Source organism: Miniopterus natalensis, chromosome 18 (assembly GCF_054644295.1).
Source record: "Miniopterus natalensis isolate mMinNat1 chromosome 18, mMinNat1.hap1, whole genome shotgun sequence".
Taxonomy (NCBI): domain Eukaryota; kingdom Metazoa; phylum Chordata; class Mammalia; order Chiroptera; family Miniopteridae; genus Miniopterus; species Miniopterus natalensis.
In genome coordinates this window covers 37,665,800-37,807,285 of record NC_142098.1, presented here as the reverse complement: position 1 = coordinate 37,807,285, position 141,486 = coordinate 37,665,800, and the positions used below count along the sequence as shown (strand labels likewise).

General features: G+C 49.7%; 7 protein-coding genes across 7 annotated transcripts in view; 1 reads left to right on the top strand and 6 right to left on the bottom strand.

Annotated features, from left to right (window-relative positions):
- DHX34 (DExH-box helicase 34) overlaps positions 1-17,174 on the bottom strand; it is a 21,349-nt gene extending 4,175 nt beyond the window's left edge. The window contains exons 1-13 of the mRNA XM_087826796.1: positions 17,117-17,174; positions 13,686-14,674; positions 12,824-13,135; positions 11,318-11,572; positions 10,477-10,579; positions 8,850-9,067; positions 7,154-7,328; positions 5,142-5,335; positions 4,406-4,507; positions 2,602-2,841; positions 2,213-2,386; positions 1,647-1,764; positions 429-535 (exon numbers count right to left, since the gene is read on the bottom strand). Coding sequence (XP_087682922.1) covers positions 429-535; positions 1,647-1,764; positions 2,213-2,386; positions 2,602-2,841; positions 4,406-4,507; positions 5,142-5,335; positions 7,154-7,328; positions 8,850-9,067; positions 10,477-10,579; positions 11,318-11,572; positions 12,824-13,135; positions 13,686-14,387 — 2,700 coding nt within the window. The 5' untranslated portion in view covers positions 14,388-14,674; positions 17,117-17,174. The remainder of the gene's footprint in view (positions 1-428; positions 536-1,646; positions 1,765-2,212; positions 2,387-2,601; positions 2,842-4,405; positions 4,508-5,141; positions 5,336-7,153; positions 7,329-8,849; positions 9,068-10,476; positions 10,580-11,317; positions 11,573-12,823; positions 13,136-13,685; positions 14,675-17,116) is intronic.
- Positions 17,175-21,168: 3,994 nt separating this feature from the next.
- C5AR2 (complement C5a receptor 2) lies at positions 21,169-22,197 on the bottom strand. The gene has a single exon (XM_016216729.2). The coding sequence runs from the start codon at positions 22,180-22,182 to the stop codon at positions 21,169-21,171; it is 1,014 nt and encodes a 337-aa protein (XP_016072215.2). The 5' UTR covers positions 22,183-22,197.
- A 13,440-nt stretch (positions 22,198-35,637) lies between these two features.
- Positions 35,638-36,753, bottom strand: C5AR1 (complement C5a receptor 1). Its single transcript, XM_016216727.2, has one exon. The coding sequence runs from the start codon at positions 36,751-36,753 to the stop codon at positions 35,638-35,640; it is 1,116 nt and encodes a 371-aa protein (XP_016072213.2).
- A 12,454-nt stretch (positions 36,754-49,207) lies between these two features.
- Positions 49,208-50,369, bottom strand: INAFM1 (InaF motif containing 1). Its single transcript, XM_087827274.1, has one exon. The coding sequence runs from the start codon at positions 50,367-50,369 to the stop codon at positions 49,941-49,943; it is 429 nt and encodes a 142-aa protein (XP_087683400.1). The 3' UTR covers positions 49,208-49,940.
- Positions 50,370-51,751: 1,382 nt separating this feature from the next.
- CCDC9 (coiled-coil domain containing 9) lies at positions 51,752-62,268 on the bottom strand. The gene is made up of 13 exons (XM_016216742.2): positions 62,120-62,268; positions 61,870-61,974; positions 60,179-60,280; positions 59,755-60,027; positions 58,256-58,339; positions 58,001-58,174; positions 57,255-57,436; positions 54,704-54,750; positions 54,467-54,599; positions 53,951-54,041; positions 53,440-53,863; positions 52,968-53,060; positions 51,752-52,198 (listed from the first exon to the last, which is right to left on the bottom strand). Exons 1-13 carry the CDS (start codon positions 62,120-62,122, stop codon positions 52,095-52,097), a joined length of 1,815 nt encoding a protein of 604 aa, XP_016072228.2. The 5' UTR covers positions 62,123-62,268; the 3' UTR covers positions 51,752-52,094.
- A 15,764-nt stretch (positions 62,269-78,032) lies between these two features.
- Positions 78,033-84,815, top strand: BBC3 (BCL2 binding component 3). Its single transcript, XM_016216719.2, has 4 exons — positions 78,033-78,049; positions 80,718-81,006; positions 82,380-82,570; positions 84,611-84,815. The coding sequence occupies exons 2-4, from the start codon at positions 80,733-80,735 to the stop codon at positions 84,725-84,727; spliced, it is 582 nt and encodes a 193-aa protein (XP_016072205.1). The 5' UTR covers positions 78,033-78,049; positions 80,718-80,732; the 3' UTR covers positions 84,728-84,815.
- A 7,274-nt stretch (positions 84,816-92,089) lies between these two features.
- On the bottom strand, positions 92,090-137,603 carry SAE1 (SUMO1 activating enzyme subunit 1). Its single transcript, XM_016216730.2, has 9 exons — positions 137,491-137,603; positions 130,885-130,996; positions 127,618-127,791; positions 125,372-125,514; positions 124,103-124,202; positions 116,602-116,707; positions 102,332-102,476; positions 96,327-96,396; positions 92,090-93,139 (listed from the first exon to the last, which is right to left on the bottom strand). The coding sequence occupies exons 1-9, from the start codon at positions 137,586-137,588 to the stop codon at positions 93,047-93,049; spliced, it is 1,041 nt and encodes a 346-aa protein (XP_016072216.1). The 5' UTR covers positions 137,589-137,603; the 3' UTR covers positions 92,090-93,046.
- Between the last annotated feature and the right edge of the window lie 3,883 nt (positions 137,604-141,486).

Genomic DNA, 141,486 nt, shown 5'->3' with positions numbered 1-141,486 from the left:
GTTTCCTATGTGAGCCAGGCTTGCATGTGCCTCAGAGCCTTTGCACTTGCTGCTCGACACTCTTCTCCCAGAGATTCCTGTGGCTCCTCCCTCCCTTCAGGTCTTTGCTCAACTGTACCTTCTCAACAAGGCCCACCCAGATCGCCTTGTTTCATGCTACAACCTGTCCCCTACCCTCACCCTCACCGCACCCCTCCTAACCTTCTCACTCTATTCTAATTTCCTGGGACACTTGTCACCCTCTAACATCTCATTTAGTGCTGTCCTATGTTTACTGCTGTTTTCCGTCCTCCCGGCTACATGCCAGCTCCAGGAAAGCAGGGCCTGGGGCTGGTTTAACAGTCTGCGGCTAATGCCTGCAGCCAGCCGGGGAAGGTGCCTCCTGCCCTGGGGACAGTCACCACACCTGGGAGTTGTCAGGGACCCACCTGGAGGGCAGGGATGCGGACACAGCTCACCAGGTATGGTTTGCTGGTCTCCAGCAGGGAGACAAAGGTGAGGAGCTGGTGCTTGCTGCTCATCTTGTCCTTGTCATCTGAAAGGATCAACAGGACAGCTTGGGCCCACCCTGCCCACCGATCTCCCACTTGTACCCCTACAACCATCCGTCCCCCGGTGTCTGCCTGTTCCCCCAGGCCGTTTGCCCATCCATACAGAGAACATGCTCACATGCAGGCAACGATAAAACATCTGAGACTTAGTTTTAAATACTTTGTCATAATGACTATGACTCTGGCTATTCGGTAATATTGAGAAATATTGTTAATTTTGTTAGGAATGAGAACAGCATTGTGGTGATGCTAAAAAACAGTAATTATTATTATTATTACTAGTGATCTGAAGCCTGAAATACGATTTTAAAAGTTCCGGCAAAAAGGAAGAAAAAGTATAGGGTCAGAAAAAACAAGGACAGCAATTGCAATAGCTGGTGAAGGCTTGTCCACTTGGAGGATATGTAGAAATTTTCAAAATTAAAAAATAAAAGGGGAAAACAGTGTAACGGGAAGATGGTAAACTGACTAGCAATTCACAGCAGTTAAAAAAAAAAGTTTCCAAATCTATCCTTGATGTTTAAAATTACAAACCTTATCTTTCTGAGTTAATATTTACTACTTGAGTATAATGTGTTCCTTTTTACAAACAAGGAGAAAAGTGAGCGGTGTCCTCAAGCTCAGAGCACACAACTAGCAGTCAGGCTGCAGGCGGGCGGCCCCCTGGGAGCACAGAGGCAGGAACCTCCCGAGGGGTCGCTGGGGCTGGGACCCGCCTGGCCTGCATGCAGTGGCTCAGGGAGGCAGCTTTTGTGGCCTGGATTCAACAAGCAGGTAGGCTGGATCCACTGCCTGAACTCTGCCTTCCAGGTCCGCAAGGGCTGGGAGAGGCCCAGGGCAGGAGTTCACAGCTCACAGGAGGGACAGGCTAAGAACTCAGTCCTTGGGAACGGCCACTGTGCTGAGAGGTCCACCCACGCCAACCAAGGAGGGTGAAGCTCAGCGCGGAGGTGAACTGCCAAGGACACCCAGCCAGGTGTGGCTCCTGGGACCTCCCAGGCTGCAGGTCCCACCCCAGCAAAGGCCGAGTGTGTGCAGGGATGGAGGGGCAACCTCAGCGGGTGAGGGCTTCTCTCCCCACTTGGCTCTCCGTACCTCGGCTCCCTTCACCGCCCCTGGCCTCCTGCTCCTGCGGGTGCAGCACTTCGGGGCTGCTGGCGAAGACACAGGTGGGATGCAGCACCGTGCCCTGCTTGGCCTGGGTGTGGAAAATCTGGAGAGGACAAGGCATCGCCAAGTGACAAAGGCCCCTGGACATGCTCTTCCCATTGCCCACAATGCTTTTCCTCCACCCTTTGGGCCAAGTTCCCCCCTCCTGTCTCAGCTCAGAAGTCCCCTCCTTCAGGAAGCCCTGCCTGACCCTCCCAGGCTGGTCAGAGCCCCTCTGTGTTCCAACGCGCGCACACACACACACACACACACACACACACACACACACACACCCCACTCTCCATCCCAACCCCAACCACTCTGGGTCATCTCCCCGGGAATAGGTTTGCCCCTCCCCCCCAACCCCCCCCTCCCCCCCGCGGGACTGTGAGCCCCATGAAGGCAGGGCCAGGGCTGTTTCAGTCAAGGCCATGTCCCCAGCACAGAGCAGGCACTGGGACGGTGTGCTGATGACAAAATACACGGGGACTGGGAGCGGGAAGGAGGCCCACCTGGTCCGAGTCCTTGCGGCCGCTGTTGAACTGGTCTGGGATGGCGAACTGAGGATAGAGGCCCCGGCCCAGCACCAGCCTGAGCAGGGCCATCTGGTCCCGGGACAGGGCCTGGGCCGAGCTGGCAGCCGCCTGCAGCTGCTCCAGGTTGTGCCGCAGCTTAAATTTCACATCCTGGTGGGAACATGGGGAGAGAGGGGGTCCCAAGGAGCTTACACTAGAATGTCAGGGCCCAAGGGGCTCTGCAGACAGCTGGGGCCACGTCCTGTCCACAGAAACCTGTCTCCCGAAGTGAGGGTGGGGCCGTGTCCCCTCAAAGCCCATGACAGGGTCTTGTCTTCACTCTGGGAAACTCCACCCCAGACCCCAGACAGCCACATGGTGCCCACCTGGATGTCCACACTGTCGCTGGCCCCCCGGGAGGCTGTGGCCTGGTCCTCGTCGCTGGAGCGACCGCCCTCCTCCTCCTGCAGCCGCAGCACCTTGCGCCTGCGCCCGCCACCCTCTTCATGCTGCCGCTTCAGCTGGTACAGCTCCCGGCGCTCGCGGCGCTGCTGCAGCCGACTGTAGCTGTCCCCCAGCTTCGGGGCCTGGGCCCCTGCCAGCAGCCCGTGGTCCTCCAACAGCTCCTGGGGACAGATGGGGCCCAAGTGAGGGACACAGGGCAGGCTGAGCGGGCAGGCTCTGGACCCAGACACCGTTCACTTGCTGGCAAGCGGTATCACCCTTCTGAGTCACAATTTTCCTCACGCGGAAAAGGGGACATTCCCAGTACCTCCCCGCTAGGGCTGCTGGGGGCCAAAATGCTCATAAGGACAACCTTTGTGAGGTGTGGGCATAGATGACCATGACCTCTCCATGAAAAAGCACTGTCACTGCTGTTGGCCAATGAAGCCGGGGCTGGGGAAAGGAGGGAGACTGAGGAAGGAGAAGGGCCAGCAATTATCACCCAGGGTCTTCCCGGGGCTCCTGTCACGGCTCCAGTTATGCTCCAACCTGTCCCAACCCCTGTGGTTTCCTCAGAGTGTGGTCCTCCCACCAGCAGCAGCGTCTGGGACGTGGGAACTTGTCAAAATGCCAAGTCCTAGGCCCCATCCCAGAAAACTGACTCAGAATCTTGGGGTGGGGTGACTGGGAACCTAGATTTAACAGACCCTCCAGGATTCTGATGCACATTGGAGACGCCCTGCCCTTCACCCACCTGCACCTTTGTAAACAGTTCCAGTGACCCCACTGGATTGGACCCTGTTTCTCACTGAGCTCCAACCAATAAAGGATGTAGGATAGTGGGGGGGGGGAGAGAGAGAAGAACCCCCACCTTTTGTTAGTTCCTCAGTGTCTGGAACCCACCAAAGGTTGAACCAAGGTTCTAGAAAGTCAGGACATCATGAGTCCCCAACACGAGGACCCCTAAAATTGCCTGGATGGCCTTGGTCAGGTGACTGCCCACTCTGAGCCTCAATCTTTCCATCTGCTACCAAAGGGAATGCAAGTCTCCCAGGGACACTTGCATTTTATTTTCATTCTGTGGCACACACACCTCCACTGAGAAGTATGTAGCAGATCTTCTTGTTCTCAAATGGAAAGATGGCCACAGGATATTAATGCCACAAGCAAGGTGCAGAACCACATAATAACAATACCAATAAAACTGCAAACACTGGTGTGAGACCACCTGCGGGCTCTCCTGTACTAACTCGCTTGGTCCTCACAGGTCTCCAAGGCAGGTGCTATTATTACTTCCCCAGCCTCAGAGGCCAAGCTGAGGCCCAGAGAGACACAGCAACTCACCCAGGGTAGCACTGCTAACAAATGGCAGAGCTGGGATTTGCTGTTGGGACATCTGGCTCCAGATTTGGTGCCTCCAACCATTGCCCTACGCTGCTTCCCAGCACTCAGCCCGAGCGAGTGCGAGGCCAGCTTAGCACCCCTGCTCCAGAGGGGAAGGTTCTTTGTGAGGACGGGGCACATGACCACTAGCCCTGTACTCCACCCCTAGTAGCCCTCCTGGATTTCCACCCCCATACCTGGTCCTCAGATGGTAGGGGAAGTGGGTGTAACACGGGACCCTGCTCACTCTGGCAGAGAAGGGAAGAGCTGTGCTCAGGGGTACACTCACTCTGCCTCCCCTCCATGCTGGACTCCCTGTCTGCCTGGGTGGGGCTGGCCCCCACCCCCGGTCCCGAGCCTCACCTTAAACTGTCGCCGCAGATTGGCCATCTCATACAGCCGGTGCTCCTCTATGCCCCGGCGGCGGCACCACTTACGTGAGTTTCTGCTCCGTTCAGATTTCACCTGGGTAGAGGCAGACAGGTGTCAGGGCCTGGCCAGCTGGAGGATGGGCAGGGAGCTGACCTCCCAGCCAGATCACCCAAGCATGGGCCTAAACACCAGTCACCGGGAGAAAGCAAGGCAGGTGGGAGACCTGTCAGCTTCCCCATGACACCTGCTTTCTTCCTTCTTCCAGGTCTCAGCCACACTGCCCCCTTCCTACAGGAAGCCCTCCCAGACCGCAATGGGTCAGACACCCATCCAGGCTCTCTCAGCCCCATGCACTTCCCATTGCAGCCCATTCTGGGTGGGCACTGCCTAGGGATGGGTCTCACTTCCTGCACTGGAAGGCAGGGCCAGGTGGTTTTGCTTATCACACGGTCCCCAGCACTGCCAGCACAGGGCAAGGCCCAGTGGGGGCTCAGAGAATGTGTTTTGGGGTAAAAAGGTGCTACCCTAGGAGTCTGGACTTTCTCCTGATGGCACTGGTTTAATCAGCACTTTAGAACCCAGGTTCCCCTCAAGCCTGAGCTCTGCTGTGCTGGTCCCAAGAATGGGAGAGTCCATGGGCTGGGGCTGGGGATGAGCCACAGCCTCAGGGAGGCCCTGACCCTGTGCAGAAAGACAGTGAGGGTGGCCCTGCTGCTGCCGGCCTCACCTGCACCCAGGTGTTGAAGACATTGAAGAGCGTGAAGGGATCGCCCAGGTCACTCTCCAGGGGCCGCCGCGCTGTCGCACATTCTGGGTTGCTCTGGGCACTGCGGGTGAAGGGTGACTGGACGCTGAGGGCGGCCGCGATGGTGAGCATGGGCTCCGCCAGGTGGAACACTGAGCCCAGGATCAGCATCTTCCCTGGGGGCGGACATGGAGCTGAGCCTCTCCCATCCCCCTCCCTCCCTCCCTCCCTCCGGCTCACAAAGGGCCTCCAGAGCCAGATGGACACACTGTGCTTTCCAGTCATGTGACCTTGGGCAAGCCTGTTTCCCCATCTGCAGGCATGTGGTGGGCACTGTGTAAGCACTGACTGTTTTTCCCTTTCCGGTCAGCACCCCGTCATGGGCCCAGCTTTCCGTTTCTTCCTGGCACTCATTTTGACCTGCCATGGTATTGTCTCCGCCCTCCCTCCAGGATGTGACCGCCTAGGCCAGCTGTGAGCTGGTGGGCTAGGCACAGCAGGTGCTGACTTCTGCACCTATGTCAGTAGGAACTTTTCCCTGCCATCTTTATTTCATTCAAGGCCGAGGCGGGGGGGGGGGGGGGGGGGGCAGGGGAGGGCAGGAGAGGGCAGGGGGGCCAGGGGGAGGAAGGAGCAGGGCAGGAAGAAGGGGACCAGGGAAGGACAGAGAAGGAAGGAGAGCACTAGGAACAGGGTCCCAACATGGTGAGACACCATTTCCCAGCTCAGGCTGTTCCTGCCTGCCCTGTGGTCAGTGCCTGTATGTCATGTGTCTGACTCAGCTCCGCGGGTCCCCTTGGCTGCCTTTCCAGAAAGTTCCTGTTACATATCTAGCGTCATAACATAAAGGCGGGCTATAAAACAAGTCTGTCCTGGTGACAGAGCTCAGGGGCCAGTCCCTCCATCCCTCTTGCCGGTTTCCCCATCTGTGAAAGGGGGTGACAGTGGCGTCCACCTGCTGTTTCATCTGTGATGTGCTCACAGTGCCCAACCACTGACTGAGCCATTGGGGCCCAGAACCGCCCAGCACTATGTCATCTGTGTCTCCTGTCGGGCAGAGCATGGGAACCCACAGTGTCATCCTGGCTGGGGAGTGCCTCCCAGCTTGGCCTGCTGCAGGCCTCTGGGCGAGAGAATGATAGTCTTTCTCTGAGCCTCATTTCCTTATGGAAAGTGAGTGCCACACTCCTGTCCCATGGGAGATGACATGCCTGGTCAAATCCAGACTCTCTCACAGATCTATGCCCCACCCCCTGCCAAACCTCAGTTTCCTAATCTGCACAACAGGGGTGCCCAGAGATGCTACCCGCACTATGTGAGAATGAAATGATATAAGTAAGATCCATAAAGCCTGTCACTGGCACACAGGAAATGCTCACGGGAACGTTTTCTTCCCAGACCTGATTTTCCTGGCTCTAGCCCTGTTTCCGTCTAAAACAAACAAAAATAACCATGTCACAGCCCTCAGAGATGGTGGTCTCCAACTCCTGCCAGCGCTGAAGCCCGAGAGTATTGCAGGGATGGTGGCTTTAACGGTATTAACACAGGCAGAAGGTTCTGTTGAGTGTAGTACTTGAGAGATGGTGCCCCGGGTGCCTGTGCTCTACTGTGAATAATCTGTGGGCCGTGAATTGTCGGGAGAGATAGAATGTCTCAAGTCAGGCGAATCAGGCAAAATGAACAGCGTGAGTCAGTGAGCTGCTCAGGAGGGGCAGGAATGACGAAAGAATGAGTAAGAGAAAAAGGTTTTGAAACCCTTACGACCAACCACAAAGGGCAGCACCAGGTCAGAGCTGGGGACAGGCTGTGCAGAGGCCCCTGTTTGTTTTCTGCTGTATCCCTGGTGCCTAGGACAGTGCCGGGCACAGAGGATGTGTGAATGACCAAACAGGGTGTGGAGAAGAAAGAGGCCTGCCCACAAGTCACTAGAGGTCAAGCAATGGCCCATACCCACCCAGTGCCCTGTGCGGTCACCCCAAGGAGGGGATCCTCACCAATCACGACGTCTACAGGCAGCTGGGCCAGCAGGGACCCGATGGGGGTGAGGGCCTCTGAGCTGTCCAGGGCCCCCTGGTCCCGGAGGTAGAGGATGGCCGTTTCCAGGCTGGCTAGTGGTGGGGGCTCGATGAAGGGAAAAGTTCGGGGGTCTCCCACGCTCATGCTCTTCATCTGGAATAAGAACCGAAGCCCCGGGAAATGGGGGATACATGGGCCACTCGTGATACTTTAAAAGCCCCAATGTTAACGCCCACTGTACAGAGGCAGCGGAGGAGGGCCATTGTCTGTCTGGCTAGCATCTCGTCTCCCAGACCCTGGCCATGGAGGAAGCACATGATCTAAGCTGGATGAGCCGAGGTTTCTCAGCCCCTGGTCATAGTAATTGACTAAGGAATGAGCACATGAACTGAGCTGGAGCAATCAGAATCCTTCCCTAGGACTTTGTAAACGGGAGCTGGGAAAGAGAAATCTCAGAATCCTCTTTTGTGCTAAAGGGCCAGGACAGATGCTCAGAAATGCTGTGGTTACTCTTCCATTGCCTGGGAATTAGCCCATCCACAGCAGATGGAGAAATCCTTAACTGTTCCTAAGCTAGGACCACCCCGCCATAATGGATATGCAAATCCATAAAATCCTCTTTCCTGCTTACAAGAGTTTGAGCTGCATATCTCTCACTTTTGAACAAAGAATCCCCATTAATTCAGAGGCCAGAGGGGCAGCGGGTGGTGGGGAGAATGAAGTGAAACACAGGGCCATCACCAGGCCTGGCATGGCAACTCGTGTCACTATGAGAGAGCCAAAAGAAAGCTCAGAGAGCCTAGGGGCTCAGCCCCAGGAATCAGCCATTCCACCTTCCTCCCTGTTCACCAACCCCTGATGTTGACTGGGGGATTGCACAGTACCCATTAAAAGACCTTTAAATTAAAAGTTCTGGCCTAGCCAGGTGTGGCTCAGCGGTTGAGCATCGACCTAGGATCCAGGAGATCCCGGTTCGATTCCCAGTCAGGGCACATGCCTGGGTTGCAGGCTCAATCCCCAGCAGGGAGCCTGCAGGAGGCACCCAATCAATGACTCTCTCATCATTGATGTTTCTATCTCTCTCTCTCCCTCTCCCTTCCTCTCTCTGAAATCAATAAAGATATATTAAAAAAAAAAAATTAAAAGCTCGGGGTGAGGGATTGGGTATGGGTTTTTTTAAGCTCGCCAGGTGATCCCAGTGTGTAGCTGGGGCTGAGAATCAGGGCTGTGATTGCATCTGGCAATGCCACGCCCTAGACAATTATAGGTCATAGACTGGACACACATGACCCAGTTCTGCTGACAACACAGGCTGGGAAATTGGCCAGAGGGCTTCCGGGAAAGGTTTCCATGGCCTTAAAAATGAGACCCACAAAGGGAGGCAGTTGGTAAAGGAGAAGAAGGTGATGCCCACAACTGCCAGAGCCAGATGGCATTCAAGAGGCAGGCCTAGAGCCTGACAGCCTCAGCTGGAACCCTGTGATCCTGTGGCTTTGGGGAACAATTCCCCCTCAACATGGGATCTGACATTTGGGAGGGAGGAGTGCCGCTCAGTGGCCTGGCCAGCTAGATCTCCCTGGCCCTGAACCCTGGGGTTTACCCTGTCTAAATGCCTCCCAGTTCCTCCATGGCACCAGCACTCAGGATCCAGTCCCCTCCCTACGCCTGCCTTACCTGTAGTACCAGCGCATCCAGGGCTACCCTCCGAATCTCCGGGACAGCGTAGGGGGCGAAGGCATCATAGTCTGATTCAGCATAGAGGCGGAAGCAGACACCGGGCCCCGTGCGGCCCGCCCGGCCCTTCCGCTGCTCGGCACTGGCCTGACTGATCCAGAACTCCTGCAGCCGCTGCAGTTTGGCCTGAGGATCATAGCTCATCTCCTTCACCTTCCCTGGGTGAGGAGGGCACAGGGAGGGACTAGCATCTGTGTGCAGCAGCTGCGCGGGCCCTGCACACGCCTGGCCCTCTCCCCAGCCCTCCATCCACAGACACCCTCTCTTTCTCCTCTATTCTATGAACACTGACCCACAGCTCATTTCAGGCCCTACCCTGACTTTTTTTTAAAATATGTCTTTATTGATTTCAGAGAGAGGAAGGGAGAGGGCGAGAGAGAGATAAAAACATCAATGATGAGAGAGTCATACATCAGCTGCTTCCTGCACACCCCATACTGGGGATTGAGCCCACAGCCCAAGCATGTGCCTTGACCAGGAATCGAACTATGATCTCCTGGATCCTAGGTTGATGCTCAACCACTGAGCCACAACAGCAGGCATCACATTTTGTTAATGCAATCTTTCATATCCTCATTCACACATCTTTTCATTTGTTTTCTCAAGCCTTTGTTTATTCAGAGATTCAGACATCTAACAAATATTATGAAGAACCTACTATGTGTTGGGCACTGTACTCAGCACTAGGGATACAGCTATGAACAAAATGAAATCCCTAGTCTCGTTGGGCTGAATAGATACCATATTTCATCAATTCTAAGACCAACCTTTTTTCATATTGTATTGTCTCTGATGTATTTTAAAACCAACAGCATGTCCATGTTTAATGAACAGCATTTTAAAATCTTAATGGTACATAAACTTATGGAGTGTTTTATCGCTGGCATCCCAAATTCAATACACGGTAACTGCTAACATTTATGAGCATTCACTCTGTACCAGGTACCATCCTAAGTACCTAAGTGTAATCACTCACTTAATCCTTACAGCCTGAGGAAGGCACTGTCATTAATGCCATTTTACAAATGAACAAACCAACACACAGAGTGTCAGTGACACGACCCTGGTCACACAGCCAGCAGTGAACCTGGCCAGGCTGCCTCCAGTGTCCCCTGACCATTATGCTCTGCTGACTTTCCAGAGAACAGTCTAATTGGGAAGACAGGCAATCAATAAATAGATATAAGACATGATGCCCATACTAGGAAGAAAAATAAAGCCCCACAAGGAAAGCAAGAGCGAAGGAGTACAGGGAGGTCACTCAGATCAAGTGGATAAGGTGGGCCTCTAAAGGGGAGACATTCACACAGGCCCTGGAATGGGATGAAGGAGTGAGCCCTGTGGACATCTGGAGAAAGACAGCTCTCAGCAGAGCCAAAAGTAAGTGCAAAGGCCCTGAGGCAGAGCAAGCTTAGAATGTCTGAGATTAAGATGGTGCCACTGCTCCACAGCCCTAAATGCCACCTACTCCCAGGCTTTGGTCTGGCATTTCTTTCGCTACATCTGCACATCTCCAAATCCGACATTCCCCTCTAGGTGCCTGGGGTAGCAGGGGGGCAGCTCTTACCAGAATCTACTACAAAGCGGATCCCATCAATAGTGACGGAGGTCTCAGCGATGTTGGTAGAGAGGATGCATTTCCGGACTCCAGGGGGGGCCACATCAAATACCTGGGGGAAAGTAAGCAGGTGACATCAGAGGCTAACTCAGCCCTTACTGATCCGTGTGTCCAGGGGCCTCCTGGAAACCCCCTGGATGGCTCACACCCATATATCTACACTAGCCTCGGTGCCTTCCATCAAACCCTTTCCTCAAGTCTCCACCTCAGAGATGGCTCCTCATTCTGGACCAGGAATCTAGGCTGGCCTGGGTCCTCCCCTCCCCGTGTTAGACACACCTGAACATTTGAACACCTTGGAAGTTTCCTGGTTTCACACTCTCCTTCCCAAACCCACTTCCCCTACCCTGGTCCAGGCCACTCCTTTCCCACCCAGATGCTGCTCCAGCTTCCTCCTTGGTCTCTGGCATCTAGACCTACTTCTTCCAATCTCTCCTTCACATGCAGCAGAGGGATCTGCTGAAGCACAAATTGGCACTGGCCCCACCTTGTTCAGAACCCTCCCATGGCTCCCCAGTGCGCTTGGGACAAAGCCCAGGCACTATACTGGGTCCTTACAGATTCCTGGCTCTATGCCTTTGCTCAGCTGGTCCCCTGCCTGGCTGCCTTCCTCCTCCTGCTCCAAATCCTCCTTGTCCTTCACAGATAAGCTCCATCGCCTTCTACCTCATCAGGAAGCTCCCCCACCCACAAGATGGGAGCAGCCCCCCTGCAGCCCACAGCCCTCCAACCCCTCCTCCTCCCCTGGCATACACAGCTAGACCCCACCCCGCTTGGCTGCACATGGTACCTTGTCCTGGTCAGCCACAGAGAGGGCACTGTGCAGCGGCAGCACCACCCAGCGCTGCGTGTGGCTGGCATAGGTCTGGGCGGCCTCGAGCACGGCGCTGATCTCCGCCATGCCACTGAGGAAGACGAGGAGGTCGCCCCGCTCCTCAGGAGGGTACTTATTGTCAATGGCCTCCAGCACCCTCAGGAAGGGCCGCGGGTCCAGCTTCTCCGACTTGGACCCTGTGGGCTCCGCCTCAATCGGCTGGTACACGACCTGTGAGGAGATAGCCCCGGGCATGAGCGCACCCTGTCACTCCAGCTCCAAGCAACAGGGCGGGGACACCACATGCTGACCGAGAAGAAGGAATCATTCAGACAGCAGACAGCGCACTCCAGCAGGACAATCTGAGGAAGATGCAATAAAATCGCAAAGTATCAAGGTAGCTGGAAGGCTTCTGGGGTGCCAGCAAGGTCTGATGTGTCTTCATCTAGGTGCTGGCTCCATACAGGCATTTAGTTGGTGAAAATTAACTGAGCTATACACATATGTACATTCTTTTGCATTTGGAGTATAACTTCAACAACAAAATTTTAAGGGGTGCAGTCAGGATGAAAACCCGAGAAATCTCTTCTCAGAAAATGCTATCACTCTTTTTTTATGGCTGCCTAGACGACAGAATGATGGGCATTTAGAACCAGAAACCACAAGGGACAGTGCAGTTTCCTGGCGCCAGGAACTTCAGAGCTGTTACCAATTCTTGGCCCAAAGACACAGAGAAAGTCTGCTCATCTTCCCTGGGACACTGTCGCCTAGAGAGAGACAGATGACATTTTCCAGCCTACCTTGTAGCTAGGTGGCACTGAGAGAAAATGGAAGTAACTGTAAGGTCACGTCCAACTTCAAAACAAACCAGACTTTCCCTGGAATTTAGCTCTTTCCCTTTTCCCATAAACTCTTACTATCCAGACCAGGACAACTCCCTAGGACTCTTACCAGCTGTGGTGTTGACCCCCAGGGGACATTTGGCAACATCTGGAAACACATTTGGTTATCACAACTGGGGGAGGAAGATGCTATTGGCATCTAGTGGGTAGAAGCAAGGAATACTGCTAATGATGCCACAACACACAGAGCAGCCCCACAACTAATAATTATCCAGCACAAAATGTCAACAATGCTGAGTCTAAGGAAACCCTGCCCTATGAGACGGCACAGCAATGAGAAAGAGCGAGCCTGGGTCCCTGAATAACCACATAGAACTGAGTGCCCATCAGCCTGGACCAGCCAGACTGCTGTATAAGAAAAATAAACTTCAGTGTTATTTGAGCCTTTACATTTTTGGGTCTCCTCTAATAAGCACTTAGCACTCTGCCTGGCATGTGTAAATGCTCAGAAATAGCAGCTTTAAAAAAGACAGAGAGAGAATATCCTTAATTGAAGGGATGGGAAGCAGAGCAGCAGACAGAGAAGGGACGGAGACCAGGTGGGAGGACTGGGGATGGGGAGGAGGGGGAAAGCACTGACCGTGATAGGGAAGAGCCTCCCGGGCACCTGCACCACAGGGGCATTGCCGAAGTAGCTGGAGAAGAGTGAGATGTTGATGGTGGCCGACATGAGGATGACCTTGAGGTCAGGCCGCTTGGGCAGCAGGCACCGGAGGACGCCCAGGAGGAAGTCATTGTGGAGGTGTCGCTCATGGACTTCATCCACGATCAGGACCTGGTACTGGGGCAGGCTGGGCTCCCGCTGGATTTGCCTCAGGAGCAGCCCCACTGTCAGGAACACAATCTTGGTGGCCGCTGAACGTGTGCTCTCAAAGCGGATCTGGTAGCCAACCTGGGGTGAGTGGAGGGTGGTGGTCAGGAGACGACCCTGAGCCTGGCACTAGCTGATGTTCTAACCACTGAGCCAAACCAGCCAGGGCCTCATTTTTTTATTTTTTTTTTTATGGCTGTCTAGAAAAAAGGCTGATGAATCTTTAGGACACTTCCAAATGTTTTTCACTGTTACAGTGCTATAGAGGCATACCTCAGAAATACTGCCGGTTCAGTTCCAGTCCACCACAATAAAGTAAGTATTGCAATAAAGCAAATTTTAAGTTTTTTGCTGGTGGTGGGACTTGCTTTCAATTTGAAAAAACAACAACAACATCTGTGACGCACTACAAGGCGAACTGCAATAAAGTGGGGTCTGCCTGGTCTAGGTACTGTTAGTGTCTTCATCATCTGCACCATATCCGGGCCAATCTGTATATAAATGTCTAGAAAAATCACTGCTGGATCAAAGGGTAAGTACTTCTGTAACCTTTAGCAACACTGCCAAGGGCAAGCAATTTATTCCCCACGGTCACAAGGGAGAAAGTGGAATCCTATCAGCTCCAACTCACCTGTGAGCCAAACTGACTGAGGCTCTCAAAGCCAACGCGCTTGGCCAGGGAGATGCAGGCGATTCGCCGGGGCTGCGTGCATGCCACGTGACTGAAGCCAGCGGCCAGCAGGTACTGGGGCACCTGAGTGGACTTGCCACAGCCCGTGTCACCTGCCACCACCACCACCTGATGCTCCTTCAGTGTCTTCAGGATGCGGTGCCCGTACTGGGCGATGGGAAGCGCCGCCCGCTCACGCTGCAATTTGGCCAGCCGCCCAAACGCCTGCTTTTGGCCAAAGTCCAGGTAGTGCAACAGGGCTCGGCGGAACTCGGCCACTCTCTCTGGGGGCAGGCGCCTGCCCAGCCCCCGAGAGCCCCGAGTGTCTGGGCCAAGGACGGACAGGTTGATGCGGTAACGGGGGTCGTAAGCTCCAGGTAGGTCGGCCAGTGCTGGGATGCTGTGCTTGGGGTGCCCAGGGTCTCTCTCCTCCTTCCTGGAGGTCTGGAGATGCTGGAACCTCTGTAAGCGTTCGAAGAAGGCCCAGAACTTCTGGCACTCCTCAGAACCCTGGCGGATGTAATCCTCGTCCTGGAAGAAGGCATCCTCGAACAGACGCCGGGTGTCTGCACAATTCCAGTCCCATTTCTCTGGGGTCTCCTCCCTGGGAGGCCGGTGTCGGTCCTGGTGATCCCTGCCCTCCCTTGTTCTGGGAGGAGGCATGTTGGGCCTACTCGCAACACTGTCACAAAATTGGCCTCAGTTCTCACGACCCGGACCAAACATTCTCATCCATTCCCCACCTCCTGCAGTGAGGTTGGCGCCTACAAAAAGGAGCCACTTTTTCTTCAAAGAGCTAATTTTCCTCCTCACACGTGGGACAGGCCCACTGCAGGCAATGGCAGAATAAGTGACCAGGGACCTGGGTCAAGCTGGTGACACACAGGGCACCTCATGGCTCCTGCTGCAATCTCTGGGATAGACACAAGTTCATCCTGAGTTTCCAGGCCCTGAATGTTTGGGGGAAGAGATCAGAAGACATTCATTTTAGAAACATTTACTGAAAGCCTGCGGGGTGTAAGCACTGGGCTAGGAGAAGGGATAGTAAGAAGCAGGACCACCCTGAGCCCCACGGGTGGTCATGGTCACATGAAAGAGACAGATACGCTCCAAACTCTGTCCACCCAGCGGTTGGGGCTGTGGGGCCCTTCCCTGACCAAAACCACGTGAGAGGTGTGGTAGAGCGAAGAATAAGGCAGCGGGTCTAACCTGGGGCCTACTGAGCTGCAGGACACCCGGGAGCCCTTTGAAATTAAGTGCACAATTTCACCACTGTTATGTATTGTTTGTGCCTGCCTGGCACAGCCCTTCCTTCTTTTTCTGAATAGCAGTACATACCTTCCTTTGGAGAGCTGCCCTTCCTGCATTCTACCTGGTTCTGATGGCCTTTAAGTTAGAGAACTCGTATTGGTTGGGCAAGTCACAAAGACCTGGCAATCAGATCTTTAACCAGTGACTGGTTTGAGAAGTGGACACATGACCCAAGAAGGGCCAATCAGGGCCTTTTTCTGGAATTTATACTGGGTTACTAGGAAAGAAAAGCTCTCATTTTATCTACCGTGTGTAAGCAAGGGTGATATAAACCGGGAGCTGTTTGTAATAGCTCTTGAACATGAGCCTTTCCTAGATATTTATCCTAGAAAAGCCTGCTTGTGGGCAGAATGAGGCACCCACTGAGCTACTACGAGAAAAGTGAAAGGAGCTGGGGAGAAGCCTGGCAACATCATTTAGTGCTTGAGGCTTAGTTTCCTCCAACCCTCACTTCCCTGCTACACACAAAAAATGTCTTTTTGCTAACAGTCAGGTTTCTGACTCTCAGTGCGTAAGTCCTAACTAATAAAGAGCACACCCTAGTATGTGCAATTTACTGGAGGGAAATCTATCTCTTGGACTCCTAAAGGGGTTTATGACCTTAAAAAGTGTTCAGAGCCTTTGATGGTAAAGGCTTTGGAGTCGGTCAGATCCAGGTTTGAATCTCAGCTTCATCATTTACAAAGATGTGTGACTATCAACAAATTAACTCCTCTGAGGATGTTTTCATCTATAAAAATGGGGACCATACCCATCTCAAAACATGGCAATGTTTATCACCTAGCCTGGTACAGAGAAGCTAAATAGTAACTAGTATTCAAGTCCAATGCTTTCTCCCAATAATGACTAACACAGAGAAAACAGCAAGAAGAACCAGGGGCATATAACCTGGAGAAAATTACACTCAAAAGGGGATAATTCGCCTTCATAATGGTATTAGCGATGCTTTCACCTTCTCTGCCTCAGTCTCTCAAGGGTCCTCATGGAACAGAGCGCAGAGATTCGATCTCTGTGGTCTCAGGCAGAACTCAGGCCAACCCCGGGAGTTGTTAGAGCCAGATACGGGTTTCTGCTGAGGAACTTGTGAATGGCTGAGTTGTTTCCCAGAGAAGCAGTAGCCCGTGGGGAGTGCACATCACTTCTTCTTAAACACCTGGACTAGGTAGTGCAAGAACAGTTTCGAAGCAATTCCTATTCTAGGAAGGAAGGGGGAGGAAATGGCCTTGAAGGGCTACTGTGATCCTTTAACCAGTGGTTCTCAGAATGAAATGGAGAACATTCCTCTCCGACTTTAAACCGCCTATGTGTGCATGTGGGCGCAACAGAGCATCCCCATGGCTCTCAAGGAGTCTACACCTTTAAGCTATGTTTTAGATTTTCCGGGTCTACTAGATTCTCTTTCACTGTGTCTCTGACCATCTCTTGGTTTCTTTCCTAGGTCCGTGGCTTTTAGAGGTTTTCTTTGCTTCCCTATTTTTCTCCTCTCTGATGCCCTATCTTCGGGTCTCAGTCTTGTCTCTCAGTCCATCTGACTCACCACCCGAATCTCTCTTCCTTTTCTTAGTCTCTGGTCCTATATCTCGCTTCATTTATCTAATTCGCTCCCACTGTTTCCATTTTTGAGTCTGATTTTTTTTCTGTAAGTCCAACTGTCTTTCTCCATTTTACAACCTCTATTTCTCTACCGTTTGCTAGTTCCCTCTATGATCTTCCATCTCCCAAGTTCCGGTGCGATCGCATTTCTCTCGGAGTCTCTGCGGGCCTATCGGTGGAACCCATCAGCTTCTCGCCCTCGATCTCTCTAGTTCTCAGCTTCCCTCCTCTCTCCACCTCCCCGTTTCTCGGTCGCTCAGTTTCTCGCGGCTTCTCGTGCCTCCATGCCTTTCCGTCTAGGGTCTCCCCGTGCCCCAGGTTCTCTCAGGGACGCTCAGGCTCCATCTCCATCCTCTTGCCCCGGACCCTCGGCCTCCTCCAATACGTTTCCTCGTCTCGGAATCGCCCCCGACCCCTCAGCTCGCTCCCAAACTACCGGCGACCGGCGCCGCCACCGCCGCCCCGCGCAGCCGCCCCGCCCCCCTCACCTCAATAACCGCCGCGAAAACTTGAACTTCCGGTATCAGCGTTCCTCACGCGCCCGATACCGGTCCTGCGCCTGCGCAAGCCGTCCCACTCTGCGCCTGCGCCTGCGCCTGCGCCTGCGCCTGCGCCTGCGCACGCTCCTGCCGCGCTTCGCTTCGGGCGGAGCCTCGGGCGGCGCGGCGCCCTCTAGGGACCAGTAGAAGCGCTGCAGTGGAGACTCGCTCTGAGACCCGCCCGCTGGGATCACCCGGACGCTGGGGTTTCAACCCAATGAGGGAGGTGGCCGGAGCCCAGACACTAGTAAAACACCCCGAGGTTTACTTATTATAATCAATAATTATTAATGCATAATCCTATTATGTATAATCCACCCTATCAGTTCACTAAGAACCCAGCTCAACTCCCCAGCTCCCTGAAGGCAGGGGCCCTGTCTGCCTTGGCGCTCCAATGTTCTCCGGCGTCCTCCACGGGGGGTCGACAGTTGGTGTTTGTTGAATGAATAACTAAATGAATGAGAAAAGCGAGTCCCCTTTCATCCTACACGTGCCAGACTGAGCCTCCGTTTCCCTACGTATAACACGAGCATAATAGATTGTTGAGGAAAATAGATGGAAAAGTAACCACGAGGTACAGGAGCTGCTTTTTCCCTACCGCACATACAGGCGCTCGATAGAGGTTAGATTTTATTTTATTTTTTAAATATATCTTTATTGATCTCGGACAGAGGAAAGGAGAGGGAGAGAGAGAAACATCAATGATGAGAGAGCCATTGACCGAGCCCACAACCCGGGCATGTGCCCTGACCGGGAATCGAACCCCGATCGCCTGGATCCTGGGTCGATGCTCAACCCCTGAGCCACGCCCGGGGCGGGGTTCGATTTTTGCTGCAGGTTAATGTCGCCGCTGGGAAGGTACCGCCTTGGGTTCTGGAGTCAGGTCTGCGCTGCGGCTGCCCCAGTGAAGGGGACAGAAGCCCGGGCTCCCTGGAGCCCGCTTGCTCCCTGCAGCGGGGGAGACAGACGCGGGGATCAAAGAAAATAGACTGTCGCTCAGCTCGAACCGCTCTACGGAGCAAAGCAAAGCAGCCAGGGGAGGCGCCGGGCTGCCGCCAGGTCGTGGCCGGGGAGAGCTGGACAGCAGCCTCGGGGCAGAGCTGGGAGGCTGTGGCGGGGCCCGGGCCCCGCGGGAGCGCATTCTGGGTGAGGGAATGACAGTCGGCAGCGGCAGCAGGCCCCGGGTCCGAGGGCCAGCGAGCAGGCTTGTGCGGCCGGGGGGGGGGGGGGGGGGGGGGCCGCGGGGGGGGGGGGTTGACCATACCCATGGCCAGGTGAAAGCTCCGGGAGGAATTCGAGCAGAGGAGCAACATGAGACGCGATCTGACTGAGGTTTTATCAGAATCCTCTGGGTCCTGGGAGCAGACTATAGGGAATCGAGGTGCAGAAAGGGGCCCAGGGAGGCGGCTCTGGACTAGGTGAGGGATTGCGGCGGCTGGACAAGGCCGATGGCAGAGGAGATGGTGAGACGCGGGCGGATTCTGGAGGCATTTTAAGGTAGAGGCCGGAGGGATTGGCTGACAGGTTGGCCATGCAACGGGAAAGAAAAGAGAGGCATCGAGGACGACCCCAAAGGTCTTGGCCTGAGCACCTGGAAATGTGGAGTTTTCAGGAAAGAGATTGGGAAGGTGCGGACGGGGGTCTGAGAAAGAAAAATATAGAACTCCATTTTTATCATATTAAGTTCAAGTTCTATATTGGACATCGATTTGAGATTTTAAGTGAGAGGCTGGATATGTTCAAATAAAACACAAACAGCCATGGGTGGGTGGTTTAGTTGGTTGGAGCGTCGTTCTGGACACCAAAAGGTCTCAGGTTCGATTCCCAGTCCAGGCACATACCTAGGTTGTGGGTTCGATCCTGGATTGGTCAGGGCTCATGCAGGAGGCAACTGGTGGATGTTTCCCTCTCACATCGATGTCTCTCTCTCTCTCTCCCTTCCTCTCTCTAAAAATCAATTTAAAAACACACACATATCCTCTGGTGACTATCAAAACAAACAGAGACCAAGCTTGAAAATTCCCTGAACAGAAATAGTTTAGTCAAGCAAACAAAGCTGAATTGAGCTTCTTTTGCAAGACTAGCCTGACCTGAATCATTTCTTGTTATGCATCCGGAAATCGTACGCAAAATTTGAACTATTTCCCAAAATTTGAACTGTGAGGTAACCACTGACCAATTCCCTATTATTTAAGAAAATTTTAATACTATAACCAATCACTGTGAAAAGTAAAGTCACTGTTTTCACTGTGTAGGCTGCTTTATAACAATATTCACCTGAGCCTCATTCCATGTGTTGGTGTGTGTGCTCCCTTGCACGCTGTCTTTTGATGTGTGTACAATAAGCTTTTATTAATTACTATTTCAGTGGTTCATTGGTTTCACTTCTGTTTTTTTCTGAACTCTGGACAGATGTAATTATCAAACTATCAAAGACTGAATTGTCTAAACTTTTGGGAAATAATTTGAATACAGATAGGTCAATTCACACATTATTATCCAAAGAAGGAAAAGAAATTCCTTTACCTCCATATCTTGTTTCCTAAGCCCTATTCTTCTAGGAACTACTTTTTCTACCTCTGGGCTTTACCAAATCAAATAGATGTTCTCTTACACACACAAAAAAGGAAGGAAGGAAGGAAGAAAGGAAGGAAGGAATTGACTAATTGACTAAACACTCTAAAATCTGCAAAAGAGAACTACAAATGTTTTTGGAGGAAGTAAAGAACAAACATGAAATCAAGAAGAAAGTCACAAATGACCAAGAATATAATTGAGTAGCAAACTTGAAACTAATTCTTGGAAAAACCTTCAAGACCTAGTTCTTCGGAAACTTAAGGAAGTCATATATTCATGGTAAACAAAAACATAAACAGAACAAGCAAACTTAAGAACAAAAAAGGGGAAGTTACAAAAAAAGAAAAAGATTTTTTTGGCTCTCTCCCTCTCGGAGCATGGGAGCATGTCCGTGCTTTTTCCTCCCCTCAGCTGCGTTACATTTCTCTTTCCCTCTCCTGAGCTCCAAGGGCCCTTCTTTTGCTTCTGTAACTTGTTTCCTGAGCCTACACAGCCTCCTTCTACCTCCTCTGTAACTTTCTAAATTACAGCTAAGCTACGGAACAATCATCATTCAGAATCACCTGAAATCTAGCTGAATGGAAGTCCTACAACTAAGGATACAGAGGAGAAGCCACGTCAAGACTGGTAGGAGGGACAGGGTTGCAGAAGGGGCTGGTCCCACACCCACGTGTGTCGGATAAAAGCAGGAGGTATATCTGGCTGTGAGGTGCCCCCTGAGGAGCGAGGGATCCTGGCCCCACAGCAGGCCCCCCAGGCCAGGGTTCCAGTGCCAGGAAGAGAAGTCCCATAATTTCTGGTTGTAAAAACCTGAATGAGACAGGGCTGCCAGAGTCCTGGGCAGTTCCTCTTAAAATGCCCACATTTGGACTTACTTGGACTCACTCCCTCTGAGTGCCAACACTGGGGCAGCAGCTCAAAGGACACCAGGGACACATGGGGAGGCATCAGGGCAAGGGTTGGAGGAGTAGCTTTCTCCAGACAGAAGTGCTGGCAGAGGCTACTGTTCCTTTGCTGAGCCCTTTCTCCGCAGAGCTGGCAGGCAGGCACCATATCTGAGTCTCCACCAACCTGGCTAATGCTGTTTGCCCTGCCCTAGTGATTTCCTGAGACCCCGCCCCACCCAACCCATGGGCCCTGCCAAGCTGTTTCCAGTGGCTTTTCCGTAGGAATGGCCTGTCTTGTCTCATGCTTCAGACTTTCCTAAAATCTCTCAAACAAGCAGCATCTGATCTCAGCATGTTTTGGTCACTACTACATCCCAGTGCCTACAATAGGGCCTTGCAACCTAGCAGGTGCATGATACATGTTTGTTGAGTGAATAAAGGAATAAGTGGCAATAGCATTGAGCCCCTGGATCTACCTATGCCTGAAGCCAGCTTTGTGAAATGGGATAGGAAAATATAAACCGGTTTCCATCTAGCCTACACCTCCATCTCCGAGACCAGGTCGTGGCTGGTGGATTTCTTGCTGACCATGCTTACATCCTTGCTCTGTGACTCCTGCAGGGCCCAGCGACATGTGGCTGGCAGTGACTGGCAAAGCTGAGCCCGTCCGAAATACAGAAAGAGCACGGGATTGAGGCAGCTGTGAGCAAGGGCAAGGCCCACAATCAGGGGCTCAGCCTTCAGGGCCCGGGCCAGGAGCTTGGAGTGTGGGGCAGCCACGGTGAGCACCAGCCCCAGGATGTGGTAGGGGGCCCAGCAGACAAAAAAGCCCACCACAACCGCTGTGCCCAGTGGCCAGCGGCGTCGGGTCGCAAGGCACAGGAGGGCACTGTGGCAGGTGGCCACGACCGCCAGCGGCCCCAGGAAGCCAAACATAAACCGAGTGGCGGTCACTGTGTTCTCAGCCACGGCCGAGCCGCCGTAGTCCACCACGCACTCCAGCCGATGGGGGTAGTGCTCCTGGTGCAGGCGGCGGTAGAAGGCCGAGGGCACAGTCAGCAGCAAGGCCAAGGCCCAGGCCGCCCCGCAGGCCACCCGCACCCGGCAGGCCCTCCGGTCCACAGCCCAGCAGGCGGGCCTGAGGGCCAGCAGGCAGAGGTCCGCGCTGAGAGCAGCCAGGAGCAGGACGCCCGCGTACATGGACAGCAGGATGACCGACGGCAGGGCCCGGCAGCCCACCGCCCCGTATGGCCATTCGCCCCCGCGGGCCAGGGGCACCGACAGGACCGGGAGGGACACGCAGCAGAGCAGGTCAGCCACGGCCAGGTGGAGGAACCAGGCGGCTCCCGCCCTGCGGCGGGCCTCTCTCCTGCTCACCCAGGCCACCATGGCGTTGCCCGGCACGCCGACCAGGAAGACCGCAGCGTACAGCAGGAGGGGCGCCACACGGACGGGCCCGGGGGCGGCACAGGTGCCGTCGGCGCAGTCCACGGGGAAGTCCGGAATCTCCTCATAGTGCCCGTAGTCGTGGGCGGCAGAGGTGTTCTCCATCCAGGCCCCAGGCACCTGGGCAGGAGACAAAAGTCACGAGACCTCGGTAACAAAAACTCTCAGGCCCTTGGGATCCTCGGGTGGGGAACCCCAGCCCGTCAGGGTCTTAGGAGCTAAGACATGACATTAGAACCACGGCGAGTCCGAATGCTGGGATTCTAGCAATACCGTTGGAACTAGCTTGTTGACATCTTGGAATTCTAGAGTGTTCCAGCCTAGAACCCCAGCCTATTCGAATATTGGAATTCTGGAATGCGAGTGTCGGAGCACTGGCTGGTGGGCATTCTGGAATTCTAAAACATGACAGTATTAGAACCCAGCTTATGAGCATCTTGAAATTCCATAGTAGTATAACATTAGAACAGAATCGTGGTCAAAACTCTTGGGATTTTGAAATATTAAACTATTAGAACCCAAGCCAATTGTTACTTGGAATTCTGGAGCAGCGCTGCCCTATGCAATTCTCGACGATGATGGGCTGCCCACTGTGGTAGCTGCCAGCCACAGGTGGCTACTGAGTATTTGAAATGGGACCTTAGGGCCCTGGCCGGTGTGGCTCAGTTGGTTGGAGCATCGATCCATGCACCAAAAGGTTGCCAGTTCGATTCCTGGTCAGGGCACATGCCTGGGTTTGGGGCTCGATCCCCAGTAGGGAGTGTGCAGGAGGCAGCTGATCAATGTTTCTCTCTCTCTCCCTCTTCCTTCCTCTCGCTCTAAAATCAATAAGAACTTTTTTTTTTTTTTAAAGAAATGGGGCCATGGCGACTGAGAAACTAAATTTTCAATTTTACTTAATTTTCATTCATTTAAATAGCCACATGTGGCTAGTGGTTACCTTATTGGACAATGCCGTTCTAGAGCACTGATATGTTGGAACACTCGCCTCTTAGCAGCATGGAATTCTAGAACTGAAAATACTGGAATCCGAATATCCAGCAGAGGGAAGGGTTAATAACTAGTCACAGCAAAAGTCTTTGACCTAGTTCCCCTTATCTATATTTTCTAATCTTGGTGCAATGGAAATGTACCTGTGGGGCAATTTTCTCATCTTTTTTTTAAATCCTCGCCCAAGGATATTTCCATTGAGTTTAGGGGGGAAGGGGGAGAGAGGGAGAAACATCGATCGGTTGCCTGCTGCAAGTGCCCCAACTGGGATGGAGCCCACAACCTGTCGGCGTACAGGACGGCACTCCAACCCACTGAGCACCCCAGCCAGGACTCATCCCTTTCTTATGTAAATGGGATCATAGTAAAACATGCAGACTGCAAAGCGCACTCTCTGGGTTTCACAAGCTGAACACAACAACTGGGTAACTGGCAACCAGGTCGAGAAATGGAATTTTTAAAAGTAATAATAGTATTAGGTAGACAGGAAAAATAAAATGTTGAATTCTCTTCATTCACTCATTCAACACAACTCCTGTGTCCCTTCTCCAGTGCAGTCCCTGGATGCACAGCAGTCAACAAGGTGACAGAAACCCCTTTGCCCTTGGAGCTGCCACTCTAGTGGAAGCAGTCAGACAGTGAAAGAATAAATAAGCAAAATACCCAGTATTTCCGAAGGTGATAAAGGCTATGGCAAAAGAAAAAAAAAATCACAATTGGAATTTTTAATTCCCCGTGTTGGAATTTTAAATGAGTGGCCAGGGAGGGCTTCTCTGAGAAGGTGATGTTTGAGCAAAGCCATAAAGGAGGTGAGGGAGGGAGCTGTATGGGGGTTTCGGGGAAAGGTTCCAGGCAGAGGGAACAGCCAGTGCAAAGGCCCTAAGGTAGAAATGTGATGGCGACATTCAAGGAACATCGAGAACAGCAGTTTGGCCAAAGTGGAGTAAATGAGGGGGTTGGGGGAGGTAAGAACAGAGAGCTATCAGGGGCCACAGGGGGCATTTAGGACTTTGCGAGATGGGAGGTAGGGGAGGGTACTGAGCAGTGAAGTGACATGATCTTTCGTAGCAATAATAACTATCTTTGTCGGTATAATTATTATTATTATTAGAAGTCATCGTCTACTGAACACCTTGTGTTATGTGCTGGGTATTGTTCCGAGCACCGTTAAATATCATACTGTTTAATCCTTAGAACAACCCTCCGACTTTAATACCATTGTTATACCCACTCTGAAGATGAGGAAACTGAGGCATAGAGAAGTTAAGTAACTTACCTAAGATCGCTCAGCTAATCAAATAACAGAACTGAGTTTCGAACTGTGTTAGCCCCACTCCGGTACTCCGGGCCCTAGAATATTATCATCCAAAAATATTATCATCCAAAAATTCGGGAGAGCGAGAAGGCCGTACAGCCCGCGGCGCCAAGCAGACCCAGGCTCTGGGACTCGGTTTCAGTTTGCCTGAGAAGTGGGAGTCACCCCAGGGAACCTACCTCACCGGTTTGGGGAGGCCTTGAGGAGTTAATGTGTGTAAAGCATGTGAAACAGAGTGGGGGCTGGTAGACCTGTCAGAGCGCCTGTCCCCAGGCTCTGGGCCGCCTCCAGGCCTGGCCAGCACTGCCCTGCAGGCTCCAGCTGGGCTGACACAACAGGAAGGGCAGAGGGGAAGTTGGGGCGCTCCCCTCTGGCGCTCCACCCGGCCTACAGTCAAGTGGAAGCAAAGTAGCTGCAGAGAGGCCAAGCCACCCCGTGTGCGTGTGTGCGTGTGTGCGTGTGAAACTTGGCCCTCTGTTTTCATATTATTTTCATCACTAGAGCAAACATGGGCGGGCTTTAAAAACTCAAACCCTTGGAGCGCCGGCTGGGTGGCTCGGTTGGAGTGTTGTCCTGTGCACCAAAAGGTCACAGGTTTGATTCCTGTGTCAGGGCACATACCTAGGTTTTGGGTTCAATCCCCCACCAGAGTGCATACAGGAGGTAACCGATCAATGTTTCTCTCTCACATTGATGTTTCTCTCTCTCTCTCTCTCCCTCCCCTTCTCTCTCTCTAAAAATCACTAAAAACATATCCTTAGGTGAATATCTAAAAAAATAAAATAAAAACTCAAACTCTCACCAGCTGCGTAGCCTTGAGCAACTTAACCTGTCTGTGCCTCACTTGCCTCGTCTATAAAATGGGAATAATAATATACCTACATTAGAGGGTGTTGTGAGAATTCACCAAGTTAATAGGAGTGAAGAACTGAGTGCACCACCTGGTCCACAGTGAGCCTTAGACACATGTCAGTGGCTGTCACCGCTTTCTGCTATCTAGGTGCACCCTCTCTCCCCACCCTAAGGCGCCTCCACCCTTCCCAGCTCTTACTGATTAAAACCCAGGAAATCCTCTGAGTGTAAGCAATTCAGTCAGTCTGTGTATGTTATTCCCCTTTTAATAAATTAAACAGAAATGGGAACATTCGACACCCACTGTGTTCTCACTTAATCTTGTCCACTTCACCCATTTTTGGCCAGTTTCCCTATCTGCGCACACATCGCCTCCTATCTTCACAGCAGCTTCTAAATCAGTCCGCTGTCTGCGCATCTCATGCCTGTTAACCAGCCTCGGACTAAAGGGTATTTAATGATAATTCATGAATAGCATTATTATTTTATACAACAAATTCTATTTGCATGTTTATATCTACATATAAAACATAATTACCGCCCTGGCCAGTGTGGCTCAGTGGTTGAGTGTCACCCCATGCACTGGTTCCGTTCCCGGTCAGGGCACAGGCCCAGGTTTCGGGCTCGACCCTCAGCAGGGGGCGTGCAGGAGGCAGCCCATCGAGGTTTCTCTCTCACACTGATGTTCCTCTCTCCCTCTCCTTTCCTCTCTCTCTAAAATCAATAAAAATGTTTTTAAAAACACTCTTTCTTTAAAAAACAAACAAAACCCCATCATTACCACGATTATTATTTTATAATAATTCAAATAATAGATGACATTTACCAGCCACCTATTACGTTCCAGGAGTAACCCCATGAACTAAGTTGTTATTACGATGCCCATTTTCTGGAGTGTCAGCTCTTCCCTGCTGCGTCCGGCATCTAGAATGGCATCGGGCACACAGCGGGTGCTTAGTTAATATTTGGCTAATAAAAAAAATAAAGAGGGAAACTGAGGCACGGAGAAGCTAAGGGACCGCGCTTGTGTTGTCTATCAGCCAGTCTGGCTGGAACTGCTGCTCTGGGAAACCGTGGGGCCCAACCTACCAAAGCTGAACGTACGAGGCCAAGAGACACTGGGATGCCCACAGCAGCCCGGGACGGGACAGCAGCCAAACAGCCACCCACAGGAGAGTGCACATCCCACGGGCGGCCCGCGCAGTGGAATATCCTAGGACCTCGAGGATGAACGTGGATGGGTTTCGCGTGGAGAAGAGAGAGCCGGACACAGGAGAATTTACTGCCCGGCCCGGGGCGCGCCTGTCGGTGTCAATGTCACGCAGGAAAGGAAATCGAAGGACCTTCCCTAAGAAGTGGACTCGCTGAGCCCAAGCGCTTGTTCCTGGGCCGTGTGACCAGCTGGTGGGTTGCCCAGAAGGTGCCCAGAGGGTTTCCTGGACACCTGAGGGGGGTGATATATTCGGATTCTTTGGAGTCTGGGTTCTAATCTGGTTTCCACATGACAGTGATTAGGATTCCACTCCTCAAACTCGAGTCCTGATGCCCAGACTCTGAAAAAAATGAGTCTCAAGGGCCAAGATTGTGAAACTCGCCCCCTTCCTCCCTCCCTCCTTCCCTCTCTCCCTTCCTCCCTCCCTCCCTCCCTCCATCCTTACCGTCTCCTGCAAGAGGGCCCCCGATTTAGCCAAATGCCTCCTCGGAGCACGACCTGGGCCCACAGCCGGGACCCCGGAGGTCTGGGGTCTCTCGGGAACGTCTGGCACCTGGTGGATTCCTGGAGGTTCGTCAGTTTGCCAGGACTCCTAGGGGACACCGCTGGGCACTGCCACCTCACGGGCCCCAGCAAATCTTCACAACCGGGAAAAGCAGGAGTGGCCTTTTCCTACTCCCGAGGTGTGTTTGTCCTGTATTTGTCCCATGACTCACACATCCCAAAATTACTGGGCAACAGATGAGGTAAGAGAGGGCTCCGTGGTCCCCAAGCCCAGTCTCAGTGTCACCAGCTTCCTGGAAGCCAGACTTGCATGTGGTTTGACCTATGAGGCCTGGGGGTCTTGGCTGTCCGCACAGGGCCCTCTGAGGTCTTCGTCTCCAAGCACCCACTGCCTGCCACCCCCTCCCAGCCTCCAAGCCTGTGCCTCGCCCTTCCAGTCTGCCGTCTGCAGAGCCCTGAGGACAGATAAATATTTCTCCTGCCTCTCATGTTCTGAGGGAGACAGCTCAGGGTCACGTCGTCCACAAAAAGACCAAGGCCAGTGACCACAGAGCCTGAGGCCTCAGAGGCAGACAGAACACAAACAAGTCCTATCGAAGCAGGATAGTAAGAAGCTAGGAAAATTCCTGGCGAGTGGAACGGGGAAACTGAGACAAGATCATTAAACAAGGCCAAGCAATTTGAACAACTTAGAGCCAGCTAGTGAATTGCAAGACCTTATCTTCCCGAGCCAAGGACACTGGAGAGCAAACTGTTTATCTCTCTCCCCGCCAACCAGAGAATATATAGCGTAAATCGACTCGGTGGGGAAGAACACAGACCCAATTAATGCCATTTGTGCCGGCCAAACCCAAGGACAGATGAAGTCAGGGAAACAAATAACAAAAACCCCATCAGAGCCAGACAGACCCAAGATAAAACGAAAACAGTAAAGCGGACCAGAGAATAATCCCAGACTCCACTATAGCCTCATTTTGACGCATCAGCATATTAAAAACACATGCGGAAAGCTGATGACTATTCTGCCAAAACCCAGCCCCTAAGATTCCGGCCTGCGGAAGGGAGATAAAACCCTGGGGACAAAAGGTACGGCGCTGGCTGGCTCTAGAGCACACCCCTGTCCCCTCTCGGGCATGAACTTTTACTTCCTCCTGAACCCTAAGGGACACCACTAGACTTGCAGCCAAGGGAGCAGTGGGCCGCTGCGGCTCGCCCGGGCTTACGCCCCCCATCCTGTCTCCAAGGCCCCCTTTTTCTCTGAGCTCCCAGGGAGCTGACAGCAGCCCGGCCTTGGCTCATTTCTGTCACTGTGACTTTTACTTCCCAGTGAGCCAGGGCGGCGCTGCCTTGGGGCCCTTCTTTCCTATGCTTCTAGGGAGCCCAAGCACCCCGCCTGGGCTCTTTCCTGTTGCTGCTTCTGTCCTAAGCCCTTGCTTGTTTCAGTGTCCCCAGCTTTAATAAACGTGCTCTCAAAATCACCTGGACGCATGCTGTGAAATCTTTCCTGCGTGAAGGCGAGAACCCACACACTACAGGCCGGCCTGAGGCAGACTCGCTCCAGGCCAGTTCCTGCCGGGTGACGCTATCTCCTCTGTGGGCCTCAGTTTTCCAACTTCAGAATGGGAAGATGTTGACCGTAGTGGTTCTCAGGCTGAGAACATGGGCTCGAGAGCCAGAACGACAAGATTCTCATTCCAGGTCCACCAGGGATGACTTTGGGGGTTTCAGCCCCCTGAGTCTCAACTTCCTCACCTGTGAACTGGATGTTTTGCTCCGAGCATGAAATGGGTAAAGAGATTTAAACACACAATGGTGCCTGGTTCACAGAATATACCACGTACATATTTGTTAAATTAACAACAACAAAAAGAACATAATATAAATTCTTAAAATTTTAAGAATTAGGCTTAGCAAGAAGAGGCTCTCCCTCCAACTTTGGAACTGTTTGTTCAGCAATTTTTTTTAAATTTTAGAGAGAGAGGAAGGGGGAGAGAGAGAAAAACATTGACTGGTTGCCTCCCATATGGGCCTGGACAGGGGATTGAACCGGCAACCTAGGCATGTGCCCTGACCAGGAATCAAACCTGCAGCCTTTTGGTGCAAGGATGATTCTCCAACCAACTGAGCCACCAGGCCAGGGCTGTTCAGCAATTTTTTGGTATTTGCGTGTCTCTCCCTGTGTGGTGTGTCGATGTAAGAAGCATCCAAACCTGTAGGGAATTTGTATGAGTTTATTTGAACCAAACTGATGACAGTGGCCTGGAAGCAAAATCTCAAAGGACTGAGAAAATGCTCTGGAGAGTGGCAGCTTTGCAGCTTCTTTTATACATTATAGTCAAAGAAGGAGACATAAGAAGGGTTTCATGAAATCCATGGGGGGTAGATTAAGTAGGCGGGAGAAAGCCAAGGAGAAATCTCTGGGATTGGACAGAAAGTAAACCAGAGAGACACACACTTCTTTCACATCGGTGGGTCCAAGGTGGCTCATAATCAACAGCTGCAGCGCAGGGAGATGTTTTCAGAAAACAAGTTAATGAGGGCTCTGTGGTCTCGGCCACAGTGGGTGGGAGCGCCCTGAGAGGCCTGGAAAAGGAGATCACTCTGATATATCAAAGGTATCTTATCTTAGATGCAAAAAGACAATAGACAGGCTCACTTAAGGTAAAGACCTGATCTTTATCAAGAACTCTATGGGCCCAGGATGTGACTACCCGCCGTGACGCACATTTGGTTGGGAATGTTTATGTTCAGACCACCTGTGTGATTTCCTTAGGTCTCTGAGTTTGTAAGACCTCCTCGCGGGCCTCCCCTGAGCTTGTCAGGTTGAGTATGTGGCCCCTTTTCCACCCACAGCTGTTGATGGTATCTGTTTATACATTTCCTTTGTGGTTGTTTAGAGAACAAGATCCTGTTGTTAGAGGAAGTTGTTTCTGATACAAGAGTCTGGAAGTTGGCATGTGAGCTGGGGCGTCTCCAGGCCTCTCTCAGGGGACCCTGTCTTGGCTGAACCTGGCCCCAGACCCCCCCCCCCCCCCCCCCCCCCGTGAAGACAAACATTCCCTCTGCCCCCTCCCACCACAGTCGGGAAGGCCACCTCCGTGGGAACCCCCTCTGGTCAGACTAGATTAGGATGAAAGAAACTGAGGGTGAGGATTGTGGGGACTTCATCAGCTCAGATTTTGTTTGATCTGGTAAGTTTCTCGGATCACTTGATCTTAATAAACCCCTCGCCATTAAGTCTCAGGGCATCAGTTTTTCAGATCCTGGGATCCCTGAAGCTGGGCCTTACCTAGGGCCTGGGGGATGCTGTGGGCCGAGGGCAGGGTCTCTACACATCAAGACAGGGAGACACTTAAAATGAGAACAGCCCAGGAAGACATTAAATTGGCCCATATGAAATCAATATGTCTGTCAGTCAAACAGGTTGAATTCCAACAGCAAATTAGCAACAGAAAACAGATTGATAGTTGCCAGGGAGTGACTGCTTGATAGGTATGGGGGGGGATGGCTTTGGGGGTGACGAATATGTTCCGGAACTAGATCTCGGTGACAGTTGCACAACATTGTGAATGTACTCAATGCCACTAATGGTGAGTTTTATGTTATGCACATTTTAGTTTTTTATTTTTACTTTTTAAATTCTCTCCCAAGGATATGTTTTTATTGCTTTAGAGAGAGAGGAAGGGGAGCAGAGAGAGAAACATTGATGTGAGAGAGAAATATTGACCGTTGCTCCCCATAAACACCCCAACCTGGGATTGAACTGGAAACCTAGGCATGTGACCTGACCGGGAATCGAACCTGCACACTTTTGGTGTAAAGGACGATTCTTCAACCAACTAAGCCACCCAGCCAGGGCTATTTTACAATTTTTAAAGTAATAAATAAATGAAGCTTTATACCCCCTCACCAAAATAGGATGAAGTTAGGCAATTTAGTGGAATTCTAGAAGCCTGAAAGGATGAGTAGCTAAGATGGGGAAATCAGTCTCTTGTGGACAATATATAGTATTATGCAATGTTTGATGCATGGAAAGGAATGTATGGAATGTATGTGTAAGTTATAAAGTACAACAATTAAGTAAACATCTGTAAAACCACTACCCATTTTAGAATCTTTTACTATCCACATCCGGGGTCAGTAAACTTTTTCCGTAAAGGAACAGAGTAAATATTTTAGTTTTTTGCTGGTCAGGAGGCCACTCATGGCTGGATCACAACTATTCAATCTTCCTGGTAGAATAAAGCAGCCATAGACTGAATGGGCAGTCTATTTATTTTGTAAAGAAAACTTTATTTACAAAAAGAAGCAGTGGGCCGGAGTTGGCTCACAGGCTGGATTTGCTGACCCCTGATCTAGGTCAAAGACTCTGTCCCTGAAGGCTAGAGTGTCGGAATCACAGACTCTCAGAACGTCGGAATTATAGATTATTTGACCCAAGGGATCCTACAATGTTAGTCATAGGCTATTCGAATCACAGGATTCTAGAATGTCCCCCCAGAACCTCAGGGTGTGAGATGTGTAGGGCTCCAGTGGTTCGATGTCAGAATTTTGTAGATGCCCTAAACATTAGTTTAGGAATTCTAGCTCTGAGTTGTCCGGTATGGTGGCCACGGGCCACATGAGGCTACTGAGCATTCGCAATGTGGCAGATCTCAGCGAGGGCTGCTGTGAATTAAAGTACACAGCAGATTTCCAAGACTTGGTACAAAAAACAAACAAAAGAATGTGACATCTCTCATGAAGTTATTTTAGATTGATCCCATATTAAAATGATAATATTTTATATATATATTAATCCTCACACGAGGATATTTTTCCATTGCTTTTCAGAGAGAGTGAAAGGGAGAGAGAGGGAGAGAGAAACATGGATGTGAGAGAGACACATCGACTGGTTGCCTTCCTCACGCACCCCGACCGGGGCCAGGGATTTAGCCTGCAGCCGAGGCACATGCCCGTGGCCGGAATCGAACCCGGGACCCATCAGTCGAGGGCCAATGCTCTAACCACTGAGCCAAACTGGCTAGGGCTTGACATATGAGTCAACAAAATATATCACCCAAATTAATTTTACTTCGTTTTTTCTGTTTCTCTTCGCTTGTCTCTTGCCTGGCAGCTGGAAAATGTGAACTTGTGTGTGTGGCCCTCATTACATTCCTATCAGATGGCGCTAATCTGGAGTGACACCCTCCTGGTGGCTCTAGGTGTGGTCCCTAAAAAGGTCAGAAGGTCGCGTGGCACAGATGCAGGAGAGAAGGCCCTTCCCAGGCCTTGGGACAGGTGGGCGGGTGGCAGGGGACTTGGCGAGTGAGAGGATACAGCTGATTCAGTCAAACACGTCATCCGCTTCCCTTCCCCACCACTTCCTCTTCCGATTGCTGAACCAGCAGATTCCTAACCCCAAATTTGGTAATTTTCTGGCCCTTCAGTCCACTTCCCTCCTGGGTAGGGCTGGTTAGCACCAGGCAGGGACCGAAGAGAAGCCACCCAAGTCCCAGTCACTGGCCTCCAAGTGTTTCTAGAAGGCTGTTGTAGGGCCCAGCTCTTGGGATAGCATCTCGTTCCCGAAAGATTTCATTGCCCAAACCAGGAAACGTAGAGGATGGCCAGGAACAGAGATGAGCATGAGGGTGGGGAGGCAGAGGAAGAAGTCAGGGAGGACTTCCTGGAGGAGGCTGTCCCCTGAAGGAAGGTAGAATAGAGACAGGGCTGGCCTTTTATACACAGTCCCGGCAGCTGGAAGACCAGGCAGGAGGAGAGTCAGGGGCTCAAGTGGGAGAAGATGGAGACCCTGGACCAGACAGGGCGTGGGGTGGGAAGAGGGTGGCGTCTAGGCGGGAATGCAAGGGGAGGGGAGGCTTTGGGGAGGACGCCAGGTCGGTTTGGGCGAGGCGAATGGGTGGGGAGGCCTCGCCCTGAAGAGAGCTGTGGCGGTCTCAGTGAAATGGCACATGGGCTGCATGTCGAGGGCCAGCTCCAGAAGCTGGAGGGAGACGCTGCAGAGGAAGCAGGGAGGGGCCGCGCAGAGAGCCAGCCAGACAGACAGACAGAGAACTAGCCAGGCCTGGGGCCAGCCTGGGCGGAGGGCAGGCCGGCCAGGCAGAAGGGACACCCAGGATCTTCCTGGGGTGCCCAGGGGGCCCGCCCGGGGAGCTGGGCTCAGGTCTTCCCTCGGCAACCAGCACTTACTGTCAGAAACCACGCCGGCCTCCGGGAGCCCAGCGGAGCCCTGGTCTCGGTGCCCCGACAGCACCTTCACATAAAGGTCGCACCTGAGGCGGACACGGCTAAGGGATCGGCAAGGTCCCCAGCCGGTGCCTCGGGGCGAAGGCTTCCCCTGATTCCGCGCTCCTGCCAAGAGGGGGGCGTGTCACCCCGGCCAACCAGTGGCCACCGGCCCTGAGGGTCCTGAGCGTGTGAGACAGGCCAGTAAGAACTGAGATCTGCTGTGTGTAGCATGCACACGCACAGGATTTTGAAGACTTGATACAAAAAGAAAGTAAAAGATCTCGTTAGTAACTTTTCACACTCATCACATGTTGAAATAAAAATATTTTGGATATATTGAGTTAAGCAAAATATATTATCGACTATATTATTATTGCTTTATGTATTAAATATTATTATATATAGCAATATAATATAAATATATCATATTAATAGCATTAATATTACTCTACTATATTAATACACATACATTATATATAGGGTGTCCCCCCAAAATGTATACACACTTTGAATAATTATAAAGGCAGTGTTCATTAAAATACATTTCATTTTGAAAACTGAGCTATCAGCTGTTAAAGGGTGTATACATTTTTGGGGACACCCTGTCTATGAATATAGTATTAATGTTATATGTTTTCTATATCATATATATTTTACATTATATAATTATAAATATATTTAATTAAATTAATAATTTAATTGATATATTCAATGTTTAATAAGTATAATTATGTGATATATTTCTGTTCACTTAATATTAATCATATACTATATAATAGTCATATAATACAATTAATATAACATTTGTCATTGTTACTATAACATATAATTATATTACAGTGTTAAGTATATTACTATTATTTCATCTGTATCTTTTTAATTTTTTAATGTGGCTACTAGAAAATTTAAAACCACCTACGTGGCTCACATCGTACGTATTTCTGTTAACCAGTGCTGGCCTGTACAACATTTCCAGCCAACACACACGCACACACACCACTGAGCAGGAATAGTTTAAAGTCAATTATACGTAACAGCAAGTCAATATTTATTTTATTCTCATCACTCAGGTGATGCATCCCAGCTTTTACGGTCCAAAGGTTACATACTGTATGACCCATTGACATAACACACTCTTTTTTTTTTTTTTAAATATATCTTTATTGATTTCAGAGAGAGGAAAGGAGAGGGAGAGAGAGAGAGAGAGAAACATCAATGATGAGAGTCATGGATCGAGCCCACAACCCGGGCCTGTGCCCCGACCGGGAATCGAACCCGGATCTCCTGGATCCCAGGTCGCCGCTCAGCCGCTGCGCCCCGCCCGGCCCTGAAAGGGCAGAACTGTGGAGCTGGAGGCGGAGGCGGAGGCGGATTGGTGGTTGCCAGGGGTTTGGGACCAGGCTGAGGAGGGTGGAAGGAAGTGGGAGTGTCCAGAAAAGGGGCCTCGAAGGGTCCTGGTGACGAAAGTGCCCTCTACCTGGACCGTATCAGTGTCAACATCTTGGCTGTGATTTCGCAAGGTCATTTTGCAAAGCGTTTCTACCCAGCGAAGTAGGTCAAGGGACACAAGACCCTTCTGCCTTACTACGTACAACTGCTCGGGAGTCTACAATGACGGCAACAGTCACTTACAAAACAAGAGGACAAGTTCCGCTGTGACCCCCCTCGCCTGCAGGCCCCCTGAGCCTTCCACTCGCCTTCCTCGGGCTTTCTCTGCATAACCACATGCCATCTTTTTACTTAGAACTTTTTTAAAAACCCATTTAAGCAACATTTTAACTTCTTGTTTTTCTTGAAACCAATTCACTTACAGAAACTTAGTAGGTCCATGTACGTGTGTTTTTTTTGTCCTAAACAAGAATAACTTTACAGATTCCAGTTACATTTTTTTCCCACTCCTCATAAAATAAATAACCATTTTGAAGGGTTAGAATATTTCCATGCCTCTGTATTCTATGTCTTTACTGTATTTTCTTTCCTTTCTTTTTTAAAATAAATATAGTTTTTTAATTGATTCCGTAGAGAGGAAGGAAGAGAGAGAAACATCGATGTGAGCAAGAAACACCAGCCTAGACCTGGGATCGAACCCATAACCTGGGCATGTGCCTGACCAGGAATTGAACCCGCCACCTCTTGGTGCAGGGGACAAACGCTCCAACCAGCTGAGCCACCGGCCAGGGCTTTACTGTACCTTCCTTGCGCTGGGCCTGCCGGTGCCAACCCGTTGCTGTCGGGGGGTGGGGGGGGTTGGGGGGGGTATTCTCCTGCTATATTGGCGCCTGCTTGTTTTCAAAGTCCTTGGATGGCAGAAAGGTTGTGCGGCCCCAGAAGGAGGTGTTTGTTGGCCTTGGAAGGGGGGGAGGATGGGGGGGGTTGACGAAAGGAGCATCGGCTCCCCCGGGCTGAGTTCAGACGAGAAGGGAAAGGCCGGAGGGGGCAGAGCGGCGGGCAGGCGCCCCTACACCGCCTGGCTCTTCTGGGCCGGGGTGTCGACCGTGGAGAGCGTGATGGACTTGGAGTCCCTGCCCGTGGACTCCTCGGCGAGCACGTTCCGCAGCCGGGCGGGCAGGGCCCGGAGGAAGCGCGAGTGGAAGCCCTGCGCGGCCGCCACGTAGATGATGGGGTTGATGCAGCTGTTGATGTAGGCGATGGCCACGCACAGCGCGTCGAAGCGGGACGCGGTTTTGAAGATGCTCTGGTCCTTGTGGAAAAAGGCCAGCAGCATCCCCGACACCTGGTAGGGCAGCCAGAAGATGAAGAAGCTGGTCACCACCGCCACCACCACCTTGAGGGTCTTGAGGGAGCGCGTGGCACTGCGGCTCCAGGCCCGGATCAGCAGGAAGCTGTAGCAGATGGCCAGCGTCACCAGCGGGCACAGGAAGCCCAGGAACAGCCGCAGGGTGGCCACCACCTTCTCCTTCTTTAAACTGTTGCTACCGTAGTTGACGCCGCACTCGGTCTTGGTGGGAAAGTACTGCGTGCTCACCTTCCGGAACAGGAACGAGGGGATGGTCAGCAGCAGGGCCAAGGTCCAGGCCACCGCGCAGGCCACCCAGGCCAGGGGGGCGTCCCTGTAGTTCTGGCACCAGACGGGGTGAAACACCAGCAGGAAGCGGTCGGCGCTGATGAAGGCCAGCAGCAAGATGCTGGCGTACATGTTGAGCAGGATGAGGGAGGGGAAGACGCGGCAGGCCGCGTCCCCAAAATACCAGTGGTTGTGCTGGAGAATGGTCACAAACAAGATGGGCAGGCCCAGGCAGGAGAGGAGGTCCGCCACGGCCAGGTTGAGAAACCAGATGGCATTGATGGTTCGTCTGACCTCGGACCCGGTCACCCAGACCACCAGGATGTTGCCGGGCACTCCCACCAGGAAGACAAGCCCGCAGATCAGCAGGGTGAGCACGTGCAGACCGTCCAGCTTGGAGGTGTAGGAAGAGTTATCCACGGACCTACTGGGGTCCCAGGTGTAGGAGGAGTAATAATCGTAGTCAAAAGTGCTGTTCTCCACGGAGTCCTGGGTGGAATCAGAGAGGCAGAGAGAAGTTGAGTCTGCAGGCAGGTACCGGGGGGCCATCAGAGCCACGTGGCTTTGAGCCCGTCACCCCGCTTCTCTGAACCTCACGCTTCTCCCAGGAAATGGGGGGACTGCTGGAGGCTGAGAGTTAGCAGGGGTGCCATACCACTTTTTAGTGACTTTTCTTTTGAGAGAGAGAGAGAGAGAAAGATAGAAACATAGATGAGAAACATCGATCGGCTGCCTCCTGCACGCCCCCTACTGGGGACCGAGCCAGAAACACGGGCGTGTGCCCTGACTGGGAATCGAACTAGTGACCTCCTGGCTCATGGGTCCACGCTCAACCACTGAGCACCGCCGACCAGCCTGTCGTACCACTAATTAAAATATGGAAAATTCTTCCGTGCCGATGGGACAGAATTCAGCAACCAGATGATTAAAGCCTAGGCTTGCTGTGACCTGTGGTCACCGTCCATTCTGATGGCTTAGCACCCATGATGCGCTGCTTGTTAGATGTATTTAATTTAATATCACCAACAAACTGAGGTGATACGGCTAGGGTTACCCCTCATCACCGCCATCACCCCCTTCTGCTGTATTTCACCCACTGGGGCAGCTCTGTGTTCTGTCTGGAAGTGGCTCCCTAGAGAAGGCAGTGGCTTGTCAAGGCCCCATGAACTCAGGCACAACGTTTAAGGGAGGGGGAGAGACAGGGCATGGAAAAATCGAGTCATCGAGACAAATAATACGGGAATGCAATATTTTAAAGAATCAAAAACCCTTATTCACAAAGATGTATGTACCCCTGTGTTCATTTACAATAGCCCAAGTGTCTTTCAAAGGACGACTGGAGAAAGAAGATGTGGTACTTATACGATGGAATACTACTCAGCCATCAAAAAGGCAAATATATTGCCATTTGCTGTGACATGCTTAGATCTTGAGAGTATCATGCTGAGTGAAATAAGTCAGACGGAAAAGGGACAAGAACTGTATGATTTCACTCCTGTGTGGGACATAAAACAAAGCAACAGCACAGCACAGGGGACAGTCCAAAATACTGTGATAACCGTGCACGGTGCCAGGTGGGGACTAGACTTAACAGGGGCGTCACTTCGTAAATTATATAAATGTCTGATCACTATGCTGCACACCTGAAACTAATATAAAATAATATTGAATGTCAGCTGGAATTGAGAAAGATATAAAAACGAGACTGTAAAAGAAAACTAACCAAAACCAAACCCATAGCTGTAGGCAACGGAATGGTGGTTACCAGAGGGGAAGGAGGGCGGTGGTGGGGAACAAAGAGGGTGAAGGGGGTCAAGTGCAAGGTGGCGGGGAGACAAAACCTTGGTGGGGAGCACACAATGGAGTATGCAGCTGTGACGTTATAAAGTCGTGTACCTGAACTTCACATGAGGTTATTAACCAATGTGACCCCAATAAATTTATTTTTTTTTTTAAAAAAATTCGTGATGAAAAAGTTTTAAATAAAGACAGGATGTGCCCTGGCCAGGTAGCTCAGTTGATGAGAGCATCGTCCTGAGACACCAAGGTTGTGGGTTCAATTCCCAGTCAGGGCACATACAAGAAGCAAGCAATGATGCATTGCTTCTCGTGGGGAGCAACAAACTGATGTATGTCTGTCTGTCTCTCTCCCTCCCTCCCTTCCCCTCTCTCTCTAAAAATCAATTTAAATTTTTTTAAAAGGAGGGAGAAAGTCATTTCAGATAGAGATACATAGCAGGTGAAATAGAATGTCTTGGGTTTGCTTTAAAACCCTCCAGCCAAAGAAAAAGCTAGAGGGAGGGAGGGAGAGAGAAAGGAGGGAGGCACAGCAGGAGGCCCCAGGCCCTGCTTGGGTGGGGGGAGGGGGGGCTCTGCAGGTTGTTAAATATTCTGCATTCCCCCCTAAGGCTAACGTTTCTGCTGCTGGAATGTTCTTGGCTTCAGAATGAGTCAGACCCCGAAAAGGGAGCCTCGCCACATGCCCACGCACCTCATCCTTCCTCCCATCAGCTGACAAAGCTCCCTGGGCTCTTTCCTCCCCCAATGCCGAGGAAAGACGCCCATTCAAACGCTCTGCGGTCTCCTTCCACCTGGGACCTTGCAAACGGCTCTCAAAGTTTGGCCTTTGCAGCAGCGCTGGAGATCGGCCACAACCGAAGCGTCCAGCAGCAGGGGACCGGCCGGGTCAGCGACGGGCCACCCGGGCAGCGCAGCGGGATGCTGTGCGGCTCCCAGCAGGCGTGGGGAAGTGAGGCCTGGTGGGGAAAGAGCTCCGAGGTCACCATGGGCGAGCGAAGGCCAAGAGCAGCGGCCAGCCTGCAAGCCGCCAAGGAAAGGCGGGGCCACCGGCCCCCTGTCCCCACGGGGCTCGGCTCTGGCCCGTGGCCCGCACGGCGCGCCGCCCGCTGCAGAGCGTGGGCCCCACGCAGGAGCCACAAAGGGAATCTATGCAAGGCCAGCACTGCAGTGTTTCGAAAGATTCTAGGGCTATTTCTTCATCGCACAAATATTAACCGGCTGGGGGACCGCTTCCTGACATACCTGGCAAGAGGTTACGGTCTGCAAGGAGGGAGAAAGAAATGCGGCCCCGGGGGTGGGAACCTGGAGTGTTCCACAGACACGCGGGCCCTGGAGAGAGAAAACGGCCGCACCGTCCATAGAGCTTAATGCGCAGGTAGAAATGCTCTGGACGGGCGCTGGCCAAGATGGTATGTCCCTGTGGAGCGTGTGAAATGCGGGCTGAGGTATCTGAAGCACCGAACTTGTAATGTTGTCATTTTAATTAAATTTCAGAAGCCCACGTGCTTGTGGCTGCTGCATGGATCAGGTCGGGTCTGGGGCTACTAGGGCATCCTAAGTGCCGAGCACCTTCCGGGGCTAGTTCTTTCGTTAGCTAATTACAGTATTTAGGTCGCAGCGACCAGAAGGGCAAGGTACTATTATTGGTCCTTGTTAAGAGCCCTTGTTAAGTGTTAAGAGCCCTTGTTAAGAGCCCTTGTCTATTGTGTGGAGAAAGGGCCCCAAAACAGAAGCTGGGGGCAAGAGGAGATTGGAACTGTCCAGCGAGGTGAGGGACGCGGTGGCCTGCACCAGGGTGGCGGCAGTGAGGGACACGAATGGATTGGAGGCCTGGGTGAAGGCGGAGACTCGGGACTACCTACGAGAATAGGCTTCGTAATCACCAGGCTCTGCTCTGAGCCCTTGTCATGTATTATCTCATCTAATCCACAGAACTACCCCCTTCAATTCAACAACAGGGCCATCTCGGCTCCTGCCTCAGTTTCCCTGTCTCTACAATTCAGAACACCTGAATGTCCACATCAGTCACTTAACCAAATTCTTCCAAACTGGCTCTTCCCAGCCTCCCTACCTTCACCCCTGCCATTCCCGCTGCCCAGGGGCCTTTCCTGGATCTTCCACTTGAGGAAGAAAGTCATTTCCCACCCTGGGGAACGTTTGGGTCCCAGCCCTGTGGCCTCGAGGTGGCTCTCTGAAAAGCCCTTGACAATCTTACTCCTTAATCTCATCCCAGCCCAGGAGTGGGAGAGTCAGAACTGAGGTCAAAGGGGGAAGATAGAAGACAGGAGAGAGCTGGGGGGGGGGGGGCGCCAGAAGGGAGAGAGCAGAGGCTCCGGTCCCCACCCCCCTCCTAAACTCACCATCTTTGGTCCCCCGGAGTTCTCCGCTGATCAGAGGTCCTCCTGCCTGAGGGCTGTGGTTTTTAAAGCCCGCAAAGGGAGGGTGCAGATAGCCAGGGAGGAAATGACCAGTCTTGGTGCCCCAAGGTCCTCATTGGTCTACACACTGGGCACTCTGGCTGGGGCGCCTTCTGTGGGGCCACGAGGGGCCTCAGAGGAGGGAGGTCAGGGCTCTGAATGCTGAGGAAGTTCCCTCCCATCCCAGGAGGGAGGGAGCCAGGTGAAAGAGATGCCTGCCCCAATCTACGTTTGGCCCCTCTCTGGGCCTTGGTTTCCCCATTTGAGACCATCTCTCTCTCTCCTTCTAAGGCCCCTGAACAGAAAAACTCAGGGGTCCAACTGGCTTCAACTCCCCTGGGGTCCTGGGAAGTGGGAATGGTGAGACCCAGCCTTCCAACCAGGTTGCTTGGAGGCCCAAAGAGGCAAAGCAGGTGTGTGGAGGTGGCCCAGTGCTTGGGGACCGTTGGATCTTCCTCCCTGGGGCTTTGAAGTTGGCACTGCTCTCCCCAAACCATAACCATGCTTTCCAGCCTCATTCTGGGTTCGCATGGAAACGTGCGGGAGCCTGGGTTGAAGAAGGAACCTAAAATAGTGTCCTGTTGCTGTTGGCACAAACTGCCACGAACAGAGTGGCTTAAAATAACAGAAACGTATCCACTCACAGTCTGGAGACAGCAGCCCCAAATCAAGCGGTTAGCAGGACCACACTCCCTCTGCAGGCTCCAGAGTCTGTTCCTGCCTCTTCCAGCTTCTGGGGACTGTCAGCTCCATGGCTGGTGGCTGTCCCTCCAATCTCTGCCTCTGTGTGTCTCAAATCTCCCTCTGCCCCCCCCCCCATATAAGAAAGTTTGTAATTACATTTACGGTCCCCCTGGATAATCCAGGGTCATCTCCCATCTCAAGATCCTTAACTTATCTGCAAAGTCCCTTTGTTCGCACCACAGGCTCCAGAAAGCAGGATGTGGACACCAGCGAGAAAGTCTCTTCAGCCCACCACGTGAGCACGGTCACGATGAGGACAGGCGCCCGCTCATCTTTCCCACATCCTTCTGCAACTCAAACCGGTCACCCCCATCTTTCCTCCACAAATAGTATTTTTCTGCCGCAGCCTCCAGCTTGCAAAGATACAGCTTTCTTCCCATTGCACGCTTAACCCATGCACCTTGCAAACATTTCAACAATCCAGAAATGCAATCTCCTCACCAAAACAAAAACAAAAACAAAACCTCCTGAAACTCTTCCTATTAGCAGTTTGGAGTGTATCCACCCAGACTTTTTCAAACTCAGTGTTTGTGTTTGGAAAGGGACATGCGGGCGCGGGACGTCCAGCAAGGTTCAGTTCCCCTAAAGGAAGCCGCGTGTGTGGCCTGCAGGGCTCGGCGAGGATTTTGCAAGCGGCTTTGCAGGGATTTGGTGCGGGGGACGCAGTGTTGCTACACCGACCCTGCCCTCCAGGGGGCGCTTGAGTAGAAGGAGGCTCAGGAGGCCAGGCCCCTGGATATTTTCGGGTTTGGGATCAAAGTGGCCTATTGCCTTAAGTCACGGTTTCTTAACATTTTCTCTGCCCTGGACCCTCGGTGAAGTTAAGAACCCTTCACAGAATAATTGTTTGGCAAATTTTTTGTTTTGATGTAATTTCAGACTTAAAGGGAAGTGGAAGTGGAGTCAAAGCGACTCCCGCACACCTTTCACCTAGAGCCCCTCCTGTTGCCTGTGGCCCTGGGCTTTAGGGTGTCCCCACGGCATACTTGTGGGGAGGGGACGAAGGGGGTGTCCGTCGGGGTTCGCCAGAGGAGCGTCACTAATGGGGGTCGGGAGGAGAAGGGGAGAGAGAGAGAGATTTGAGTTGTTGTAAGGAATTCGCTCACGAAATTGTGGGGGCTGGTAGCCCCTAGGAAACGAAGCCAGGGGCTCTATACCTACAGGTCTGTTGGCGTTTTCCTCTGAATCACTTGAGGGGGCACAGCAAACATCCCTCTTCGCCCTAAATTCTTCAGTGTGTCTTAAGGACAGGCCAGCCTCTGTCATCACCGCGCGGCGATTTTGAAATCAGGAAACTGACGCCAAGGCGGCTGCCTGGGATCGGCCATCGGCTCAGGCTTCACCCGTTGTCCCAGTGGTGTGATCCCAGCACTTTTTTTTTCTTCAGAGTAACGTTTTTGCAAACACCTTTAGAAACACGCTTTCCGTGCTACAGCATGCTCAGGCCAACATTCACGGGAAGCCTATTTACTTACTCTCCGCCTGCGGGTGGAATTGAGGTGGTTTCCCGTATTTCTGTTCGCACATTTGGCCCAGTCCCCGTGTTCAAGTGCTTGTGGCAGGTAAGGCTCTCGAAACGGAACTGTAATCTTTATGCTGTTGTTCTTCAGGCTCTTCCTCAAGACCCAGGCCCTCGCTGCCCAATGTGGCAGCCACCAGCCACCAGCCACCAGCCACCAGCCACACGTGGCTCTGAGGAGATGAAACGTGGCGAGTCCAAGCTGCAATCTGCAATGAGTAGAACACACACATCGACTTCAAAGACTTACAGCAAAAAATAAAAAGGGTTGTAAAATATATCAGTAATTTTGATATTGTATTTCATGTTAAAATAATATTTTGGATAAACTGGGTTAAGCAAACCATATTATTAATTATATTATTATTGGTACCTATTAAAGATCATTGTATGTAACAATATAATATAAATATATAAGATTAAAATCTTTACTGTCACTATAATATATTAACATATCATCAATATTGTTTGTATTAATCTAATATATAACAATATTATTAAATATGTTACTGTTATTGTTTCATCTGTTTCTTTTTACCTTTTTAAGGTAAAAACAGGTTGTTTTATTCTCACCAGAGGGGAGGTGTACTGGTTTGAGAGGGAGAGGAGGGACAGAGAAGCAAAATGAGGGTGGAATGGGCGCAGCCTGGATCAGGCTGCCTGGGTTTCATCTTCCCAGCCTCCTGCCCACCCCGACACACACCTATTGCTCTGCAAATTGCTCCTTACCCCCCTGAGGCCCAGTGTTACTATTAATGCCCCCATATCACCCCTTCTCCAGTGCTCATGGTTGAGTCTCAGTTTCAGCTTTGAACACAACACCCAGGTTCGCACATCTTCTCGCCCACCTGTGGCAGGTTAGGTTACTCTTCAAAAGTAGATTGAAAATATTTCTAAAGTCTTCCCTCCAGCCCTGGCTGGCGTGGCTCGGTGGCTGGAGCGTCCGCCCATGCACCGGGAGGCCGAGGGTTCAATTCCCGGGCCAGGGCATGTACCTGGGTTGCAGGTCCGATCCCCAGCTCCAGTCGGGGTGCATGTGGAAGGCAACCGATCAATGCGTCTCTCTCACATCGATGTTTCTCTCTCTCTCCTTCCCTCTCTCTTTCGCCCCCCCTCCTCCCTTCCTCCCGTCCACTCTCTCTAAAAATCAATGGAAAAAATATCCTCAGGCGAGGATGAACGACAACAGAAAGCCTTCGCTCCATGCCCCGTCCACCCCACCTCCTCGGAAGGCGTGTACTTCTGACCCTTTCTCCTGGGCTGAGCCATGTGACTTGATTGGTCCAGAGGCTCACGGCACCTAGAACACAGACAGCGACGGGACACATACCTGTTCCTTTGGGCTCACAGCCCTGCCATCACCATGAGGAGAATATTCCTGGGGTAGCCCACTGGCGCCCGGGTGTTCGATGCACCTGTCAAGTCCACCCACCAACACTGGAGGGAGCCCAGTCAAGATCAGTGGGCCCCCCACTCATGGCCAGCCCCAGTCGGGCCTCTGATGACCTCAGACCCATGGGGAGCCCAGCCGAGATCAGCAGAGCCACCCAGCCACAATCAGCCGACCCTCCAACAAACCCCAGGTGCATGTGCTAAATACGCCTCCATAGGCACACACCAAACAGGTTTTGGTTGGTTGTCACCCAAGGATGGTTAACTGATCCATTACTAGTGGTATAGCCTCAGACCATCATCATCGCACAGTTCCAATGCGAGTGTACGACCGCCAGATTGTTTTCATTTTATTTATGATCCAGGGATCACACAGCAAGGTGGTGCTGGCAGATAGTAAGAAACTGTACACACAAGCAGGTGTTCAATGCAGATAACCTGGAATGCGAAAGACAGTTTTGCAACTATACAAGTTTCAGGGTGACGTGGTTGGGGGATTAACGGGCTTGGAAAGTCCATGGCCAGGACTTCCCACGGCTTGGCTGGACTTCCCCAGGTTTTTTCGGAGGCCAAATAGTTTGTGCTATTGCAGCAGAGCAAACACAGAGCAGCTCTGAGAAGCCAGTTGTCTTCTATTGAGTAGATGTTAAGTATTCTCAAAAATGTAAAATAATACCACTTTTTACAGGAAATTTTATTGATTTGAGAGAGAGAGAAACATTGATGTGCTGTTCCACTTATTCACACATTCATTGGTTGATTCTTGTATGTGCCCTGACTGGGGATCAAACCCACAGCTTTGGTGCATTGGGACATCGCTCTAACCAACCAGCTACCCAGCCAGGGCCAGGATGCCACTTTCCTCATGATTTTTTCATTTTGGAAAATATAACATTTCTAAATGTTATTTATGTTCAAATGCAATGAGTTTCCAAATGTCCATCAACAGATGAGTGGATAAACAAAATGTAGCAGCTGCACAATGGAATATTACTCAGTCTTGAAAAGGAAGGCAATTCCGACACATGCTGTTAGGCAGGATAGATAGATACTAAGGCCGGAGAGGGGGCTTGTTGTAACACCCAAGCAAGCCTGAGACCTGCTAAAACGTTAAATTGCAGTGACAGGGAGGGGGGAGCTTGAAGCCCCGTATGCTAACCCCATACCAAGGGAGGGAAACCTTAAAGTTTGCAACAGTAAGATTTAGAACCCCAATAGGCAGGGCGCTCAGACTAGCCGAGGTGCCCGTTTCTGCTTTATGCCAAGTGTATTCTTTTTTTTTTCTTTTTTTAAAATACATCTTTATTGATTTCAGAGGGAGTAAGGGAGAGGGAGAGAGATAGAAACATCAATGCTGAGAGTCATTGATCGGCTGCCTCCCGCAAACCCCCCACTGGGGATCGAGCCCGCAACCCGGGCCTGTGCCCTGACCGGGAATCGAACCGCGTTCTCCTGGGTCCCGGGTCATTGCTCAACCGCTGAGCCACCCCTGCAGGCCCAAGCGTGTCTTAATAAATTCGCTTGCTTTGCTTTGACACCACTGTCTGTCACTCATCTGAAATCTTTCTTACAAGTGCAACAAGAGCCTCGGAGCGGGGAGCCTGCAACAGTGGGGCTCCCTGTAGCAGAGTTACAACGTGGGTGAACTTTGAAAACTTTAAACTAAGGAAAGTGAAGCAGATGCAAATATGGATGATTTCATTAGCATGAAGTAAACAGAAGAGGCAAATTCATAGTGACAGGAAGCAGAACAGAGGCCACCAAGGACTGGGAGCCGGGAAATGGGGAATTATTGTGTAGTAGGCACAGAGTTTCAATTTGGGGAGATGAAAAAGTTCTTGAGTCAAATGGTAGTGATGTTTGTATAGCAATGTGAATTTAATGCCACTGAACTGGACACTTAAAAATGGTTAAAATGGTAAATGTTATGTTATGTATATTTTGCCACAATAAAATAATTGCCCAAAATGCAATAGATTTTTATGGTTATTTTTAAATAAAATAATATATAAATTTTAACTTCTCAATTTTAATTTAACACTTAAGTATTGATAGATATAACTCACCAACAGAAAAACTCTTTGAGGGTCTTCAATAATTTTTAAGGGTGTAAAAGGATCCTGAGACCAACAAGTTTGTTAACCACTGCTCCACGTACAGCTGAGGTGAGCCTGAGCTAGCTGCCTCGCGTATTTGTCTGCAAGGATCTGCAAACTCCCAGGAATTAAATGGCCAAAAAATGTAGCTTACATTCCTTCTAGATGAAGTAGACAGGCGACCTCTAGTGGAAAAACAAGGTATTGTTTGACAGTGAAAATTTTCTCGACTGAGTAAAATGGAGCCAGAGATAATTGTACAAAATGAGAACTTTATTTAAGCATATTAACTTTTTTTTTTTTAAGGAGGCCTTCCTTTTTAAAATATATCCTTATGGGTTTCAGAGAGAGGAAGGGAGAAGGAGAGAGAGAGACAAAAAGAGAGAGAGAGAGAAACATCAATGATAAGAGAGAGTCATTGATCATCTGCTTCCTGCTCGCCCCCCACTGGGGGTCAAGCCCACAACCCAGGCCTGTGCCCTGACCGGGAATGGAACCGCAATGGCCTGGCTCCTAGGTTGATGCTCAACCGCTGAGCCACACCCTGCCGAGCTCAGCATATTAAATTTAAACCCTTAGCCATGCCTCCTCTCATGCACATTCACACACAAACACAAGCACACAGCCCCACCATCACATACACACAATTATATGCTCAGAAACATACAGTCACACAGGCACGACCAAACACACACACACCCAATAGGTCACACAGATCTGCATATACACAAACACAGAAATATTGTCACACTCACAAAGAGACACAGACTCACACATGGACACACACTCATACAGTCCCATATACACAGACACACTTTCAATTACACAGACACACAGCACTAAAAATAGTATCGCATTAACAAAGGGGACTTTGTAAATGAACGCCATTTTCTATTTTTAAAATATTGTAACGGAAAATGAGTTTCTGCCCAAAGCCATTAAATAAATGTTGAACAAATAATTAAGATGAATTTAGGTTTGGCAGCATGCCCAGCTGGAGGTCCATAATCCCTTAGCTGAAGTCCTTGGAGACGGAGGCATCTCAGAACTCAGAATTGTTCCAGTTTTAGAAAGGTAATTCTGAGTGAATGCCATAGATTATGTAACACCCCTAAGGCCTAAAGCAGCCCCCTTCCCATCAGACATGTTCATATAATGTGTGAAAATTCACACCAAAGAAGATAAATAAAGAGTGTAAATAACTCGTGTTAGTTGATTTTACCACCATATGAGACTGGGCCAAAATTATTCCCCCAAAAAATATTTTTTGGTTTCCAGAGCTTTTGGAATTTGGAATTGCGGATAAAGGATGCAGGATTCTATTAGCAGGGCCCTCACAAGTGCATCTACATATATTTCTGCTCTAATTGTAAATCATCTATTCCAGGGGTGGGCCTGGGAGAGAAACTGCAGGATCCGGGAGAACTCTTCATCGCCCCCTCCTGGCACTCCCAGCCCTTGCAGTTCAGCTGGATCTGTGGGCACCTGGTGAAGCTGCTTGGGGATGAGGTTGGTCCTGTGCACAGAAAAAACTAGAAATAGTTTAGGTCCCTGTTGTGGCCATGGAAAGGCGCTGCTCAGATCCCTCTTTAAGAGATCCTGCTGCTGCAAACAGCTGTCTGACAGCCCCATGGCATTGGTGCATCGGGGTTCGATTCCCAGCCAGCGCACATGCCCAGGTTGCGGGCTCAATCCCCAATTGGGGGTATGCAGGAGGCAGCCAGTCAATGACTCTCATCATTGACATTTCTATCTCTCTCTCTTCCTCTCCTTTCCTCTCTCTGAAATCAATAAAGATATATTTTAAAATAAAAATTAAAAAATAACTAAATTGGCTCACATTCCCCCTCAGCTCAGAAGCCTCCCATGGCTCCACCTCACTCAGAGTAAAAGCCAAAGTCCTCACCATGGCCCATAAGGCTCTGCACAATCCCCCCCATTCTCTCCCACCACACCTCCTCCTGCTCTCCCCCCACTCACTCAGCTCCAGCCACACTGGCCTCTTTGCTGTTCTTCAAACAAGCCAAGCACCTCCAGCCTCAGGGCCTTTGCATTTGCTGTTCCCACTTCCTGGAGCACTCTTCCCCATGTCTGGCCTTCACTTCTCTCTCTCTCTTTTAATATATCTTTATTGATTTCAGAGGGAGAGAGAGATAGAAACATCAATGATGAGAGAGTCATTGATCGGCTACCTCCTACATGCCCCCACTGGGGATCGAGCCTGCAACCCGGGCATGTGCGCTGACCAGAAATCAAACTCCAATCGCCTGGATCCTAGGTCGACGCTCAACCGCTGAGCCACGCCGGCTGGGCCAGGCTTTGGTTTTTAAAGCCCCAAGGGAAAGAGGTGAGCACAGAGAATGAATGTGAAGCTGCTTTAAGACCACTAGCTTATTTAATCCTCAGAGAGGCTCTATGAGATAAATACTATTATCATCTTCACTTTACAAGACCAAAGAGGTCGAGAGGCCTGCCCGAAGTCACACAGCTAGTGAGAGGAAAAGCTGGGATTTGAATCTGGACTTCTTGGCCCCAAAGTCAACGCCCTTAACCACCACCTATGCTAACACTAAGGGGTGCTGGCTTCCTGAGCTCCCCTGCCTTCTGGAGACACCCTCTGGGAAATGGTACTAGAGTAGAGGGAAGGGGGAGGAAAAGAGAATGACTACATTCCTAGCACAGTTGGTATCCACAGATGTCCCAGTCTGAGGGAGGAGGCTCAGCCTCACTCCCCCGCGCAAGTCCCCAGTTCAGAGGAGGAGGCTGGACAGGGAAACCACTTCCTGCGTGCAGGGTCCAGTGCCGTGCCCAGGACCCTAGGTGGGAAAATGGGTTCAAGTACATCTGACTCTTTCAGCAAGACATGAGTTTCTCTGCCTTGGTTTACAGCAGCATTGCAGCCCGGGAGGTGGTACTAATCTTTGAAGGCAGCTAGTGATGTGAGAACTTCCTCTGAGATTTCCAGGGAGGCAGAGGAGCGCCACCACCATCACTGTCCACCCTCATCTCTCAACCCCCAGCAGCCTCCTCACATCCCAGAGTGACTTAGCCTCTGTCCCTGACATTGTAATTATACTAAGCACAAGTCCTGGAACCCCAGTCCTTGCTTGAAATCATCCCACCTCTCCGCTTGTCTCCTGTGCTGTGACAGGAGGCCGGACCCTCTGCTTCCCACCAAAGGCACTTGTCCTCTGTCCCAAGCATACAAAAAATTGCAAAGTCCTTCACACTGTCTGACCTTCAACTGCCCTGTTGCAGATAAGCCTCTTTCCCCCCTCCCAACCCCAAAACTACATGATGAGGGTGGAAGGAAAGGAACCTCCTAGGGAAGGGAAGAACACACCCAGCCCACCCCAGGGCAAGAGGGACAAAGACCAGATGCCAGGAAAGACTTCCCTCACACTTGAGAGGGGAGGTAGCTCTGCAGACAAGACAAACAGCAGCAGACGGTTGGGTCTGGAGTTTATTGCAGGTGGACCGAAGGACACCGAGATTCAGAGAGGAGGGGGGCTGTGGGTGTGCTCAGAATCCTATGGAGGGAGTCAGGAGACAGAGGTCAGGGAGTGGAGGACCCGGCCTGACAGGGGAGGAGCTGCGAAGGGCGAGGCCCGGAGCCAGCTCCCCTTCACCCTCATTCTTCAGGATGACAGCTCCAGAGACGCTAGGCGATGTCCATGAAGACAGAGTCCTGGCCCAGCCGGGAACGGGCATCCACGGTGGGCGCGGGCTCTCGAGGGCCGGCGGCCCGGCTCGGGGTGGAAGGGATGGTTATCCCGGTCCTCCGCCCCCCGCGGCCTCCCGCGTCTCTCCGGGCATCTGGTGGCTCAGGCGGCGGCTGGGGTCGCTGTGGCGGCGGCGGCGGCTGCGCGGCAGCTCGAGCTGGGGTCGCGGCCCGCCGGGGGCTCCCAGGAGGCAAGAGACCGAGGCAGCGGCGGGCGCCGGGGCAGGCGGCGCGCCCGGGCGGGCAGCGCAGGGAGGGGACGGCGCGCTCGGCGGCGGGCGGGCGGGGGCCGCGGGGGGCCGCGTGGGAACCCAGATGAGACCGTAGTAGACGGCGAGCAGCACCGCGGCCAACGAGACGCAGAGGAAGTAGGCGCAGACGGGAGCCAGGCGCAGCCACCGACTCCGCGGGCCTTCGCTCAGCCCCGCGCCACCCGGGCTCTCGCCGCCGCCACCCACGCAGCTCGTGCCCCGCATCTCCGCAACCCACTCGGCCCCGCGCAGCTGCCCGCACAGGCCCCACCCCCGGACCTAGGCCCCGCCCCTTCGAAGGACCGCCTCCGAGCTCCAAACCTCCCTGGTCCAACCGGGCCCCCGCCAACGTGGTCACGCCCCCCGCGGACTGGCCTCCTCCGCCCTCCAGACCCGCCCCTCCTCAGCCCCCACCAACCAGTACCAAGCTAAGGCTTAACCACGCCCACTGCGTCCTGGCCCCGCCCCAGGATTGCAATACCTGGTTTTTTCTCAAAAGCAGGTCTCGGCCCAGCTGAGATTCGGGGTTATACCCACGCCTCTTTTTGCGTTTTTAGAAAAACTCCCCTACTTTATAATATTTTTAATTGACTTTTAGAGAGGGAAACATCATGTGAGCACAAAATATGATTGGCTGCCTCCTGCACGCCCCCTACTGGGGGATATAGAGCTGGCAACCCCGGCATCCGCCCTAACCAGGAATGGAACCAGCAACCTTACAGTGCACCCCACGAGGCCCAGCCAACTGAGCCACACCGGCCAGGGCTACCCACGCCTCTTAAATGAGCGCCCGCCCCAGCGCTTAGCTCCTCCATCCTCTCATACGAAGCCTCCTCCAGGCGCCCTAACCCCATCGCCTTTTTGGGTCAGACTTCTTCCCGGCATCTAGCCCCGCCCCCTTACCAGGCAAAGGCCTCGCAAGCCCCGCCCCAGTTCCAGCTTAATTTCCTCTGAATCGGACTAGACTCCAGCATTGGATTCCGTCTTCTGCCCCTGGCTTCACCTCTCTAGACCGGGCTCCATCCCTTTTCTCCTCCACACTCCACCCGTTCCAGTGCCGAATTCCAACCACTACCTCGGCGGGTGGCTGCGCCCCACACCAGCGTTAGGAACTCCAGTCTAAACGGGCTCTACAGGCCCCACCTCACATCCTCATATGGTCCCCTTCTAACTCCGCCCACCAGAATTCTGGCCCTCCCCAAAGCCCTAATCACGCCCTCAAGGACCAGCCTCCTCCTCCAGAGGTGGCCCGAAGTTGCAGCTCCACCCCACACCCCAACCATGCCCCTTCCTTAGCTCCTCCCCCACCACCTTCAATTTCTCCCTCTCCCTAAGCCGTGGGGTCCAGAGTGGGCTTCAGGGATGAGACCACAGCCTGGAGGGCCACACTAACCCCCTCCTGCCGCCCCCTCCCCATTAAGGCGGGGAAGCTTCAGTGCCCTCCCAGCTGCGTCTTCAGGAATTCGGGGAGGCCTGTGGGAGGGGGGAGGGAAGACGTATCAGGGGAGTGGAGGAAGGAAGACCCTTTCCTCCCACCTCTTCCGCCACGGAAAAGCCTGCCAAGCACAGCGACCCAGGCGGCCCCCGCCAGAAATACAGTTCAAAGGTTAGCGAAAGCGCTGCGTTTAATACACAACTGGTGGCCAAGTAATTCAAGTCCTTCGAAGAGTCACCTGCTAGTTGCCATGCCTTAGATGTAATCTCCTGGAGGCGGGAAACTCATCCCGAAGACTAGCACCTACCCGCCATGACCTCTATTAGGTGGTAACTCGGCGGCGTCTCCGCCATTGAGGTGCCAAGGCGCCCCCCATTTGTTGCCCTGGCCCTACCCCGTTCGCTGTTCCTGGCTCCTCCCCCCTTACATTTAACCCTCTCCTGGCTGGAGTGTGGCAGAAGCAAAGGACAGAGGAGCGAGGCTGCGGGAAGTTAGTGCAGAGTCGGCAGGAGCGGTCAGCGGGCGGCCCCGGGGGGTGGGGCGGCCGCCACCACCTTGCAGAAACGCACCCTCTGGAAGTCGGTGATCTCCGCAGTCTCCTGGCCCTCGGGGCCCGTCTCTGGGGAGAAAAGGAGGGGTCAACGGAGGGGAACTGTCCCAGGAAAACCCGTCTAGCCCCGCCCCTCATCTCGTTTGAGTTTGACTAGTCATCTCCGCACTAAATAGTTCAGGGGCCGCAGCCTCCAATCCTCGCAGTGAACCCACAAAGCAGCAGAACCCTGTTTACAATCGAGAAAATAAACTGGTATAGCGAGATCACGGTCACTTGGCCAAAACATAAAGCGCTAGGGCAGCCTGGCCTCACCCACCACCCTAAACTGTCCTTTCACACCCCAGCCCATCCCCACCTCATGTGTTTAAATCTACTTCCCTGTGACCGCCCTACTGTACCTGCCCTCCTGTGCCCTTGTGGGCCTCCTGAGGTCGACCCAGACCTTCCCTGGCTGGGCTCCCAAATCCTAATCCCTCTCCTGCTTCACAATCTGGCTTCCACGGCGTGGGGGTAGAGAGGCGGGGTTCAGCCTCACTACTACTCCGTTGGACCCAATGTTCCAATCGGGCCCGCATTTCTATTCTAATTTACCCCTCTTGGTTACACCTCAAAAATCTAATCCGGCTCACAGCTAAATCCATTAAACTTCCCCTCCCCATCTTTTTAAAAAAGTCTATTTAAATTTCTAATCCTTCCCTTAGCTCCATCCCCTGACCTTGGCTCCATTTCCAGAGCCACCCCAGCATCCTAACCTCAACCCCCCACCAAGCCCTCCTCCCCTCGCCCCAGAGGACACGGAAGGAAGCAGCCACCTCCAGGGCCCATCAGCCCCCACCTGGAGCTGCCTCGGACCCCTCCTCTTCAGTTTTCTGGGTTCCTGGGAGGCTGGGCTCACTCTCCAGGGAGGCAGGGGCTGGCTGGTCACCTCCTGGGGAAGGAGGAGGCTCAGTCAAGCCCCTCCCCCTCCAAGTAGCCGCCACCCCAAGACAGAAGGACCCAAGGGAGTGAGAGGCAGTTCAAGGACACACCTGGGGAATGTCATTTGAATGTGACTGTCATTGAATGTGAACTCTTTATTGGGGAGGGAGCTCTGGGATGGTCCAGAGCAGGGGCAGTATCTGGGGCTGGGCATTCCAGAGATGGGTATGGACAGTGCACACAGGGGCATGGGCTGTCCTCCCTTGCCGCCAGGGCAGTGGGGCACACGGGATCCCAGGGCCCAGCCCGAGGATCCCCCCCACCCATGCACCCTTTGAACGCACACACAAGCAGCCAGCTTCATGCATTTTCAAAAGGCCAGGCCTCACCCGGAGAGAGGGCGGTCCGGGGAGAATTCAGCTCCATCTCTTCACCCCAGTCAGACACAGGCTGGTGGCCCCCAGGGGGTGAGAAGGGGCTGGACGGTGTGGCAGGGGACTGGGGAAGTGGCAGGGGCTCCTCAGGGCCCGAGGGCTCTTTGTTGGCCTGCTCACTGCTGGGGCTCCCAGTGGGCTCAGATCCTTGGGGATGGTGGTCTTGGGCTGGCGTCTCCGACTCCGCCTCCGCCTCCGCCTCCGCCACCGCAGCCTCCTCCTCCTCTTCCTCCTCCTCCTCCTCCTCCTCGGCCTCCTCCTCGGCCTCTGCCTCAGTCTCCTCTTCCTCACTCACATCTTCCCATTCCTCGTCCTCCCCCATGTCCTCCTCCCCCTGATCCTCAGGAGGCCGTGGGACAGGGGCTGGGGTCTCAGGCAGCTGTGGGCAACACAAGGCAGGCTGAAGAGAAGGTGGGGGCTCTGAGCACCCCCACACCTCCTGCCCAGGGATGACAGTCCTCCTGACCTGTGTGGGCGTCTCCTCGGGGGCAGTGGGCTGTGGGGCCTCGGGGGCTGGGGACTCTGCCTCCTTCATCTCCCAGCGGTCATCATGGTCACTGGAGAGGTCAGAGGAAAGGGTCATGACACCTGCGGGGGACAGGAGGAAGGGGCTTCCACCTCCCACTCCTCCCCAGAGAAGAGATACAAAGTTCAACATTGGGGGGGGAGTTGCAGGGTTTCCAGATGAGACTCGGCATGCTGGAGCACTCAGGAAGAAATGGCAGGTGCATGTCTTCAGGTGTCGGGACAGAAGGAAGGGACCAGGTGGCAGAAGAGGAAATGGGTGGGAAAAGAGAAGGGGGCAGATGATCGTAAAGGAGAGAGACAGGCCCCAACCCCTGAAACCAAGCACCTGACCCCGCAGAAAGACAAGTGCCCAAAAGAACACAGACCCACAAATACACAAGTCAGAGAACGACCCAGTATAGGGCCACACAACCTCCTGGGAGTGCACACATGCCCAGGGAAGGGGTCTCCCCACCTGTAGGCACGGGGGACTGCCTTAGCCTGGGCTCGGCTGCCCTTCCTCTTCCTGCGGCTGACCTCAGCTTTGTGCTGGGACAGGAACTCCCTGAAAGTGGGGGGCTTGGGGGGCCGGGCCCAGGCCTGGTCATCTGCAACAGAACCCAGGGGGAGTTGGGGGTGGGGGACATGGCACAAACCACCCCCACACTTGGCCCAGCCAGCTGCCTCACCCCACCCAGGGACACCCACTCACCATAGCGGTGAGATGGTTCAAGGGCAGTGGCTGGGCCATCCTTGAACCTGGGGAAAGAGAAAAGAAGTGAGTAGGCTGCTGGGGGAACAATGGAAGCAAGAGGGTTGGGGAGAGATTAAGAGGGAGAGTTGGGTGCCAGGGTCAGAAATCAAGATCATAGGAGAAGACATGGTCAATGAGAGGGGGGGTTACTGATTAGAAGGGGGATAGACAAGAGGCAATTTTGACATCCTAACAAATACAGAAAGAAAAAATTCAGTATTTGACCCCCCACAACAAAAATTTGGAAGGTATATGATCCCTAACTTCCTGTCTGGCCCCATTGCCTATTACTACCTCTCACCTTCCCTGCTAAACAGGTTCTCCTACAACGTGGAGCTCCTGCCTCAGGGCCTTTGCACCTGCTGCTCCTGGGACACTTCTCCAGATCTTTTTCTTTTTAATATATTTTTACTGATTTCAGAGAGAAGGGAGAAGGAGAGAGGGGCAGGAACAACAATGATAGAGTCATTGATTGGCTGCCTCCTGCACGCTCCCTGCTGGGGATAGAGCCCCCAGCAACCTGGGTATGTGCCCTGACAGAGAATCAAACCACGATCTTCTGGATCATAGGTCAATGCTCAACTACTGAGCCACGCTGGCTGGGCTCTCTAGATATTTTTTAAAAAATTGATTTGAGAGAGAGAAAGAGAGAGAGAGAAACATCAATCTGCTGTTCCACCCATTCACTGGTTGATTACTGTATGTGTGCCCTAACTGGGGATTGAACCTGAAACCTTGGTGTATTGGGAAGACACTCTAACCAACTGAGCTACCCATCCAGGGTTTCTCCAGATCTTTTAGTGGCCTGTTCCCTCACCTCCTTCAGATCTCAGCTCAGGGGCCTTCCTAAATCTCCATCTAAAATAATCATATCTTATTACATATATTATCTAAGTCTGAAGCTACAGCTTCCATCCCTCTGCGTACTCTGCTTATTACTCTTCACGACCTGACATTAGATCTAGCCATGACCCATCTTTCCCACTAGATTCTAAGTTCCACGAAGCCAGAAGAGTTTTATTCACTGCTGTATCCCCACCACCTAGAACCTTCCATGACACATATGAGGGACTCAAAAACACCTGCTAATGAAGTCAATACACACGTGTTAATACATGAGATTGGTTGCAGGCTGCTCTAGGGACACGAGAGAAAAATAATTACTTTCTCATTCTTAACCCCTGAGAACATCTCCCCAAAAGCCCAGCTGCCTACGCTTTAGAATGATCAGCGACAATATCTGTGCAAAATAGAGGGTGAGGCAAAAGTAGGTTTACAGTTGTTTGTATAGAAAATACAGTAATTAATAAATAATACAAGAATTCTGCTTCTCATACTCACAACTGTGACCTACTTTTGCCTCACCCTGTATTTCTCACACTTGCACAAGCTTAGCTCACAATCCAAAAATAAATGCTCTGACCACCAGGTACACAGACAAGAGCCCCTTTTTTCTCAAGCCAGCATCAAAAATAAAACTTCTAGATGTGGCCCTGGCTGGGTGGCTTGGTTGATTAGAGCATTGTACCATACACCAAAAGACTGCGGGTTCAATTACTGGTCAGAGCACATAGGTTTTGGGTTCAATCCCTGCTTGAGGTGAGTACAGGAGGCAACCAATCAATGTTTCTCTCACATCAATGTTTCTCTCTCTCCCCTCCCTCTCCCTCCCTCCCTTCCTCTCTAAGCATATCCTTGAGTAAGAATTTAAAAAATAGACTTCTAGGTGTGAAATCTTCCAATGTAGCAAAGGACAGACAATGGCATAAAAACTACAGATGCTGATCTTAAGACTGTCGTTTGTCAGCTCCTTCAGAAACTCTGCCATCTTTGATACGGAAGCTGGTCCTCCTGTCAATGATGCAAAGATGTCTTAGCTTTAAGTGTGACTAACTGGGTTTTTCCTGGACCCGAAAAGGGACAAAGTGAGACCTGAGGGTAACAATGGCACTGGGATAAGGAGTTTGGGTTGACGGATGCAAATTAGAGGAATGAAGGGAGGGTGCAAAGGTCTAATCACTGTTAGCAATGCTTCCTGCCCTCCCCGCGTGAGAGTTTACATCCACGCCTTCAGCCATAGAGTCGCAGCAGTACCACCTGCTATAGTGGTCAGTTTAAGTTCCCGCCCCAAGATGCTGGGTCTGTTGGCTAACAGAATGGGAAAGTGCCCACTCTCCCTCTGGCGCATCTGCCTAAGTCATGACCTGCTCCCCTCAGCCTGAACCTCAGAAAGAACACGTGTGGAGTGGAACTGAGTTCAGCCTGCTTCGAGAAGCCAAGCCCCACCAGACCCACAGCTGAACATCCAGCCTGGTTCAGCTGAGCCCAGCTGACCTGTGAACACGTGAGAAAGAAATGCTTTTATACGTGACTGAGATCTGGTGGTTACACAGCACTGCCATAGCGATTGCTAACTGATACACAGGATGAGAAACCAGAGCCAGTCAAAGGAGCTGGAAGTCAGGGCCCAGGTCAAGGAGCCAAACGGGCGAGCAGGAATGACACTCACATCCCATCGGTCTTCTCAGCATCCCACTCCCGCCGCCACTGGCCGGTGGGCTTGCGGTGTCTCTGCAGCCGCTCCTGGTCGATCTTCTCCCTCTCCTGCTTCCAGCGCAGGTACTCTGACCGCTCCCGGCCCGTCATGGAGAGCGTCATGTCACTGGCACCACCCAGGCCGGCCCGGCGGCCCTGGTCCACAACACAGGCAGTCAGGACACTACTCCACCACCCACCCCACTCTACCTCTACCCCATGTTCTCCAAACTCAGAGGTACAGCCACCTGCTCAAGGTCACACAGGAGGCGACAGAGATCAGAACCAGGTCTGCTCATGTGCCACCTCCTCAGAGGCCAAATCTCTCTATCCCCTCATCCTGCTGGATTTTCTTCACAACACTTGGAATTATCTGACGTCTCATTATATATCCATCCATTTAGCTCCCACGAGAATAAACTTCATTAGGGCAGGGGCTTTGCCTTGTTTAAAACCCTTAGGACAGTGCCCATACCCAGTTGGGCAGTAAACATTAGTAATATTAGGAATGAGAGGACATTGCCAAAAGAAAGCAGTGTGGTCCTGGCACCAGAACCAAGTGCCTTGGGGTGAAACCTGGGAGATGTTGCCTCTCCCTGCTCTGTGTCGCTGGCTGCTGAGTAGCGCTCAGCACGGGTGTGCCAGCAACGTTTGCCGCTGAAGTGAGATTCCGGCTGCAGAATGGCCCGTGGCCCAGCGTGCCCAGCTGTTGGCACCCACCTGCCGCTCCTGCTCAAGGCCACAGCGCACCCGCTCAAAGTCGGGACCCCCCCAGTTGCGCCCGTGCCGGCGGCTGCCTTCCCGGCGGTCCCGCTCAGGCTCCTCCAGGGGCCCGCTGCGCCGCCGGGGGTCGTCCAGGAAGTTCCGCACAGGGTTGGGCTCCAGGACGCCTTCCTGCGGGCACAGGGATCGGGGTTGGCAGCTCGCCCAGCCCAGGTGGCCGTGCCCCACCAGCACTGACCCCCTGGCACTGACCCGCTGATTGCGCTCATACTCCGCAATCTTCTCCATCTCTTCGTTCATCTTCTCGATGTTCTGCCTGCGCCGCTCCTCCCACTCCTGCGGGGACAGACGCCAGGTGTCAGGAAGAACCACACGACCCTTCTGTGCTAAGGAGTTAACATGACAGGCCTGAGTGGCTCCTCAGACAGGCCTGCTTTAAAGGCAAGCCCCGGGCTGGTGTCTCGGAATTTGGCTCCAGCATTAAACGGTTAATTGATAAGGGGGGCTCGCTGTGCCTGGATTTGTGCTATGAGTTTGGTGTACGCTGAATGCTATACTGGAGTCAGGAATTTGGATATATACCAAGCGGAGAAGACCTACATGGCCAGCCCCCAATAAAAACCCTGGGCTGTAGGTCTCTAATGAGTCCCTGGTAGACAACCCTTCCTGTACGTTGTCACAACTCAATGCCCGAGGAACTACGTGCAGCCTGTGTGGCCCCACTGGGCGAGCTGCTCTCCTCCAGACTTCAACCCAGGTACCCTTTCCTCTTGGCTGATTTTGCTTTGAATCCTTCCATTGTCATGTATTTCAGCCGGGAATTCTAGCAAAACACTGAACCTGGGAGAGGGGTTGGAGACCCGGACACACGACGGTCACACAGTAATACTGACAGTAATAACAGTAATAACTTGGCACCTGGCTTGGTGAACCTCCACAATCGGTTCTCTCCTTCCTCCATAACAACAGAATTTCATGCAAGCACGAGGCCAAACTGCTAGAGATGATGTTTTCATTCCCAGGGCTCAACATACAAGAGAGAAATAAACTTCTACTTGATTTAACTGGGGTCTTTTTATTATAGCAGCTTAGCATGTACAGATAATAAACATCCATAAGTCTCGCTCATTGAGCACTTCCTCAGAGGGTATCAGTGTCACAGGATGTTTATGATAACCTTTAAAACAGGTATTTCTCCTGCTTAAGAGTGAGAACCCAGAAGCTTCCAGAGGGAAGTGAGCTGCCCCAGGACAGGGAACAGGTAGAGCCATGGTGCCCCCAAGTCCATGGCAGGCTCTGAGCCAGTATGGTGGACAGCCTCCCACCCGCTAACCTGCGTGTCAGGGCACTGACAGTAGTCACAGCACTGCTCTCCACAAACAAAGCCAGGGAATGAGAAAGACAGGGAGAGAGAGAAAGCACATGCACTGGACAGAGCTCGCCAGACACAGAGTCCATCAGAGCCAGCCAGCCAGTGCCAGTAAGAGAAGAAAGAAATGGGAGAGGGAAGGCAGGTGGGCAAGCAAACACCAGAAGGCAAAAGAAGGGAAAACAGAAAGGGACAGGGCGAGTACACACAGCCTCTGGTCAGGAAGAGGAGAGACGGAGCCGGAAAGAGCCGGATGGAGACGCTGAAAGCCAGACACAGAAAGATGGACAAACCGGCAAATAGTCTATTTGACGGTAGGAAGAGAGAGAAACGATAACAGAGCGCCTCAGCTAGAGGCACCGAGCTCCTTCCTGGCTCCTACCTTGGATTTGCGGTCGGCAGCTGAGGCATCTCCAGCTCCTGAGAGATGAGGGGACCCTCTGCCCCGGCCCCTGCGGCCGCGGCCCCCAGCTCCTCCACGAGGCTGCTCCCCAGGACTGTCCTCCCAGTTGCGGGATGCCCGGCCCGTGCTTGCCCTGCCTCCCTGCTGGGGGGGAGTCCGGCCTCCCTGCTGGGGGGGAGTCCGGCCTCCCCTGCTGGTCCCTGGGGGCCGAGGGGTCCCAGGAGACCTCCGGGAAGGACCCTGGTTCTTCTCCTAGAAGTGGGGAGAGAGGAAGAGTCCAGTCACTGTAGCAGGGAGACTGGGATGGCCCAGGGGAGCTGCCAGGATGGAGGCTATCCACAGGTCTGGGGCAGCTAGAAGGGCTCCCTGTCCTCTGGTTTCCCCATCCTGGTGTGGGGCTCACCACGTCAACTGCCACATTCTCCTTCTCCAGCGAGCGGCCCTTCCGGGGAGCTGTCACGGCTACGCCCTCGAGTTCAGCTTTTTTACGATCCTCCTCAATCTCCTAGAAGCAAACATCAGAGGTAGGTGAGTGTCAGGGGTCCTGCGCACGGCTGGAATCCCACAGCCCCCTGAATTTCTCCCAAGTCTGGCCCCAGCCCAGGCCTCTCTCCTGGGCGCTAGGCAAGAAAGCTGGTGACCTCAGAACCTTCAGCATCTTCCCCCAAACTGCAGCACACTGCTCCCCTGCTCAGACACTCCTGTGGTGCCATCTCTGTGTAAGAGCCACAGGTCTATGATCTGACCTGCTTTCCACCCTGACCTCATCTCCCACCCTCTTTCCCTCTCACTCTAGCCTCCTCACTGCTCCTAGAACATACAAGGCTCAGAACTGCCTCAGGGCCTTTGCACTTGCTGTTTTCTCTGCTGGAAACACTCTTCCCCCAGAGATCCTTCAGTCTCTCACCTCCTTCAGGTCTTCACTCAAATGTTTCCCTTCTTAAGGAGGCCTTCCCTGACCTGCTTATAGAAACCAGCTCCCCACCATCTCCCACCCCTTCCCCTGTTCATACCTGGCTTATGTATATTTTGCCTATTGTCTGCCTCCCCCTGCAACAGAATCTGACTGGGGACTGGGACATCTGTCTGTTTTGTTCACTGATGTATATCCCGAGCCTAGAACACTGCCTGGCACACAACAGAAACTCAATATGCTTTTTTTTCTTAATGAAGGAGTGAATGAAGAATGAGTCAGTGAAACTGCATCCTCCTCCCAGGCCCCATCTCTGGGACAGCTCCACCACCTACTCTGTCACCTTTGGCAGGGACCTGGGCCTTGACCTGGACTCTCCCCACTCCTCCCTAACTCCCACCATTGCCCATCAGTCTCTGAGTGCCTCCTAAGAGCCCTGTCCCAAGCCAAGCACCTTCCTCCTTGGCCTCTGGTCTCCACTATCGCTTCCTCTCATCCACCACCACACAGCAGCCAGAGGGGTCTTCCTAAAAAGGTATTCTGACCTGGCTCCACTCCTCTCAAAGCCCTCCATAGCTCCTCAGTGCCCTCAAGAAAAAGTCCAAACTCTTAGCCTGGCCTCTGCTGACCTCTACAGGTTAATATTCCCCAACTGACCCTCTAACTTTAAGCTTCAAGTTTTTACACAAACTGTTTCCTCTGCTTGAAACATGCTCTGCTCTACTTTTCAACTGGCTAATGTCTACTCACCCTTCGGGTCTCAAAATCCCCTTCTCCAGGAAGCCATCCCTAATATCTTCCAGGCTGGGAAAGAGCCCTCTCTGGGCTCTCAAAGACCCCTAAAGATCCCAGCCTTGCCCACCTGGGTCATCACTGATTGAACACAGCTCTGTGCCCCCATTGGACTGTTAACCCTGGAAGGGTAGGTCCCTGGCTGTCTCAGTCACAGCTGTTTCCACAAAACCACTCAGCACAGGGCCTGGTACAGTGAAGATCTTGGTGAATATTTGTGAATGGATGATGGAATAATGGCATGAAGGAAGGATTGCCAGGCTAAGGCCTTTGGCTTTTATCCTGAGAGTGAAGGGGAACCATGAAAAGGTTTTAAGGAAGGGAGAGGTGAGGGAAACTCACTGCGGGGAGGAGAGGGGGTGGGGTCTCCCAGGGCAGGGCTAGGGCACCTGGTAGCGCCGGATGAGGGCCTCATTCTTCCGCCTCAGAGCCTCGATCCTCTTGTCCAGTTCAGCATCCTTCTCCTCCTTCGATTTCAGATCCAGCGCGGCTGACTGAGATAGAGAGACAGCTGAGAGGCAGTAAGAAAAACCTATACCTACCCCAGTGCCATTCAATCCAGGGTCTTAGTCTGGCACCTGGGGCCCCTCCTCCCAAGTCCCCTGCTCTAAAGCTCAGGTTCCAAATTTGCCATCTCACCATTCCACTGGCTGGGTGGGGCCAGCGTGCCAGCAAACCTTCCCCACAGAATCTGGACACAGCACTGGGGGTTCCTGAGGGCAGAAGGAGCAGAACTAAGGCCAATGCTCCCCCAATCTGCTTCCTCTCCTCCCATCCTGGGTCCTACACACACACACACACACACACACACACACACACCCCTGCACCCCAAGAGAATTCTAGCCCTCACTCTCAAGTGCTCTTCTTGAAATACCAGCCCGCCCCTTACCTGAAAAATTTTAGGCTCTGTCCCGGGTGAACATTTGGACCCACCCATTTCCTTGTAAACACCAGAGTCACACCCACCTTGGGAAAGTTCTGGCCCCATTCCACCGCTTAAGAAACCACCTAACACTGCTTCCTTCCAAACGAAGTTCCCTAGTCCAGCTTCCACACCCCTTTGCTGAGAGTTTTAACCCGGGCCTCCATCTCAAGAGAGCTCTAGCTACATCTTCTCCCCTCAACCTGTGCAAGGAAGTTCCAGGTCCACTTCCCTGTGCCCACTGTGGTGCCGCTCACATCCCTGTGAACATTCTAGATATCCGCTCCACTCTAAAAAAGCTCAAACCCCACTCCTAGAGGCTGCCCCAACTCTCAGAGAACATTCTAAACCCACGCCTGCCTCGGGGTTGTCCCAGCCAAGTCCCCACCATCCCGAGAAAAATGCAGCTTCCTCCCTGCAAAGATTCTGAGAACAGGCCCGGTACCCACCGGAGAGGCTTCCTGAGCCTGGGCCGACCTCCCCAGTGAATAGTCTCCCTGCCCCGACGCGCACAAAATTCCCGACCCGCCCGTGACTAAACAGGGAAAAGCTCCAGCATCCACCGGGTCTGGAAGGCCACGGCCCGCCCCGCCGCCCGGACAAACTTTCTGGCCCCGCCCACACTCTCTCGTCATTGACAGTGATCTGGCTCCGCTTCCGACTTCCCAAGCGAACCTCTGGCCCCGCCCCCGGGTCCCCGGGCAACAGCTGGAACCCGCCCCTCCTTCTCGCGTTATTACGCCGGCCCCGCCCCCGGCTCGCCACCTATCACTGGCCACGCCTCCGATTTGCCCAACCGACCTTCTAGCCACGCCCCCTGGCTCCCGCCCTCTCCTGGTCGAGTCAAGATCTGGCCCCGCCCCCGGCACCCCCAGCTAAGGGGCAGCCCGCTTCCGGGCTAATGCTCTGACCTTGCCCCGGGCTTCAGCAAAACTTTCTGGCTCCACCCCAGTATTCCCCTGCCCTGGCCCCTCCCCTTAACACACCCCCGCAACTTTTTGACCCCGCCCCTCCTTTACGTCAGCTTCTGGACCCGCCCCTGACTTACCCCCCAACGTTCAGGACCCACTTCCAGATCAGGCAAAACTTTCTGGCCCCGCCCCCAGCGTTTTCAGACAACGTCCCGGCCCCGCCCCCTAACTCTCGGAGCAACATTTTGGCCCCGCCCCCTAGCGCGGGCACAACTTTTCGGCCTCAACCCCAGGTGCCCGTCTATGCTCCGGGCCCGCTGGGGCCCTGCCCACTCGCTAACGTCCCGCCCCGCCAGCGCCCCTCTCAGCTGCCCATGTGGGCGTCCTGTCCCCGCCCCCCGCAGAGTACTCTGACCCCGCCTCCGCGGGCTGCTCGCTCCCCTGCCCGCGCTCGCTCTACCCACGTGGGGCGCCAGGCTCCGCCCTCTCCGGGCGCGCTCCTGGCCCCCTCTCCCGGTCACCTGTCCCGGAGACCCCGCGGCGTCCACGACTCCCGCTCCGTCGGCCTCCGCGTCCGCAGCTCCCGGGCCGCGCGCGTCACTTCCCGCCAGCACCACGTGAAAAGGGGAAATAAAGAGGGTCACTTCCGGTCCTGCGGCCCATTTCCGGGATCCTTAAAGGCGCCGCGCCCCCACGGATGGACGCGAGTGGGTCGAGCTGGTCCGCAAGGGTGTTCTGCAAGTTTCTTCAACTTCCTTCTGCCTGGATTACCTTCTTCTAAGGAAAGGAGACACCATCCCCTGTCTCTGGCCTCTGCATGCTCCTTTTATTTCCTGGTTCCAAGAAATAGGTGCTTGCCAGGCACTGGTCAGTGACTCCTGGAAGCCTGACCTGCCAAGCTTGTGCTTCAGGGAATGAGGAGGCGTCAGAGTGATGAACGAGGTACATCCCGACCCTCAAGAGCGAAGGCACAAGTAAATGTGAAATAACCGAAAACAGAAACAGAAATGTGACAGAGGTCTTGTAAGAGGGGCAGGAGGAGAGGCCTGAGGGTGAGAGGGGGAAGCTGTCCAGGCAGAGCACACACAGTCTGCGCAAAGGCCCTGTGGTGAGTGAGCCTGGTGTATTCCAGAAACTGGAAGAGGCTCAGAAAAGGATCAGCTGGATTTGGCTGAGTCCAGGGCATTATGCATTAACCAAAACTTAGACATAATAAACCAATTATTTTAAGCGATGATAAATGCTATGTAATACCCTTACTGGAGGTGATGACAGTTATAAGTGCACAGACCAGATTCCCTGAAGTTGCCAGTAATTTTATTTTGTGATTTAAAACATGGAAAGTGGAAGTACCTGGTAGTCCCTTGCCCTTTATACAGCTACTGTTTCAGCTCTTTATCCAAATATCACCTCCTCAGAGGGGTGTTCGCTGAAACCGCACATTTAAAAATTGCAAAACCCCCCATCCCTTTTCCTTTTCCAACTTTATTTCTCTATTTATTGTTCACCTTCTAAACCACCATATCTCTTACTTATCTTGTCAACAGTCTGTCTTCCGTACTACATCATCTGTTTTATACCATGCTGCGTCCTCAGTGCCTCCAACAAAAAATATTTGTTGAATGAGTAAATCTTTAGTACTAGCATTTTCTTGCCTTTTTAATAAAACAAAAAGTAGATATACTGCACTAAAATTCTATACCTTTAACTTAACAAGGGATGGTTCACAACCTTTTAAACTGCTGGGTAATATTCCATCCTGTAGATGGTCCATATTTGCCCCACTTGGTCTCGTGGACGTCTGAGTAGTTTCCAATTTGGGGAGATTGCCCCCAATGCTGCATTGAACTTCTAGAAGCACATGTCTTATGGGCACATGATCTATAACTTTGCTCAAAAAGAATTCATACTATTATGATTAAGACTCAACTCTGAAGCCAGAGGCATGGGTTTGAACCCTGGCTCTGTCATTTACTGACTGTGTCACCTTGGGAAATATAGGAAACTTCTCTGGATTTAAGCTTTTTCATCTGTAAAATAGAGATTGTGACACTTCCCTCTTAGGTTTGTTGTACCGAATTCAATGGATCAATGAATTAATACATATAAAGTGCTTGGCACAAGGCCTGAAATGGTGTAAGTTCTCAATAAATGGAGACTATTTATGACTTCTAAAAAGACAAATTGCTGGATCAAAGTTAATTTACTATAAAGTAAAAATGAACAGAGGTGGACCCAGGTTATGTAGGACATGAAGTTTACACAAGTTGGAAGCCCTCTTGAAAACAAACAAAAAAGTGCAAGACTTCAAGGGCACCTCCCAGGCTGTGGAACATGGAAGTGAGGGGCCAGGAGCTTATCCTTCACTGTAAAGTCATCACTGCAGATAGAAAGAGGCTGCCCAGGCACAATGGAGCTGAGGTGAGAAACTCTTCTCTAGCTACACTGAACAAATATTTGGTTCCTTTAACACAGCACATTTCCCCTCTTGTCTGGGCCTTGATATAGACCGTTCCTCCTGCTCGGAACACCCTTCCCAGCCTTTTCCTCTAGTTAAGTCCCACCATCCTCCAGGCTCAGCTCAGATATCACCTCTTCCAGGAAGCCCTCCCTGACCCAGGCTCGGGCAGGTCGCCCTCTGGGCTGTCCTACTCCCCCTAGATCCTTTCAGCCCAGCCCAGCCCAGCCCACTAAGGGTCCTCACTGTCCAGGAACAGGTCTGTATCTCCCCAGACTCTGAGCCCTGTAGGGGAAGGGCTGGGGTTGTCTCTGTCACCACTGTGTCCCTAGCACTGTCCAGCACAGGGCCTTGCACACAGTAGCTCTCAATACATATTGAACAACTAAAGTAGCCCAGTTCTCGTGGAGCCTTCACAGTCTCCCTAACCCATTAGACCAGCAGGCCCCAACCCCACAGTTTCCCAAAAGCCCTTTATGACAGAAACTATTTTCATAACACCACTTTTACTATCTTGAAATGAGATGCATAGATAGTACATCCTGCCTGCATACATTTAAAAAAATCAATATAATAAACTAACATAAAGAAGAAATGAAAGTAATTTGTAATAAAGCAAAACATGTAAAAATGCATTCATGCAGCTACACTGGAAAACAAAGAAATGGTCAAACGCTTTCACCTACTTACAATGAATATGTTTGCGTATAAAACAATTTGAAAAGTCACCAATGGAATATTGTCAATGCCTTCTGTTATCTTTGAGATTTTGAGAAAGGGGTGTGTGTGTGCGTGCGTGCGTGCGTGCGTGTGTGCACGCACATGCTCGCCAACGCAGCAGCTGGGACAGCAGATCAACACAAGGTGCTCTAGTGAAACTCTCTGATGTGACTTTGATACCAGAAGTGGGGTTGCAGTGGGGCACGATTATCACAAACGGTTGATTTCTGGATAAAACATAGTGCAATTTTTCCTAGAAAGAAGTAGTTGCAGCCCTGGCTGGGTAGCTTAGTTGGTTAGAGCATCGTCCCAATACACCAAGGTTGTGGGTTATGCCCAACAGAAACACACGCACGTGTTCACCGCAAGCCATGTCATGTGCCAGAATGTCCATAGCATCTTGAACACAGTAGCCCCTCTTATGAGCTGATTGGTGTCCCCCCACCAATTTATATGTTGAAGTCCTAAGCCCCATACCTCCGAATGCGGCCTTATTTGGACACAACCTTTTTACAGAAGAAATTAAGTGAAAATGAGGTTATTAGGGTGGGCACTAATCCACCATGACTGATGTCCTTCTGAGAGGAGATCTGAACACAGACCCACACAGAGGGGGGACCCTGTAAGGACACAGGAAGAAAAAGGCAGCCATCTACAAGCCCAGGAGAGAAGCCTCAGGAGAAAGCCTTGCTGCCAACACCTTGATTTCAGACATCTTAGCCTCCGGAATTAGGAGAAAGGGAATTTCTGTCGTTGAACCCCCCAGTCTGGGCTGCTTTGTGATGGCAGCCCAGCCAAACCAACACAGCCCCAGGTTGGAAGCAACTGGAATGCCACCGACAGCGGACTAGAGAGTCCCACCCCGAGCGGCGCCCTGGCCACGGAGCACTATACAGCCAAGAAACAGCCACCCTGCCTGCGCGGCGGGGACAAACCGCGCAGCCGGCCGAGTGGCAGAGCCGCTGACGGAGGGGCGCGCCGCGTGGCTGCGGGTAGCAGGAGTTCCACGGCGGGCAGGGCCGCGTCCAGGGGCGGCGCCCAAGGGGCCCGAGGGGAGGTCCTGGCGCTTGTAAGCTTCCGTTTCCTCCCCGGAGTGCTGAGTACATGGAGTTTTTCCCTTGGGATTTACGAGTTTTACAAACAACGTTTTCAAGAATTTTGAAAATTTGAACTTTTTATTTTTATTTTTTTAATATATCTTTATTGATTTCAGGGAAAGGAAGGGAGAGGGAGAGAGAGAGAGAAACATCAATGAGAGTCATTGATCAGCTGCCTCGTGCACGCCCCCTGCTGGGGATTGAGCCCGAGACCCGGGCATGTGCCCTGATGGGGAATCGAACCTCAACCTCCTGGATCCTAGGTGGATGCTCAACAGCTGAGCCACGCCCGGCTGGGCAATTTTAACTTTTTTTAATTGATTTTAGAGAGAGACATTGATTTGTTGTTCCACTTATTCATGCATTCATTGGTTGCTTCTTGTATGTGCCCTCACAGGAGATCAAACCCGCAGCCTTGGCCTATTGGGACAAAGTTCTAACCAACTGAGCTACCCAGCCAGGGACAAAAATGAAATTTGAAAGCTCAGAAAATAAATCTAAAAATACTTTTGTGTGTATATGTGAAACGGAGTTAAAATCTAGCATTATTCCAGAATTACCAGGCTACATAAAGATCTGGTAGAAATTTGATAGCCAAGCAGGCCGTCGTCCACGGTGCAAGTTTTCTATTCACCACCAGAGGGCGGCATGGCGCACCTCCTGCCGCTTTAGCCGCGGGACATTTATTTAATAAACACAGGGTGTCCCAAAAATATATATACACACTTTAACAGCTGATAGCTCAATTTTGAAAATAAAATGTATTTTAATAAACACTGCCTTTATAATTATTCAAAGTGTTTATACATTTTTTGGGACACCCTATGGTTCTTGAAACATAAAACCTACTTAGGCCTGGCCGTGTTCTAGTTTTTAGATCTGTAAAATGGGGATTCGAGTATACAGCTGTGCTGGAGGCATGTCCCTGCCGCCATGGAACTCACTGTCTCCAAGAGGAGGCAAACAATGAATAGCTAAACAAGTTAATGTGTAATAAGAGTGCTGTGGAGCAAAATAAGGCAGGGTGAGAGGACAGAGATGGTCCATGAAGGCTTCTCCGAGGAGGTGCATTTGAGCAGAGACCAGAGTGAAATGCGGGGGCAAGCTAGGTGATTATAGGGGTGTTCTGGGGGGGGGAATATGGTGGCTCCATTCACCAGCTGTAAGATGGAAAGGGAGACTGAGGCAGGCCTAGCCAGGCCTGATAGGAGGCAAAGAGCAGCACATTCTCTGACACAATCTGCAAAGTCCGAGGTACAAACAAGATAACCTCCTGTGAGCCCAGGGGGAGACAGGGAGGCAATCAGGGGGTCTTGCCTGGAGGAGGCAGCACAAGCATCAAGTAAAGTGCTGAGTGATAAGTAGGTAAGATGCTGAGGACGGTGCCAGACACACACACCCCGATGGATGGTTTGCTATTATCCATCAACTCCACAAATAGCTACTGATTAAATCATGTCGATTTTCCTTTCAAAATACATAAACCTAAATAAATCCAGAACCATACCACATCTCCCACCTCCACCTCCTGCTTCTCAGGATAGTCAAGAGGATTTAACGAAGTCAGGCACACAGCAGGTGCGCAGAATGTGAGAGCTGCAGTTATTATTATTACTTCGGCCCCGTCATCCTTCCAGCTGCTCCGGCTAAACTCTGGAGCTCCTCACAATCTCCTTTCCCCCCACATCCACACCCAGTGCCTCAGTTAATCCCATGGACTCCACCTTCAGTCTGACCCCACAGCTTTCACTTTGGAGCAGTGGCCACCACCCCAGTCTGAGCTCTTCTCCCTAATTGGGCTCCCTGCTCTCTGCTCTCAGCCTGTTTCCCACTTGGCCGCCAGAGGGCGCCTGTAAGAACTAAATTAGATCCCCTCCCTTCTCTGCTCAGAACCTTCCTGCGGCTCCCATCTCGCTCAGAGCAAAAGTTAAAGTCCTCGCCATGATCTACCCCCCGCCCCCCCCCCCCCCCAGGACCTCCTCTCCCGCGCTTCCTCCCTTTCCTCACTCACTCCCAGCTCTTCTGGGTGCCCAATAGCTCCGCACCTTCCTGGACACGCCCGCTCTGGCCTCACGACCTTTGCACCCGCCCTTCCCTTGGGGCACTGTCTGCTCCCTCACCTCCTCTGGACCCTTACTCAACTATCACTTTCTCAGGAAGACCTTCCCTGGACATCCTAGTGAAGAAGACCCCCGTCAACACTCTCCAGCCCCCTCTCTGCTCCCCGTTTCTACTTCAAGACTCACTTTGTATTGTTGCTTGTGTTTTTCATTGTCTGTCTCCCCCAGTCCAGAGTATCTGCCCCATGAGGGCAGGGATTTTGTCTGTTTTGTTCACTGCTGTATCCCCAGTGCCCACAACAGTGCCTGGCACAGAGGATGCCCTGGTAAGTCTTTGCTGAATGAATGACCACTGGCATCTGTCTTGTTGGTTTCAAGCATCCCCTTCTCTCCCTACGGAAGCCCAGAGGCTCCATTCCCCTGCTGTGTGACCTTAGGAGGCCGACCTCAATTCTCTGACCTCAGTTGCCCCATTGTAAACAGGATTTAAAATAGTCTCTATCTCATGGGATTGCTGTGAGGATTACGTGGGTTCAGATTTGCAGCATTCCTGAGCCTGTGACACCCTAGCAAAAGTGGGCTTTTTCCGTGGCGCCTGCGCTCTCGCCTTCCGCCACTAGAGGGAAGCAGGCGCCCGGTGGATGCGCCCAGCAGCCGCGCGGGCTGAGGAGCGGGGGTAACTCCAGCAGAGGAAGCTGATGAAATCCTAGCCAACTCGCAGTGAGCTCATCCCGCCCGGGCGCCTCCGGAAGCCACGGGGCCGCCCGGCCTCCGCCTGGCCCGAGTGATAAAGCCCGGGTGCTGAACCAAGGCGGGAAGTCCTTCCTGAAGTCTGCCCTGCGTGTGGCCTGCTGCCAGAAGCCGGGGCCTGCGGGAAGGGGCGAGGATGAAGCAGAGAGGGGTCTCCTGGCCGCCTCCGCAGAATGAAAAGTGAATTCTAAGCATGGCTGTGGGAGTGAAGCCGAGAGGGGATGGGGGAAGGGAGGGGGGTAAAGACAGAGACAAGAAGTGGGAGAGACAAAGGAAAGGAGAGATAAAGATGGGGAGACTGAGGCAGAGGAGGGAGTGACAGACACAGAGAAGAGACAGCCCAGGAAAGAAAGTAGATGGAGGGACAGAAATGGAGAGAGGGAGACAGGAAGAGTTGGGGGAGACAAGGAGAAACAGAGATGGTGGAGACAGAGACCGAGGAGAGACAAGGATGAGCGGTGGATGACAGAAACAAAGCTAGAGGTACAGGGACACAGAGATAGGGAGAGACATACATGGAGAGACAGAGAGACCTAGCCGAGTGGCAGAGATGGAGTCAAGGGGACAGATCGGTAGGTTGGGGAGCCAGTGGGAAGAGGGGGAGCCAGGGAGGGGCGCCCGGGCTGGGGTCGCCTGCAGGGGTGCGCCCTGCGGGAGATGGGGCGGGGCGCGCCCACGCCCTCGCGGCCCCGGCCCAGCCCAGCCCCAGCCCCGCGGCGGCCGAGTCCGGAGTTACCAAGTTACCGCAGGATTCGCTCGCTTCTCACTGGCGAGGCCGCAGCCAATCAGAGCGCAGCGCCGCTGTTCTCGGGCAGGAGGCCTGGAGACGCGCGCACCTTCCCCCGACACCGGCTCAGCACGCCGACACACAATCGCAGTGCGCGCACACACACGCACACGCACACACACACACGCTGTCCCAGACACGCAGCAGAGCCTCCCCACGCAATCACAGTGACACACAGTGACAAATACACGGTCCCAGAAACGCAGAAACACACAGCATCACACTGACAACCAAAATCTCTGGGACACAAATACAGTCCCAGGACACACAGCATTGCCCAGACCCACAACCACACTGACATCCAGCATCACCCAGACACATGCAGTCTTGATGACTTTAGTCCCTAGAACATAATATCAGTGACAAACGTGATCACAGTGACACCCTCACAGTCCACAGCCAATTGGCCCCGACACACACACTACCATAGTGACACACACAATCACGGTGACTCACAACATTGCACAGACACACAACCTCATTAATATAGCTGTGTATACAGTCCCATGGACACACAACATCACCCTGACAAACAGAAACACAGTGATACACTTACAATGACACACATAATCACAATGACACACAACATTGCAAGGTGCATATACTGTCTATAACACATAGTCACATGGACACACAATATTTCAGCTACAATGACAGTTACACACACAATCCCACTATACGGAGTATTGTACACACACACACAACAGCAGTGGCACACATGCGTGACTTCCCCATACATGGCAAAGCACATTAGCATACACTATCATAGTGACACACAACATACTCACCACACACAACATAACACAATTCCACTGACACAGTGGACATACAATCCCATGGACATGCAGCATTGTACACACACACGCACATCCACCATGGCATACACACCCAGTCCCACTGACACACAGCATTGCACAGACACAATCATAGTGACACAACCACATCAATGTAGCATTACAGTGATACAACCACACTAACACAATACAGTGATACGCCATGTTCACAGACCTTCTTGCTAACACATCATTCCCACACTTACACAATCCCAATGTCACACAAACACAATCACATGGACACACTGTCTCACCCATGCACACCAGCACATTGCACAAAACAGCATACTGACACAAACAACACATCGATACACCATCACACTCACACATAAGACACTAGAACATCATTCAATAGCACACTGACACACAATCACATAGTCACAGCTGCCCCATGACACACAATACCATCCCACTGGCACACACAACCGATACACAATAGCACAGTGACACAGTCACACACACAGAACCCTGACACAACCACCACCCTCATATGCCAACACCCTAACACACAGCACACTGACTCCACAAACTTACAGAGGACTCTCCAGCACACAAACAGTCACACAAACACCCCCCATCCCTGCCCTTGTCCCAGTAAGATGTGTTTGATGTGGGATACTGGGGGAGGGGATGCTGAGTGGACTTTGTGTGTGTGTGTGTGTGTGTGTGTGTGTGTGTGTGTGTGTGTGTGTGTGTGCGGGCGCGCGCGCGCGTGTGTGTGCTTATGCCTCCCCCTCTCGGCCCTTCCCCAGGGGCGGGGCCTAACGGCAGCCGCTGTTACCGGGTAAACTTCCCCGCCCCCGCCCCCCCAGCGAGGCCATTAGTCAACCCCCCCCAGGATGATGTCATCGCCTCATTCTGGAGGCTGAGTAATCCTCGACTCCGCCCCCCCCAGGTACCAGGGAAGGGGCGGGCTGCACCTGGGCTCGCTGGGGTCTGGAGCTGGGGGAACTTGGCTGCCTTGGGTCTCCCTGGGACGGAGACTGAGGAATCTGAGCCTCTCTGGAGTGGCTGGGGGCTCACGTCAGGGTCCTCTGAAGCTGGGATCCCTGTTGGCCAAGTAAAGGTTCTGGGGGAGTGGATCTTCCAGACCTAGGGTCCTGGGAACCCCCGGACACCCTCTGGACCACTGTGAGAGGCTGGGTCACCCGGCCAGGTGCCTGGGGGGTGGGGAGGGTCTGAGAGACTCAGGGCTTCCATTCCAGGGTCCTTGGCACTATGAGGCCTGGGACCCTGGTGTGGGGTGAGGGTATGGAGTGCCAGGGAGTAAAGGGGGTGGTTGTGGGTCAGATGCCTGGGAGATCAACAAGCTGGACCCTGGAGAAAAGGACTCTGGGGAGGGGAGCTGGCAGGTTTGCACCCTGGGCTGGGCAGATGATCATCTGGATGAAATGGACACCTGAGGGTCTGGCGACTGCTGGGAAGGGAGATTGGAGGGAGCAAGGGTCTTCCAATATAAACACAGCCAGGGCTGGGATGCCCAGGGGGCAGAGCCTGGGGACCCAAAGCCCGAGTCCTGTTTCCGGTGGAGGCGGGGTGTTAGTTCTAACTTTCATAGTATCAGACAGGCCTGCGTCCCCTTCTGGGGGCACCCTCAGCCCTTGTTTCCTGGGGGTGGGAAACTAGCATCTCCTGGGGGGGGGGACGCATATCGTCTTTGTCACAGGGCAGGGAATGCCCGAGTCCTTTGGGGGGTCGGGGGCACCCCTACTTTTCTGGGGTCAGGACGCCTGAGTCCTTTTATGGGTGATCCTTAGTTCCTGTTTTCAAGAGTCACGATGCCTGAATCCTGTTCGGGGGTCCAACCAGCTCCTGTCTTCATGGGGTCAGAATGCCCAGGTCTCAGGGGAGGGGAACGCTGGGTCCCCGTTTTCCCAAGGCCAACTCCAGCCTACCTTCCTTGGGGGAGGGACGGGATCCGCAGCCCCAGTTTCCCACCCATCCCAAGCGCCCATCCCCGTCCGGGAGTGCGGGGCCGGGCGGAGGCGGGGCACGGTGGCCACTCCGGACCTCACTCCGGCCGACCGCAGGCTTGCAGGCCGTGCGCTCGGCAGCTCCCGGGGGCCCGGCTCCCCGCCCCCCGCGCCGAGGGCTCCCCCAGATCCGGGCGTGCGGGCGGGCGCGGTAGCGACCAATGAGCGCTCTCGCCGTCTCCGGGAGCCGGGCCGGCTCTGCCCGCCTGGCATTGGGCACGCGGTGGGCAGCGGCGGGCGGGGCCTGGGGGGTCCTCGCGCCTGGTTGGGCCAGGCTTGTTGCTGGGTAACGGGGCGGCGAGTTTCCCCTGGCAACGGCGGCGGGTACCGCTCACTGGCTGGCCGGGAAGGAGGGGGGGCGCTGGCGCAGGCAGGCCCCGCAGACCCCAGCAACAGCGCGGCCCCCGCCCCGCCGGGGAGCGGTAACCTTCACACGCGCCGGCCTCTCGGACCCTGCGGACGCCGGCGCCCCCGCCCAGCCCCCACCGGCTCCGGTCCAGCCTCCGGGTCTGGGAGGCCGGCTACACATTGGGGACCCGGGAGGCCCCCTCCCCACCGCGGAAAGCCAGGACTCAGGCCCTGCAGTGAAAAGTTAAGTCCTTCCCAACTCCTTGCCGTGCTGAGAAATCTACTTTTCCAGAATGGCACACGAGAGGTTGGGGAAGGGCGTGGGTCTGCAGTAAACTAGCTGGGACATTCATTTCTTTAACCAGCACTTCACTCGGAGGCTACTCCTACTCACGGTTCTGAGTGCCTTACAGATATGCGCTCATTTAATCTTCACATTTAATTTTTGGTCCTATGGGGATCTCCTTTGTGCAGATGAAGAAACTGAGGCACAGAGGGGGGAAGCTACTTGATCAAGACCATCATTTGAACCCAGGTAGCCTGGCTCCAGAGTCTGGGTGTTTTGTCGCTTCACAGTGCTGAATGTCTCTTTGAGAGGCATTACTATTCCAAATGAGAAACTGTGCACTTCAAGCCAAACACACTAGTGGCTGGCCCTCAGGCCACTGGTTTGAAACCCCTGCCCCAACCTAAGGGTCATAGCTTAAAGTCCTTGTTTGGATTCTCAGAGAGTCAGTAGACCCCCGCACTGGTAGTAGTAAAGCTGGGTGACATGTATTAAGCACCCGCTAGGCCCTAATGCTTTACTTTTATTGACCTTGTCACTCTGCAAAATGCTGTGAGATAGGGCCCTTTATTGTCCCAACTCACAGATGAAGAAACTGAGGCACAGACATGACCACGTGCCCAAGGTCACACAGCCAGTAGGTGGCAGAGCTGGGAATTCTAACTCATGCCACAGAGACACCGAATTCTCCTAGGCGAGCTCTGCCTGTAGGCTTTGGGGGGATGAGCCACAGCTGTGGGTCTGGTCTTGGAAGATAGGATATCATAATTTGGAACAGGATCTGGACTAAATAGTGGGAAGGATCTTAACTGGTGACACTGCTTATGGCCTGGTGACTCTTGGCCCTCTCCTGCTCTCTCCCACCCCTACCCACCAAGTCAAATTCCTCCAGTCCTTCACACTCATTTTCTTCTCAGAAAGTTATTCCAGCACATCTGGCCTCCTGGTGTTTAGTTAGATTGGGCAGCTTGAGGGCACTGACCAGTGAGTGAGGGGTACAGACTGGACCGTGGGCTAGCCCAGGGCTGGGGCCTGCCTCTCTCTTAACTTCATCACTGCCAGACACAGAGCAAACACTCACAATAACCAGTTGCACAAGTGATAAATGCTAACATTTATTAGGCGCCTACTGCACTCAATGACTTCCATGCATGATCTCATTTAATGTCTAAAGTGCCATTTCTTAAAAGTCTTTAAACATAGTCTTTAAAGTAAAAAAACACACTTTCTTTGTGACCTGTTTCACAAAATAATATTTTCCTTTGATTTCATGATTTTAAAAAAATAGACCTTTATTGATTTCAGAGAGAGGAAGGGAGAGGGAGAGGGCAACATCAATGATGAGAGTCATTGATCGGCTGCCTCCCGCATGCCCCCCACTGGGGATTAAGCCTGCAACCCAGGCATGTGCCCTGACCGGGAATCGAACCTCTATTCCTGGATCCTAGGTCAATGCTCAACTGCTGAGCGACGCCCAGCTGGGCTCATGATTTTTTTTTTTTTTAATGATACTCTATTCTATATTGTTTTCAAAGTCTGATCAAGAGCCACTCGAGTTGCAGGTAGAAGGAACTGACTATAAAGGAACACAGGGAGGTATTTGGGGTGTTAGAAATGTTCTGAATCTTGATTGATATGGTGTACAACAGTGCACATTTGTCGCACCTCACCAATTATACCCTGAAAAAGAGTGAATTTTATTGTGTGTAAATATATCTCAATAAACTTGAATAAAAGCAATAAGATCCACAAAAGTGATTTCACAATCCATGGTTTGCTCATGACCCACAGTTTGAAAAACACTGAAAGGAAGAAATGAAGGAAGGGGGACTGAATGAATGGGGGAAGGGAAGGAAGGTGGGAGGTTGAATCAGTCCCCAATATTTAAAGTAGGGAGATTTCAAGTGAGGTCTGCACTTTCTGCTTCTCTTGGGAAACTGAAGGACCTGGCCCTGGAGGAAACCGAGTTTGAGCACCTGGACAAGCCCGCCATTACTCAGGACTGGCATCCCTTCTTGGACAGCTCAGTGCTGGGCACTCAAAGGCAACTCACCCTGTGGTGACATGGTTTGGTTAGAGGTGTGGCACAGAGGGAATGGAAAATGCAGGGGAGACAGAGTCCCAGGGCCCTGGGGGAAGAAAGGACAGAGGTCAGCCAGTCAGAGTTGCGGTAGGAGTGACAATGGGAAACTGAGAAGGGAAAGGGAACTGAAACCCACGAAGACAGGGTGAGAGTCAGCGCAGGGGCTGCCTGGGCATGTTCGTGCCAGGTGCCTGGGGTTCCTTCTGGCCCTGGGTTCCCCGCCAGATTTACGGCAAGTGTGGCCAGGTGCACCTGCTCCGGAGTGTGTCCCATCAGTGAGCCAGCTAGCAGGAACCTGTCACAGGTGTGACTGTGACTGTGTTGGGGGCCAGTGTCTTTTATGTCTAACTTGATCTATGTCTCTGAGGGTCAACTTTTGACAGTTTTACTGTGTCAGCTGTGAGCTGGTGTGACTGTGTTTGTGTGTGTCCCTGTGAGAGTGTCATCTAGATCAAGCTGTATGTCCAGGTATCCCTGACAGGTGTGTGTGAGCGCACACACTCGCAAGCCTGCTCAGTGGGAATGTCACCAATGTGAACTCGGTCAGTTTGTGGGTCTGGATGCGCTCATCAGTGTGGGTGTCTGTGCACCTGCGTGTGTCGTTCTCACTGCGTCAGTCAGCGTGTCCCAGCATCTGTGTCGGAGTCAGTGTATGTACTGTATTTGTGTCTAGGGGGGTGTGAGTATGTGCCTCAGGTCGGTTTGTGGTTGTGTCTCCTCGCGCCTGTCCGAGGTGTGCATCTGTGAGACTGGCCGTGTGTCTGAGTCGGCGTGTTCCCGCGGCCCTGTCAGCACGTGACTTTGTGTACCCTGGAGTGCGGTTCCGGGTGTGTGTGTCTGTGGGTCCCAGTCAGTGTGTCAGTGTGCCAGTGTCTGTGTCCGGCTGTCCCGCGTCGCCCAGCCAGGCCCCGCCCCGGCCCCGCTGCAGGGAAACCCCCGGCGCTGAGGTAGGGGGCGCGGCGCGCGCCAGCAAGTCCTGACTTGTCCGCGGGCGGGCGGGGCCGTGGCGTCACGCGGGGGCGGGGCGTGGGACCCGTCGGGCGGGGGCGGGGCGGGGCGGCAGCCGAGCGGGCCCAGGATCCGCCGGGCAGCCTGAGACGCGGCGCGAGCCACATGCGAGCGGGCGCCTAGTGGCAGCAGCAACAAAATCGGCAGCGGCGGCCGCGACGTGGACGCGCCTGCGGCCCGACCAGCAGCAGCAGCCACAGCGACAGCAGCAGCCACTGCAGTTAGAGCAGCAGCAGCAGTCGCCGCAGGGAGCGGCGCTCCGCGGGCGCGCCCTCCTGAAGGAAGCCGCCCGCCCCCCACCACCGCCCCCTCCGGCGTGTTCATGCCCCCGGGGTGAGTGTGTGCACCCCGTCTCCCCAGCCGCGGCTGGCCAGGCCGGGTGGGCTCCCTGGAGGAGGTGTCGGAATTGCACGCGGAGAGCACGGGGTGCGAACTGCAACCCCACCGCATGCCTCTCTCTCTCCGCCCCCCACCCCCACTAGGGACTCTGGGCTGGCCTGGGGTCGCTGGGCTGGAGGAACCAAGGCCCCGGGAGCGCAGGTGCCTCAGCGGTCTGGCGGGTTTGTTTACAAACAATGGGGTGCGGGCTCGGCAGCGCCCCCTGGCGGCCAGTGAGGCCCCGGGGAAGTGAGGCGACCCCGACTGCCCCGGTCCCTGCAGTCCGGGAGGGGCGGGGGGGGTACGGAATTGAGGGGCGGCCACACCCCGGGCGCGCGCCCGCTGGGGGCGGCGACAGGGGGCGGCTTGCGGGCCGCGGAGTCTGCGGCTCCTGCGGGCGGGGGCTGCGCCCCAGCAACAGCCAGTTATTGGCCCCGCGCTCGCCTGGCGGGCGGGGCGGGCGCACGTGGCGGCGGCGGGGTTTGGGGGCTGTGACAGCGCAGGGGGGCGTCTGGCCCCGCCGTGGGAGCGCGCGTGTGCGGGGTTGTGGATCTGCAGGTGTCTCGCCTGGGTGTGTGCGTGTGTCTGGCTCCGAGTTTGTGCTGGGGTCCGCAGGGAGTGGTGGTGTCCATCCAGGGGAATGTTTGGGCTGTGGCCCTTCGGGATGTGTGCGTGAGTCCCCGTGCATGTTTGTGTGGAGTGCTGTGTCTGCCCTGCCTAAGGGGTGGGGGCTCTGTTTATGTGTGGGGTACCTGTGTGTGTTCTCTGTGAGAGTTGTCTGTGTGCTGTTTGGGGGTGATTCTATGGGTCTGTGTTGCTTGGGTGTGCTAATGTGTGGTTGTTGTGTGTTGCTTGAGTGAGCTGTGTGTGTTTATATGTGTATCCTGCCTGATGTGTTGTTTGTGTGTGCTCGTGTGTCTTGCCCGTGTGGACTGCCTGTGACTGTGTATATCTCCAGGGCAAGTGTCTCAGCTAAGCATTTGTGATGTGTGCCTGCTGAATGCCGATGCCTGTTTTCTGACCAGGTGTCTGTGAGTTCTGCATGGGTGTGTGTGTGTGTGTGTGTGTGTGTGTGGTGGGGGATTGTCTCAGTTCGGTCTCTGTTTGGCTTGTGTGTCTGGCGTCGGTGTCTGGGAATCGAGGACCGTGTCTCTGTGGGGTCTGTGCAGTACAGTCAGTGGGTGTTGCTGGCAGCCTCTTGCATGGGGCTGTGTCTGAGCCTGTGTGTGTGTGTGTGTTGGGTCTGAGGGGTTTGTCTCTGCGATCGGCTGGCTCATGTGTGTCATGTGGGCTGCGTGTGTGTAGTGTTTATGTCAGTCACGTGAGACCAGTGTTTTGTGTGGGCGCTTTAGGTGTGCGTGCTACCAGGGCTGTGTGGGATTAGAGTTAGCTGCTGTGTGTCGGGGGGCTAACAGTTGGTGATGGTGTTTTGAGGTTGGGGAAGGAGGTTGGGTTGATGCCTGCTGTTCTGCTGTTGTGTCTCTGTGTTGTTGCCGGCATGTGTGGTGATGCGTCTGGGTCTGATGATATGTGTCTGTGTGTGCCTGATTTACATGTGTCCTGGGGTCTAAGAGTTGGTGACAAGTGGATATGTTGGTCAGTGTCCGTGGATGTCTGTTTTGTGTTGATATATGTGTGAGTCCTGAGGTGTGTATGCCTTATCTCTTGGGTGTGTATGTGTGTTTGAGAAGTGCGTGTTCCTGTCTGTGCTTGTGTTGGCTGCATTGTGTGTGTGTGTGTGTGTGTCCATGGGCATATCAACAGTGGGTCAGTGTGTGAGATTCTGACAGTTTGTATATGGTGGGGGGGCGGCGGGTGGAGGGGATGGGTTGTGCCAGACAGCATGCATTGTTTGTATAACTCTTCTGATGGTCTGTGTGTATGTGTGTGTTCACATTTTGGTCAGTGTTTGTGTGTGTGTGTGTGTGTGTGTCCTGTAGACTGAGTGGCAGTGTCCGACACAGGGACCACCTCAATGTTTCTGTGTAAATGGGAGATGAAGTGGGAGGTCAGGCCACACAGTCCTGCCTGAGTCCTTATATGTGTGTGTTGTGTACCCTGCACACACACCCACAAGTTTCTCCATTTGGGTCCTGTGTGAGTCCTTGTGTATGTGCTGGGGGAGCTATCACAGTTCCTGGCTGCCCTCTGTGTGTGCCCATCACTGTGTCCCAGAAGTTAATCCCACCAGCCCATGTCCTGTGTGAACCCCTGTCAGGCTGGGTGAGTTTGTGTTTGGGGCTGTCAATCCTCATGCGCACACACACGCCTGACAGACCCCTGTATCTGAGTCCTGTGTGAGCTCCTGTACTTGCTGTGAGAGCCATCCTGTGCCTCCCTGTCCCTTATGTGTGCCCATCACCAGGTGCTCTGGAGGCTGCACCCTGCTGAGCCCTGGGTCAGCCCCTAGGTGGGTGTGTCTTGTGTGATCATCACACATACACAGTCCCCTCCATCTGGCCCCAGTGTGTGTGGTGGGCGCCATCCCTGCCCTCCATGTGTGCTCATTGCTGTGTGCAGGAGTGGAGGTGCCCTGGGGACCCTGTAGGGGATGTGTATTGTGGGGCCCTGGTGACCTCTGCACTTGCATGCTGACGGAACCCCTCTCTCCCTGTCCTTGAAGACCCCAGGAAGCACCATGGCTCGAGCACTCCAGGAGGGCAGCTCCCCGGAGCCCGTAGAGGGCCTGGCCCGAGATGGCCCTCGCCCCTTCCCGCTCAGCCGCCTGGTGCCCTCTGCTGTGTCCTGTGGCCTCTGCGAGCCCGGCCTGCCCGCCGCCCCCGCTGCCCCTGCCCTGCTGCCAGCTGCCTACCTCTGCGCCCCCACAGCCCTGCCCGCTGTCACTGCTGCCCTAGGGGGCCCCCGCTGGCCTGGGGGTCCCCGCAGCCGCCCCCGAGGCCTGCGCCCAGACGGTGAGTGCCCGCCCCACACGGCGGATGATGGGAGCCGGGAGAGAGACACTGAGGAACTGGCCAAGTGGGAGCGGGTGGAGGGAGGTGGCGAGCTGGCGGGCCACAGGGAGGGTGTGGCCAGTGTGGTCTTTGTGTTGCAAGAAGCAGGAAGACGCTGTAGGAGGCTGGGGGCGGGGGAGGCCGAGTGGGAAGTCCCTCCTGGAATCTGACTGCAGTCCCGGAGTTGCAGCCAGTGGCCTTTTCCCGGCCTGGGGCAACAGCTGTTTCCCAGCCCCTCTCCCCTAGTCTGGGTCCCCTTAGCCCCCTGAGGGTTGTAGTGGGAGAGAGTGTGGGCAGAGGGGGAGGACGGTCACTTCAGGAGGGGTCGAGGGTGGCCTGTTGCCATTATCAGCGTCTTTTTGGCCAGGGCCCGCCCTCTGCACTGTCCCTGAGGAGGAAGGAGGGGGGAGGGGCCATTGTGTTGGGAAAGTGGGGGGGGGCTGGGGGGGTGAGTCTTGGGAAGGGAAGGGTTAAAGGTCCCCTGCCTGATGGGCCGTTAACCCTGTGGTGCCCGGTAGCCCCATCCCAGCCAGCACTCAGTGGCCGGGGAAATACTGTCCTGGTTTCCCTCCAGCCCCACCCGGTCTCTCGAGTCCAGGGAGGCTCGGAGAGAGAAACTTCTGTGACTCAGTTCCCTGGCAGTGGGGCAAGAGGGGACCTCGATTTCAAGGCCAGAGTCCCAGGTGTGGAGACCGCGGCCCTGATTTTTTGGCCTTAGGGACCCCTCAGGCCAGGACCTGGGGTAACTGGAGGAAGAGACGTCAGAGGAGCTGAGAAGGGGGTGGGGCAGGAAGGCATCTCCCGCATCCCAGCCCCCAAGCCCGGGCGCCGAGGCAGCCAGTCTGGCCTCTGGTCTCCAGGCCCCTGCCACATCCGGGGGTGTGGCTTCACTGTGGTTGGACACGAGAGGGCAGGAGACCTGAGGCTTGTGACTGGGTGTAATCAGTGGCTGTATCCCTGTGTGACCTTAGGCCACTTCTTAGGGTAGGCCTCAGTTCCTCCATCTGTTAAATGGAGCAGGCAAAAATTGGCCCCGTTTTGGAATAGAGGTACTTAGGTCGGATGAAAGGAAGGCCCTCCAGACTAACACGGGCGAGACAGGTGATTCCAGAGGCCAGCCAGGACCTCGTCTTGCTTTCTGGTGCCTGGGGAGTAGGAGCTGCCAAATCTGCCTCTAAAGGGGAAAACGGAATCGTTAGAAATGAGGCGGGGAGCAGAAGAGAAATCAGGCGCCTGGAAAAGGGAGAAGCAGGCCCTGGCTAACTAGTCCCTCGGGAACGCCTCAGGGCCCGGAGCGGTCATGGGTGCTGACCACACCCCTCGGCTTTTCCCAGGTCCTCAGCCCTCGCTCTCGCCCGCGGAGCAGCACCTGGAATCGCCGGTGCCCAGCGCTCCGGGGGCCCTGGCGGGCGGCCCCACCCAAGCAGCCCCGGGAGTCCGGGGGGAGGAGGAGCAGTGGGCCCGAGAGATCGGGGCCCAGCTGCGGCGAATGGCGGACGACCTCGACGCACTGTATGCGCGGCGGGTAAGTGCTGGGGGAGGGGTAGACGGCAGGTGGGACTTCCCGCCGGGGAGGGGGCGGCGGGCGGCCCCGCCAGATGTGCGGCAGCTGCTGCCCTGCGCGGCGGGGTCGCGCCGGGGACAGGCTAGTGGGAGGGGCGGCGTGGCCGCGGAGCCGCCGAAGGCCCCGCGCGGCGGCTGGCACGGCCCGGGCTGGGGCAGCGTGGAGCGCCGCGTTGCGCCGGGGCCCGCGGCCGCGGGGACTGAGGGCGGCGCTCGCAGGAGCAGCTCATATATCCCGGGCTATTTATAGCCGGTGAGTCAGCAGCGCCAGCGCCGCCGCGCCCGCCCCTCCCTCCCCCGCTGGCGCGGCGGGCGCGCGCCACCCAGCTTCCCGGGCCGGGGGCGGGGCCTCGGGCTCCGCCCCGCGGGACGGCCCGCCCCCGGAGCCCTCAGCTTCGCCTCCGATTACAACAAAATATTTGAAGCCTACAGCGGAGAATAGAGAATAACAAACATCAGGGTGCCCACCGGGCTCTTCCAGCCTGAACCCGACACCCGCACTGCCCGCTTATTTAAAGAAAAACAAAAACCGGATGTCGCGAAGCCCCTTGTTCCCCTCCGTGACCCGTCCCGTCCCGTCCCCGCTTCTCAAGGAAGCCTCTCGAGTTGGCTTGTCGCATTCCTCTGCAGGTGCTGATTCTTTTACTCCATATTTACCAGGCCACAAACAATGCTTAGGACGGCGGGGTGTTTTTGGCGTAATATACAGGGTGTCCCCAAAAGTGAATACACACTTGAACAGCTGGTTCTATTACATTTTGAAAATGAAAAGTGTTTTAATAAACACTGCCTTTATAATTACTCAAAGTGTGTATACATTTCGGGGGGCACCCTGTATATGATATAGTGTGTATTTCTCTCCAAACTTTTTCCCTCTCAGTTTGTACTTGAGCTTCATCCACGTGGGCAGAGGAGCTTTGATTCACTCGTTTCCACTGGTTCAACATACAGTGTCCATGTTCATGTACCCATTGTTGGGTCGTTAGGATTTTTTTAAATGTTTCAAATTTCACTTACTGACTTTTTTTTTTTGGCTCCTCCAAATGATGCACATTTTCAGGTGCACTCCTGTGTCTGCACAGGTGACACCTGGGTGGTCTGCCCAGCCTCAGCCTTATTAAATGATTGCCAGCTTGCTCACCAAGGGGGCTGTGCCATGTAGCCCCTGGAAGCCATGTAATGGTGGCAGGCTTTTTAACTTGTGCCAATCTGATGTGCCCCCTTTACTACCTCCTGGCTACAAGAATTGGTGGGGAGCGATGAGGAGGCAGGGTCTGGTACCAGGCATCCCACCCTAGGCACCCGTTAGGATCATTAGGATGGTGATGTGACCTTGCTGTCATCTCTAAGATGGGTGTCTCCTTCCCAGGACGGGGGTGGGAGAGTGCTGTCACTCACCTTTCATTTTTGCTGGTGGGAGTCTCGTATCTAGCTTCCTTCTTGCCCACTTTCCTAACACTCTTGGAGCTGAGAGGGTCCTAGAGGCCACCCCGAGTCTTCATCCTGCCCCTGGAAAGAGAGCAGGGGTCAGCTTTACCTGGACATACTTCTGTGTAGCCTCAGCACAGGTGGTGAACTGTTCCCAGTTCCCCTCCTTCCACAGACTGTTCTAGAATTGCTGAGACTATGGGCTCCCTGCTCCCTTCTCTCCATCTCCCCAGCCTTTTAGGGGAGGGCAGTATGGGCTGCAATCCAGCCCCACCCCTCAGCCCCATGTGACTTTGGTTGGGTGACTGTCTCATCTGGAAATCGGTGACAAGATCATAGTTAACATGCACTGAGCACTTGCTGTCCTCCCTCGAGGTGACGACACTGGCCCAGATGGGCAGAGGAACTGGGATTTGAGCCCGCCTGACAATAATAGCGCCTACTTCAGAGTTGTTTGGGGGTGTGGCTCACTCTTAGAACCATGCCTTGCTCCTCCCTGCCCCTGGACCTGACCACCCACTGTGCCCCCGTCACGAGCCCGCTCTCTAACTTCCTCTTCTCTCTCTTTCGCTAGAGACAAGAGGAGCAGCAGCAACACCGCCCCTCGCCCTGGAGGGTCCTGTACAATCTCATCATGGGACTGCTGCCCTTACCCAGGGGCCGCGGAGCCCCGGAGATGGAGCCCAATTAGGTGCCTGCACCTGCCCTGTGGACGTCGGGGACTTGGGGGGCAGGACCCTCCCACATCCTGACGCCCTGGCCAGAGCAGGGGACATTTTCTGCACCATGTAGCATACTGGACTACCAGCCCTGCCTGTCCCAGGGGCGGGCCAGGGCAGCCACTTCAGTCCCAGCCCCGGCCTAGCCTGGGGTGCACTGACGGAGACGTGGACTCCTGGGTCCCTGGCTGAGAAGCCAGGGGAGAGAGGGCTGATGGACTCAGCGTCTGAAGGCGGCGGTGACCGAGAGGGTCGGGACTGAGCCGCCCGCCTCTGCCGCCCACCACCATCTCAGGAAAGGCTGCTGGTGCTGGCTGCCCGTTCCAGCTGCAGGGGTGACACTGGGGGGGTCTCCCGCCCAGTGCTCCTTCACTTTGGGTCTGGCCTCAGGCCCCTGGTGCTTCCCCCCCTCCTCCTGGGGAGGGGGCCTGTGAAGAACAAATGAGCCAAACGTGACCACTAGCCTCCTGGAGCCAGAGAATGGGGTGCGTCTGATGGCTGCCCCAGCCCAGCACCCAGCCATCTTCCCTGAGCCGGCGGGTGGTGGGCATGCCTGCCTCACCTTCATCTGGGGGTGGCCAGGAGGGGCCCAGACTGTGAATCCTGTGCTCTGCCCGCGACCACCCCTCGCCCCATCAATCCCATTGCATAGGTTTAGAGAGAGCACGTGTGACCACTGGCATTCATTTGGGGGGTGGGATATTTTGGCGGAAACCGCCCCAGCCTTAGTCCCCAGGGCGAAGCGCTGGGGGGAAGATGGGGAGTCAGGGAGGGGGGAATCTCAGAAGAGGGAGGAGTCTGGGAGCGGGGAGGGATGGCCCAGCCTGTAAATTCCTGTATATGCGCTGCTGTAGATACCGGAATGAATTTTCTGTACATGTTTGGTTAATTTTTTTTGTACATGATTTTTGTATGTTTCCTTTTCAATAAAATCAGATTGGAACAGTGGATACTCTTTCTGCTCTCCTTCCTCGATCTGTGACCTGGGCAGAGCCTCTGTGACCTGCCTGGGTTCACGGGACACACCCAGTGGTCTGCAGCTGTCCTATGGAGGCTGAGGAGCATGCGCGCCCCTGTATGAGCCCAGCCTGCCCGAGTGCCTGTTCCGCTCCCACTCAAAGTAAAGCCCCGTGAGAGTGGGGGTTTGGGTGATTTCTCGTATAACCCCCCACCCCCCCCCCGCCCTGGATCAAGTATATCATGGGGGCTCCGTATTTACTGAACGAATGAGTGAACTGTAACGTGCTCAGAAGCACCACGATGAGGAGTCCTGGGGAACATGTCCATAATGAGACTGGCCAGTCCCCGCTCTCACGCAGGCACTAGGTGACACCTGGGAGAGCACCTGGAGCTAAGCTCAGAGCAAGGCCTCACTGATGTAACTGCCCCAAGGCCTAGCAGAGTGCTGACACCAAGAGCTGGTGAGGAACTGATGTGAGAAGGTGCTCCTGTGGTTGTCTTCCCGAAAACGGCAACGGGCCAAGCGCTCCTCTGTGCCTGCTCCCCTATAGGACTGGCAGACACAGGTTCGGATCCCAGCTCTGCCCCTTCCCGCTGTCCTCGCAGGAAAGAGGGAGGTTCCGGGGAAATGGCCCTTCTCCTAAAAGGCCAGGGCCAGATAAAGGGAGCCATCGCTTCGGAGAGGCATTGGTCAAAACCCTGTCCAGCATTTGCCCTCCTGGGCGTCTCCCCCAGGAGCGGACGTGCACCTGTCCAGGTGACAGCAATGCGCAAACCAGTTGTCCACGTACCCAACAGCAGTGGAAAGGGAAAGTCATACAACGGCATAGCCAGCCGTTAACTTGAACTAGGGCCTGTCAGTGTGAGTAAGCAATGAGGCAAAACAGGAGTGAACAAGCGATGGGGGCCCTGGGCGCTGGTTTCACCAGCCTAGTCTTCTTCATCTTAAACGCTTGTGCACATGCCCAAGGCCCATGGGGGGGACACACCCAGCTGCCTGACAGTAAAGCTCTGGTTGGTCCTCGCTGCAGCCCCCAACCTCCTTTTAACAGTAACAGTTCACAGAGTTATCCACGTGACCAGATTAGGTCGATAAATTTATTATTTGTTTTCCAACTGTCCCTTCTTCTTTTTAATCCTCACCTGAGGATATTTTTTCCATTGCTTTTCAGAGAGTGAAAAGGAGAGAGAAACATCGATGTGAGAGTGAAACTTCGATTGGCTTCTTCCTGCAGGCCCCCTACTGGGGATTGAGCCCAAAACCCAGCATGTGCTGTTGACCAGGAATCAAACCTGCGGCCTCTCAGTGCGTGGGACGGTGCTCAACCAGCTGAGGCACACGGGCCAGGGCAATTGTCCCATTTTTGTTCCTGCTTCCTCTCCTGTCCTCTCTTGGGTTATTTGAATAGTTTTTAGAATTATTTTCAATTTATCCTCTGGGGTTTCGGCCTTTATCCAGTGCTGCTCTAGGGATGACACCCACATCCTGTTCGCTCAGGGCTGTTGGACCACTTCACGGACGGTGTAGAAATGGTGCCACTGCTCAGGTCCCCAAGCCTCTCTGCTCCATCAGTCTATGCTATAGCTGCCATATGGATTAGGTTTACATCCATGACAAAGTCCACAAGACCATGTCACAACGTTTGCTTTAGTCATACATACTTCAAATAAATTAAGAGGGAAAAAGTCTTTTTAAAAAATTTCCCCATTTATCTACCATTTCCAGTTCCAAGTTTCTCCTGGGACAATTTCCCATAAGCCTGAAGACCTTACATTAGCATTTCTTACAGTGTATTTCTGCTGGCCACAATGTCTCTTAGTTTTATCTGAAAATACCTATTTTCACTGTTTTGACTCACTGTTTCCTTTTAGCATTTTAAAGTTGTTTCAGGCCCTGGCTGGGCAGCTCAGTTGGATACAGTGTCGTCTTGCTACACCAAGATTTTGGGTTTGATCCCTGGTCAGGGCACATGCAAAAATCAACCAATGAATGTATAATTAAGCGGAACAACAAATCGATGTTTCTTTCTCTCTCCCCCCGCCTTCCTCTCTCTCTAAAAGTCAATAAAGAGCACTGGCCAGTGTGGCTCGGTTGGAGGTTGTCCGGTACACCAAAATGTGGCAGATTCCATTCCTGGTCAGGGCATGTACCCGGGTTTCGAGTTGATCCCCTGTTGGGGGTAACTGATTAGTGTTTCTCTCTCACATCAATGTCCCTCTCTCTTCCTCTCTCTAAAGTCAATGAAAAACATATCCTTGGGTGAGGATTAAAAATAAATATATTTTTTAAAAAGATGTTGTTTCACTGTCTCCCAGCCTCCATCGTTTCTGATGAGATACCCAGGACCGTTTGAGTCATAGTTCCTCTGTAATGTGTTGTTTTTGTCCGGCTACTTTCAAGATTTTTTCTTCATTTTTGATTTTCATATTGACTACAATATGCCCAGGCACAGTTTGTGTGTTTTTAAATAACATTCATCCTGTTTCGGATTCACTGAGCTTTTCAAATCTGTAAATATTTGTCTTTCACCAAATTCCAGAAGTTTGGGCCATTACTTACTCAAATATTTTTTCTTCCCCACTTTCTCTCCTCTTTCTGGGACTCCAGTTACATGTGTATCAGACCTCTTCAGAGTGTCTCGCAAGTCCTGGAAGCTCTTGTTATTTAAAAAAATTTTCCTTTTTAGCCTGGGTAATGCCCATGAATCTATTTCCAGTTCACGTAACCCTTTCTCTCTCTTCATGCTGCTGTTATATTAGGTCTACCAGTGAGTTTTTAAAATTGCAGGTATAGTCTTTCTCAGTCCTTGAACATCCATTATTTCTCTGCTGAGATTTCCTATTTTTCATCATTGCTTTTTTTTTTAAACTTCGATGAGCATAGTTGTACTAGCCGCTTTCCAGTCCTTGATTAGCCCTAGCCAGTTTTGCTCAGTGCTTAGAGCGTCTGCCCATGGATTGAAGGGCCCCGGGTTGATTCCTGCCAAGGGCACATCTGATACATCGATGTTTCTCTCTCCCTTCCACTCTCTCTGAAAAGCAAGGGGAAAAATATCCTTGGGTGAGGGTAAATAAACAAAGCCCTTGTCTAATTCCAACCCTTGGGTTGTGTCATCTTGATTTTTCCCTTGAGAATGGGTCACATTTTCCTGACCCTATGATGATTAGGTAATTTTGGACCGTATTCTGGATATTATGAAGGTAATGTTGTGGACATTCTGGATTTTGTTATATCCTCCAAAGGATGTGACTGTTTTTGTTTTAAGGGACATTTAAGTTTGTTAGACTATTGCGGAGGGGACAGCTCGGACCCAGTTCAATTCAACCCTGCTGTGTCTGCCCCACACTTCACAGTCCAGAGGTCAGCAGGAGCAGGGCTGAATTTACACATATATGTTTTTCCTTCCTTGGCACTTTCCTTTCCAGCAGCTCTGGTTATTCCGACTCTCCCTGCTGCTTCAGGCCAGTCAGACAGCTGGTTTCCTACCCGAGTCCTAGCTGCCTGGCGCAGCGCCTCCGGGAAACACACGCGCACCGCGAAAACCCCGTGGTGGACTCCTTGCAACTTTCAGCTCCCCTCCCAAATCTTCCTGCCTTTGTTCACTCTCCAGTCATCCGATAGTCGTTTTTTGGCTAGGGTTTTTGTGTGTTTTGTTTTGTGTCGTCTAGAATTTAGTTATTTGCAGGGGGGTTTGTGTGTGAGAAACTTACCCCATCACACAAGAAACAGAACTTTGGTATCTTCTTTTTAATAGAACCAAATGTATCATATTTAGGATTGAAAGTGGGGGATCCCTCCCAGTAGTGGCTTCTAGAGAGGTTTGCTCTTCATTGCCCAGTTTTTTCCTTTCTTAGAAAATACGGCTGTCTTTGTACAACTCAATTCTGTACTACACACATGTACTATGTATCTAAACAACAAATGAGACATACAAAGCCACCACCCTCCAGCCTTTTGGAAAGAGTCACCATCTCAAATGCACTTATATACCCTGTAACCTGAGCATTTGGCTTTGGGAAGTCTTTCCCAAGTGTGTACAAAGAAAACAGGCTCAGTGTCACTCAACAGCAGTCTGATTAAATAGCTTATGGCTCATCTGTGGTTTCGGAATTTGATGCCTGATGCGCCGACAGGGATCTCCAAGGCAATGAGAACAAGCAAGTTGCAGGAAAAGTTATTTATAAATATGCATAATAGCAGCTAACATTGAGCAATTTCCACTCAAAGAACATATTAATTCATTTAATTTTCACACATCAGAGGAATGGTCCTATTACCCCATTTACAGATGGGGCAGCTGAGGTACTAAAAGGTCACTTGCCCAAGATCACAGAGCTAAGTGGTAGAGACTGGGTTTGAGCCTGACCGCCTCGAAGGATTCACTCTCAGTGGCATTGAGGGGTAACCTCTGGGGGCTAGGTACGCAAGCTCACACCTGACCTACACAAAAAGCAGCTCAGGTTTCTCTCCGAGATGTTGAGTTTAGCTGTGAAGTCAGCTGCTCCTGCTACGTGGCCAACACTGAGCTGACAGGCCGTGACGCAGTGGGGAGGAATCTTTTTACTCTTATGCTGGTATATTACTTGATAGTTTTAGTACAAGCTTAAAAACAAAATCCACCTGCCCTCTGGACCCAGCTGAAGAGAATCCCTTAGCACCTGGGCCGCCTCGTGGTTCTCAGTGGTGACTGCTAGGTCTAAGGACCTCGTGAAAGCAAAGTCCGAGTCTCCTTGTCTTCACCAAGATCGGAACGCTGACACTACATGAATGTTTCCTAAATGTCCCATCGGAAAGTCTTCCCCATCAGCCCACATTCCATCCCTTACCTCCTGGATGAAGCCATTTCCTCATCTGCAATATGGTCACAACACTATCTACCCTCATAGGGTTGCCGTGAGGGTTCAAACAATTTAGCTAAAGCACAAGCATTTTGGAAAGTCCCAGGCAGGTGGTGTGAATGTACTAGTATTATTCAACTCTTGACCTGAAAACTACCACCCAAGCTTCCATTCCGCCTGTAAAAGGGCAAGTAGGACATACCTCAATAGATAAACATATTTACAATAGAAACTGACAAAATGGATCTGCACTGCAAGAATGTGGGGCTGTAATGGAACCCAGAGCTTTTATTGTAATTTTTTACCTGTTCCACTGGAATGTTCTGCCTGAGCCTTTAGCATGTTAAGCACTGACTGGAGTTTGGCTCCTGCACAAACCAGACAAACAGAGCGGGGTATGCAGGGAAGAAACCCACCCACCTTGACACCAGCCCATTTCCCTTCATTCGGTAGCTCCAGCACCCCAAAATATGTCATTTTCAAGAGCAGATCCTCCTTCCCACGTGGGCTGCGTATCTCCTGGAGGTACTAGAAACCACGGGATAATCACTGTGCATTTCCTGTAGACTTAGGGAAACCCTTTATGGTAATACTGATGTGTAATACGGGAGGATGTGAAATTTGAAGACACGAGGATAGACACTTCTTGCCTGGGGCTGGTGGCTTCCAGCACCACCTCTCTGGTTCCCAAGGGCTCCTCTCTGGATGACTCAATCTCTGCCCTGAGAGGTACAGGGTGGGAAAGTTTGAAGAGCCTTAGAGATTCTACGATGACAATTTTTTTATCCATCCACACCCGCATGCTCCCCCTTGTGACCAAGGCTCCACATTGCAAAGTAAAGGATGTCATTAGCTGAACAGTTCTAAGAGGGCAGGAGATTCCCGCAACAATAAAACCCGACCTCAGTGTCACAAGGTCCCTCTAGAAACGCAGCCCTTGCCTCACCAAGGTGGGAGCAGAGGTGACCTGGAGGGACAGCTGGGAACTGAGTTCTACCTCCCAGAGAGTTCTTTTTAGAGTGCAACACGATTAAAACAGGAAGAGAGCGAATTTATTCGTTCAAACTGGCCAGGCCCAAACCTCACACAATTTTACATCAAGGAGGAACCTGCTCAGAGTTGGTGTTCCCGTGACAGCTTTGACTTGGACCAGCAGTGGGACTGGGCATGTTACTTAAGCGTCACTTACCTTCACTGCCCACTTTTACTCTGCACACTGTCTGGTGCAGAGATGAGTTACATAAAAGGCAGCATCCGTACCATGTTTTACTCCATTGCCTATATAATAACTCTTGTCACTGAGAATAGCCACTATGTGACTGAATCATTCAACAGACAACTGGAATCAGAGGCTTCTACACACTCTAACTTTTGCTGCATTACCCAGAAAAACGGTGGCAGGGACAGTGTTGGAGGGGGGGCATCTTGGACTCATGTTTAGAGCATCCCGTGGAATTTCTTCAGGTTTAAAAAGGCAATTGGTGGGATCACTCCCCATCAGAGGATGTTTCAAATGTGGAGGAAAAACAAACAAGTCCTAAAGCAGATAACTTTATTTCTATAATTCCTGTTTAAAGAACCATGGGAATCTAGAAAATATAAAAAAACACAAACAGCTGCCATTCAGGGGTAAATGAAGGACCAACACAGCCCTTAAATGAAACAGTCTCCAGCTCCACATCAGAGCTGGGGTTTGCAGAGACGACAGGCTCATCTCTCCCTGTGCGGCCCCAGAGCAGAATCCCCAGGGGATAGGGTCCTGGCACCTGCCTTTTAATACAAATTTTCCTACTAATATTCAACTTGCAAGGTCTTGCCCTAATGCCCAAAAGGACCTGGTACCATTTCCTCTGTTCCACAGCCCAGGCTGGAATCACTAATCCTCAACTAAAACTCAGGAACAGCGCACCAGATGCCACCTGTTGTTTTTCAGGATTTCAAACTTTGGAGGAAATACATCCCGCCTGCCATGTTTTTTCCTCTCAGGGCACCTGTCTGCATTTGGAACTGCAGTTCCACTAGTGTTTCATCGGGCCTGGGCCTTACTCCCCCCCTGAGGTCATGCTCCTTGCTACGTGACATCAGGCGAGGAATAAGTCCAAGAAGGTAGCGAGAGGCTACTAAGCAACCAGGCGTGTTGGTTCCTGGCAGGCATCTCTAGCTGTACCCCAGAGGCCTGGTGACCGTGACAGCACCAGGACAAAGAGGTGTCAGAGGGTGCTTTCAGGTGATGGCCACTCAGGGGAGCTTGCAAACAGTCCTGCGCAGTACTGGATGGCGACAGCCAGTCCCTCCGCCCTTTAATGTGCAGCAGCTGCTGGTGTCCGCAAGGAGCACATCTGCACAACCTCATCGCACGCGGGAAATAGTTTGCATTGGTCCAATGACTTCACTCTCCTCTTGCCTAGAGATGCCTCAGTGGGAGGAAGGGCGTGGGGAACACATGCAGGCACACTGGGGGTCAGCATCTCTGGGGCTGCCAGGTCGTGGGTTCACTTGGGGCCGAGGCACTCCACAATCCCATTTCCCTTCATACCATCAAAAAAGAAGAAGTTGTTGTGAGGTGGGTCCCTTTGAGACAGGGCCTGGGGAGAAAAACAAGAGGGTTCAGCTCAAGTGCTTGAAAAGGAATAAAATGGGGGGGGCCCACCCCACACCAGATCTTCTGTAAGCAGCGTGCGCAGTGGTTTCTCAATAGAGGTTGATTTTGCTCCCCAGGGGCTATTTGGCCACGTCTGGAAACTTTTTTTCCCCCAAATACAAGCAGAAGTTTATTTAGAAAGTCCAAGATAGAAAAAGGGAGCCAGCTGGGCTGTGTGGGCTCAGGAAACAAATTACAGAGGCAAAAGAAGGGCCCTTGGAGCTCAGCAGAAAGAAGGCAGAGATAAGGTGCCTGGGGGAAGGTGGTGGAAAGGACGTGTGTGCTCTAGAGAGCACGCACATGGAGACACTGTTGACTGTCATGTGTCTGTGCTGGCCCTTACCAGCTGTGTGCCCTCTGACAGATCACTTAGCCTCTCTCAACCTTACTTTTCCCAAGTAAAGCAAACATAACAAATGTATTATCCTAGGCATTAAGAGAGATGATGTACCTTGAGTACCTTAACCAGTGCCTGGCAAACGGCAGTGATAATTATTTATGACTGTGACTGAGAAAGGCAGTGACTCACTCCACATGTCTTAGCTGAAGCCTTCACTAGGAGACCCAGCGGCCTGCCTTCCACAGGGAAGGCCTGGGAGCTCTGCTGTTCTCCCACAGACACAGTGACTGTCTCGTGGGATTAACAAGACACAGCACTTTTAAGGACAGGCTTAGACAACCTGAAATCACAGGCTGAGTCATGTGTATACATGTGTATACTGGGTTCATACATGCCGGTGCCTTTTCTATGAGGTTCTGGACCCAAATAGGGTTACCAATTGAAGAGGACATCACCTAAGCCAGCTTCTAGGCAGTGTTTTGAGGTTCCAGGGAACACCATATTGTCACTCATAAGGCAAGACCTCATTTACAAGGTTAGAAATTGCTCTAAACATCCCAAACTTCTCCTTAAACTGAGTGCCAATCCTCATCTGTAAAAAGGGATAATCATATCTACTTCAAGTAGCTTTTCAGCCATTTGTCCAAAGAAGTGTTTTCAGCATCTGCTCTGTGTTAGGTATAGTGCTAGATACTAAGGATGGGGCTTGGATCTGACATGTTTGCCCCTGGCGTGCACATGAAAAGGCAAATAAGTAGTGCCTGCCTGTGAGGGTCTCTGGTGAGAATGAAATGATCATCCTGTAATGTGCCTGGAGCAGAGCAAACTCTCAGTAAGTGGGAGCTGCTACTACTAATGGGGCCAGGCACCCCTTACCAGTGGCTGAGGATCTCAAGCACTCGGCCAGGTGGAAGGGCCCAAGAGCCCACAGCTGGACTCCTAGAGTCTGGAATGAATCCAACTTACAGATGATACAATCGACTTAACACAGAGCCTGGGGTGGCCACTGTTGTCACTATCACCTGTAGCACTGTGGGCAGGGAGACCTACTGTGGACAGTGGGGAAAGGAAGGACGATTTCCACCTAAGGAAGCATGACATAACGGGGACATGGGCAGAATACATGGTCTCTGAGATGATATAAGGGGGGAAGGAAATAAAGATTCCGAGAAAACAGGCTTTTACATTTGTCCTCCATCTCCTACTGTTCACTTTTTAAGTGGTCAGATGGTCTCTGAGAAGGGGGAGGTCTGTGGCCCTCAGACTGCAGGACCCTACTGCCAGCTGCCTGGAACTGTGTTAAGTAGAGGTGGGGGAGTGGTAGGGACAGGACAGCAGGGCATGGGGTGAACATGGGGCAAAAGGTAAAGTGCTTCCCAAGCCAGATGGGGGTAGGAGATTCCAGACACGCCCAGCAACCAAGAATGCAGAGTGCTCTGGCTATCTGGCATAAACAGAAACAAGATGCTGGGCAACAGCTGTCCCCAGCAGGCAGAGAGGAGGGGGCTGCATTAGAGGTTAGGATTGGGATGCAGAGAAGCCGCTGCAAACAATGGGGTCAAGGCCACCTGCCTTGACCCCCAATCTCCATCCCGTATGAAAAATCCAGGGAGCGGCTTCTCGGTGGGATGTACAAAAGTGAGCCTGGGGACGGCAAGGGCAGCAGCTCTGGGTCCATGCAGACGTAGAGAGCTAGATGGGGTGTCATTTAGGGACAGCGCCTAAGGCACAATGGCCAAGTAGTAAAGAGCACAGGCCCAGAAACCAGACTGCCTGGGCTCCAATCCCAGCACCATACTTCCCCACACCTCCATCCCCACTTTCTACAGCAGGGATCACAACATTTCCTATCTCATGGGGTTGCTGTGAGGATGAATGAGTTCATCCATGTAAAGAACAGTCTTTGGGTGGCTCATGCTTATCTATCATTGTGGTCACTACAGGCTACAAGAATACATACGCATCCGTTCCCACCTATGATCCTCCATCACTGCACTGTCACTCACCAGGCACCGCTGCCCACAGAAGAGAACAAACCACCACTGCAAGTCTATGAGCACCCAGAACCTGATAAAGGCCAATCCGACGTCTCTGGGCAAATATCAAAGTCCCCAAAGAAAGTAGAACTAGAGGGCATGGTCTAGTTTTAGCAACCCGAATGTTCTAGAATAAATTTAAAATGCTGTGCTAGCTGTGGTTATATGACCCCAGGTAAGATACTTCCCTTCTGAGAGTGCCAATGACACTTACCTAACATGTCACAGGTCACCCTTAGAGCCTGTGCGCCTCCTGGCACAGGCACTGGTACAGCTTTTCCTCTTTCTCTGTAAATAGCTATGGTGTATTAACAAGAGGAAACTCTGAGGCCATGGTGAAGGACAGAGGTGAAGAGCACGGATTTTGGAGTCCCTTCTAAGGGCCTCAGTAGTGTCCTCCCATAAGAGGGGGTCATGACAGGACTGATTTCACAGAGCCACGAGAATCAGAATACCTGGAAACCTCAAAAGCACCAGACCCCTGGTTGGTTCAGCTAAGGGAGTGCAGGTAGCACCATGTCCAGCTCTGGGTTCAGCACAGAGGCGGCACTCAGGGCACTTGCTGAATGCCCACCTGGGTGGGCTGGAGAGAATGGGATAGGCTGGAAAAGGGAAGAAAGGAAAAGGGTGGAGCATGAAACAAGGACCAGCGGGGTCAGAGAAACCAGGGAGCTCAGACAGCCCAGGGCACTCTCTCGGCACTTCTACAAGGTGTGCGGTGGATCACTGTCTTCTGCTCCACAGTGACTATTTACCTTCACAATTTCCTGGGCCAAGATCCCGCCAACCACTGCACACACTGGGGCCATCTCAGAGAAGCAGTACCTAGGGGAGAAGACAAGTAAAATGAAGCGCTGAAACAGGAAGGTGGGAGGACAGTGGAGAGGGTCGGCAATGGGCTGCCTGAATGAAAACATCTACCAGGAGGAGTCAATTTAGACAGCAGTGCTAATGCTGGCATCTAGGCGTGAAAGTTAAATCTGATCCAGGGGTTAGCGGGTGGTGGGGAAAGACCTTTGAACCTTGGAGGGCAGGAATTGTTTCACACTTTTTATTTTTTTAAAGTTAAAGAAAAGACTATATCTGTGCCTCCTAAAAATAAGGTCCTACAAATATCAGATGTTTCGGTGCCCGGGTCACATTCTCGCAATTCTCTCCTTACCCATAATGGGCGGTGGGTTCTATATGCTATTCCCAGACAAATGTCAGGGAGAAGGCCTGTGTTAACATGCAGGAGGCATGGGAAATTTGGGACTTGAAATTAAAGTATGGGGACAGAAAAAGTCTTCACTACCCACATAGATACCAGTCCTTCTTCGGCAAGGATGGGGCACCCAGAGGACAAATTTTAACTGATACCGTCACTGGTCCCTCCAAATCACCCATCCTGGGTATCTAAACACTACCTCCCACCACCTCCCCAGAGGAAGTAAGCTCTGCCAGTGTCCAGCCTGTACTCAAAGGTTTTTTGTTTTTTTAATATATCTTTATTGATTTCAGAGAGAGGAAAGGAGAGGGAGAAAGAGAGATAGAAACATCAATGATGAGACAGTCATTGATTGAGCCCACAACCTGGGCATGTGCCCTGACCAGGAATCGAACCCTGATCGCCTGGATCCTAGGTGGATGCTCAACCGCTGAGCCACGCCTGGCTGGGCTCAAAGGTATTTCTTAAATGACCAAACTGGGACACAGAAAAGTTGTAGCCTCTGGAAGGAACCCTACCACCAAAAGACCAACTCCAGTGGCCTCCCAGTTTGTGCTCAGCTTTCTAGAAATTTTAAAAAGTGCACACACCTAAACATACATAATTTTAAACCCAAGTACTATCAATTACTATTCATCCCACACTGTAATCTACTGATGGATATTCAGACTGTTGAACACTGTGGTCATATATCTTGCATAGATGTCCAAACAATTTTTTATGGTAAATCCCTAAATACAGAATTTCTGGGCCCTGATACATTTTGCCAAAACGCCCTCCAGAAAGTCTAAGCCCCGTCCGGCTGGGCCCTCTTAAAAAAAAAAAAAAAAAAAAAAAGCCCGGCCAGGCGGGGCTCAGCGGTTGAGCATTGGCCTAGAATCCAGGAGATCACGGTTTGATTCCCGGTCAGGGCACATGCCGGGTTTCGGGCTCAGTCCTCAGTCGCGAGCATGCAGGAGGCAGCCAATCAGTGACTCTCTCATCACTGATGTTTCTATCTCTCTCCCCTCCTCTTCCTTCCTCTCTCTGAAATCAATAAAGATATATTTAAAAAAAATACACCTGTTCTCTTGAGATCATACTACACAATTTAATATTCTGCCTTCTCTCTCTTTAAAGTCTATTATCTTGTCCTGGCCAGGTATTTCAGATGGTCAGAGCATCACCCTGATACACAAAGGTTGCAGGTTCAATCCCAGGTCAGGTCACATGCAGGAATCAACCAATGAATGCATAAGTAAGCGGAACAACCCTGGTTGGTGTGACATCCTGTGCACCAAAAGGTTGGTTGGGTGTCATCCCGTGCACCAAAAGGCTGCCGGTTCAATTCCAGGTCAGAGCACATGCCCAAGTTTCGGACTCCATTCCTAGTAGGGGCAGGCAGGAAGCAGCTGATCCATGTTTCACTCTCACATCGATGCTTCTCTCTCTTTTCCTCCCTCTCCCGTCCCCTCTCTCTACACATTATAAAAAAATCTTTTTAAAAAATCTCAAAATGTTTAAAAATAAATGCAACAAATTGATGTTTCTCTCCCTAAAAAAAACACACACAATACATTAAAAAAAATTCTTTTTAATTATCTTAACTAAATGCTAGCAAACCAAACCAGCAACATATAGAAAGGATTATACACCACAACTAAGTGGTACTTATGTCGGATACAAAGTTGGTTCAACAGCTGAAAAATCAATCGGTGTAATATGCCATATTAACTGAATAAAGGACAATAAACACATGATCTTCTCAACTGACACAGAAAAAGCATGTGACAAAATCCAGCACCTTTTCATGAAAAAAAAAAAACACTCAACAAACTGAGAGGAAAACTTCTTCAACCCGATAAAGGGCATCTATGAAAAATTCACAACTAACATCATAGTCAATGGTAAAAGACTTTTTGAAAAGCTTTCCTCCCAAGATCAGGAACAAGACAAGGATGTCTGCTCTCACCACTTCTACTGGACCTTGTATAGAATGTTCTAGCAGGGCAATTAAGGAAGGAAAAAGAATTAAGAGACCTCAGATCAGAAAGGAAGAAGTAATACATATTCACAGATGATATAATTTGGCATATAGAAAATACTAAGGAATTCAGAGAAAAATTATTTGAACTATTAATTCAGCAAGGCTTGCAGGATACAGGATTAATATACAAAAATCAACTGCACTTCCAGATATTAGTAATGAACATTATAAAAAGGAAATTAAGAATTCCACTTATAATAGCATCCAATATAAAATACTTGAAATAAATTTAACTAGATGTAAAAAAATGTACTCTGAAGACTAACCGCTGAGCCACACCGGCTAGGGCTATCATTAACTCTTCAATGCCTTTCCAATTTCTCTTCCTTTTAATATTATAATGAGTGTCTTTTGTACACAAATGTTTGCTCAAATTATTTCTTTAGAGTATATTCTTATTAATAAGGAGAATTATTGTGCCAAAGAGGGAACATTTTAATCACTCTTGATACACATTTCTAAAGTGTTCCCTGAAATGGTTACACCTTTTCCCACCACACTTGCTGACAATAAGTGTTTTGTGTGTTTTTTTTAAATCTAAAGGATTTTGTTGATTTTACATATGCTATGACAGAAAATGCAGAAGATGACACATTACCAGTGGTCAATGATTTTTCTCTGGGTAATGGGATTACAAGTGATTTTCATTTTCTTCTTTGAATTTATTCTGTACTATCCGATTTTTCCATAACATGTATATTACTTCCGTAATTTACAAATCAGTAAGTTCACAAAAGGACAAATATTGTATGATTCCATATATATAAGATACCTAGAATAATCAAATCCATAGAGACAGAAAATAGAAGTTACCAGAGGCTTGGAGAAGGCAGAAAGGAAAGTTAGTGGATGGTGGTGATGGTTGCACAACAGTGTGAATGTACTTAATGCCACCGAACTGTATGTTTGGGAATGGTTACAATAGTATATTCTAGGTTGTGTATATGTAACCACAATAAAAATTTTAAACAGTAACAGTTATATTTACATATACAAATTATGAATGTTCATCATAAACATATATAATAGTGGAAAACTATAAACAACTTAAATACCCACCCGATAAGGTGATGGTTAAATAAAAGCCATGTGTCAGACAGGACATGGATCTGTATTTTTGATACAAATAGTTCTATGACATGCTGAAAAAAGAAGGCTATTGTATGGAAAGTATGATCTCATTTTGATATTAAAAAAAGAGAAAATATGCCCTAGCTGGTTTTTCTCAGTGGTTAGAGCATCAGCTTGTGACTGAAGGGTCCCGGGCTCAATTCTGGCCAAGGGCACATACCTTGGTTGTAGGCTCAATCCCTGGCTTCGGTCGGGCACGTGCAAGGGGCTACCAGTCAATGTCTCTCTCTCACATCAATGTTTCTCTCTGTTTCTCTCTCTCCCTCCCACTCTCTCTGAAGAGCAATGGGAAAAAAAATCCTTGGATGAGGATAAAAAAAAAAAAAAAAAAATGCATGGGTAAATATAAACAGACATCTGTGAGGCTAAACCCGAAAATGTTAGCCGTGGCTACTCCTCAATGGTGGGCCATTTCCTTCCCTTCCCTTCTATAGCTTCTGGCAACAGGCACCTGTTACTCTCCTAATCAGAAAAGCAATCAAGCTCTCTAAAAAGAGAGTAAATAAGGGCATATAAAGGGCAGCACAAGCTGACCAGACAGATGAGGGAAACAGAGACTTGTGCACAGCATCCTGTACTCAAGTGAGCAGCCCTGCTCTGAGCTGGCAGTGAGCAATCTGTGAGGATGGCTCAGCTGCCAGACATCCCATCCCATCTCAGGCCTCGAGGAGGCCACCAAATCCCTCTTACTTAAAGGGCAATAAAGCGGGAGCACCTGAGCACACGAGGACCTGGACATGGGAAAGTGGTTTCTGTGGAGGAGGTGGGCGGGGAAAGGAAACAGTTTGGAGAGAAAACTGGCCAGCAGCTAGTTAGGCTGTTAGCAGTTAGGTGGTGGCTCTCTCCTTCTAGGAAGAGGGGCCTCCACCACTGGCCAGCAACGCAGAGCCAGACCACTCATCACTCTAAATGCCCAAATTAGTCACTTGGCTGCGTATTCACAGCCAGGCACCAGATTTGCTTGGCAGCCCGGCCTGTCTAGCTGTGTTTGCTGCAAACGGAGTCCTGTGTGAGCCAGAGCAGGTACCACTTGTTTCCCACACTGTCCTCCCTTCACCAAGACATGCGTGCCCAGCCGTGAGCCTGAGACAGGGACCCTTGCCTAGCCTGCAGTATTAGCCCCTGAACTCCCAGTGCCCACTTACAAAAGCACTCACAGCCTACTGCCTACACACAGTGCCTAGACCCAAGAAAGAAACAACTAGGGAAGGAAGGAACTCTGGGCACTATATTGCTAGGAAGAAACCAAGGGAGCGCACTGCTACCACAGAGTATATGCAGAGACCTGGGCAAGGTCTTGGTTGGCTACTTATTAAAACCTCAAGTGATAGAAAAGTCTTTTGAGCCTCAGTTCCTTCATTTAAATAATGGAAAATAATCACACCTCAAGGGGATATTGTGGCAATTAATATGGTAAAGCACAGAACGTCTTTGATTCATGGTGCTGTTGTCATTAGCTGTATAAACCTTGGGTATGACACTTCACTCTCCTGACCTTTAACTTTTCCTCACCTATAAAAAGAACTGTTGTGAAGAGAGACCATGTACATAATAGGTGCTCAATAAATTACAGCCATCATTATTACTGCTGCAAGCTAGAGGCACAGCAAAGCAATTTAGGAAGTTTCCCCAAAAACCATGAAAGAAAACGAGAATTAGCTGATGACCCCAGAACTGCTTGGAAGGGGTTCCTGACCCAGTCACTATTTGGACTTCTCTAATCAAATCCTAAACCTGATTGTGTATAAGAGCAAAGAATGGTCACCTAAGGTGAAAGCATCTAAGTGCCCAAGGGAGAGGATGCTGGGAACACGACTGCCCTTGCTGCTGAGGGTAGACACTGGTGAGCCATCAATAGAGGGCAATGGGGTAGTATCTACCAAGTAATAAATCACTCTTCTGATCCAGTTACTCCCTTTCTAGCAATTTATCCTGCAGTTGCACCTGCACACAGGGGCCATACACTGCAGCACACTGTGGTAACAAAAGCCTGGCCACAACTCGAGGCCGCAGAGGACAGGTTCAGTGACTCTACTGCTCCTGTGGTGGATACTAGAGAGCTGAAGAAACGAGGAAGGAAACTATGTACTGACCGGGAAACAGCCCCAGAAGACACTGTGAAGTGAAAAGGTATACTGTATTGCATACAGATTTTATACTACCTTGAATTTTCAACCCTGTGAATATAAAATACCCATTGAACAAACAGAGCCTACACCTCTGTTGCTCACATGCTGTAGCTACAGCGACGGAGGCAGAGGTCTGCAGGATCTGGCAGAATGTGGCAAAGGAGGCTCTCCTCAGGGCTTTCGGTCTCAGGAAAGCACTTCCCCAGCTTAAGGCAAATAAGCAGACATTTATCAATCCAGGCCAAACTAACAAATGCGGAGACCAACCTGACAAAGTCTTCAGGAAGCAGGTCAGGATTAACACCCAGGGAGTCAAGCACATCATTTCGAATCTGGAGCAACAGCTCAGAATCTTCCCCAAAGGTATCGCAACTTGGGTCTCTTCCCTTATCCGTGCGGAACTTTAGGAGCACTGGGAAAGGAAAACGAAGGGAGGTTAAAAAGCAAGTCTTTTGTAATAAATGCTTATAGATGTTTAGAATTAAAAAAAAATTTCTTTCATTCTCTAGGAACTATACATTAATTAACGTGGGCCAAGCGAAAGGTAATACACTTTTCATTTATTCAACAAATACAGTCAGGAAGGCAATCAAATTATTACCAAATAACTACAATGACTGTGATAAGTGCCAGGATAGTAGACCAGAGGGTCTGATATCCACAGGGTGTGGCAGGTAAGGCTTCCCTGAGGAAGCCATGACTGACTGAAGTGTGTGTTTGGGAAGAAGGGGGAAAGCTTCCAGCAGAGGGAAAAGATCTGATTCTGACCCAGAAGAGGTCAGGAGCGGGAGGCATACAATTTAGGCATTAGTTCAAAGGGCTCCTTCAGCCAGAAAGGCCAGCCAAATGCTCAGACTCATCAGACAGGCAAGTCATTACAAACAAAACCTCCCTTAGTACAGCAATTAGGTCAATCTCCAGAAACAAGTGTTTAATTTTGGTTTTGAACCAGAGAAAGGCTGAGATGATGGCAGCAAAATCAGAGCTACTGTGAACAAGACCCTAACATGGTTTGAATTTTAACCCAATCAAAAACCAACTCCCTTCTACTACCACTACTCCTGTCCACAACGTTCACTGCGTGCCTGTTGGGTAGCATACTTGTTCCCCACGTGCTCCCCAAAGCAGGCATGCAGCCAGTCTCGAGGGCACTACTCCTCCCCCATCACACAAGTGGTGTGTATTAGCGGAGAGAGAGACACGTGGATCCCTGGGTGCTCTGGGATAGCACTTCATACCTGCAGGGGACTTTACAGTTTACAAAGAGCTTCCACTTAAGTTTCATCATTATTTCCTGACTAAAAAAGTGAACTTATTAAGCAAATTATACTATCAGTACAAGGGGCTCTTCCCTAAAAAACAAAGGTGATTGAAAACTCAGGTAATTAATTGCTGTGAGGCTCTAAAAATGCATTTGGGGGGAAAAAAATGCATTTGGAACCCACCCCAGATTAAGAAACGAGTCCTTCTTTCTACTTGTTTTCTTAAGGCTCACAGACAGTTTTGGTGATGAGCAGCCTGGATTGAGAACCACTCTCCAAGAAAGAGTACAAATTCATTCCCTCAACCAGCAAAACCGAGCAGTCACTGTGTGCCCCGCAGATCAAAGCACTGAAGGTACAAGGGTAGGTGAGCGAGTCTCGGTGTCTGCACATATGATGGTGATGGGGAGCAACAGGGAATTTAGGAGTCACAACAGAAGGCACCAAGCCTGAGAAAAGTTCATAAATGAGTTATATAGTATTCCAAGAAGATCCCAAACCACAGAGGCCCAGGTAAAAGAAGACACAGCCTGCTCTGGGGCTATGCCTTTCTCAGACCCAGTGTTTGTTTCTCTAGCAACTTTCAAGTGCCCAGTATACAGCTCTGCACATTAGAGGCTTAAAAAAAACAGGACACCTGTTTTGAACAGTTTGCCGTCTGGAAATATGACTCTCCTCTTTTTCAAGAACACAGCTCCTAGAACCCTGAATTGTACCTGACCACTTGGCAGCCAACTCAAGGCCAATGACCATTTGGATGCTGCTAAGCTGATCTGCCTTCACCTCAGCTTAGCTTCTACCTCTGCAGATGTGTTGCTGGAATTCCAATCTGGAGTAAATAAATGCAATCACAGAAGCATTTGGGGGCAGGGTAGAGAAGAAACTGCAGAAGAGGCAATTAATCCCTGTTTAGACCAAGCCTCGTTTCCAACAATGTCCTATGAAGACAAAGGAATCTGGAAATCTGCTAGTCCAGCCAAAGCAGAGGATACTCCAAGGGTGTTACTACATCGAATGTCGGTGCTACTCCTGTCAACTGCTCCTGACAGGACACAGAAGGCGTGTCAGTGCTGCCTGAGCAGATGACGGAGGCAATGCCAGGTGCAGTGGCTCATACTGCACAATCTGAGACCCAGTGGCCACCACGTGGACAGTGAGTGAGGCTGCTTAATTTCAGGCTGTCAGAGTGGTGGACAGCAGCAGGGGCCCCACATGGTGCTGCCTGTGAAATCTTCTAATTTCTATGTCACTGGGACAGAAGCATTAACTGTCACAAGGGATGAAGAAGAGAGGATCATTTTTGCAGCCCTCACCATAAAGCTTTTCATCTTTTGGTTAAATATAAGCTCTCAGAGAAAGCTCAAACCATCACCATAATAGCAAAACCAACAGTACCTACTATGTGCCAGAAATCATTCTAAACTTTCTTTCTTCTTTTTTTTAAAAAACATATTTTTATTGATTTCAAAGAGAGGGAGGGAGAGGAAGAAAGAGAGATAGAAACATCAATGATGAGTCATTGATTGGCTGCCTCCTGCATGCCCCTGACTGGGGATCAAGCCCACAACCTGGGCATGTGCCCTGACCAGGAATCGAACTTGATCTCCTGGATCCTAGGCCAATGCTCAACTGCTGAGCCATGCCCAGCCGGGCCATTCTAAACATTTTCATACAGTAACACTCATCCACAATAACCTGGTGAGGTAGGTCGCCCTATTACTCTCCCTACTTTATAGATGAAGAAACTGAAGTTCAGAGAGGTTAAGTGGCTTGTTCAATGTAACTGCCAATAAGTATTCAAGCAGAAATGCCAACTCTGGCACTCAGACTGTGTGCTTCTTAACCCTAATCGAATCCAGGAGAAATGGCAGGACCATCAGGAATGCAGCCCCAAGGATTCCAAGTGGTCTGGCTCTTTGCCCCCCACCTCAGGAGGACTCCCATTCAACCACATTTTTATGCATTTATCCAGATAGGTCCTGCCCTCTCTCAACTGGTCCATTAATTTGAAGTTAATTCAGTGGGTGAGAAGTAGAGGCAGAGGCCATACGAAACCCTGCCCATTAATCTTCAGAGAGTAAGACCAGTCTCATCTCAGAAAGAACTAAGATGGCACTAAGAGGAGGAGTGAAGGCAGCCAGCAGCTGGGTCCCGCTGTTTCTCTGGGCCCCTTGCCTGCTCCTGGTGCAGGCCGCCTGGATGAGGGCCGGCAGGCTGGCACCGTCCAGATACCTCGCTGACCACATCTGAAGTCCTCTCAGGGCCTCTGGGAAGGAGGCCAGTCAGAAGGCCACTTATTTGCAGCAAAGCAAACAGAAGCTGTATTTTTCACTTTGTCGAATGTCAGCACTCCAGTTAGCGGGGGTGGGAAGAAGCCCATGCTCTAGACAGGCAGCAGCCTCAGAACTGACCCCAGCCCCTGACAAGTTTTTGCTTATTAAATTCTCCTCTTTGTTCTGCTCTCCACCCCTTCCAAATAGCTAGACACACACACATCACTGTTGACTCTGCATTTCTGAAGAGCACCTCCCCACCAGCTTCCAGATTATAAAACTGTTCCATTAAGATCAAACATCTTCAGGAGTGGAGAGCTGCTCTGCCAAAGGATGACTCACTGAATCGTATCAAAACAGTGCACAAAATTAGTCCCAAACTTGATTAGCTTCATCTGAACCTTTTAATTAACTCAGGTTGCTGAGGGCCAGGGAAATGACATTTATTGCTACATAAGACAGGCTTGTGTCTCTGCTGAAGTTTGCCATGTAACAAAAAGGGCAAACTTTGGAGAAACCAAGCACCTTTTCATGTATTAGAAGAAAAACTATGCACATGCGAATAACTGCTACTTCTGCAAAAAGAAATTAACTCAAGTTCAAATTTAATCTGAATCAGAATAACAGATTACTGTTACTACAGGAACTTGGAAAGCAGTATTATTAATCACTGTATTTCTTTTGAAAAATATCTTATTGCATTTAAATAGTGCGACTATATTGAGCATAATCACTAAGGCCATTGGGGGAAAAATAAAGTCAATGTTGCAAATTAGCACCAACTCTATTACTGTCCCTCAAAACAGCTCAATTAAGGGAGGGAAAGCCAAATGTAAATCTCATTTGCCTGACGCCCAAAGCTTTCCGTGTCACACACCCCTGTCCCCCAATCTCTGGCTCACTCAGTAGAGCCATTCCCTCTGGGAACATCCTGGAAACCAGCTCTACTCCTGGGTTACATAAACTTCCAAGAAACTGAGAAGTAGTTATCCTCTTTCACAACTGCCTATCTTCTAAGGCAAAACAATAGGTCTGACATTCAGTCAACTGTTCATTCAATAAATATGTACTGAGAGCTGACTTTGTGCCAGGCCTGAGCTGGGCAGGGAAGAGCAAAATGCACACTCTGCTCCCACAGAGCATTTAGTGAGGGGGGCAAACCCAAACTACTTACAAAATAACAGAAGATGGGAACAGAAGAGGAGCTCTGAGAGTGTATGAGGGAGGAACAGGGCAGTCTCACTGAGGAGCCAGCTCCCTACCATGGGGCAGGACCACCTCCTCTTCGTGGACCCCCAGCCCGGAACACTGCTGCCCCATTCTTTCTCTCTCCCCAACGGCTCACAGGCTCCCTAAGGGCCCACTGCGCCTTCTCCCTGAGAAGCGCTTCCTGGAAACTGGCAGGCAGCAGACTGCAGAAGTGAGGAGCTCAGTTCTGGAGCCAGACTGCCTCAGCTGGATCCCCTATTTTTCCACTTACTGTCACCTTGGGCAAGTGACAATGTCCCTGAGCTTCCTCTATAAAATAAGAATCCTAAAAGCACTTACCGTGAGGGATTTAAGGGTTAAGTGAACTAATCCACGTAAAGCACCTAGGACAGCCTGTGTACGGTGTAAGGACTCAGTCAACGCCCTGCTCCAGGACTGTGGCTACTCTCTCCCAGTTTCCATAAACCCAGTTCACCGGCCCTGGAGCCGACATGCTTGTTCATGGTGAAATTCCTCGTTTAACCGAGTTACCACCACTAGCGCAGCTGTGAACTCTGGGATTACAGTGACTTGGAGACTGACAGACACTTTCGGCACCCACTCTCTCCTTTGATGGCTCTTAATCTCAGTTTGTGATCTTACACTCATCTGTGTAAACTCACTTGTACAAGGACTGGCTCGTCTTCCCCGCTAGATGTTCACTCTGTGGGGCAGAGACCGTTTCTTTTTGTTCACTTTTACTTACTACCTCACCTGGGTTTGCCCCTTTGGGGTTCCAAGAAAATATGTTTCGTGGGAAGCCTCAGTGTTTGGGGAAGGAAGGCGAACAGTCACAAATGAGAGGAGAGGGTATGCGACAAGTAACACAAGGTCCTCACAGATCCTAACCAGGCTCTTTTACTAATTGAATTGAACAGTTTTCAGGATACCCAGGATGGATCTGTTTCTTACCAAGCGTTTACAAACATGCTAGACATGGAACGTCCAGCAACAAATAAAAAAGATACACACTGCACTATGTCTGCCCTCAGGAGGGAAATGATAGAAATCCCGCTTTCAAGGCCATGCCTGAGGTCTAAAGGTGTAGAACAGCCAGCCTGTGGGCGTGAGCTCAAAGGAGGGACAGAGATGGGCTGGGGAAGCCAGGAGCACTTCGGGAAGCCACTGTGAGTCTGGCTCTCTCAGCCTCTTACCTTTTAAGGCATCTGGTCATCTACTCAGCTCAACTCCACAAAGCTGCCCCCTTAATTGGTTAGAGCATCATCCCGCCCACTGAAAGGTCGTGGGTTCGATTCCGGGTCAGGGCAAGGAAGAGAAGCAACCAATCGATGGTTCTTTCCTACATCAGTGTTTCTCTTTCCCTCTCTGTCTCTCTTCTCCTCCCCCCGTCTCTAAAATCAATGAGCATGTCCTCAGGTGAGGATTTTAAAAACATGCTAAAAGTATGTGTGTGCATGTATTCATTCACTCATTCATTTTTTCATCCACAAACATGTCCTGAGCACCTGCCCTCCACCCCACATCCTGTGCTGGGGACCTGGAAGTGACCCAGACAACACCAGGCCCTGCCCTTGAATGCAGAGGACACACTCATAAGCCCGTCTGTCCCCACAGCCACGGAGCACTGTGATCTTTCTCCAGAATATCACCTCCAGAGTGGCGCCCCTGAAGACTTCTTCTGAAATGCCCCTCTGGGCTCCAAGTCCTGGCCACCCTTCCACCTCTCCAATGCAACCCAGACTGTGACCTCATCACATCACATATCAGCTCAAAACAGAGAAAGCTGTTGCTGTTATTTACATCTCACTCTCTTCTGAAAGGAATTTGAGGCAGCCGAATGAAGTTGTTGATGGGGGGAAAGAGAGTACTTTTTCTCAGAAATGACCTGAAAACAAGATGACATTTTTTTGCCTACCAAATTAAAGACCAGGGTTACTCAACCTAAGCAAGAAGGCTGGGGCCGGTTCTGTCACCAAGCTGGTGGAAGTGTGAGTGCTCAGTAAACCACGTGAGAATGTGGTATTGAGGATCTTTATACAAGGTCATGCCCCTTAGCCAGTGATTGAATTATGTATAAATTGTCCCTGCCATGTTATTTATACCACAGAAAATGGTTACATATGATATACTGACAGAATGAATAATATTCAGCTATTAAAATTATGTTTAAGCAGTTTTTAGTCACGTTTTTTAAACATTTAGTTTTTAAAAACACACACAATATCCTACATTCAAAATGAGTTCTCCCATGTAAAAATAAAATAGAATAAGACAGATACAACTGTCTTTACATCTCCATTGTAAAGGTTCGGGAAACTGAGGCTTTGGAGAGGCTCAGGGTTACAATGGACTCAAAAGTCAAGGCACTAGTAACCTCTGTGTTATACTGTCTCCCTAGGACCAGAGACAAGATACAAAACATGCTTTTTTTTAAAAAAAAATAACTTCAAATGGATCTACCTCCCCACCCCAAAGCCCACCAGTCTGGAGTAATGCAAACCACCCACTACGACTCTGCAGCCAAATGTTCTATTTCTCCTCTGAAAAATGTCAAGTGATTCCTGAGCTTAACTCTCACCTTTAAAGTGGCACATTCTCACTAGTAAGAAAAGACTAATTTACAAAGGAAGGGGACAAAAAAATTCTAAAATGCAGAGATAAACTATGTAGAGGACAAGTACAGAGCTCCACAGACCCCCAGTGCACTGTCCCTCATCGACTGGCTTGGCTAACTGCACCCCCTCCTCACACAGCGAGTCTGACAGAGTCCTCTACATTCAGACCCATCCTGCCCGGTCACAAGAGCAGGGAGACAGGGTCTTTTCTCTAGCCCAGCACTTGAGTGGCACATGACCTTGACTCTGGGCATCTGCTGCTCTCTGCCAACCGCTCTCACCGAGGGAAGATGGCACAGGACATTCCCGTGACTGTTGTCTGACAGTCAGAGAAAAGATGTGAGGCTTTAAACAAGAATCGCAGCTGGGCTTGGGGCCCAAGAGTTGCTCAAACAGGCTAAAGCCGGGGGTGGGGGAGATGTGGGCCTGCAAAGAAAAAACAAGGCAGGTTGTAGACAATGTTGCCCATTATTGCAATGTGGTCTCGGTGGGCCTTTGTTTCCAATCTGCAAAAGTGGATTAAGAAAATGTCACAAGGCTCTTGTGAAGTTCAGATTCTGAAACTGGGCATAATGTTATTAATAGTGATGATAATAATTAAAGTGTGACAGAGAGCTCTAAGATAGGCAGTGTTCCGTGATGTTCAAACACTTTCTAGGTGTGGCCAACCTGGACAAATGACTTCACCTCTCCAAGACTCAATTTCTTCTTGTGAAAATGGAATGATCACAGTAAGATCTGTTCTCATGAGGGCGCTGTGAAGATTTAATGTGATCATGATGCATATAAAGTGCTTATCAACAATGATTAATGCACAACATGTGCTGGGCCTTCATCTAATCCCTGTGCCCTACGAGGGAGCCTAATCAGAGTGGGTTCTCTCACCAGTCTATCTGCTGAAGGCCGAAAAGCACTTGTGGGTCACCTCTACCCTCACCCTCTGCTTTCCTCTCTGCATGACAGTGCCTTCTTCCTTTCTGAATGACTGTGGTCTGCCTTTTCTCTACCACTGATAAGGCAGTGGCACCAAACAAAAAAACACACACAAAAACCACTTTTTTCTTTCTCCCTCCGTACAAATTATTTTTAAACATTTGTGGTCATGACAGCAGCAAATCAACAAGTGCTCAGCTGCTGCCCCATTATCAGAACCCATTTCCCTGTGGCTGTCTCCTCGGCAGTTCCTGTTGGTAGTTGTTGTGGGTAGTTTTTGTTGGTAGTTCTTATAATTTTTTTTAAAATATATCTTTATTGATTTCAGAGAGAGGAAGGGAGAGGGGGAGAGACAGAAACAATGATGAGAGAGTTGTCACTGATCAGCTGCCTCCTGCATGCCCCTGACTGGGGATCGAGCCCGCAACCCAGACATGTGCCCTGACCGGGAATCGAACAGCGATCTGAATCCTAGGTCAATACTCAACTGCTGAGCAACGCCAGGCTGGGCTTCTGGGTAATTCTTGTTAGTAGTTCTTGTGGATAGCTCTTTTTTTTTTTTAAACATATCTTTATTGATTTCAGAGAGACGAAGGGAGAGGGATAGAGAGATAGAAACATCAATGATGAGAGAGTCATTGATCGGCTGCCTCCTGCAGGCCTCCGACTGGGGATTGAACCCGCAACCCGGTCACGTGCCCTGACCGCCTGGGATCCAAGGTCGATGCTCAACCGCTGAGCCACGCCCAGTCGGGCTTGTGGATAGCTCTTGTTGGTAGTTCTTGAAGGTAGTTCTTTTGGATAGCTCTTGTTGGTAGTTCTTGTTGTCAGACACCAAACACCCCCTGGGGAGCCAGGCCCGAAACAGTGATGGCTGCTTGCTGCCTGATTTACAAAGGTTACAAGTTCTAAAATAAGAAGTTCCTATTGCAGAGGATTGATCACCAAATCAAGCTGAGATCTGGAGACAAAGTCAATTTAAAAAATCATAAGCCTGGCCGGGCGTGGCTCAGCAGTTGAGCGTCAACCCAGGATCCAGACGATTGGGGTTCGATTCCCGGTCAGGGCACATGCCCGGGTTGCTGGCTCGGTCCCCAGTTGGGGGCCTGCAGGAGGCAGCCGATCAATGTCTCTCTCATCATTGATGTTTCTATCTCTCTATCCCTCTCCTTTCCTATGAAGTCAATAAAGATATATTTTTTAAAAAAAGGAAAAAGAAAAAAATCATAAAAACCGGGAAGTTGGGAGTGCAGTGGGGACAGGGAGAATTGAGGAATGAGGAATTGAAGAAAAAGTTTCCTAAAGTCTATCTATAACAATTAAAAAATTACAAAGTGTTTGTCATTAGGAAACCTTGCAAAAGAACCCATGTGGTGATGAGGTATAAAATACTAGAAAGTTCTGGAAGAATATACAAGAAATGGCAGTTTCCTCTGAGGTATCTGAATATTTTATTAAGATGTCTTATCTTTACAACTTAGAAAAGAAAATATTTTAAACAAAAATAAAATTAAAAAAAAAAGAAAAGGAGAAAACAGAGTTATTTCTAAGGCTCTCCTATACATGACCATGGGGGTAGAGGACTGTCAGTATCTCCGTTTCTATGAGAAAACAGAAGCGACGAAGTGAAGGGACTTGCTCAAGGCTTGGAAGTATATGGCAGAACTGGGACCTAAACTTCTTTCTTCCAAATCCAAATCTGGAGACCCTAAGGCTTTGGTGACTGAGAAGGCTCTATTGGCAGGACGAAGAAGACATGAACTCTAAACTCATTTGGCTAGATTTATGAACCAATAAGAACAATCTGTCACCTTAGAAAAGAGACTGACTCCCCCATGGAGGGCTCTAGGCCGGATGATGCCAACTCCTAATAGAGATAGGAGCTGCTGGTTAGCAACAGGCCCTGGATTTCTGGACACAGGAAGTTAAAGGAGAGTGGAAGTGCTCCCCAATCGTCTGGATGGTTTAGGCATAGTCCTGTAGCCAAGTCTGGGGTTTAGAGGTACTTCCTGTCTTGTGTGCGACACAGTGGGAAATGCCAAAGGCCAACTATGCAAATTAGCACCATCTAGATGGCTTTACATGGGCCTCAAATAAATTAGTAAAGTCACAAGTTAAGAACTGGCAAGATTCTTCCAACTTGGGACAGGTGATCACAGCAATCAATCAACCCACATCTACCAAGCCCCTGCTCTGTGTCAGGCCTGTGCTGGACAGTCAAGAGATGAGGGAGCTGTGGTTGTCTAGATGGCAGGATGGGATTACAGAGGAAAGAAACCCAACTGAGATAAGTGAGTTAGGTTATGGAGGTAACATTAGAGCTGAACAGTGAAGATATGAGGGAAGGGCCAAAGCAGGTATTCCAAGCAGAAGGAATAGAAATGTATATAGGAATGAGAGGGTGACAGCACAGGGTGACAGATGTCTGGGGGGACAAAAAGGATTTTGACATGAGTGTAGGGTTCAAGCAGGGCAGAAGAGAACGGGGGGAGAAAAAGAGGTGAGCTGCCTCAAGATCTGGGATGTCAGTCCAGGAAGTCTAAATTGTATCCTGAAGGCAAGAAGAGAATTGTGGAAGGGTTTTAGTTTTTCAATAGGTTAGTCTGGGTTCGCCTGATGACTCAAATTCCAACCCAATGGCATGGGGAGCCTTTCATCCTTTTCCACCGCCCACCTTTACAAAAACTCCCTTCTGGCACTAAAAACAAAAAACCCTGATTCGCACTATCCACAACATACAGGGTCAGGCAAAAGGAGGTTCACAGTTGTTCAGATGGAAAGTACTACAGTAATTAATAACTAATAATACAAGAATAAACTCTTGTGTTCTGTATATCCTTAAGTGTAAACCAACTTTAAAAAATATATATATATATATTTTATTTTGGAGAGAAAGAGGAAGGGAGAGGAATAGAGAGATAGAAACATCGATGTGAGAGGGTCATTGATTAGCTGCCTGTGAACCTACTTTTGCACCACCTTGTATTTACCTATTTATTTGCTCAGTTCTAGAATACATAAGTAGTTTCAGAATTGCTAATCCCGTATCACTGTGAAAAACTAACCTACTTACCAGAGTTCAATGTTTATAGTTTTTTCTTTAGTCTGAGAGTATATAGTCAAAATACTGTATTCAAGGCTACATGAGTCAGTTCCTTTTTTTTCCTGCCTCAGTGTAGTAATGTCCCCATTTGAAACACAGTACTTAATAGACTTAAAAATATAAATACAAATAGTAAAATCAGCCCTGGCCAGGTAGCACAGTTGGTTAGAGTGTCATCCCAACATACCAACGTTGCAGGTTTGATCCCCAGGTGGGGCACATAGAAGAATCAACCAATGAGTGCATAAATAAGTGGATTGACAAATCAATGCTTCTCTCTCTCAAATTAATAAAAAAGAAAAAAAAAAAAGTAAATCAGGGCTTTGATGCAGGTTCACATTCTCCTGTGGCAATGGTCTCCCTCTAACTGGCTGACCCTTCAGAAACCTGGGGCTTTAGAGAAATGCAGTGATACCAGCCACCCCTGGTTATTCGGACTCAGTCAGTCTGAGCTAGAATCAGGGAATCTGTATTTTTTAAATGTTCCCAGAGAACCACTGGCTGTAAGATAAAAAGCCTAAAAAAATGCAGGGCCCTGATGATCTCCTCTGGCCAGTTCCCACTCAGCTCGTCTTGCGGGCACATGGTCTCTGCACTGCTGCCCACCTGCACGTCCTGCTCCTCTGCCTGCAAATCTCACCTCCCTTCACCACCAGCAAATACCTAGCCTTTAAAATCCAGCTCAGATGTCTCCTCCTCTGTGAAGACTTTCCAACTCCCCAAACATGGCCAGACCTGAGTTCCCTGAGCTCCTGTAAGTTTGCTTTTGATTATTATTAAATAATTCACACACTGAAAACAGAACAGCACAACATGACAACTTTTCCAATGCCCTCTGTTACAGCTCTCCTGCAAAGAGCAGAATTATCTGTTTGTCTTTTCCACTGGCAACAAGACTTATTCTTCCTCCTCTGATGATTCCCAGGCACGGGGTCTGGCACACAGCAGGTGCTCAAAAAATGTTTGGTCTAAGATTATTTGCAGCTTTAACTCTGTGGCTCAAAGATGGCCCAAATCCTTTTCCATGAGTCACCAGAACCGAGACTGAGAAGGATTCTGTGCTAAGCAATTCTCATCTTGAGATGAAGTCCATTTCTTCCTGCTCTGGACTAAACCTGCCTGTTATTGTTCATGCTGGTTAGTGAATGCTGTTTCCATACCAGACCTGATATTTTTAGCACTCCTGTTATGATAAACTCACACTAACCTCAAAAAGAACAAATCAAAGTCAACTTTTTGCCACAGGAAACCAGCTCATACTTAATGTTTTGCAACATGCCATGGGAGAGTAATAAAAAGATGAGACCTTTTGCTCACAGATGGTGAGGCCAATGCTCAAGATAGTGGAAAAATGCAGCAGGAAGCGTTCAGTCTGGCCACTATCTTATTAAGTAAACTGGAAAAACACTCAGCACCCAAACAAGGCAAACACACACACATGGACGATGAGGCAGCTGCTTCCTCAGAGGCTGAATTGTGAATGGGGCAGTAAGAATCTTCCATGTGTGAGGGGCAGACCAGGGCCAGGACAGCACTGGAATCAAATACCTGCTGGGTGCCCAGGGAAGCAGACAGGTGAGAGGATCCTGCGGGAACACCAGTGGGCAGGTTGCTCTCCCTCTAGAGTAGAGGAAATGACCAAGGAGCCAATAGCCAGTCACTCATGCCTATTATGTCCTCCAGTGGTGAAACAAAGTCAGGTTCTCTGTAAGGTATTCTCAAGTGTGCACCAGAGCCAAACACCCTGTTCTCACTAGGAATTCATAAGGCACCATCAGGTGGATCAGTCAAATTCCTAGAAGAGGATTGGGAACAAATTCCAAGGACTGGGAAAAACTGAAAACAACTTACGTGACTTTCAAGATGAGACTGGTCGCAGAACGTGTCTGTACACTTAAAATGGGTAAACTTTCTGGTATAAATCATTCCTCAATAAAGTTGTTATAAGCATAGAAATAAAAATACAGGAAAACAAGACACATGATTTCACTAATTGGAATAAGAAGAGATTTCAGAGACAGGCTTAGTTCCCCCATTTCTATAGGTGAGGATATAAAATCCTAGAGAGGCAAACTGACTTATCTGCCCAAGGCACAAAGATAGGTGATGGCAAGTGTATTTGGCAGGATGCAACTTCATCTGTGGAAGCTGCTATGCTCTCCTGCATAAATCCAATAAGGTCAAATTATAGGAGAATCTCAGTTATATGAATGGCTGAGTAGAAAACTGAAAGAAATATTTCTCTGAATATAAGAATAAGACGATACGCCCCCGGAGAGTCAACCTAATGCTTACAAGCTGAAGGCTCTAAGCTGCTGGCTAACCAGGGAACGAGACCACAAGAGCACGTCCCTCTCTAATTCCAGTACCTAAGTCCAGCAAGCAGTCGAGGGAGTTAAACAAGTAGGTGCCAACAGAGAAACTCCCAGAAAGCACACCAGGCCCTGTGCTCACTGCATCTGGAACACTCCTTATAGTTCCAGCTGTGGCACCTATGAAAGACATAGCAGAGCTCAGAAAAACCAAGAGGGGGAGGGGAAAAAACCCACATCAGGAATGTGCGCATGACAACTCTCAAGAAAGTTTAGGATTTGTCATTTGCTGCAAAGAGAAAGGCCGGGGAAAGGCTGGATATCCAAAACACCCAGAAAGAACACTGGGTGTAATGTAAAGGACCCACACCCGGGGGGGGGGGACTCAAGAGACTTGGGTTTTAGACCTAAGGCCACCACTAATAGTTGCATGATCATGAGGCCTTCTAGGCCTCATTCTTGTCCTAAAAAGAGAGTTAGCCTAATTAGAATTGAGAAGTCGGTTCATTTTATATGCCAAGTCAGAGAGCAACTGCAGACAGTGCTGTTTAAAGGATTTTGAGACTATGGGAAAGAGGCCCATTGGTTCACACGTGCTAGCCAGTGATAAGGGCAGTCATTTCAACAACAACAACAAAAAAATCATCAAGAAACCAGAGCTCAATGATGGGCCTCGTCTCCACTCACTCAGATGTGTGGCCACTGGGAACTAACCAATGAGGAGCTTGACTCAAGGCGAACATCAAAAAACCATCTGGACTCTCCAGCCACATTTGCTGAAATAAAAACCCAAGGCACTCAAGGCTGGCCGGGAAGCCTTGAGAACTTACCTTGAAGGAGAAAGTAATCGGAAGTTGTGCGCTTCAGGGCAGCCTTTGCTTTGTCACTGCTCCAGTCCACTTCCAGTGCTTCTTTAACGGAGCAGAAGACCACCTTCTGTTGAAAAAAGGCAAAACTGCTTAGGGATAAACCATGTCAGTTTTAAATCACAAGGTGGTAGCTCATCACCATCTAGAGTAATGTCATTACTTAAGGCTTCCTATTTATTAAAAGAGGCTGAGGCCCACTCAAATCCAACAAACGTTTATTGAGCACTAACTGTGTGCTTCTCCGGGCACTGGGACACAACAATGAATAATGTACTCCCTGCACCAAAGGAAGACAGAGCAAAACTAATGTCCTAATACCATTCTGGCTCTTTAACTGGCTGTATTTACGCTGCAGAAATACTTGCAGAAGCGAAGAAGAATAGGTATCTAAAGACATTCAATAAAACTGTTTTTTTTGTAATAGTAAACAAAAATTTATAGATGTTTCTCAGGAGAGGAATGGTTTGCTGTTGCTGATGGATGACAATACCATCAAGTAACAGCAAGAGAATAAGAGGGATGAAACAAAAGCTCCAAGCGATAGAAATAAAAATGGCATCTGCAAAAGCCTATGGCAGGAGGGAGCATGGCTAAAACCTATTAAACTAAATCCACTGAGAAGGTCTAACAACACTCTAGAAGCAATGAGCACACACAGAACACCCAGATCTTGGTTTCTAATCACCATTCTAGTGTTTCTAAGAGAAACATTTCTCCTTGGATTGATTTCTCCAGGTTGATTTCAAACCTGGAGCAGGGAGAATATGAGAAGACTCTGGAACATCTTATTGTGCCTGAAACAACGAAGTGCTCAAAAAATGATGGGGACAAGAAACAGAAAACAGGGGCCAGCTTAAAGGAGTGCCCACTGGTCAAATCTGGAACAACTTGAGGGTAAAAAGAAATAATAGATTACAACGCTTTAAAAAGACTAGAATCCATTAGTCCATAGGCCTAAAATTAATCAAGTTTAATGAGGAAAGGGATATTTATATATTTTCAAAGTACCTCTCTATAAAATATGTGCTAGTCACACAGGGAAAAGAGATATTGTATTCAAAGAAGTCTGGCAGACATAGTCATACTCAAACGATGAAAGTGAGCATTAGCAGTAAAGGCATATGGAAACCACGCACCAGACCACAGGACGTCATGAGAAGCATCCATTCCATATTTTTGCGAAAATGTATACCTGGAATCTAATCATGAAGGAACATCAGATGAACCCAAATTAAGGGGCATTTTACAGAATGGCTGGCTTGTAATCTTCAAAAGTGTCATGAAAATCTAGATGCATGCATGATCCTGAACCAGACCCTTTTGCCAAAGGGACATGATTGGAACAACTGGCAACACTTGAATGGGGTCTGAGGATTAGACAGCAATGATGTAACTGGGTGAGTTTCTGGATTTTGATGGCTGGTTTGTGGTTATGAAGGATGCATTGTTTGAGAAAATACTGCCTGAAATACCTGGGAGTGATGGTTGAGCCTTAAGAATTTCAATCTCATAGTCCAGTTAAGACTAGTATCAAGCCCGCTTACACCTTTTAAAGCTTCCTGAGGCAGGGACCACAGTGAAAGGCACAGCACTGAATAAGACTAGATTTTCTATAAATGCCGTGAGCTGCTTCTCGTTTGCCAAAAATCCCAACAGTAAATATAAAAGATGAATTATCCACATGGTCTATCAGCCATCAAGTTATGGGGTTCTGCTGGGCCATTTAGAAGTGTGGGAAACTGCAGTGACCTTGCCAATGCCACAGAAGACTGGTTTGATTAAGTTACAGCAAGGCAATGTAAACCACACTCTCCACAGAAGATGTAAGTCTGGGGAATGCTTCTGAAAACACAATGAATAAAAAAAGCAAAACACAATATATGTGATATGTATATCAGGTCATTATATGCCTTGTATGTATTCATATATGTTAATTAGTACTCCAACTTTATGATGTATATTTGCATAGAAAGAATACTGAAAGGAACGTTATAGTTATTACTGGGGAGCAGGATTCACATTTGCTCAACTTGTTCTGTGTTTTCCAAACCTGGGATTGTGAGTAAATTTTACTTTTTAAATCAAGCCGAATATCTATAAGAAGTGATATAGTTCCAGATATAAAGTTGAATGTAAACCAGAATCGAAACAATTTTCAAAATGACAGATTTCTAGGTCTAATTTCACACCTACTCTTGGGAGACTGTAGTTTTCAAAAGCACTCTAACAAATGATAACCACAACCTGAGACAGTTTTCACAGTTAGCACATGTTCCTGTCATGTACTGCTGACTTTGGAACGTAAATGGACAAAACTACTAGGGAGTAATTTAGCAGGCAGGGTCTGGTGAAGCTGAAGATGCACACATCCCAATTTTCATCCTAAGAATCTATCCTGGAGAAATCACACAGCTGCCCAAGGAGATTAGCTACACACACAAAACACTGATTACAGCCGCCCAATTTGTAACAGCAAAAACTTACATACCTAAATGTCCATCAACAGCAGAATAAATAGTGATGTATTCACACAACAAATACTCTACAGCCAAAAAAAAACACTGTCCTGCAGAAAACTTGCTGCGAAGGTGAAGGATGAAACGTCCTCTATTATTGCGATACAAATGCCAGCAGCCACAGGTAGTTACCGAGCATGTGAAATGTGGTTAGAGAGGCTGCAGAAGCAAATTTTTTATTTTATTTAACTAATTTCAATAGTCACATGTGGCTAGTGGCTACCAACATGGACAGCAAAGCCTGGGAACTACAGAGATATAACACTGCTCTTTAAAAGCACGGGGTGGCACTCACAGAATATGAAACCAATTTTTAAGAAGTTAAAAAGTATACCAAACAATTCTATATTGCTGGGAAATACATACATATGTAGTTAGAAGAAATGCATGGGAGAACCACAACTGAGGATAGTGGTTACTTACGTTGGGGAGGGACAGCCAGGGATGAGCTTTATTGCTCTAAGTTGGGTGGTGGGTACAAGGTTAGCTATATCCCTCTTAATTTATACCTACAACATCACATAATAAGTTTTATTCCATTGGTTATATTTATAAACACATGATAAAACACCATGCCAAGTAGGGCTATATTCCCCCCTTTCAGGTACCTTACTAAGTCCACACAAATGTACCAGCAGCCCAGGGGAAAAGAAATGTCTTGGTTTTTAAGTTGAATAGTGTTTTACTGTTATGTCCCAAAACTTGCATTGATGTGGCATGATTTTTGTGTATCAAATATCACACACACACTGGATTGTGCTGTAACGCTGGGAAGAACCCCTTCCCTCATCCCCAGAGCCCAGAAACTTTTCCCTTGTGAGTCAGGGCACAGCCAGCACCCACCCCACACTCTACAACCATCAGACCTAGAAAACCTGCTATCTGCATTGCACCAAACTCTCTGCAGTTTACATCTTACATTTCCCTGCCACTCCTCCCCCAAACCAAGTGATTCTGACAATTAGCAGCATTTGGGCCTGAAGGCTCTTATCTAGGCAACTCAATGACTTACTACTAAATATTTCTGTTCCCTGTCCTGTTTGGAATTCTGTTCTCAGCTTAGCTCAAATACCTAAACTATAAGAACTAATACACAAGGTTAATCTATTTAGTTGATCACAAAAAAAGTTAATTCTTTTTTAAAATGAGAATAATCTGCTCTAAAGCTATCATATTACGCTGCAGGAACAGCCACAACTACACTACACAAACATTTCCTGAATGTGACTGTGCCAGGCACTGCCCAGGAATACAGCAGTGGACATAACTGCCTGTATGGAGCTTAAACTCTAATGGAAGAGACACCGAAAAGTGATTTGAAGAGCAACCAGCTTTACAAATCAAGATGCCACATAAAAGAGGAGGAACAAAACTAGTCAGTCATCAGGAGTGTTTCTTTAAGGATGGCGGTGAGAGGAGGATGACTGAGCTGTCAACAAACTGCTCAGGAAAAGGGAATCGAAATAATGAATCACTACTCCACTGTGGAATTTCACAACTAATTCAGGAGGAGTATTAACAGTGCCCAAATTAGTCACCTACTATTTTCAGAAGCAGAGGTAAAATTAAATCTGTATTTCTTAGCACGTCATGAACAAATCCTACTTTATGTTAGATTTTAAAGTGCTAATAGGGCGAGTAACCACCAGCAGGCATCTACTCATGTCTGGCAGTCCCTAACAATAAAGAAACATGAGCAGCAAACAGGAGCGTGATAATGGCCTTTTCTCCCAAAGGTTCTTCCGGAATGATCCTCATGTTCACATACTGTATCTCACCACCCTCATAAACTCCAAATTACCCTAGAAGCTCCCAGGGGAATCACCTTGTAAGTCATAGGGTGAGCCAGTACCCTGAGCCTCTGTCTATGCCCTCCCACCTGCTGCTGCTTACAGAGTTCAGTGACCTTGGCAGGTCAGTCACTTAACTTCTCTTAGTTTCAGCATCAGCTGTAAACAGGGACAACAGGACTGGATTGATTCCCTGCACCCAACACACACTGCCTTGCACAGTAGGCATCCTGCAACTCAAAGATACAGAAGGAGCTGGCTATTTCAGAGTGAGGAAAGCCAGAGCCTCTGCCCTACATCTGTGCTTTGTTGATCCTGCTTCCTAGGACCGGTCCTGGTTTCAGTGTCTGGCAAACTGTCCTTCACATGCCAACTCTACCCTTTTCTGGGAAACTTTTCTGAACACTTCCTCACCAAAGCCATTACTTTCTCCTTTATCCACTGTGCAATTAGTGTCTGCATTAGTGTCTACATCAGGTTTGTGCCCAAGACCAGCTTCTGATGAAATCTGTTGCATGACTTTTCCTGGGCACCAAAGGAAGCAAACTACTGAGCACCTACCTCTGGGCTATGCACCTCCCTACTGCTGTATTTATCATGATGGCGCATGTGCTAGAAAGGCCCAGTGTCTTCCTAGACGGTGTGAAAACCACAACCTCTGTTTTCCCTCTTTGTTTTTGAACGTTTCTAATTTAGGAGCACAATGCGTACCTTGAAGCAAAAGTGGCTTTACAACATTTGGACCCTAACCAGAAACCTTTCACAGGAAACAGGAAGTGGCTGCTTCCCCACCCCCATCCTGCACTCGGAGCATAACCCGACTAGTTATTCCGTACAATTTAGGCAAAAGGGCAAAATCGGAATCAAGGAATTTCTGAGTTGGGAGAAAACTTCCACAACATGAAAGTCTTTGCCAAACTGGAGAAAATTTGTTATTACAAGGTGGCAGGGTCCTTCCACAGTGCTCCTGGTGAGGCCGCACAAAGGCAAGGTCTGGAATCCCGGGGATTGTCATCAGGAATGCACTGAATGCCTCTCAACCTTAAGGGCTCGGGGTTGGAATCCAAGCCTGAATTGTACAAGAGAAACAGCTGACTAACAATGTCAGCTGGGGCATATTTTGATACCTTCAACTTCGGCCCCATGTAGGAAGGGGCTGCACAAAGAGCTCTGAGACTGAAGGGCCCTAGGAATGGTACGCAAAGGCCGCCGAGTGCCTGCCCGAGTGCCTGCCCGGGCTGCCCACATTCTCCTCATAGCTAGATAAAGTGGCTCCCAAAAGAGGTTTCCAGATCCGCCCCAGTGGGCACTATCAGAAATGACTCCCGGGAAACTTCCAGCTGTGAAGGGCTAACAAAGCTAGGCACTCTCTATTTGAATGTGAAAGACCCGCCTCAATCCAAGAAGCCCTTAAGCCATAAAACCCTTCACACCAAGGCCAAGTGTCACACTTGTAAGAGGGTGTGATTTATAAATTGACAGCATCCACAAAGCTGCTTTTGTACTCCTTCGTTAGTTAACAATTTATCTCCCCCCACCAAACTCTCGCAGCTATTCAGATAAGGCTTGACTGGGCCTCAAAAGGAAAGAAAAAAAAAGAAAGGACCCAAGTTTTGGCCAAAACACCAATGTTCACTCTGGATAATTATGGTCCTCTGAAGAGACACTAAAATTAGGGCTTAATAATTCCTCTGTATCACACTCACAGCATCAAACTCTTCCAGTACAAACATAAAGAGCAAGAAAGAGAAAATCTCCAGCGCAGCCTTGCTGGAAACTTGCAGAGTTCCACTTCTGTGGTTTCTGCAGTCTCTTTTGTGGTTTCTGCGCTCTTAGAATCCCCCCTTTAGAGCAATTTTAACTCGATGCTCTGACCAGCTGTTTTTCTCTCTCAACATTTAAATCTACAAAGAAAAGGGTAAATATGGGCTTGGTCATATCTTTCCTCTCAGTTCCACAAAACCAATTCTGACCACTTCACCTTGTTTTCCCCATTGTCAGATTCCTTCTCAGATTCACCATCAACCAGAAACCATCGTCTCTGATTCCCTTCCCACTCCTCTTTCTAGAAAATGAATTTAAATTACTGCACTAATTCCAAGAAGAATCTTAAGTATACATTAAAAAATATATACCTGATAACATTTGTCAACCTTGAGGCCTTTGTTCTTGAAAGACTTGGTGAAAACAAAACAAAACTTTAAAGAAATAAAACAAAAACAATTCAAGTTTAAACTGTCTCCCACCCATTTAGGACCTTACTAAATTGTCTATTAATCTCATTTTTTTAAAAACAAAAGTAATGGCCCAGCCGGACGTGGCTCAGCGGTTGAGCATCAACCTGGGATCCAGAAGATCGTGGTTCGATTCTGAGTCAGGGCACATGCCAGGGTTGCGGCCTCGATCCCCAGTCAGGGGCGTGCAGGAGGCAACCAATCAGTGATAACTCTCTCATCATTGATGTTTCAACTCTCTCTCTCCCCCTCTCCCTTCCTCTCTCTGAAATCAATAAAGATATATTGAAAAAAACAAAACAAAACAAAACAACACAAAAACAATGCCCTTTGCCCCTGGTAGCTCAGTTGGTTACAGAGTTGTCCAGATATGCCAAGGTTGCGGGTTTGATCCTCAGGGCACATACAAGAATCCACCAATGAATGCATAAAAAAGTGGAACAATAAATTCATGTTTCTCTCTCTCTAAAGTCAATTAAAAAAAATTAAGCAATGGCCTTTGCTCAAAAAGTCTTTCTGATACATTCCATACACCAGGGGTGAGATCAATGGCCCACAGACTAAGTCTGTCTTGCAAACATGTTCTCTTTAGACTCTGTTGTTGATGAGAACAGCATTCGGGTGAGTAAGTTACCAGTATTAAAAAGTCTGGGACAGGGCATACAAAAAAAAATTTTTTTTTAAATCTACATTTCTGATTGTCTTAAATCACATCTGTTATCCTAGGTCCACACATTCCCTCAGAGCTCAGCTGGCTGGCACTAAGCAGCAGCTGGCCCCCTTTAAGTAGAACAAGCACTGGCCCAGTCTGTCCAGACCCTCCCTTCAAGCCCACCATACTGGCTTCCCTTGTACACCATTATAATTGCCTGTCCCCATAAGGCCCAGGTTCCTGACCCCTCCTCCTCCCCAGTATACATACCTTTTTGACCATAGTTGTTTCAGACGAATCCAGTCTTGCTCTCTTGGTATCAGGTCCATCTTCTACTCCTTGGCTAACTTTGGCAACTTTGGTTTTCTCCCTAGAGGGTGACAAGGGAGGGAATCCAGGTCTACCCTAGGAATCATGCCATTAGAACTGGGTTCAAATTCCAGTGTGGCCACCGATTATCTGACAAGGCAGTCACCTACTATTTGGGAATAACAACTGCTAACAGAAGATTCTTGTAAGAGAAATAACATACATTGCTTAGCACACTGCCTAGTAAGCTCTCAATAAAATTTGTGAACGTGCCACTTGAATCATGAATTAGTCTAATTGAATTCCTCCCCTCTGTCATGGGGAGCTCACATTAAAATAATCTGGATGTTCCTCTATGACTTCTTTATCCATTTATAATGTGTACAAAGGACTAGATTCTCTAAGGCCATAAAACGTTGGAGTTATGAGAGATCTTGAACATGTTTGTCCTTCCCCCGTGGTCAGTTTTACAGGCAAGAAACCTGCAGACCAGAAATTTCAGTGACTTGCCTGAGAAGGTGAACTAGAGAGAACAGTTCTTGACTCTTGGTAGGAAGCTTCACCTGCCACCCAACAGGGTCTCATGGGGGGGGGAGGGCAGTGGTCTGAAAAAGCCAACTCATGTAGTTTTACAATATTGGTATCATCTTTCATCTAGAAGCTACAAGTTCAAAACACTGCAGGTCCCATCATGTGAGAATCACCATGGTCTGCAACCGCAATGTTCAAATGAGAAGAAGGGCTGCTGGCTGCACCAGAACTGTCTTTGGACTGTGGAGCTTTTTATTTCCAAGCTAGACTTTGGCCAACTGTGCCTCCAGAGTTGCCCATCTAACTATTTCGTACTCATTTTACTATCTCTCAACCTGAAAACACGCAAGCCTAACTTGGACAACAAATGTTTACAACCGGAGCAAGCCTTCCCTAAACAGAAAGAGTGCTTCCCCTGCTGAAATCCAGACTGATCAAGTCCGTAGGTGATGTACTTCGATTGCCTAGAACACTGCTTTCTTTAGGCTTTAAATTAGACCATCATAGTGGAAGGCAGGGATCCCATCTCCTACAACTCTGAACACGCAATCTATGTATCATAAGCTGTTAATGAATTGGTTTCCCAATGGTCTAAGTATTACAGTAAAAAGACTTCCCTTAAGTGGTTCATTTCTGATCTATCAGTGAATAAAATTACATTTCGGAAAATGTTCTCTCTCCTCCTCTCCCAACACTTACTCTACAAATTCATGCTCTCCAAGATTGGCAAATGTGTATCCGTGGTAGCCAAAAACATCTCCTGTAAAGAACTTGATGCTATTTTTGTGACAGATCTGGTCAACTTTAACTATGACATCCCTGGAGCAGCAAGTCAGACATACCTGCAGAAAGAAAGAAATTGACTGCATGTGAGTTCTACAAACTGTGAACCACTGCCCTGATGTCTAAATAAATCTTAATGAACAGCCTTGCTGGGCATGTCGAAAGCCAGTTTCAAACTGGCACAACAGGTTCTTTGGATGCTATGGTTAGAAGACAAAAGAAAAGTTGCAGGTTTCAGTGTGTAGAAAATGTAAATCACAAAAGGGTAACTTTCTGAAACCCAAATGAAATCCATTTAGCTAGAAAGTAAAAGCCACTCAATGAATTTGTTTCCCCTCATCCATGAGCATATATAAACCCCACTTCCTGGTTTTCATGAAAAAAAAAAAGAGAGAGACACACACTAATAACTTAGTGTAAGTTACTTCTAAATGATTAAATATATTAAAATCCAAATAAGCTACAGAGAGAAGCAAAACCAGTTTTTAAAATTGACCCCTAGGTCATGTTTAAATACAAGGGCAATTTTACCTCTTCTTTTGATTGATGTGTTAAGATAAAAAAGATAAACAAGTCCTGTTAAGATTATTTTTCCAGTTCTCCAGGTGAAACTTTATCTGAATTTAAGGACAAAAGAAAAGGTTACAGACCAAGTGACCTTCCATTCAGACTTAGACAATGAACCGATGATTCACTCAGTAATTATCAATGCTGCTCTGAGGCCTCTAGGTTCTGTTCCAATAAGTTAAGATATTGGAAATGGCGAAATTTTACTGCATAAAACACCGACCGTCTTTTTGGGAAAAGCTTTGTGATTAGGGCCAAGAAGATAATTTCTAACGTGTACATTTTTCATCTGAACATAGAAAGTTGGAGAAGAAATTACAAGAGGATATTTTCATTTGATAGAAACTCTTTGCTCTTGTCTGGCAGGCTGAATATTGAAATAGCACTCACAGAAAAATATGTGCCTCTGGTGTCACTCAGAGGACATGGCCTCGCAAAGGAAAGTCAAATCTAAAAGGTGAGACAATCACAGCTGAACGTGCAATCAACTGACCAAATGGAAGCCTGCAGAGTCACAAGTGACTAAAACCAACTCAGAACCAGTCAAACATGGCCTGTGGGACAGTCACGCTTGTCCTGTGCACATGCGTTATACAAGTAAGTGGCCCACACTTCAGTTCTAACAAAGCATCGCTCTAATTGCTAGAAGGTCGAGAGCCACCTAGAATAAACTAAATGTTACTATGGATAAAGGAATGAAGAGAAGACTTTCATCCACATGGAAAATGTCCCAGTATCTGGAGTTACGAAACAGAATGCATTAAAAAAAGAAAAAAAGGACAAAATGCACAGACGATCCATCATTCCAAGCCCCTATTTGAACAGATGCGCATATGAAATATAGCAGTGTGAAAAACAAACTACCCAACCCAAATTCTAATCTCTCACATAATGGGCCTTTCATTTAAAAAACAAGTAGATCATCTGTGACTATTTCAGAGCTACCCAAGCTTCTTGCAGGGTACAAGGAACCATATCTGAAAGGTCACAGGATCTGAAACAGAATTTAACTTGTCCTTTCACCTCTGCATAGAATTGGCAGTGAAACCAAGTGAGGTTGGATATGCCTCATTTGGCTTACGACTATAGCAATTCTGTCTAGCTATCCATGGCAACATGGTCAAAGTGGCTGTGTGAAAGAGACAGACCAAGATCAGGTGTACTCTTTTTAAAGACAAAAAACAAGCTGTAGTTTGATATTTCTAACAACAACAAAAATGACTCTGCTACAGAAATTAATCACCAACTTAAATGTTTAGGAGAAAACATTTGCAATAAAATGTATCAAAGCTATGTGCAAAAATTCTGGAAGGAAGACAAAACCAAGGACGAAACCTGGTTTAGGGGAACATATGCCCAAAGAAGAAACCAACAGACAGCAACTCACAGCTACAGCAAACCCAACATACTGGATCCACCTACCAACACATTGAATCTACAAAGACAGTATATTAAACCTGAAGAACAGTACAGATTATAAACTTACTTGGGAAAAAGCTCAGAATTTGAGATTCTAATGTTCTAGTGTACCTAGAACACAATCAGTGCTTTAATTTGCTAATTCCCCCAGATCATACACTCTCTATGAAACTTACAGCATCGAACTGAGTGAAAAACGACTCGGGTTTCTTTTCTATATTCTCAGTGTCCACCTTCACATCCACCATGGGGTTGAGATTCTGGGCTCGCTCCAAAGAGGCTTCAGCCCTGTTTCGGCCAACAGACCCAGTGCGGATGAGGAACTGAGCTCCAGGGTCTTCTGGAGATACCTAGGAAGAATTTTTTTTTAAATACTTGAATTTAGGAAGAAAACATATGTCAAAGACAATGAAACTTTCCATTTTACAAGATAACTGAAACACCTACCATCTAATTGCATAATTGTTCCTGCAGGAATCTGCCTAATGCAGACTCCCTACACTCACTCTTTCCTTCTAAGGCTTTGAAATAGAGACATTTCTTTTACTGAACATTGATGGTTAAAGAGCGCCCCCTTGTGTTTATAAAGAAAATTCACTCTAAAGAAAAGTCCATGCTTTCTTCTACTTAAGTTTGTAACCAACAAAATGATATAATTATTGGTGATAACAATTTACCAAATACCTACCATGGGCCCAACTCTGAGCATTCAGCAAGAAACGTAAGTAGTTTAAAGGATGAAGTCCCTGCCTACAGTGGGTTAAAAATCAGACCAGGCAAAAATCAGACACAATTAAGAATGCTTGACATGAAATCTTAAATTCAAATAAAACTCGGAGAGAAGGAAAGATGAGTGGGGGCTGGTGCACAGAGATTATTTCACCCATAAGGCTGGATATACTGCAGAGAGCCTCGAAGACAGGTAACATAATCACCTGACAGTCCCCAGCAGGACAAGAGACTCCAAATTGTTCACAAAGCATTTCTCCCCACACCAAAAATCTAATTTAACCATTCATCTCTAGGTGTAACCTCGCTGCCTTCATCAAGACTGGGTTCACCAGCAGTAATCTCCCCTGCTGCCAAGTACTTACAGCACTACCTTACTACCTTTCCTCCAAGAAAATGAGCTGGTCCTTCTCCCATTCAAGGCCAACCCTCTAACAGGATCATTGACCCATCCCATCCTGCTTCTTCAGGGATCTCATTATATTCTGAGAAACTATATCACAGTGGTTAAAGGCAAGGCTCTGAAATAATTCAGGCAGTTTTCAAATCTTTGATTCAAATGTGACTCAACCACTTACTGTGTGACCTTGAGTGAGTATGAGGGAATCACATGTAAATTACAGATGTTAATAAAAATATTGCACTAATTATTCCATCCGTGCTAATTATTACTATCTGTGGTTTCATTTTTCCACACCAAGGGCCTCCAAGTTTAGGAACATCCTTCCATGAGTCTCATACTCTTACCCTTTCTACATTACAAATTCTTCCTCTAGGTGGGGTGTTCCTGCCTCTAGGGGGCACTGTGGTTGCGGCGATGTCAAAGCAGCAGGTACTTAAGACTGTCAAATAACCTGGCAGCTTGCTTGCAGGAATTTTCCTTCCGTAGGTTTTGAATTCAAGTAAAAAAAATCAATATTTGATTGTGATAGTAAATGAGCCAACCACTTTTCTTTTCATATTGCAGTAAAATTTTTTAAAAAGTAACAACTACAGCCCTGGCCAGGTGTCACAATGGTTGGAGCATCATCCCATGTACCAAAAGGTTGCAGGTCTGATTTCCGGTCAGGGCATATCATCCCCAGGTTGCAGGTTTGATCCCCCATCGGGGTGTGTACAGGAGGCAACCAATCAGTGTTTCCTTCTCATATCAATGCTTCTCTCTCTAAAATCAAGAAAATCATATCCTTGGGTGAAGGTTAAAAAAAAAAGTATTTGAAAAAAATTTTTTAAATAAAAATTTCATTAACATTTACTTCTGTCCATAGAGCCTATACCTCATACTGTGTGCTAGTTACATAGTGTGAGACAGGACCCCTGTTCATTGCCTAAAAGGAAAAAATGACACAAATTATAGGATGTGACAACACAATCTTTGAAGTATTTTACCTAAAAAGACATGATTCCTGGAATTTGCTTTGAAATACTGTCCAAAAAAAAAAAGGGTAAAAGACAAAATTTTTTAAAAGTCAACAAAATACTGGTATCTGTAGAAGCCAGGGAGATGACTTCTCTCTACTTTTATACATATTTGAACATTTCTATTAAAAAAAAACTAAAATTTCATTGAGGCATGAGAATATAGAGAAAGAAGCAGTTATTTCCACCTTGGAGAAAAGACAGGTCAGAGGAAAGCTACACTGGAGTTGGGTGCTACTATTATATCGTCAATTAAATCATTTTGTCATATAACTACTGTATTGGATGCTTTGCTTATTATGTACAGACAGTATGCTAAGCAGTCCACATATGTCCTCTCTGATCCAATGTTTTCCAAAGTAATGTCTGTGAACCACCTACCTCAAGATCTCCAAGGATAACTTTATTTTTTAAAATGTATCTATTCCTAGCCCAGCAGGCATAGCTCAGGGCATAGCTCAGCTGTTGAGCATCCATCTATGATCCAGAAGACAGGTTTGATTCCCTGGCATTCAGGGCACAGGCCTGGGTTGTGGCTTAATGCCCAGCAGGGGGCGTGCAGGAGGCAGTCAATCAATGACTCTCTCATCATTGATATTTCTATCCCTCCCTCTCCTTTCCTCTCTCTGAAATCAATAAAGGTATATTTAAAAAATAAAAATAGCCCGGCCGGGTGTGGCTCAGTGGTTGAACATCGACCTAGGATCCAGGCAATCAGGGTTTGATTGCCGGTCAGGGCACATGCCCGGGTTGCGGCCTGCAGCTGATCAATGACTCTCTCATCATTGATGTTTCTATCTCTCTCTCCCTCTCCTTTCTTCTCTCTGAAATCAATAAAGATATTTAAAAAAAAATAATAATAAAAATAATAAAATGTATCTATTCCTGAGCCTCATCTGACTTTTTTCTAAAGTAGAATCACTGGAGGGTGGAGGCTATATCATGACAAAGCCCCAAGGCAATTCTGCATTTTCAGTTATTCAGGTGATTATAGGCACAAATTGGAAAGGTACTCCTCTACCCCTCAGGGTCACCCTCCAAGAAAGAAGTTAACTCCATTTACAAATAAGCAAGCTCAGCAAGGAGATACAAGTCTCCACTGACTGTCCACCCACTGATGGTACTGAAATCAAACACAGTGCTAGCACTATCAGTCTCCAAAGGCTATAGTTCCATTAATGCCAGCACTCCTTCCACAGCCCTGAAGGGCAAGGAGGAACTCCCCAAACCTCCAACTGTTTATACCTAAGGGGAGAGACTGCTTTGGAGACAGATGAGGTGGCTGCACATCTCACCTGTTCGTGATCCAACATGGTCAGTCCTTTCACTCCTGCCAGGATGAGATTCTTGGCAATTTCAGCCCCGAGCCCTTTCATGCCGACAAGAAGCACCCGGGAGGCCCGCAGCCTGTAAGGCAGACATTGTTAACCCAATGACGAAGAGCAGTGGAAACTCATCGAATAACTGAAGAATAGGGCAATCATTTTAGTTTTCATTAACTGCACTGAAGCAGCACAGCCTCAAAACCAGGAAAGATATGCTCCAATCCATCCTGCAGAACACAACTCATTCACCAAATATGTGTTGAGCACCTATGCCAGGTACCTCTCTAAGGTGTGGAAATACATCAAACATAATCCCTGTCCTTCTGTAACTTACACTTTTTGAAGAAAGCAGATAAGTAAGAGTATACATGGTGGGGCAAAAGTAGGTTTAGAGTTGTTCATATGGGAAATTAGATAATAAGAGAATAAAATATGTTTCATGTACTCACACTGTAAACCTACTTTTGCCCCACCCCGTATATTACATCCAAAAGTGATGAAAATCAAGCATGATATGGATCAAGACTGACGGAGGATGCTATTTTAGTCAAACTCATCAAAAAGGCCTTTCTGAGGAGGTGCTGAGCACAAGTCAAAATGAAGTAAAAGATGAATATATAGACATTTGGGAGAAGAGCATTCCAGGTAGAGAAAACAGCAAGTGCAAAAGCCCTGAGGCAGGAGCACTTGGCATGTTTCAGGGAGAGCAAGAATAGCAGTGAGCAAAAGGGAGAATGGTAGGAAATGAGGCTCTAGACAGAACTAGGAGCTATATCATGCAGACTCTCACAGGCATTGTAGGGTTTCTGGATTTTATTCTAAGCCTCATGAGGGGAGAGGGGCCTGGAGGGGAAGAGTGTCACAGTTAAGGTGAGGGGGTGAAGGCTTGGACTTGTATGATAACAGAAGAGGTGGAAAGGGGTACTATTAGGTTATAACACAAGCAAAAACATGGCAGCATGAAAGAGGGTGTATCGAGGAAATGTTTGGATCATGCTCCCACATGAATATATTTTAAATTTCTGGAAGGAAGGAACCAGAGCTTTTATATATAATCTTTGAATTCACAATACACACTTCAAATTAAGTCAATGAATCCCACTCATGATTAGAGCTCCTAAGACTACCAATTTCACATTCAAACCGCCTTTACTGAGTCTAGTATGTGGGAGTGAGCCAGGCAAAGGCCTGCTGTGAGACTATTTCAAACGGGGTAAGCGTGAAGTCCCTCCACCACAAAGACTTTGGCATAGCTGAGGAACAGAAAGATTTGAGTAGGCAAGGAGAGACAAGCAGAAGCATGAAAGGTAATGGAGTTTATTTTTATTATTATTTTGTAAATATGTCTTTATTGATTTCAGAGAGAGGAAGGGAGAGGGAGAGAGTTGAAACAGCAATGATGAGAGTCATTGATCAGCTGCCCTCCTGCACGCCCCCTGCTAGGGATCGAGCCCGCAACCCGGGCATGTGCCCTGACTATGAATTGAACCGCAATCTCCTGGATCCTAGGTCAATGCTCATCCGCTGAGCCACGCCGCCTGGGCAGGCAATGGATTTTAAAAGCTTTGGATTTTATTCTGAGAGTACCAGAAAAATCACTGGAAGGCTTTAAGTAGGACCCCTAATTTTAGTTTGTTTGGCAGTTGTGTGGAGAGTTACATTATAGAGTCAAGAGTGGAACAGGGGAAACCAGTGAAGAAAATGTTGAAGTGATCTGAGATGATGGGTGTGGCTTGGACTAAAAAATGAAGGTAGGCGAGATAAAGTTTGAAGCAGAGCCAACAGGACTTCCCAATAGAATGGATGTGGGCATAAGGGACAGCGAAGAACAAAGAACTAGGTTTCTGGTCTGTGCAACAGGAAATAGTGAGGCCATTGATATTTGGCAGATTTGACCACTTTCTCCTAAAAATAGTCTCTTCTTCGCTTAACAGTATAGTACTTTTCATTTAAATCTACAATCCTGCTCCATCCAATTGCCCATTCATTATATGTACTAAATGTCTTGTCAGAATCCAAAATATAACAAGACTGCTCCCTACTGTGGTCTTCTTAGGCAAGTCTGCTCTTCCTACAGTCTTCCTCATCCTTCTGAAGTCCCCACTTAACACACTGATTACAGCTTTACATTTGCCTTATTTATCTCAAGCTATTTATTTCCTATGTAGTTTCCCTTCTTTTGTTGCTGGTGATTTATACTTGTCAAATAATTGTAGCTGTAATTTACTGAATGCTTTCTATGGCTAACACTATTCATGCATTATCTCATTTAGTTCTCCATAATCTTATAAAGTAGATTATATTATCTCCACTTGATAAATGAAAAAACTGAAGCACAGAGAAGTTAAGAAATGTATCCAAGGTTAAATAACTAAGATGTTCTCAAGCTGAGATTCAAACTCAATTACTCAACGCTATCAACGACTAGAATAAATTTGTTTTTATAGGAAACAACCAGTACACAGTACATGCTCAGTCACTTCAATGGCAAATATGTGCCTATGGAACCAACTGAACTTCTTCTGAACAGCCAGCAGTGTTTGAAAATAGGAAAGGTTTTATAGTCCCTTTTCCATTAAATCAAAATTTCAGAGTTGAAAGAGTCCTTAAAGATCCAGTCACACTCACCCCTCCTTTTCAGATGTGGAACCTAAGGCCAAGAAACTATGTGACTCACCCAAGGGCAAAGAGTTATTTAGCAGAGATGGGAATTGAAACTAGGTCTTTTGACTTCCTAGGTCTTTGCAATGTACAATCATTTCATTCACTCAACAAATATCTAAATGTCTGCATACTTGCAAGCACTGGAAATTAAAAACCCACATCATAATTACTGGACATTTATAAGCTGCTTGACCTAATGAAGTTTATAATCTATTTCCCTCTTTCCAGTCACCCTCCCTTCCTCTCTCTTAGATATGGGGATAAATTACTGTTGAGTGGGAGAATTAGACATGCCTTTGCTATGAAAGGCAGAGCAAAAAGTGCTGACACACACATTGTGAGAATATACACAGCTGCCAGCTTCTCCACTCACCTTTATGTTAATTTGATTGAAAGAATGAGCCCTTGTGGTGGAAAATGAACTGTCATGGAAATAGCAGTGAATCTGAAGTTAGGGACTATGATTCCAATCCTACTTCTGTTTACTTGGTGTGTGACGTCGGGAGAGTTGGCTCCCTTCTTTGAACCTCACTCATAAAATGGGCTATGCACCACAACAGGAGATGTAAACTCATGTGCTTACAGAGGCCAGGCAACTGTATCAGCAAGTGAAGCTCAATGTTGAACAGGATGGCAGAGTAGAGAATCCATGCTCTGTGTAAAAGAGGCGGCCTGTACTTAGCTCTAACCGATGGGGGCAGGGTATCTGACTTTTCTATTTTTCAAAAGACAGAAATCAGAAACTCTATGTGAAACTCTATGAAATCTCCAGATTGGAGAGCCACATTTCCCCTCCAATTTCTCATTACTAAAAAATTTCAAACATACAGAAAAGTAGAAAGAATAGTGACATTTTGCCTCATTGGCTTTTACCTGTTAGGTGCACCATGACAATTCACGCCTTTAAAATGCATCTCTGAAAAAGGACATTCTCCTTCTTAAACATAATATTATCACATCTAGAAAACAATTCCCAAATAGCATCTAATAGGACTGAATATTCTAATTTCCCGTTTTCTGAAAAATGTTTTATTCTCGAAGTTTTCTTTTCTTTTTTTTTTAATATATCTTTATTGATTTCAGAGAGAGGAAGGGAGAGGGAGAGAAAGAGAGAGATAGAAACATCAGTGATGAGAGAGTCATTGATCAGCTGCCTCCTGCACGCCCCCGACTGGGGATCAAGCCAGCACCCGGGCATGTGCCCTGACCGGGAATCGAACCCCGGTCGCCTGGATCCTAGGTCAACGCTCAACCACTGAGCCACGCCCAGCAGGGCTCGAAGTTTTCTTTTTGAACCAGGATCCAGTACAGGTTGACACCTTACATTTGGCTCCACCTTTTTACTCTTAATCTACGACAGTCCCTTCACTTGTTTTCCCCATGACATTGACTTCTGGAATAGAATCAGTGAAATTGTCTTGTAAAATATTCCACCTCTAGACATCATTTAAGTCAATGGTGTCCTTTAATTTGTTCCTCTGTTCTCTAAAAGCACGATTAGAGTAAAAGATACTGAGCAGAAAAACTTCAAAGATGATGCACTGCTCTTATGTTTCCACATCGGAAGGTACACTATTAATAATCACCTTCAAATAAGTTTTTTATTTCTCTTTTGGTCTTATGGGTTGTAAGTTATTAAATATTTTTTAATGCATCGATTTATTCTTTCTGATGCTCAAATTGACCCAAATTTGGCCAATTCTAGATTTTTACATGCTGGCAACTAATTTTTTAAAATGTAATCCATATGTGAGAAACACTGCCCAGTTTTTAACCTGTAGACTGTGTAAGTTCCCTGGGAAGGCCCTTTTTGATATTATTACTCTCCCTTCCAGTTCTCTACAAGCTTGGTCCAACATCAGTCAGTGGCAAAAACGGAGCCAGAATGCAGTCTGCCAGCTCCCAGGCCTCCTTCCATTTCACAAAAGAGTCCCTGTCCCCAGAGTTTTCCTATCCCACCTGGAGTTCCCTTAGAGGCAAGACAATCTCTTTGTGGAGCATCTTTCCTCTCTATACAAGGGAGGAAATCACTGCCCTCGCTGTGACACTCAGTTGAAAAATGGACACACCGCGGGGCTGAGCGTGGCTCAGCAGTTAAGCATCGACCTACAATCCAGGAGACCGTGGTTTGATTCCCAGACGGGGTATATGCCCGGGTTTCTGGCTTGGTCCTGTCGGGGGCGTGCTCCCTCTCCCTTCCTCTCTCTGAAATCAATAAAGATATATTAAAAAAAAAAAAAAGGACAGGAGAGCATGTTAATAAAGTCTGTAAGATTATCTACAACTATTTTCCAAATTATAAATAACCCCTTCCTTCCTTCCTTCCCAGGACCTTCAGCCAATCCTTTTCAGGTTCTTCACAGAATCCAGTACATCTCTACTCCCTCAGAATAACTCTCACCTCCCAAAAATTCCATATCCTTCAAACAGCAGTCCCTAAAATCAATCAACCCCACCTATGTATTCAGGCTGTCTCAGTCATCCCTGAGTTCTGCCTCTCATAACCCACACATTGACTCCTTCAGCAAATCCTGCCCCCTCTACCCTCAAAATATATCCAGAATATATATTTGACCCCTTCTCTAGAGTTCCAAGCCCCATTACTTATACCTCAAGTGGCTTATTGTAGTAAATATTGCAGTAGTCTCCTAACTGGAGCCCTTATTTCCACTTCTGCCCACTTCAACCTATTCTCCACACAGCAAGAGAGGTCGTTTTAAAACACAAATCAGATCATGTTACTGCTATTCAAAACTCTTCAACAGGTTTCCCAGCACACTCAGAATAAAAAATTAAAAAGCTACTCAACTCATTTGGTTCCAGTCATCCTGTTTAAAATTAAACAGGATGCATGCCAAGCATGTACTCCAGGATTTTACACTTGCTGTTCTCTGTGGCAGGAAGGTTCTTCCAGAGAGTTTTTCCTTTTATACAGGTCTGAGGCACAATGTTACCTCTTCAGAGGCCTTCCTTGGCCACCCGATCAAAACAGCTCTCCACTTCACCATCCTTCATCGATTCTCTTATCCTGCTTTATTTTCCTCCCTTGCACCTGCATTACCTAACATTAGATTATTTATGTTTGTCGCCAATAGTAGAATTTAAGTTCCACGTGTGCAAGGAGTTTGAGCTCAGGGATATATGCTCTATGCCTAGAACAGTGATTGTGGGAGGTGCTCAATAAATATTTGATCAAATCAATCAGCTCTTTCAAAGACCTCATCTCCTCTGGTAACTATTCCTCAATATCCCAGGTATGCCCAACCTCAGTGTCCTGTCCTCTGGACACGTCCCCCTACCTAGACAAAAGCAATCTCTTCAGGTGCCTCCAGCCCCCCAGCCTCTCAGAGCCTCTCAAGACTCCCATTAAAACAACTTGACCCCAAACTCCTCAAAAACCCTCATTCTTTCAGATTGACCCACCCCTTAGAAGCCACAAGAAGTGAGGTGCATGCTAGGTTCGCGAGCGTCCCCAGTGTCCAGCACAGAACAGGTCCCCACTACCTAGTAATGAATGAACTACGCCCCCCCTTTCATCTTTTCCAGGCGTTTCCGGCCCCTCCTATTTCCTAAGCCTCCATCCCCGACCTACACCCCACCATCGCTCCTTGCAGGCTTCCGAGTCCCTAAATTTCAATCCTCCTATGCCCTTAGGACTCCCCCACCCCCTCCCAGAGGCCTCCAATCACTCAGAAGGGCCCTCTCATCCCCTGCGATGTCCTCGCTTCCCATACCTTCCAGAAACATCCCAAATCAACCCTTCCCGTCCTCTCAGGCCCGCTACCATCCCTGGGTACAGAATTCCCGCCGCCTCTCTTCAAATTAGACCCTCCCGCTCCCTGAGGGCCGCGAAAGCCTCAGGCCAGACGCCCCCTCCAGACCCTCAGCCCCACAAGCTGCACCAGCCCTGACCGTTTCTGGGCCTCCAATCCCCAGAGACGGATCTGCCGGTCATACTGCGCCGCCTCCTCCTCGCTGATGCCGCCGCCAGCCTCCTCCTTCTCCACCATGGCGCCGGCTCTGGCTGCCCGGGCTCGAGTTCTGCTCTCGCCAACCGCCGCCGGCCGCGCGTCCCAGCCGCGTCTGCGCCTGCGCTGGAGGCCGCGCCTGCGCAGTAGCCCCGCCGCGGCCGGGCTCGCCCCCGCGGCCCGGGACCACGTCGACGCCCCCGCCCCCAGCTTGAAAAGCGGGCCCGCGACTGCCAGTCACGTGATGGAGGCTCCAGCCCACCCAGGCCAAAAAGTAGCCGGCCCTGTGGCCCCCAGGAGGGAAGGAGGCACTTATGAAACTATTCATTAAGCAAATATTTATGAAGCGCCTGCTGCACAGCCGGCTTTGGGGGTGCTGAGGAACTGAGAGGCGAATAAAAGTCCTGCCCTCATGGCGCTTACCTTATGTTGAGGAGGGCGCAAAGGAAAAGAAATAGAAACCGGGCAGTGCTAAATGCTTTGGAGAACAATAAAGCAGGGTATGGGACTACAGGGTGACAGGAATGGCCAGGGAAGGTCTCTCAGAAAAGGAGACATTGAGCAGAGAGCTGAAGAAACTGAAGAAACAAGCTGTGTCAATAGCTGGGAGGTGGCGCGTTTCCCCGACGTGGGAACAGCAGGTGCAAAGGCCCTGAAGCTGAAGAGTGCATGCATAGCTGAACTGTGGAGAGGGCGTGGTGGCTGGAGCAGAATGAGAGGGTGGCAAGTGGTAAGAGATTAAATCCTAGATGAAGGAGCTGAGGGATCATGTAGGGCCTTGTAGGCTGGAATAGCTAATATGTCTTTTCCTTAGGCAAGGTGCCTTTTTATTATTAATTCAATAAATACTTATTGAGTATTTCTTCTGTGCTAAGGGATAGAGCAATGAAAAAGAAAGAAAATAGCTGCCGTCTCATTGAGTTTAAATAGGCTTTACATGGATTATAAAATTAGGTATGTCTTTAATATTTCCATTTCATAGCTAAGGAGTCAAAGGTCCGGCAAAGTTAAGTATTAGCCTGAACAAAGTCTTATATCTTAGAAATAGTGAAGCTAGGATTTAAATTTAGGCTGTGTGGCCCACATGATTCATCAGGAGGTCATGCTGTTGGTGGTATATTAAGCTTCTACTATGTGATCTGATCTTGCCTGGTGAAGTACATACTCTGTGTATCTCAAAGGTAGGTATTTCATCCCCTTTTACAGATTACAACTCTGGGACTCAGAAAAGGTAGCAATTCATCCAGGTCACAATATAATTTTAAAAATGTTTGGCCAATGCATACTGTATTGGTTATTGATATGCTACAAATTATGTAAAAATTGAGGGACTTAAAAATGCAATAAACATTTATTATCTCATAGTTTCTGTGGATCAGGAATTCAGAAGCAGTTTGGTTGGGACTTCTAGTTCAAAGCCTCTCATGAGGGTGCAGTCAGATGTAAACTTTGGCTGAAGTCATCTGATGGCATGGGGTAGAAAAGCTCCTTCCAAGGTGACTCACTCATATGGCTGGCAAGTTGACATTGGCTGATGGCTGGGGACCTCAGTTCCTCAGGCCAATTTCTGGGTCCAGGCCTTAAAAAATGGGCAGGCTTCCCTGAAAAAGGTCATGTGAACCAGCAATTCCATTTTTATTTTTAAAAATATATTCTTATTGATTTCAGCGAGAAGAAGGGAGAGGGAGAGAGAGGTAGAAACATCAGTGATGAGAGAGTCATTGATCGGCTGCCTCCTGCATGCCCCTGACCGGGAATCAAACCACAGTCTCCTGGATCATAGATCAATGCTCAACCACTGAACCATGCCTGCTGGGCGAGCAATTCCATTTTAGATATACACCCAGAGAAATTGAAAACAGGGACTCCAACAGATACTTGTAGGCCAATCTGCATGGCAGCATTATTCACAACAGCCAGAGGTAGAATAACCCAATCCGCTCATCAACTGATGGATAAACAAAATGTGATATCTCCAGACAATGGAATATTATCCAGCCATAAAAAAGAATGAAGCACTGACACATGCTACAGCATGGACGAACCTTGAAAACATGGTGGGTCAAAGAACCCAGACACAAAAGGTGACAAAAAAAGAAATAGGTAGTGATGATGGTTGCATAACATTGTGAATGTGCTTAATGTCACTGAGTTGTACACTTAAAAATGGTTAAAATAGTGGATTTTATGTTATTTATATATTTGATACTACATTTTTTTAAATTTTAAAAGATTTTTTGATTTTTAGACAGAGGAAGGGAGAGAGACAGAAACGTCGGTCAGCTGCCTCCTGCACCCCCCCTACTGGGGATCAAGCCTGAAACGGGGAATTAACCAGTAACCTTTCTGGTGCACGGGACCACCCCCAACCTGCCAGGTCTCATCAAGTTCTTTTGATCGCTGTGGCTGAATGCATTTTGCAAAAATGGCTACGTCAATATGTCCCGTCCTACATGCTCTTGTAACATCCCTTTGACACTGCTCCCGTTGAGGGGGTGGGTGAATCTACGTTCATTTCCTTCCCTTGAAATTGGACTGGCTTCGGTGGTGACTGTTTGAGCAAAAGAATATGGCAGAAGGGACACTGCTTAACGTCCAAGCTAAGTCAGGAAAGGAGAGGCTGCTTCCACCTTGTTCATGGGAACACTTGAGTTTGAGCCCTGACAAAGCAGATAAGCAGTCCCACTACCCTAAGGCTGCATGTTGAACGGCAGCCTGATCGGCCCATGAGGAGAAACCACGTAGAGAAATCCTGAAATTACCCTAAGATGTCTGCCCAGCCCCTCGCTCTCCAGACTTTCACTATTCCGGTTCCAGCCACGTGGCCTGCGACATCATAAGATGTCCCAGTCCAGAACCAGCCAGTGAAGCCTTCCTGGAATTCCTGACCCACAGACACTATGAAAGATAACAAAATGAGGAGGTCAAGTACATGTTGATGGAAGGAGATTAGACTTCAGGTGGTAAGCACACTACAGAGCACGCAGATGTCATCTGATAAAGTTGTACACCTGAAATTTATATAATGTTATTAACCAATGCTTCTCCAATAATTTACTAACATTTTTAAAAGAGAAGAAAAAGAAATGGAATGACTGTTGCTGCTTTAAGCCACTAAATTTCGGGGCATTTTTTTTAATGTAGTAAAATATGCATACTATAAAATATGCCATCTCTAAATGTACGGTTCAGTAGTGTTAAGTATATTTATTGTCTGGCTGGTGTGGCTCAGCGGTTGAGCATCAACCTAGGATCTGGGAGATGGCGGTTTGATTCTTGGTCAGGGTACATGCCCAGGTTTCGGGCGGGCTCCATCCCCAGCAGGGGAGTGCAGGAGGCAGCCAATCAATGACTCTCTCATCAATGAATTTTCTATCTCTCTCCCTTCCTCTCGCTGAAATCAATAAAGACGTATTTAAAGTGTATTTATTTATATGGTTGTGAGACCAATCTCTCGAACTTTTTGATCTTGCAGAACTGAAACTCTATACCCATTAAACAACTAAACAACTCCCCATTTCACCCTCTACCCAGCGCGGGAAACCACCATTCTACTTTTGTTTCCATGGATTTCACTATTCTAGATACCTCATACTAGTGAAATCATACAGTATTTGTCTTTTTGTGACTGTTTTATTTCACTTAGTATAATGTCCACAAGGTTCATTCGTGTCTAGCATGTGTCAGAATTTCCTTTGTTTTTAAGGCTGAATGTATTCCATTGTAAGTATAAACCACATTTGGTTTATCTGTTCATCCATCAATAGGCATTTCGGTTGTTTCTAGCTTTTGAGCATCATCAATATGCTGTTATGAACTCGGGTGTATTAGTATCCCTTTGAGACCCTGTATTCAATTCTCTTGGGTATGTGTCCATGGGGCAGTTCATTTTTCAGCAATAGCTAATCAGAACAGCTGCCAAAAGTGAGACTTTGTAACT

Bases quoted from the DNA above. Each gene is read 5' to 3' on its own strand.
- C5AR1 (XM_016216727.2), bottom strand. From the start codon at position 36,753: ATGGCCCCCCGGTACCTGCCTGCAGACTCAACTTCTCTCTGCCTCTCT.
- CCDC9 (XM_016216742.2), bottom strand. The intron at 53,864-53,950 runs GTCAGGAGGACT...TGTTGCCCACAG, and splicing joins CCGAGGAGACGCCCACACAG to CTGCCTGAGACCCCAGCCCC. The intron at 52,199-52,967 runs GTGGGGGCTGAT...TTTTCTCCCCAG, and splicing joins GGGGTCCGAGGCAGCTCCAG to AGACGGGCCCCGAGGGCCAG.
- SAE1 (XM_016216730.2), bottom strand. From the start codon at position 137,588: ATGGTGGAGAAGGAGGAGGCTGGCGGCGGCATCAGCGAGGAGGAGGCG. The intron at 127,792-130,884 runs GTGAGATGTGCA...AATTCTTCCTAG, and splicing joins CCATGTTGGATCACGAACAG to GTATCTCCAGAAGACCCTGG. The intron at 124,203-125,371 runs GTAAGTGTTGGG...GTCACCCTCTAG, and splicing joins GGAGAGCATGAATTTGTAGA to GGAGAAAACCAAAGTTGCCA.
- BBC3 (XM_016216719.2), top strand. From the start codon at position 80,733: ATGGCTCGAGCACTCCAGGAGGGCAGCTCCCCGGAGCCCGTAGAGGGC. The intron at 81,007-82,379 runs GTGAGTGCCCGC...GGCTTTTCCCAG, and splicing joins CCGAGGCCTGCGCCCAGACG to GTCCTCAGCCCTCGCTCTCG. The intron at 82,571-84,610 runs GTAAGTGCTGGG...CTCTTTCGCTAG, and splicing joins ACGCACTGTATGCGCGGCGG to AGACAAGAGGAGCAGCAGCA.
- INAFM1 (XM_087827274.1), bottom strand. From the start codon at position 50,369: ATGCGGGGCACGAGCTGCGTGGGTGGCGGCGGCGAGAGCCCGGGTGGC.
- C5AR2 (XM_016216729.2), bottom strand. From the start codon at position 22,182: ATGGAGAACACCTCTGCCGCCCACGACTACGGGCACTATGAGGAGATT.